At 44.2% G+C, this 142,465-nt stretch overlaps 8 protein-coding genes across 8 annotated transcripts; 3 read left to right on the top strand and 5 right to left on the bottom strand.

Annotated features, from left to right (window-relative positions):
• Positions 1 to 26,347: 26,347 nt before the first annotated feature.
• On the bottom strand, positions 26,348 to 41,361 carry LOC142579061 (uncharacterized). Its single transcript, XM_075688884.1, has 2 exons — positions 41,011 to 41,361; positions 26,348 to 30,748 (listed from the first exon to the last, which is right to left on the bottom strand). The coding sequence occupies exon 2, from the start codon at positions 30,709 to 30,711 to the stop codon at positions 26,701 to 26,703; it is 4,011 nt and encodes a 1,336-aa protein (XP_075544999.1). The 5' UTR covers positions 30,712 to 30,748; positions 41,011 to 41,361; the 3' UTR covers positions 26,348 to 26,700.
• Positions 41,362 to 41,510: 149 nt separating this feature from the next.
• Positions 41,511 to 58,185, top strand: Galk (N-acetylgalactosamine kinase). Its single transcript, XM_075688885.1, has 7 exons — positions 41,511 to 41,870; positions 42,513 to 43,025; positions 45,811 to 45,923; positions 46,022 to 46,179; positions 47,446 to 47,670; positions 49,219 to 49,460; positions 57,290 to 58,185. Exons 1-7 carry the CDS (start codon positions 41,857 to 41,859, stop codon positions 57,450 to 57,452), a joined length of 1,428 nt encoding a protein of 475 aa, XP_075545000.1. The 5' UTR covers positions 41,511 to 41,856; the 3' UTR covers positions 57,453 to 58,185.
• A 2,350-nt stretch (positions 58,186 to 60,535) lies between these two features.
• LOC142579059 (splicing factor YJU2) lies at positions 60,536 to 78,245 on the bottom strand. Its single transcript, XM_075688882.1, has 7 exons — positions 78,052 to 78,245; positions 77,840 to 77,940; positions 77,601 to 77,745; positions 76,116 to 76,250; positions 69,504 to 69,685; positions 67,282 to 67,411; positions 60,536 to 61,863 (listed from the first exon to the last, which is right to left on the bottom strand). The coding sequence occupies exons 1-7, from the start codon at positions 78,073 to 78,075 to the stop codon at positions 61,615 to 61,617; spliced, it is 966 nt and encodes a 321-aa protein (XP_075544997.1). The 5' UTR covers positions 78,076 to 78,245; the 3' UTR covers positions 60,536 to 61,614.
• A 194-nt stretch (positions 78,246 to 78,439) lies between these two features.
• Positions 78,440 to 82,567, top strand: Sumo (Small ubiquitin like modifier). Its single transcript, XM_075688883.1, has 3 exons — positions 78,440 to 78,595; positions 78,926 to 79,051; positions 81,980 to 82,567. The coding sequence occupies exons 1-3, from the start codon at positions 78,578 to 78,580 to the stop codon at positions 82,139 to 82,141; spliced, it is 306 nt and encodes a 101-aa protein (XP_075544998.1). The 5' UTR covers positions 78,440 to 78,577; the 3' UTR covers positions 82,142 to 82,567.
• Positions 82,568 to 87,625: 5,058 nt separating this feature from the next.
• LOC142579058 (WW domain-binding protein 4) lies at positions 87,626 to 98,309 on the bottom strand. The gene is made up of 8 exons (XM_075688881.1): positions 98,205 to 98,309; positions 95,311 to 95,383; positions 95,024 to 95,086; positions 94,846 to 94,917; positions 94,576 to 94,783; positions 93,992 to 94,074; positions 91,103 to 91,188; positions 87,626 to 87,920 (listed from the first exon to the last, which is right to left on the bottom strand). Coding segments are annotated over exons 1-8 (810 nt in total). The 5' UTR covers positions 98,207 to 98,309; the 3' UTR covers positions 87,626 to 87,697.
• A 2,212-nt stretch (positions 98,310 to 100,521) lies between these two features.
• wcd (U3 small nucleolar RNA-associated protein 18 homolog wicked) lies at positions 100,522 to 123,327 on the bottom strand. The gene is made up of 14 exons (XM_075688880.1): positions 123,244 to 123,327; positions 122,949 to 123,139; positions 122,612 to 122,751; positions 122,452 to 122,541; positions 120,252 to 120,313; positions 119,340 to 119,464; positions 114,966 to 115,049; positions 112,058 to 112,232; positions 107,954 to 108,054; positions 106,382 to 106,469; positions 103,045 to 103,168; positions 101,734 to 101,908; positions 101,070 to 101,206; positions 100,522 to 100,635 (listed from the first exon to the last, which is right to left on the bottom strand). The coding sequence occupies exons 2-14, from the start codon at positions 123,129 to 123,131 to the stop codon at positions 100,611 to 100,613; spliced, it is 1,509 nt and encodes a 502-aa protein (XP_075544995.1). The 5' UTR covers positions 123,132 to 123,139; positions 123,244 to 123,327; the 3' UTR covers positions 100,522 to 100,610.
• Positions 123,328 to 123,515: 188 nt separating this feature from the next.
• LOC142579056 (COMM domain-containing protein 4) lies at positions 123,516 to 124,360 on the top strand. Its single transcript, XM_075688879.1, has one exon. The coding sequence runs from the start codon at positions 123,651 to 123,653 to the stop codon at positions 124,251 to 124,253; it is 603 nt and encodes a 200-aa protein (XP_075544994.1). The 5' UTR covers positions 123,516 to 123,650; the 3' UTR covers positions 124,254 to 124,360.
• LOC142579055 (zinc finger C3HC-type protein 1-like) lies at positions 124,330 to 141,040 on the bottom strand. Its single transcript, XM_075688878.1, has 8 exons — positions 140,793 to 141,040; positions 140,050 to 140,200; positions 138,987 to 139,070; positions 138,789 to 138,916; positions 133,703 to 133,806; positions 130,446 to 130,602; positions 128,482 to 128,628; positions 124,330 to 124,526 (listed from the first exon to the last, which is right to left on the bottom strand). Exons 1-8 carry the CDS (start codon positions 140,913 to 140,915, stop codon positions 124,455 to 124,457), a joined length of 966 nt encoding a protein of 321 aa, XP_075544993.1. The 5' UTR covers positions 140,916 to 141,040; the 3' UTR covers positions 124,330 to 124,454.
• Positions 141,041 to 142,465: the final 1,425 nt, after the last annotated feature.

Genomic DNA, 142,465 nt, shown 5'->3' with positions numbered 1-142,465 from the left:
TAGCCCGCTTCGGACGGGGTCGGTTACTACTGCGCCGTCCATGTCGGAGGTCATACTCTGCCGGGCAATGCTGCCTGCTTTGAGTCGCAGACCGGCACAGAGTGGATGCGACTCTTCCACAAGTGCACAGAAATCAGGCTTCGTGTCAATTTATGACACGTCTGTTGAATGATAATGATGATAATGAATGATAATGATGAAAGTGAGCGCCGTGTGGTGTCCCCTCCGTTTCTTGGTCCTTGTTTTAAGTCGCGCTGATGCAGACATAAATGACCGATAATCTGGTCACAATGTATGGAAGTCATGTATCAAGGGCAGGTGAGTACAAATATCTAGGAGTATGGACGAAAGAGGGAAACAGGCAAACGGAAAGACATGGACGTAATCAAAGTGAAAGGCGGGAGAAACGCGGTGGGGTAATGGTTCCAGGGCTTACGTCCGCTACGTCGATGCTGTGCTTAAAATCTGAAGTACACTCTGAACTGCACACTAATGAGAAGGCCATTGGAATACCAGCGTTGGGAGCGCATGGAAGAACCACATATGAGGGAGCACAGGGAGACATGAGCTCGGCATCGTTCTAGACTTGGGAAGCAAATAGTAAAACCTTGTTCGAGAAACGACTGATGTATGCAAAGGAAAATAGGTGGACGAGTGGGTTATCTAGGCACCTGTATAGGGACTGCGTTGACTGACAATGGAGAAAACGAACCAGGGCCCGTATTCACCGATAATGCTAACGCTGCGACCATTCGTAAGACCAAATTTCGGGCAATCCTGATGCTGGACACAATATTATCGAAGGCGACAATCCAATGGCAAGTGGCACTTACGAACAAAGAGTTTCGTTAATTCGGTCGGTCGAATTCGCAATGTTTTTCGTTCCTAAGTGCAGTTTGCCAGTGGCCGCTAATAATGCTTCCAACATCGGAATTGGCTTACACTAGCGCTAACTAACACTCCTAGCGTAAGAATATTTTTGTCAGTACAAGCCTAGGAAACTAGCCAGTAACCATTACCATGGTCCTATTGGTGTCGTGGACACCGACAGAGAAAAGAGTGTTCAGTGTGAAATCACAGATGCAGAAACATCATACCGGATAAGCGCAATGGAGGTAGAGCCAGCCATAAAACTAGTACTATATCGAACAGCAAAGAATAAAATTATAAAGAAAACCCTCTGTGATAATTCAAATGACAGCACCTAACTCTTCGAAGCCACATCAGTATGTCTGAAAACGAGGAGCGTGGGCAGTATAAAGAGGATTCCTGCAAAACGTTGAGGAAATTCTACAGAAACCATTCAACGTGTTCCGATAAAAACACCACAGTATACGTGTACATCTAGCGATAGATGTGGAAGTAAGCCTTGCCGAAGGTCTTGGGTTTTAAACAAATCTGGAACGCCTCTCGTGTGTGTGTGCCTCCGTGTATGCGTGTTTTTCTTTGTTTTTTTAACGTTTTCCGCTCAGTCCTCTTTCTAACCCCTACCTTCCATCCCCAGTGGATGGAAGGTAGGGGTTATCAGTCGCCGGTAGCAAACCGGCGACTGATATCTGGTTAACCTCCCTGCCTTTCCTCTTTATCTCTCTCTCTCTCTCTCTCTCTCTCTCTCTCTCTCTCTCTCTGTGCCCTTATTCTCAAAACGCTCTTACACCAGGCGTATTCGTAAGAAAGAAAAAAGTGAGCCAATCGTCATGTCGGACATATTAGCGAAGGTGGCCGATCAATGACAAACATTACTTACGAACAGAAAACTTTGTGAATTCGGCAACTGCAGTGGACAATATAGTAAGAGAAGACTGGAAAATTTTTGTCGCAATGGAAAAGAGAACTGAACTTTCTACATTGTCTAAATCGTGTAACTTAGCATACGAGACTAAATACTTAGACACACTAAAAAATGCACCGACGTTTGCGATACCGGGCCCCTAAAGCGAAATTTGAGCGCAGCTCTATACGTGTTTTCATATCGCGATATATTGGTTGGCGCGGACAATGTGTCTCGTGCGGCACGCTGCAAATGGAACGAAGCGTGGAGCGAAGACTGCCTCGCTAATCTGGACGTCGCGAGAGCCAGCTCGTGGGTGACGCGTGAGCGCGATTCACAGCAGCCGCCGTTGACAGACCTCCAGGATGACGCGCGCTACTCCGACGCCATCTCGTAGTCATCGTCGTCGCCCTACCCTTTTCTTCTCGCCTTTTCGCCATAACCTCATCCTCCGCTTTCCTCCTCGCGTCTTTCATCCCCCGCTGTGCGCCGCGTTCACTCTTTCATCTTTCGCTGTGCTCGTTCGCTCGGTTACGCCGACGCTCGGGGCGCCTAAGAACTGCACTCTAAAATGTTAGAGAACGGGCTTGTTGGGATGTGCCGCTGCTCTGATTTGAAGCGGATGCTCATGTCATGGTCATCATCATCACAGCGCCGACCGAGCGGTGTGAAAAAAGTTGCGTAAATCCATTCTTTTGTGAGAAAATCAAATAAAATTGTCGAAAATGGGTTATCACCTCTTTTGAAATACAGCGTATGGCTGATTTTTTTTATTAGCAAAATATGCCCACAATTCACTGGTTACACCACGACACGTTACTCGTAAGCGCTGATTCTGTATATTTACAGGGGGGGGGGTGCAAATCCTACCGAAAGTTTACTTCATTTTCTTCCTAACGAAATCAAAGTTAGTGGCAAAACCGATGTTGTGAACACCTTTGGAGCATTATCTATCACTTTATTTTGCCTTCATATGTATGCACCAGGCTCAACGATTGAAGTGCGAACAGGGGAACACTGCTCGTGGCACATCGCAGTTAGTCACACATTTCCGCACCCTGGTGATTAGAATTAGTACACAGTCTTCAACTACGGCTTTACTTATTGGGGGTGTAGTTTAAGCTCGCTGTCGTAAATAGTAAAAAGAAACAAGTGCCCAACGTCTTCTGTGTCAATATCTTGGTTTTGTGAACATTTATGCTGTGTGAACTCATGTGTTGCGTGTGAGCATTTCGGTTTTGTGAGTATTTATGCTATGTGAACTCTTATGTTGCGCGAACATTTATTTACATTGCAGTACTGAGACTGTAAGAATTGGGGTCGGGCAAGAAATAGATGGTAGCTGGCCGTCGTCTAACTCATCCACGCTGAGGACGTTGTTGAAGGGAAGGATTTGTTCTCATCGAGAACGAGGAATATGGGATTTATTTACTGTATCTACATGAGAACGTTACAGTTCATCAGTCTAGCATGACTGAAAGAGAATGCACACTCAGCAGCCGCGCAACAGCTGCTTATAAAGACTATGTCCTCCCTAGATCCCTAGGTGAGGGAATACGGCCGTTCAACCTTCGACCAATTTGGAGGTCCAAAGTCATCGCCTTTGAGGGGGAGCGTTTAGACACTCACTTCCGCACAGGTTTCACTGACCACATCGAGGTGAGGAGGTTTTCGCAGACACGCCTCTTGATCCCAGAGTTGACCCCGCAGACAGTGGCCGCCGCGTCTGACCATTGACTGACGACTTCTAAGGCCCATGAGACGGCGCTGAAAAACACGTTCTTCCAGAAGTTCCCCCGCTCCAAACAAACCGTGACGGTGACGGCGAATCCACTAACAATATTTGGTCCACCGACTACGTCTAGACATCCCGGCGCCGTTCGGTTGGGGACGCGGCACATGGTCGTCTTTACAAAGCGAGTCGCCGAAGCGGGCCAGGCAGGTTTCGACGGTCGCTTCCCCGAAGACCGCCAGCCCCTGCAGGTCGAACGTAACAAGACTTAGTACGTGAATCTTTGTTCATAGGCTTATTTGTCCAGTTTGGTGATTGTTGACAACTTTCTAACGATAACTATCACGTAAGAGAAGAGGAGTAGCCGGCGCCGCACATAGGCACCACCCTCTCCTTAAATACATTTCATTAAACAAATTTTAGACCCTTCAAGGCAAGGATGTTATCTATGGGACCAAGCAGCTCTCTTAAGGGTGCAAAAATGTTTAATGTGTCTAGTGCCCACTGTGTGTTCCGCGCTATATGAAGGCGCATTTCAACTTTTCTACGAGACTTTGGTCTCAACGAGATACTTCAATTTTGCATGTTGCGCGTTGGGGAGTGTTTTCTGTTTGGGACATGCACCGTGCTTACTATTTCACTTCTCAACGTTTCCATCAGGAGTAAATTTCTAGGTGTGCCGCCCGGCAAACTTCTCAAATTTTCATTAAAGAAAATTGACTGTCTGCTAGTCGTGCAGCCTGTGCGAGTTCTCAATTCCACTGAGCGTCTCTTAAACACCGGTGCTGGTCAGTTCTTCTTTCTTTACCCTTTTTTTCCCTCTTTCCCTTCCCCCAGCGCCGAGTAGCCACCTAGAGGAACGTGCATCAGGACGACCTGTCTGTATTCGTATGATTAAACTTCCCCTTCTTCCGATCCATGTCGCCCAGGGTCCAGCAAACAGGTCCGACGTAGTAAAATGACAAATAGCCTCCAAGCTCCTTACCGAGCTAATGCTGAGCTCTTTCGGAAAGCGCCAAGTGTTGAACGCTCACAGTGGAATAAAAAAAAAACATTTCTTTCTGAGGCTGTCACGCAGTCTTCTTTCCTTTCAGGATCAGTGCATATAGGAACAAACGAATGAAGTGTTCGACACGTCCGATCTCGTCAAATAAGGGGCGTAACGTGAAAGTGCACATCACGTTTTGAACAGCCACGCCGGGCCGTACGCAGATCCGGTTCCAATATTGAGCCGGTATAGGATGTAAAGATTCATTTCGCTTGATTCTGTTTCCTTCTTATAAGGCATGGCTCACAACAGGCCGAAATTGGTCGTAACGTGGGCGGACTACCTCGCGGACCACTGACAAAGAACATAAATACCATACCGGCACAGACGATTGATGACATTTCATGTCACCGAAGCAATGTTAAGCTGGTGTCCGCAGTGGAGAAATATGAGGCGTGTTTCTAAAAAAATATGTATATTTAGTTTTAATTATGGACTTGGTTATTATTATTATTATTATTATTATTATTATTATTATTATTATTATTATTATTATTATTATTATTATTATTATTATTATTATTATTATTATTATTATTATTATTATTATTATTATTATTATCGTCAAAGTGACATATCCAGCCCACACAAGCAACATTGCTTGTCTGCGTGGCTGGGCAGTCGGTAGGTAGTACTAATACGCGTACACAACGGATTAATAAAACACAAAAGGATAAAATAAAATAATATTGAAGTCTATAAGGTAGATTAAAAAGAACGTTATTGACAACAAATATAATTTCGCAGTCAGGTTAGCAAAAATAGGTTCCGATGAGTAACAAAATGGGAAAAAGGTGTGTACTATATAGCCGTGTTCTGAAGGCGATCTGTCATTGTATATACAAGCTTACGAAATCCTGAAGGAAGCGTTTAATAAATCTAGGCATTAGATGTAACCCATGACCTTAAGAATAACCATTTCTATAAATGATCCCGTGATCTCATTGTCATTCAAATTATTAAAGTTAACCGGCACAAATAAAGCACGAGTCCTCATGCCATAGTCTGTGCACACACGTGGTACAACATATTTTGTATGTGACGTAAGCAGCGAGATTTCACGTTTTTGAAATTAGCTGAAAAAAATAATTCCTACACCTGACGTCAAACAAAACTTGTTTGTTTGTTTGTTTGATTCTTTGTTTGTTTGTTTTGCGTGAGAGATTACGTAGCTAAAGGGGGCTTAAATAGTGGAATATTTCGCAGTATTGTCTTTCTCTTGTTTTTTTTTTCTTTAAGCATTGAGTGATTGCGCTACACCCTTTGCAGGATAGCCGTCTACACATGTTGACGGGTTCCAACCACATTTCCCAACTGCTGTTATTGGCGCGGTGCGACAGCGGCGCCGGCAGCATGTTTATCACGCGTTTCCGGAGAGAGTTGATCAACTGTTTACCCGGTATGTCAGTGGTCTCACACCTTTAAAAACGCAAGTCGCGCGACTTCGTGGAGCGAAACGAGCAGCAACGTCATGGTGTGACGGTGACCGACCGCGGGTTCGATCCGGGCTGCGACGGCAGCATTTCGATGGCGGTGAAATGCAAACGGGCTTGCATACTTTGATTTAGGTGCCCGTTAGAGGACCCCGAATGGCCAAAATTAATCCCGAGTCCTTCCCCTACGGCGTGCCCGACAATCAAATCGTGGTTTTGGCACGTAAAACTCCAGAATTTAGTTGTTGTTTTACCGCGACCGCAGTTCAGTGTTCGAAATTAGGTTTGCCCCTGGTCCGTCCGTCACGTACCGTCCGTCCCCAACCATCCGTACATTATGTTGCGCTAAAAAAAAAAAAAAAAAAAAACAGGCGGTCGAAATTTCCGGAGTCCTCCACTACGGCGTGCCTCATAATCAGAAAGTGGTTTTGGCACGTAAAACCCCATAAAAAAAATTATGTTAGGCTGACGACGTCCGCTGTCGTCATCGACCACCCACAGCGATGACACTCGTCGTCGTCAGGTCACGTCGTCATCCTCCAGCTTCGCCATTGCCACAGCGTGAAGAAAAATGAAAACTTCTCCACAACCACCTCCAACCCATGCCAATGAAGCAACGTGTATTATTAAAGAGTCGGGCGCGCAAACCACTGAGATATCGCGCAACAAGAATGCTGGTCACTTAGTGCAAGGGCTTGCGCTCCACACAGACTCGGAGCGCACTGGCGTCTCTGCGTACATTTCGGTGGCCAGAACAAGAAATACTGTATTAAACGAGGAATACATTATGCGCATCGCATGGAAATTATTTTCGACGTGGTGGTTGCGCGTTCGCGCGGATTTCTTCGTTTTCATGCCCGTGAAAACAGCGTCGGCGGCACGAGAAAGGCGTAGTACATGAAAACGATGATGATGAAACTCGAACACGACACACACCCACCGATAGAGGATGCACCGAGAATAATTTGTTTGGTGGAAAACAACGTCGAAAGCACCGACAACGCTAATGCCGACAACGTCGACGTAGCGACAACGTCACGTTGTTTACATAGTAGCTCACAGAATTCACAGCTGTAAGGTGCCCTATGTAGCAGCACTGGATATGGTAAAGAGAAAATGAAATCGCTGAAATTTTGTTATTGGCCCTGGATAATTTCGCTCGTGACATCAGTTGTAGTAAATGTTCTGGCCTCAGAGTTGATTAATCCCTGTGCCGGACCTTCAAAAACGATTCATCGAGCCTGGAATCCATGAATGCTTTCAACACAGCGCCTTTCTTCTTACCTGCGTCCAAAATAATGATTTACAAAAAAAAAAGTGAAGCAAGAAAATGGTGCAAGGTGATTTCAAATTTCCAGGTCATGTCAATCGCCACGCTTCAGTCACGTTGGGCAGGTAGGTGCTTGGCCATTGTGCTACTGGACGATGGAAACAAATAAATGTAACTGTTTTACGCAAAGCAAATGAAAACAGACGTGATGCGCCAAGATTATTTGAATCAAGTATACTTAAACAGTAAAATGTTGGACAGCCTCGACCAACAACAAAAAATGAATTCTTTTAAAACAGCCTCTTTCTCCTTAGCTGCAGCCAAAATACTGATTTACAAGAGCACTGAAGTAAGAAAATGGTGCCTCTGGCCAGACAGCTTCGAATAAAAAGTGCCATAAAGCTACCCATTTTAACTAATAAATGCAGCTCACTGCGACAGTTGGAGTCTGAGACAGTTAAGTCTGTCCGCGTGCGTGGTTCAAATTCCACAACATGCATGACTGTGTCATACTAAAGGGAAGTTTCGTACACCCCAAGCAACGATATCTAAGTACTTGTTTATCTAATTCACACTATCTTTATTTACTATTAGACAATTACATTTAATTTTAATTATCAAAATAAATACCTATTCGTTTCAAATTATCCCTCTAAATTAATAAGTTTTCCATACGACCGTATTCATGCCCCCTACAAACCACCCTATAACCGCTGTTTTCTCGTCAATTTCTGCGTAATGGGTGAACCCAATTATTCGAGGAAGAAGCAGGCAACCGAAAACAAGGTGGTCGTCTTCCCTGTGGGGGAACGCTGCTGTCGCAGTGAATGAGTTCAGAACCAAAATAATCGCTGAAGTAGCTGCCACTTTTCTTTTTTTTTTTTTTGTTGACTGCTTAACGTTTCATATATATATATATATATATACTTGGAATCTCTGGGGAGTAAAGCAGCGCCTCCGAAACTTTCAGCACAAGCGTCCGTCGGCACCGCCACCTTTGCATTTCCTGTTTTGGTATCGACCATAAGCCAACTCAGGCGTGCGCAGTACACAGGTCTTGCTTAATTTCTAAACTAGATTGGTTGCAAGAGGACCCAAATAATGTGCGAGGTACAGTCTTGTCGCATTCACAGCTCGTTGGCAAGGCTTTTGGCCGTCTTATCCAGAATGCAACGCGGGCTGCTGAATGAGACGCCGGCCCACGCATGACGACACAAGTCATACGTTATCGACGAAGACGTAAAGACGTAGATCGCAAATGACACTTCGCTCGAGCGTAAAGTTATTTCTCCAGTATGGGTGTTCGTTGATTTGATTCGATAGCAGACTAAGAAGTTTAATAAGTGTCGCAGATTTCAATGTCATCACAAGGTTTACGTGCTGTCTGAATAAACCAGGGTCCTAATAACATGTCATGATGCCATCATTCTTATTGAACGAATACCTAGCGCAAATGGATGAGAACTCACATAAGTGCGAGAGAATGAGAGAATCGGACGGAAAGGACACGGAAGGACGGGAAGCGAATCTCGCTGGAGAACGAAACCTCCGCAACCTGTCAAGGCGCGCCTTGCAGGTTTCGAGAAACCCGAGGGCCTTGCCATCGTGACGTTTCGAGCACTTTCACACGACCGTGCGTACAACGATGTCATTGAGCTGGAAACCACGAGGAGAGCGTATAGCAGTACAACGGTGGCGCGTGCCGGAATAACCTGTCGGGAAGGACCGATCGGCGCCGCCGACGTTGTCCGCCGCCCTTCGTCGTCTCGTGGCGGCGACGATTAGCCGCAAGGCAATCCTCTTTGTTTCGCTGCGTTAATCAGCATTCCTCAAACAAGTGTGCCCCCTTCGCCGAGAAGAGGCAACGTTTTCTGATTGCACTTGGTGTAGGATGAGCCACCGCGCATGTTATAAACGCCTATCAGCAAGGCAAAACGGGAGAAGTCAATAACCATCCGGTCCGTGCGCACGCAATATCTCGCGTATTATCTACGTGTGTCATCGGTAATTACTCGGCCCGGCGGGAGACCTACCGGCGAATGCCCGCTAATGGTTTCGCATTCTGCGTGGGAAAGCGTTTAGGGTAAGCGCTACCAAGGTTGCGAAGAGTTTCGAGAACAGTACAACATCTTCCTTCGCACTATGAGGACGAAGATTGTTACTTTTGTCGTTATCCCTCGATATTCGTCCTTGCATGAGCGTAACACAACGTGAAAGGAAGGTTTTGCGTGCTATACAAGTTTGTGCTGACTCGATACGCCCATTAAAATAGGTATGGCAGCGAGTTACCTTTCGTTTCATTTTTTTTTCCTTCATATAAACGATCTGGGTAATTTGCGCAAGGGTTTTCAGAAATAGGTGCGCCTTTTAACGAGGAATCTCAAAATGCCCGTGCCGTATACGGAAGAGGCGTGTATGACAAGGACGAAGAAGAGATAGAGAGAAAATCATAAATTGAAGGCAGGGAGGTTAACAACCGAGGGCTGAAACCAGTTGTCTACCCTGCAGTGGGAGGGGAGGAAAAGATTAAGAGAAGGAAAGCAAGTCATCTGCACTGGAGTGATGATGCCAACCCTACGTATTTATACATATATCTATGGTTTTTGGAACGAACTTGGATATTTAGCGGCCACCATTCGAAGCGTGCGCGATCAGCGACGCGTGGGCGGAAATTTGGACAGGTTGCAGTTCGTTCGCCGCATGATTAGACGAGTATAGAGCTAGAAAGGATTAGCCCGTAACCTGTGCTTTGGAGCCGTTGTCCCCGTCGTTCACGCTAGTACCACCATTTTATGCACGACATGTTACTGCGGACTGTCGTCTCATGTAAAACTAACCACAAAAAATTCAAGGCTAGCGATTTCAGCGGCATACTATAGAGACGTTTGATAGGTCATGATAGGGCTTAATCGGCACAGGAGGTTGCAATCACTGACTGCAGTCGTTGAACGCAATTAAAATTTCAACGCGCGCTCCATGATGCGTTTCTTGCCGCCTCCGAGGTACACGTACACAAGCCACCACTTGCAGTGTGTCCATGACTAAAAAACTACTTTACTGTGCACACAACGTCGTACTCGTCCACTAGATATCGCCTGATGTGGCTTCCGAAATACATGCACTGACACCCCCTTGTGCGCACCAAGGGTTCTAGTGGGAAAAAAAACGCACAAATTATCAAGATCCGCATTTTCGCAACAGAACTATGATTAGTGCGTTCTGCTCACAAGTGCTAATTGCCTGCCGCTGGGGCATGTCGTCGTCGTCGTCGTCGTCGTCGTCGTCGTCGTCGTCGTCGTCGTCGTCGTTGTTGTTGTTGTTGTTGTTGTTGTTGTTGTTGTTGTTGTTGTTGTTGTTGTTGTTGTTGTTGTTGTTGTTGTTGTTGTTGTTGTTTAAGTGATGACACCGTGGGAAAATAGGCCACAAAAGGGCCAGTTATACAAATCATCAAAAATAAAACAAAAAGCAGGAAGAAAACAAGGCAGAAAGAAAAAATGGCGCACGAGTAGAGCACCATATAACTCGGGCATAATCTCCTATAGCATACGCATAGTCGCGGCGCGTTGTATCAGCGAAATGCGAATGTAACGCGCGTTACCAGAACAGTCTTTATCTGCACAGTCATGGTATGAAATTAAAACCCAGTAAAGAATAAAGCATATAAAATTAATGCAGGTTCACGTCAACCTACACGAAATCAGATTCTGAGTACAATTATAGTGAATCGCCTTTCGAAAAGACAGCATAAAGTTCCTATTCATAATAAAGTCACGAGGAGTTGTGACAACATGTCTTTTGTATGTCTCGGTACGACTATAGGACAAGGAATCGAGGGTATAAAATAGAATCATAGTGGCCGTAGTGGTGGGGAGCGCTTTGTTTTATTTCATCGTACGACGAGCCTCAGGACATGGCATGACACCACGATAACGATGGTGACGACGGATGGTGTCGTCGGCGTATCGGAAAGGACGGTCTCAGCAAACACAGCTTGAAGCTCTTATCCGCACGCTATCACATACAGTAAAAGGAAAAGGTGTCATTTTGTACAGCAATTGCATGATGTCTGCACATATTTCCCATTCGGGTTCCAGAGTGATACGCGCGTTTCTTATTATTGCACGCACTGCAGCCAAGCATTTCCTTTTTTTCTTAACCTTCAATTCGACGTAGAGCTGCTTCAGATCCTACAAAGGAAGGGTCCTCCCCCCGCGACCTTTCAAGTCATCGTCATCGGCCTATGTTTACGTTCACCGCGAGACGAAGGCCTCTCCCAAAGATCTCCAATTACCGCTACATCGTAATGCTCCTTGAAGGGCTGAGAGTGATCAGAAAACTTGTTCTGCGCCTGTTGATGGCCTTTTTTTCCGTGACACTGAATTAATGAACGTTTCGTAAAATACCCGTGTTAACCACGTAAGAAAGAGGTATACGGTCAGGTGCACAAAATGCCGGGCAAGCATGCCAGGCAAATCCCGCCTCTTGCAACGCCACCACTGCCATCTTAGCGCGTTCGGGCAAGCGGAGGACACCTCAACTACTCTAAGAGGAGCACTCGGCGTTTCCACGTGTTTTCCCTATCAAGCACAACGTTGATTGGCTGCTGTTATCAGACTGGGAACCTGCGTGTACAACATCCATAAGGTGATGTCCGAGCGAAAGTACGGCAGGGCTGAACCGTGAACATCAAGTCAGCGACCTGAAGGCATCGGTGTTTGGAATGTGAAACTTTGACAGTGGATGGCCCCCAGCCAGTTCCGCCCTTCCCCTATTTTGCATACGCCCGAATACACGCGGTGCGCCCGCAGAGACGTCAACTCTCAAACTCGCTCCACGTACGCTTACTTCGCTGGGTGGACAGCGTCGGAGACGCGGCTGTCACGCGATTACGGGACTGCGTCCGTCGCTTCCCAGCGCCTTTCCATCGATGATCGTCAACGCCGGGGCGGATACGCTCGGTTGATCGGACCACGCGGAATCATGCATGATTGCGCAAAGCACGCCGGACCCATACAAGATCAGCAAGGCCCCTTTGACCACGGCGAATGCAAGCGCGTAGCATTGAGGCAAGCGCAAGAGCCCCAACCATCTTATACGAGCGCGGCGGGTTCGAGAGATGAAGGGCAGTGTCGCGCGTCACCAGCAAAGAAGTCATTTATTTACCCCTGGTGCCCAAACGCCCTCTGGAAAACTAACGAATAGGGACAAAGAATAGGGATCGAGCATGATTGCAAAAATCAGACCGTAAGACTCCCACTAGCTGTAACGTATAAGGTATATATGGCACGATTTCCACTGGGGACAGTGTCCATGGTGAAATGTTTCGCGGCATAATATGTGACGCCTGAGCAGGAATCGAAATAGATATGCTTCCGACGGCCTGCCCAAAGCTAGATGTAGCACGGGTTCTGGAGATATCCTTTAAAAAGTGAGTCTTCGTATGAATGACGTGGCGGAGGTGTATCCGAAGTGTCTTCTGCGAAGATAGCACTTCCAGAGGCAGGCATCCAGCTTCTGCTACAGTTCCTGAGCGGGACTACCCCTTCGGAAGGCCAAGACATACGCGAAGGCAGTTGTTTCGTGCTGCCTCGAGTTTTATCTTGCTTGTGGGAGGCATCTTGTGCAGGATCGGGAGGTAATATCGTAGTGTTCCGTCAACGTAGGCCTTATGGAGGAGCACCACTGATCGACAGTTGCTGCCCCACTGCGATCTGGCTAAAAATCGGAAACGTGTGACGCCAAGGAAATCTTCTCACTCAGTTTTTTTCACTTGGGGCGACCATGTGAGGTTCCTATCGATCGTCACTCCAAGAAACCTTTGCGTCTTGACGTATGGAAGGGCACGACCACCCAACACTAGTGGGTATTTTTCCATACACCTCCGCGTGAAAGCCATGGCAACGCTTTTGTCGGGGGACAATTTCAGACCCCTTGGATTTAGGTAGGCCGATATATTTGCTAGCGCTCTCTGGAGACGTTGTTGGGTGGTACTGCGGGAACGCGCCGCACTCCAAATGCAGATGTCGTCCGCATACAGTGTAGTTTTGACGCCAGGGGGCAGGTTTCTTCTCAGATGGATGAGGACTAAATTAAATAATACCAGGCTTAACACAGCTCCTTGTGGCACTCACTTCTCGACGGCATAAAGCGCCGTGGGGCCATCCGGGGTACACATGAAAAGTTGGCGTCATTAAAGATAGTCTTCAATCCATGCGTAAAGCCGTCCTCCAAGACCAAGGGTTTCCAAAGCGTCAAGTATTGCTTTATGATAGACCGAATCATATGCTGCCTTAATGTCTAAAAATAATGTAGTAGGCATGTTTCCAGAGACCAATTCCTCTTCAATTGATGAGACCAAGGCAGTGACATTATCAATTGCGGACCTATTTTGCCGGAAGCCATTCATTTCCTCCGGGTAAACTTCTGCAGTTTCCAGGAACCAATTTAGTCGTTTGTAGATCATTTTTTCGAATAGCTTCCCTACGCAGCTAAGTACCTTGTGGAAATGGTTTTGAAAGTACGTGATGCGTATAATACGATTGACTGCGATGAAGATGTGATGTCAATGTTCAATGCTTTACCACATATAAAACGAGTGTTATCTGTGATCACAAACACGTGTTTAGGCTTGTAGCCAAGCTGTAAATAGAGGGGGGGGGGAGCATCTGTAGCGTAATGGTTTCAATGTCGGGCTTCTGTGCTAGAGGTCCTGTGATCGAATACTGCCGATGGACAATTCCAATAATAGGGCTCTTTACAGCGAAGCTGATTATGGCTAGGGTTCCGTGAAATTTTCATGTCTGCGAGCAAGAACTATCATCATCAGTAATGGCTCATGCCACTGCTCGCCCGCTCGTCGTCGTCGTCGTCTTCCACAGCTGCCTTGTCGGCGCCCGTCGGCGTATGCCCGCGCGAACGAGCTCGTGCCACTGCTCACGCAATCGACGTAGTCGTCTTCTTCCACACCTGGCTCTGTTGCCGCTCATCACGCCAGCGTTCCCGTACTGCTCCTCCCTCTGCGAAGGCACTGACGGCATTGGCTGGAGCACTGCCAGTCGGTGCGGTGATTTGGGTCTCAAATTTTTTGCCTCACTATATCGCGAAATGAAAATACGAATGTAGATACGAATGTGTATAGCGAATGTATAAAAACAAATGTGTGTGCGTACCTATCGTCACGATGACCACCGATCAAGACTATAAATGTGTTCGTACCTTTGTTCTAAATTCTGTCACCTCTCTGTCGTATGCTACACGGTTTCGCTGGGCATCCACCTTCAGAGAGTGGAATGACTCATGATTTTTATTGCGAAGCAATACTGCTCGCACTTTCGGCCCATCGGTGGTCGTGGCGCCTCCTTACACAGCTGCGCGTCACGTGACCGTGTGACGTCACGCCAGACCGAGAGACGGGGCCCCAGCTCGCGGCATCGATGGTGGAGGCGAAGCCTTGCGCGCCGCTGCTGCGGCGCTACCGAGAGAGGGCGCTCGCTGGTGTGACGTCACGCTAGGAGGATAAATGGGGCTACAGCTCGGCTCCTCGCAGTGGTCGGCGCACTGCCTTGCGCTATGTCGGATGATGTATAGCCATAAGTTTAACAAAGGGCAACCATGTCCACACCATCAGCCGAACCAAGGCGCAGCCAAGGGTATTACTTTCGCAATCTTCCAGGCTTAACCAAGCTAAGCCTTCAGCCAATTTTTTTTACCCATGTCACTCTCCTCGCCTTGACAATGTATCGGTCCCATTTACTGCTCGGGTTCTTCGCTTTTCATCATGTGCACTTGTGTTAAAGATTTACGGCATGTCGTGAATATTCAGTGGCATCGTTCTCAATTTCGCCACCATACCTCCTTTAACTTACGTGCACTTCTGCAACACTAACCGTTCCGAACCCCTTGTGGAGCTCATATTTGAGGTGGCGTACTTGAGGCCAGGGTCTGAGGGTTGCAGGTTCGTTTTCACTTCTGTGCCTTAATTCACAGTTTATCGGGCACCACGTAATTCTACGCTGAGTGTAGTCGTGTTAGCCGCATTTTACCTGTCAACGTGATTGCAGTCTGTGTGCTATTGTAGTTGCTTACTGGGGCGCCTCTCCGTGACCTCTGGAAAAAGCTGTTGTGCACGCGCCTGCAGAGCCCATCTCGGACACTACTGTGACACACAGTAACAAAACTCTTATATGAGCTCTGAGGGTTAGCCTGTGTACGTGTTTATTCTCTCCCTTTTTTCCTCTTTCTATTCCCCTTCCCTCCACCACCAGTGTAGGGTAGCAAACCGGGTGTTCTTCTGGTTGACCTCCCTGCCTTTCCTGTTCTTGATTTCTCTCTTCTCTCTCAATTTGTTGATTCCCGCTTGATGGCGAAAACTTTCGCTTATTTTCATATGAATCGCTGACTGCATAACGTTCTATATGAAGCCAGGAATGTGCCCAGGGAGCATTTCAATCCTAACATATTTCCGGTTTTCTGAGGACAAGCAGAGCGAGGACGAAACGTTTGGACCCCACGATTGAAAACGTCATACAATTTAGGCGACTAATTTTTTACCGACACATTTCCAAAATGCCAGCCGGGATTCACTTGCAGTCAGGAGTGCTTCTAGCGGTCACTGGCCGCCAGACGTCTTGCCGAAGGCTCTACCTCCTAAGAAACCGAGCTGCTCCCGTCTTCGCTTAGCTCGCAGCCGCGTGATCTTTTCTTTCTGCCAAGCAGGCCCTTTTCTGTTATCTGTCGTCATCGTAAGATCGATGCGAAAACCCCGCGCTTATTTCCGTCGCAATTTCCCAGTTGTGACAGGTACACGAGAAGTCCGCCCCCCTCGTTGGCTTCGCCCCGGAAGTGGTCCTCTCTGAAACGGCCTCGCAGCGCCAGAAAACGTGGCGTCCGACAGACGACCGCGTCAGACAAGCACGCGTGCTTCGCGGTGACGGCTTTTCACTCGACGCCTACTTCGCCCATCATTTCCTTCGGGCCATCCTCCGTTTTCTTTACTGCGAAGCCGCACGGTTGACGACGCGGGCCGCTGTTGTTGGGAAGAAAACGCGCGGAGCCTTTCTGAGATGCGAATTCGCCGGAGTTGTAATCGAGGTTGCACGTGACATCACTCTCGGCGACGCCTTGTCGGCATGGCCGAAAAAGGCAAATTATATAACGTGTGCAAATGAACGCAACGTGTACGAAGGCAAAGGCCACTCAGGTATACGGGCGGCTCGAGCACGACCGTGGGCTACACACTTTCTTGCTTTCATTCGAACTGGTGACGCACGAGAGGCCGTGCTTATGACGTACGCGTGACAGCAGCAGCATCGGCAACATAAAGGCAAGAATGCATCCTTCGATGTCACTTGCCTGGCGCAAGATCTGCGCTTCCTCGAAATAAAAGAAGGCAAAACGGTTAACGACGTCTTCGTCTCGCCAGGAGGCGAAGGTCTCCGGCCGTGTCGGGCCGGAACTGCAGAGTTCCATGCCTGTACGGCCTTCATTTGCCAGCGATACCTACCTACACAGGCAGGCTCCATAGTCGCACAGAGGCAGTAACGTATTGGGTTCAGCTCATGTATAGCAGGCGCTCAGGTAGCCAAATCTAAAAAAATGTGGAGAGCTTAACGCCTCAAAGCTGGTAAGGGATGCCATAACAAAGGATTCAATTAATTTTGACCAGCTATAGGATTCTTTGACGTCTACCTAAGACACGGTACACGAGCGTTTTAGCACTTCATTCGGAACGATGACGACCGTATGACGATAACGACATGACAACGCAGTGACAGCAACAGTGTCAAACTGGCGGAAAGATGACGATGACATGACAACAAAAGCGCCACAATGTCGTGAAGGCAACGAAATGAAAACGACAGCATGACAACGACGGCATGTTGTTGCTGAACCCGAGGTGTTGATCACCTGACGCCTCGGGTCACCTTAATTCGCACTATATCCGGTGTTTCTTAGCACTGTGTAGAGTATTGGCCAATCGGGTCGCCTTAACTCGCACTATATCCGGTGTTTGTTTGTCAGAGATAGGTAGTATCGGAGATACATTTATCTTAGATACAATCATAAGATACCCCTTGGATATCTAGTATGTGTATCATGATACTTTCGGAAAGAAGTGTATCAGTGCCTGTATGTTCGATAATCATATCATGAGAAGCGAAGAAACAAAGACACCAAGGAAAATATAGGGCAAATTACTTGCACTTGCTAACTGAATTAAAGAAATGATAAATTAATGGCAATGAAAGTGGAGGAAAAAGCAACTTGCCTCAAGTGGAGAACGATCCAACGTCTTCGCATTACGCGTGCGATGCTCTAACCAATTGAGCTACCGCGGCGCGGTTTCCCCATCCAGCTTCTTGGGTATTTATGTGTTAGTACTAGAACTAACCTTTGGATTGCTAGCCAGCGCCATCACTAACAAAACTTGGCGGCGGATGTGGAACATCATTTTTGCCGCAGGCGTCATGAGTACGTGATCTTTCTGGGTGAAGGCAACTGGTCAATAAACCCGCACATGCTATCTGAAGATATCAGTGGTGCCGGATTCGAGACCCATTGCCTTCACCCGGAAAGATCACGTACTTGTGACGCCTGCGGCAAAAAGGATGTTCCACATCTGCCGCCAAGGTTTGGAGTGGTGGCGCTGGCTAATAATCCCAAGGTGTTCTTTAGTAGTAACACATAAATACCCAAGAAAGTGGATGGGGAAACCGCGCCGCGCTAGCTCAATTGGTTAGAGCACCGCACGCGTAATGCGAAGACGTTGGATCGTTCCTCACCTGCGGCAAGTTGTTCTTTCATCCAATTTCATTGTCATTAATTTATCATTTCTTTAATTCAATTAGTAAGTACAAGTAATTTGCCCTATGTTTTCCTTGGTGTCTTTGTTGCTTGGCTTCTCTTGATATGATTAATAAATATCTGGCCCCTCAGTTAACTTCCTTTCTTCTCGCATTTTTGATACAACATATGACGTATTATATATCGTAATATACAAGATACACACATGGAAAAATTCACAGGCACCCAGTCACTGAGGCTAGCAACTACCAGTGGTCAAAGCTTATTCCATAAGAGATAACACATAAGGTAACAAGCTTTTCCGATAACGGAACACGATTGACAAAAGCCGATGCTGAGCGGTAATAGCAATAATAATAAACTCACTCATTAATTTATTAAATATGATTCCTAGATGGAATGCTGCAATTACAAAAGATAAGTCAAGTCGGTGCTCATAGCATGTCTTTCTTCTAAGCACCTTGTGCTTTGAACCAGTTTGAATAAATACGTTCTGAACTCGCGTCGTGAAATGCACTATATACTGTTCCACCCAACAGTTTTACATATAACATATTGCGCAGGGTGAAACATGGGATCTGGAACAGCAATAATAATAATAATAATAATAATAATAATAATAATAATAATAATAATAATAATAATAATAATAATAATAATAATAATAATAATAATAATAATAATAATAATAATAATATTTTTATTACACAAGGTTACAAATAAAGCAGCGTACATATCAGGCCTACCAAAGCCACACAGGGCTTGAGTGGCAGTGCCTGGCAGGCAGCGGAACCAAAGAGTTATTCAATTGACATACTTTTCACAAAAAAAAAAAAGAAACGGGTAGTTCCCTGATGAACTTGATGAATGACAGCATGACAACGACGGCATGTTGGTGCTGAACCCGAGACGTCAATCACCTGACGCCTCGGGTCGCCTTAATTCGCACTATATCCGATGTTTGTTAGCACTGTGTCGAGTATTGGCCCATTGATGAACTGATGAATAATACGTGTCGCTGCAGATTTTGAGTACTCTTATTGCACTTTGCGTGTGCTGTCCAAGTCATTGCTTAATACCCGCGCAGACGCTCATTAATCGAATTCGAAGCGCAAAAGCAGGCGGTAAACAAAAGAGCGATGCTTTACTGGACTTTTCTCGCAGCGGTCACCTGATCGCCGCTGTCCCACATTTGCCTTCGCGCCAGCGTTCCACTTGAAGTCACGTGATTTAAGAGACACTACTTGTCAAGTTATTTCACATAGCAGATGTACAAAATTCGGGCGGCAGCTCACCATTATATAACATGAGTTAGAACAGCATTACTAGCGTCACAGTTAGCAAGCGGTATGGGAAGGTGAACAAGGGAAATCGGAGCCTGCTTTCGCTCCATTGTTTGTGCATTAACTCTGACTCCCAGCCGTCTTTTGCCATATTTTACCACCGGGTCTATTTCTTCTCTCCTACTATCATTAAAAAATCAAGGCCTTCTACTTGGTAACGTCCTCGTTTACCTTTATTAAGATTCTTTGACATAATAAAACTTGAATAGTTTGTCTGCTAATTACAGGGGCTACAGACTAATAGTCGTCATCGACAAATTTTATCGCTTAACATTGCGTTCAGATTGCCAGATACCCTTACATTTCTTTGAATAGTATACCGTTCGCTTTGTAGTGTACTGCTCAGTGCTTTGAACCCTCATAACCTTCTATCTTTTGGTGCATTTGTTGTGTTTGTTGTGGTTTAATCCTGGGCCCCAATCCAGTGTATGCTGTTTCTCCATCTCTGACTTACGTTTAACGCGTATACTTTCATTTTCCGCTGCCCACACATCTGTGAACGTAATAGTTACTGGTTAGTTTCCTGGCAGATTTACAAATTCTTTCCGATGTTCGTCAGCCAAGACAGCGATTTGGGCAATACGGTCAAAGTTCACGACGTAAAAGCCGGCCAAAGCCCCCAAGTCTGTGGCAAGAAAAAATAACTGCGGTTATTTCCTCTAACCACACACGTATTTATTCCCATGCGTCGGTGGTTCACACTGTTTTTGCGTCATGTTAATGAGTATTATGGGTAGTTGTCGACATATCTTCATGTTTTTCTAACACCTACTCAGGAGAATGAGTTTGTTGCCGCACTGTTTGCCAGCACATTTTCAGAAAGTTTCTACCGAAGGAGTGAACGCGGCTAATGATAGCTCGCTATATTAGATATAGAACATTGTCGGCTGTTCCATGATCTGTGGGGGGATCAAGTTCTTCCCGGGTGGGAGGGGGCAAACCGCAAGCCATCTGATCTCTCTCTCTCTCTCTCTCTCTCTCTCTCTATATATATATATATATATATATATATATATATATATATATATATATATATATATATATTGCAAATTACTATTACATTAAGAGAGAAAGCCTACAAATAAATAGTTTTTTTAATTAACATACATAGGCTCCATTATCAATCACACATATAACCAAGGGGGACCGAAAAATTATTCGAATTTATTTCTTGCAGTTACATAAAAACTAAAGATGACGTAAGGACAACAGGCAATCATTGCCTTACAGAGGTCCCTGACCCCGCACAGTAGCAGCAGTGCAGCGCAAATAAAAAATGCACATTTGCTACAAACAATTTTAATAAGGAAAGAATAGAAAGAATAGTACTTCGGGTATAAGTCTACATCACAAATTTATGGCTAGTTAAAGCAATTGTATTGCCAAGGTTATGCACAACAAAGACAATCAATATAACGTACTTGCAATGTTCACAAGAACTACTGCAGATACGTGCGACCTTGCAGAATTACAACCTAATTTCCAACAAGAATGTTTCTTTCAAAATATTGCAACAATAGTTTCAGTCTTCTGATTTTTCAATGTATGCGATATTATAATATCACATACTTTATAATGTTACTCATACATTAATGCCCGGCTGCAACATTGCCCACGTGCAACGCTTTCGAGTACTTCTTGTTGGGAATTTTTGAAAATGCACTTATTCATCAACACACATGTTACTTTGATAGAACAATAACCATGGTGCCTCTCCCTCCCCCCCCCCTGCATTTTTGCTAGATTTGATCTCAGTTGCGTTCACAGTTCTCCTAAGGCGGCGGGATATATTCTGCTTTGCTCTTAAAACACGTTCGTAAAGCTCCTTGTCGCTTGCATGTAATTTACTGCAATTATCATAGTTATAGTCTTCTCTCTTTGAACTTTACCTACAAATTGCCTATAACGCAACCTTTATTTTCTCCAAATATGAACAAAGTGCGTTGTTTAGTTCACCGAAGAAATCGCAGAAAACAACTAGGAATGTCTTATGACGCGTGAAAATAAGGAAAACAAAGCGAGCGCTCAGTAATTATTTGCAACGCTTCTAACACGACAAACCGTAAAAATGTTGTCACACACTACAATTACCATGATCCCCTCTCTCTATTCCATGAAATATAAGCCTGATGTAAAGCTATGTCGGGACACTTGAATGTACAGCTGATAACGACCGTATCACATGTTCTAGCGCTTGATTAAGAAATTTCTTACAAAGGTTGTTTTTGATCAAATCACATTTGATTTCGCACGGTGATTTTCCATAGCGTTGCAGCCATTTTCGCTATATTTGGTTCTGTGGCATATGTAATACTGCCAGAGCAGTGGGCTAAATTCTGTCCCGCTCGTTAGACCCGCTCATAACGCTCTAGAGCGCTTCCATACGTTATTTGTTGCGAAAGCCCCAATTAGCCATACATCTTGAATGCTACCTACATATCAGCCATTGTCTGCTTCTTACTTTCACCAAGCATAAAGAAGCTGCCACGTTTAGTTCAATGAGGACACCATGTGAACCTAATATAACATACACGAAAAAAATTAAAACATGGACAATGATTCAATAGATATTCGTAATGCTCTAAACAAGCAAGATTGCGGCACATTTCCCTTAAAATGCCACCTATTCCTTCTACGTAGGTATAAAATTCCTGAAACGCGGAGTTTGCTTGGGACATCGGGAAACGTAGCTAATAACAGCGAACACTTGCTTGTAGGGCCCTTCACCAGGCCTGGCCATTTTTAGCGGACAGGCGCAGAGCATACAATGCGCGCTAACGATCGTGTCTGCTAAATATTACTTGGCTACGCGCCGCGGAGAGACCTGAAATTTCAAACCGAAGGCCATTTTCCCTTCTCCTCGCGGCCGCCACGCTCCAAGCCGGCCGGTGACGTACACGTGCTAGTGCGCCTACGTACACGTGTTTGCACTGTGACGTCGCTCGTGGTGACACGTGACTTCGAGAATTATTCAAGGCAGCATCTGTTCTTTGTGTATTATGTTGCTTGAATAGACGAAATAATGTTTAGACAAATAATGAAACACACCAGCTGAATGTCTGTGTGTTTTCGTTTTACTTCGAACCGCAGTAGAGAGATGCACTTTAAAAAATTTGGGGGTTTTACGTGCCAAAACCACTTTCTGATTATGAGGCACGCCATAGTGGAGGACTCCGGAAATTTCTACCACCTGGAGTTTTTTAACGTGCACCTAAATCTAAGCACACAGGTGTTTTCGCATTACGCCCCCATCGAAATGCGGCCGCCGTGGCCGGGATTCGATCCCACGACCCCTTGCTCAGCAGCCCAACACCATAGCCACTGAGCAACCACGGCGGGTATAGAGATGCACTTCCGTTTCGTTTGCTTGTTCCGACGTCGTGCAGTCGAGCCCGCAGACACCGAAACTATGTCACTTTCAATATCATGTTCCAGCGCGCGATCATGCTCTGTGATCCACTTGCGTCGGCCTCAGTATTCGTGTAGCACTGACTTACACCGTTAGTCAGGTGTCCTCGTGCACAGCGCGCAAAATTGTGCACTGCGCGAAGCAAGACAATCGCAACTGCTCGCGCGCGACGCCGTCAGCGGAAGTGCGCCGCGCCGCAAAAAAGCGAGGCGAAAAAAAAAATGAAGGCGGGGTCCGTGACGTATGTGACACGCGTCTCTCGGGCTCCGGTATGGGAGAACGCAGGAAAGGAATTTCGCTTGCGGAGGCTAGACGGGGCAAGTGGAGAGAGTGTCTCTCTTGGCAGTGGCGCTCGCCGCCTGAAGCCATGGGTTCGCGGCACTGAAATATTTCTATCTCGGGTTATTAATGAACCGATCTGAGTGAGTGAGTGAGTGAAAAACTTTATCAGCTCTAGATTCGCTGGTCTTCTGCGGTCTTCAGATGGAATCGTCCATCTTCTAGCACAACGGTCGGTTGCCCTTAGTCCAGGGCTCCGCTGGATGCTGCTGCCAGTTGTGCTCGCCGAATCAGACCTTCTTGGTCGACCTGGCGATCGCTGGAGAGCACTCCCTCCCATTGCTCCGCACTCGGGTTTGGTATAACGGGTACCACGTCTATCTTCTGGCATGCCCACGTTATGTGATACAGCGTGGGTGTTTCGTGGCACCAGGGGCATTTGTCATTGTATTGTGTGGGATAAATTTTGCTGAGTACGTTTAGGTTCGGGTACGAGCCCGTTTGTAGCTGCCTCCACGCGACAGAGTCCTCTCTGCTAAGGGAGTTGTGCGGTGGTGGATACCGCTTTCTGCAGCCCTTGTAGTAATTTAGTATCGCCGAATAGTCTTGGGGAACAGGTTCGGTCTCCTCGAGGTCGCCTATGTTGGACCGATCTGAAAAATTTTTGTGGCACAAAGCTCCCTAGAGGACACGTAACAACTTCAAGCGTATAGCCGAAATTTTCTATGTGGCCTTGTGAGGGGCCTCTTAAGCATTTTTTTTTTCTCAAGCCGTATTTGATCAACACGCATTTGACATCGCACACAAACTTGGCGTAGCGTTCCCCTTATGTTCACAAAGTTGACCTCAGTAGTAGTTGTACATATGCCACGGCAGCAGTCGAAGTTCTACACCACTCGTAAAATACCCTAATAACGGTCTGGACCATTCGCACGCGTATTCTATTGTAAAAGGCGTATTTAATTACCTCGCCCATTTGGAACGTTGCCAACACATCGCCCCTAAGTTTCTACAAACTTAAACAAGATGCTTTGTTTAGTTCAGCGAGGACACCGGAGAAACAAACTACGAACCTGGTATGACGAACGAAGATATAGAGATTTCACGAAGGCTTAGTAATCATTTGCAACACTTTCATTTACAGCAGGAACGTGAAAGTTGCGCAACGCCATTACGTTAAAAATTCAACCTATATTCAAGTAATTTAATGTTCGTACATCGTGGAGTTGTTTCAGGAGTCTGGGAAATATTTTTATTAACGGCAGTATGACACCCTAGAACGCTTCAACGAGTAGCTTTCTACAAACGCTGTAATGAACCTTCTCAGATTAAACAGTTACTATTAGATTATTATTATTATTATTATTATTATTATTATTATTATTATTATTATTATTATTATTATTATTATTATTATTATTATTATTATTATTATTATTATTATTATTATTATTATTATTATTAAACTTTCGGCACACGTTACCAAAACACCGCCCATATTTCCTCAAAATGTGAAATTTCCCTGTTCTTGCTCCTGCGAGGAAACAAGTGCAATAGCGTAATTCTTTTCTAGAAGCAGCCTAAACATGAAATGGACAACGGCAAAAGTTACACATGCAGATGGAAAAAATTCAAGTCAACGTTATATTGGTAATGTGCGTGTGTGTTCGTCTGTGGGTGGTGATAAAAGAGAGACTGCAACACTATCTAAACTATCTCTGGACAGAGATTCAATATTTCCGGTATTTGATCATCCAACGATTTCATGCCTTAAGGAAAGCAATGATTGGGTGCGGCTGGTTATACTTTATCCGGACGCTTCCCCTAACCTTTAGTTTTAAGAATAACCAGCTGATTTTGTTTCCAGATATGGTTAGGGTGGTTCTAAAAAAACTGGACATGATGCAAGCAGCGCAAACTGAAATTCGTTGTGGCGGCAACTGCACGGCGCTAGCCTTCTCCTCAATGCGATCGTCTATGGCGCATTGTGAAAAGCATTACTTACGTGGCCACTCTACTCGGAAAGAACATCCCCAGCTGTAGTTTCGTTGGATTTTCCAGCGTGCAGCCGAAAGTGCCCTCTTTAATAAGTGGGAGAAAGAGTGGGGGGTGCAAATGGCATTCATTGCCTCCCCCTTTCGACAGTGGCTGCAAAGGATACAAAACGGATGTAGCTTCCGCGAGACCACCATCAGCGCGGCATGTACTGCTCCACCGCGAACATTAACCTTTAGCCACTTAAACTTACGCGTGCATTGGTGCACAACCACTATAATGTTGTCGTGATGACAATAATAATGATGATGATCATGATGATGATGATGATGATGATGATGATGTGCGGATTTCCACCAAGACGGAGCGGAGTCACGTGTAACGAAGACGGTTCTTTGAACTTTCACGTGTTCACAGGTTTTTAGATGCACCTATGCCTATTCTTATCCCTTTCATTTCTCCCTTTCTGCCCACTTCCCTCTCCTCAAGTAGGGTAGCAACCTACTTCGGGAGAGCAAACCAGGTGCAACCTGGTTAACCTTGCTGCCTTTTTCCATCTCGGTGATAAGCATCGCCGCCTTGTACTTTGAGCATGCAAGTCTGCATACTCAACACGAAAACAACTTGAAACACGAATTCCATGTACCGAAGTCAAGTGCCCCCCATTTTTTTTTCTTTCTACGTGCGCGGTTAGGAAACATTCTTGCCTAGTATTGACGGACGGTTAATAGCCTAGCGTTCGGTATATACACTTGTTTGTTATATACGTAGGATTTTATTATATATTTAACATCGCTTTCAGTAACGTTTATTACGTTCGGTATACAAGGCGGCCTATGAAATCGAGCTGCAGGAAAGAACAATGTTTCAGTGGCTACCATCACGCATCAGTATATCAGGAAATGAGGCACCAGATACTATCGGGACTTCAGCACACAAACTGTGTTTATACTCTTGCGCGGTGCTTGCATTTTCACGCAATGAACGTACTATATTTTTGTGTTTATAACGTCTTATAGCAACACATTGGCCATGACAGACACGGTAGTGGAAAGGCTCGAGGTTAATTACGACTAGATTGTGCAGCAAATGCTCAATGCACAGCGTGTTTTTGTTTTGTTTTTCGCCGTGGCCGTGGACAGGAATCGAACGAGCGACCTCGGGCTCTGCCGCAAGGCGCCGTACGCACGCACAGAACCACCACGGCGTTCTTGAATACTTTGTATAATGTCAGTGACTGTAAAGTGCGGTGCAAGGAAAAGGAGGGTGAAAGTGCTCGTGCAACGAAGGACACTCATTAAACTGTTCATTAAATACTTTATTCGTGTCACGTTGAGTCTGCCCGTTCAGCGTTCGCATTATGTTCGACGACAAAGAGCGCGAGTTCTCCGCGCATAACACAGTAGATAAATTGCCGTGATCCATAGGGTTGCATCTGCTGCTTCTGGGCCTCGTCACATGCTTTGTTGCTCAAACCACTTCGGGCTCGCGCTATCGCGCAGACGATAACTGAATGTTATCGCAACCTACAGTAGTACACCACAAGTGAGAACATTCTTTTCCTTTGGTAAAATAAACATAAACTTGACATTTTACAGATCTCCCAAAATTCAGTCCTTATGAAACGGAGCACTTGTCCTTGCAATCCTGGCACTTGTCCTCGTGAGGGTGGTTGCCGCACGTTAACCTGCACGGGTGCTTACAGCGCAAAACGTAACCACACCGCCAGGTGCACGGAGATGCCTCGTCGCAGCAGGGCCTGACGTCAATGTGGCCGCATGAAAGTGTCCTAGAAACAATAACTCGGCACTGAGGACTAGGTTCGCTGCAAACCATGTCGAGTGTGTGGCCACAAACCAATGTTCTCTTGACGAACATTCTGCACTTCAGCGAGGAGGTTCTGTTGCAAGAGCCCTGAGCTGGATGACCACAGTCTAACACAACTTTCACTTGTACAGTGCATGGCGGAAAAACCCTGCGGTCCGCTCCGCAAGAGACGTAACAAGAGTGGCCGCAAGGACGCACGGCCGCTACCGAGACGTCGCACCGATATCCAGCTTTGTCACAACACTGGATGGTCTTTGTGTGACCGCAGGAAGAGGTCACTAGCACGGACCTTCGGCACGGAGGCAAGTTGACTTGCTGTTCCCGACGTTCAGTTGCAGATGCATTTGTGACCGCTGTGGACAGACCCTGGTTCTCAAAGCAGGTAATCTGCAACTTATGTCCGCACTCGCGGTTCACGGTAACTGGCACCATGCACTTGTAGTGGCGCAGGGATAAGTAGCTTGGATGTCCAAGTGCTGAGGCACCTGTGGCTGCCGTAGATGGATTCTCAGAGCACGGAACCTGTGCAGTGTGTCCGCATTGCAAGTTTACAGTTACTAGCGTCATACACTTGTACTGGCTCAAGGGCAAGTTTTCTAGAGGTCCAAGTGTTGAAGCACTTGTGGCTGCTGTAGACTGGTTTTCAAAGCACGCAATCTGTGTCGTGTGTCCGCACTTCAGGTTTACGGTAACTGGCACTCTGCACTTGTACTGGTGCGCACCGTGTCGGCTGGCTGTCGCGGTACCAGGCACTGGTCCATGACCCGATTCCCACTTGTAACAAGGAAGTGTAGCAGTGTGGGCACAGTAAGGCAATTTCTCAGTTACGTCGACCATGCACCGCTGAGTGCAGCGCTCGGAGCACCTGTTAAGACAGGGGTGTTTACGACTGCAAATATATTTCAAGCAGGGCTGGTCACAAACGTCGGGGTGATCTCCACTGTGGCAAATCTGTAAGCACACGTGGCTGCAGCGCCTCTTTGCACCGCATAACTGCATGCACCCCCCACTTTGCTGCATTTTTGTACCAAAATCATCTCCCGATTCAATACGGACGACGGTTCGAGGGTGGCGCACGCACGACAAAGAAAGAGCTGGACTGGCAGACCCGCTGCTCTCATGGGCCGCGTTGAAGACATTCTGGCAGCTCTCGTCAGCGCTTGCAAGCCTTCCGAAACCGTACACTGCGCAACGTGCCCTGCTCAGAGCAGCCGCAAGATCTGAGCCACGTGCGCCCGAGCCTAGAAGCAAGATCAGGATCTTGCAAAAAGTTGAGCCTAAAGTTTTGACAGACCACACTGTGTGTGCACACCCTACCTGCCGCAGCTTTTGGACCAGCGTCTGCGCAGCGGCAGCAGAAGAAGGCGATAGGGTAACAATAGCCACGTCTCTCGCATGGTAGCCGTGTGTCTGAAAATGAAGACACAACCGGGATATCATCAAGACTGCTTCTTCTTTGTCGGGAATGTCGAAAAACTGCACAGATTCTGCAACGCCCCTGACAGCCTCAACACTGCAGCCCGACTGCAGCACATTTTTTGTGAAGGGTGCTAGGAGGTTGCAGACCGGCTGCGAGAGGAAATACTGAACGCTTAGTTCGTGTAGCTCAAAGCCTTGGCGGCTGAATGCGAAAGACCAAAGTGACGAAGATGCTGTTCCCTTTGAACATATGCTGTCACCTATAAAGACGAGCTTTGAAATGCCGTTACAGAAGAGACTACCAGCAAGCAAGGATGGGATTTGATGCGCTCGGAACACAAGTAAGGCCTTAGGTTGCAGAGCATCGATGACACCGCTATGCGCGATCGTTGCAGTCACAGAGGCAACAATCACAGACGTCCCAGGAGCTGGACGCGAGACATTTTCGGATAGCATTTTATTGCAGTGGAGGTAGCAGTGCAATGCTTCACATTGGGCACCTTCAAGTTTACTGAGGATATTTCGCCTAAGGCACAGAATCCACTGCTTGTATAGCTGCCATCGGTGGCACCGCTCCAGCTGCATAATATTGGTCTGTTCCGCCTGAAATTGGTCCGCTCGAGTAGCCCTGAGAGTTTTCCAGATGTAAGCTGTTTTCACGTCGTCAGAGGCACCTTCGGCGCCTTGGGAAGTTTGCGGATTCCTTTCATAACGAAAGCCAACTGAACGATTTGAATTGGTGGAGACTCCGCTTCCTTTTAGCGCGCACTCACAGTCTTCGCGGTAAGCATCCATATCGGCTGACGACACAGCCGTCAACATCTCGTTACGACTAACTCCTTGCATCAGCCACCTTTCTACGCAGTTTCTTTCGTCATTCCTTTTAGTTGAGAACTCGCGGGTGATCCCTCGAAATTGAGACTGGTGGAGGATAGCACTTTTCAAACTGTTCAAGTCTTTCAACACCTTGCTGATTCTTATGAGGCACTCGTTCATTTTTCCTTTCGACAAGATAGCTGAGGCAGATTCTTCAATAGCACCTGCTGCTTTCTCAACTTCGACGTCCAAACAAAATAAGCCATCTGGTTCATTTCTGAACATAGGGGTTAGCCCATTACCTACGACGAGCACCGGCCCTCGCCTCTTTAAGCCATCCACAGTAAGGGTCAATAGCACAGCGGCGCTCAGCAGCTCTTTGTCGCCGGTGCCAGACGGCGCGTGAATTAGCACCCCTCGATCAGAAGCAACTGCAGCTCTTACTGCGATCGCTTGATTCTCGTCGAGAGAAAGTGTCCCTACCAGCTTGCCGTCCAATGACGAGTCAAGCACAGTTTGCATAGCAGTCTGATCGTGGGCGGCCTCATGTCCAGACTCAAGAGGCTGACAGCCCTCACCTAGAAGCATGGATTTCACTCGCTCCAAGTCGGCAAGCGATTTTGAGCGCAGCGAATTGAGATGGCTGATGAAGCAGAACGGGTCCAATTTCAGGTTTACCAGAACAAAGTCGTGACTTTCATTGTCGTCGGTGACACCCAGACCATCGTACAGCAAGGCAACTCGTCTCCCGTCGAGTTTAAAGATCTCTCCGTAGCATATGTACTGCTTTTCCGGATCGCAGAAAGCGACCGCAGTGCCACGAAGCGAGGGCAGGTCACAGTTGACGGTCGTTACGACGCGGCCTAGACCCCTGTTGGGAACAAGCCGGAAGCTGCCGAGCGTAGCCCGCATATCCGAGGACACCGCGTGCAGGTAGCAGTCGTGGATGTACAACGAGACTGAATTTTCACTTGCAGGTCCAACTTCTTCGCGCCGGCACACGATGGCGGCCGTTATATCAGCGAACGTCGGGAACGGCACCGCCTTGCTCGCCGAGGGACGATCTGCTCCAACCGGGGACATCGACCGGTCATCGAAGTCGTTCTTCGGAGAGCCATCGTCTGGACCGTTCTCGTCTTGGTGGCCACCACCTTCTGCCCTATCGCTTTCCGGTGGACACGGTTGGGAAGGAACGTCGTCGAATGTGTCATGGCCTGTACTTCGAGCGCTGCTGCACGAGGTCACATATTGTGTGGTGCGCTCTCCCCGGCGCCATCCTCGGCCAGGACCTCCTGAAGAGGAGGGTCTTGCTATTCCTAGCGTTGCACCCCTCTTGGCCCTGGTTCCGGATCTTGCGCGAATGGCTTGAGAAGACGCCGAGGCACCCCCGTCATCAGAAAATCCAGGCGGATCCAACGGCGGAGGTTCTCCGAACGCTTCACTCTCTGCAGAGTGCCGAGCAAAGCTGAAGTGCGGTACTTCTTCAGGTCTGAAGACTTGGTTCCCTCTGTGTCGACGATTCCGAGGTCCTGGGCGACCCCTGTGCTTCGAAGGTGGCCGCTCCATCGCCTTTCCGCAGGCGGGGAGACCACGGCTTGACTATCTGCACAAGGCGAAATGCAAAAAAAATGCTTTGATCTTTATATTTCGCGTCCTTAAAACACACAAGCGACTAGTGTAGTCTCAAAAAGCCACCGAACTACTTGCCGACCACGCCTAGAGTCCATAATCGATGGGCGCGGAGGCCCATTTTATAGCTCCCACGAAGTTTCTGGGGCCTACACGAAAAAAATTGCTAGCTTTCCCGTAATCGAGAGTAGATATAAGCATGACATGGCAACCGTCAAAGCAGATTGCTTGGAGATGATACTAGCCACAACATCAAAATGGATGTAGTGCATGTTCGCAACGGCACACCACACCGCACCACACAGCAACACGCCATACTGTCCACTTGTGCATATGGGTGCTGCCCAGCGAGAAGAAAACCGGCTGAAGGCGGCACGACAGGCACCGAAAGACACCACGGGGGTTATTCTGTAAGAGTCCACCTAGTGAAATGTCCATTTCAACCGCCGCTGATTGGCTGGAGCCGCTCGTCTCCTCCTCGCTCGCACAACTCCATCCAATCAGCAGTGGCCGAAACGGACAGTCCAGTAGGTGGACTAACAGAATTCCCCTCCAGGGAGACAAAGCGCACTGCCCAGCTAGAAGAAGAAAATCGCCTGAAGTAGGCACCACGCTGCATGGCGCCTCCTTCAGGCGATTGTGTTCTAGCTGGGCAGTGCGCTTTGTCTCCCTGGCGTCTTTCGCTGCCTGTCGTGCCGCCTTCAGCCGGTTTTCTTCTGTCGGGGCGACGCAAAACCAGTGCCGCGGAACTCACGGACCGCTGGCGTTCAAAACAGCACAGGCAACCCTGTCTCAGCGCCAAAAGCTTACAATGAAGTGCATGGTGCCCCGTATCTGCCTTTTGAACGTCGCTACTGGAAATGACAAAACTTCAGCGTACTAGAAGTTACAGCTTGAGTGATATTGTGAACAAACATTAGAAAGAACTCGGAAGCAATATTTCTGGTATCTTGTATGGGCAGTAAGTAGCGCATGTAATGCACCCCTGTACGAAGGGCTGGGGGCTGAGAACGCATTTCCTTAATAAGATATGACTGGTTGCACGGATTATCTCGATCGTTTTCTTCTCGCAACTTGCCCGGATGTTCTCGTTTGAATGTCTGGATAACGGACCTGGCTTTTGGCTCAAGGTCACATGAAGGTCGCCGACAACAGCAGCTAAAAGCGTTTCATGTCTAAAATTGATTCTCCTTCAAACGCTACAGCAAATGTCGTCTAGGAAGCAGTAGCGCTCTAATTGCGATCTCGACGCCGGGAAGTCTAGACGCATGCACACCGATGCACGAGTCGCTTGCGTTGTAACATTTCGCCTTTTCAAGCAAACTGCACAGCTTGCACCGATCACTGACAGTGTTTGTCTGTAACACAGAGCGGTTTTAAAGTGTAAGGCCGTTTCTGTTTCGCTGAAGTGAGACTAATATCAGTGAATATTAAAAATTGTCGGGTTTTACGTGCCAAAACCACGATCTCATTACGAGACATGCCGTTGTAAATTTGGACCATCTGGGGTTCTTTAACGTGCATCTAAATCTAGTACGCGGGTGTTTTTGCATTTCGCCCCCATCGAAATGCGGCCGCCGTGGCCGTGATTCGATCCTGCGACCTCGTGCATAGCAGCCCAACACCTTGGCCACTGATCAACCACGGCGGGTCTGTGAATATTACCTGCACATGTAAGCGAACGTACCAGTTTTAACATACGTAAGTAGATGACCTGTATTTATTCGAAATACACAGCTGCCCACCGCGACTACAAGTTCTCCGCAAGGTACGGCAGTATACATGGTTTGTGCGTCGTACCTCCTGTGTAGCTTTCTCGTTGCTTCTTGTCACGTGGTGTATACGTGTACGCGGCAGTGCTCATATAACTAATCATAGTGGAATGGTTGCGCAGAGAGGATTATGCAGACATGTACCCAGGATTTTTTTCAGGGGGGGTGGGGCAACCCAAGGTAACTTTCCTATGCAAATGAGGGGGGGGGGGAGGTTACCATTACTAGTACCAAATGTGAATAACGCCCGCCATTCACCCTAAAAACGTGTAAACCCGCAAAAGAGAAATGAAATAAGGTTTATCTCACAGGTAGTACGCCTATGAGATACACCTCTTCTTTACTTGGCAAAAAAAATTAAATTAAATTGTGGGGTTTTACGTGCCAAAACCACTTTCTGATTATGAGGCACGCCGTAGTGGAAGACTCCGGGAATTTAGACCACCTGGGGTTCTTTAACGTGCACCTAAATCTAAGTACACGGGTGTTTTCGCATTTCGCCCCCATCGAGATGCGGCTGCCGTGGCCGGGATTCGATCCCGCGACCTCGTGCTCAGCAGCCTAACACCATCTTTACTTGGCAAACAAGGAATCACATCGAATGGACTCTCGCAGGAAGAAAGCACAGGAAGAACACTGCCAAGAAGTAAAGAAACGAAAGTGCAAAATAAGGATTTCTATCATCATGATCAGCCTACTTTATGTTCACTGCAGGACGAAAGCCTCTCCTTAGTAGCATACAAATTAAAAAAAAAAAACAGCAGTTGGTAACTAAGGCACACGGACCGCGCGGGGTTGTGTTACTCCGCCAGCCAATCACAGAAGCAAACAAAATCGTCGTCATGCGGCTTTTCCAAAATGGCGCCGTACTCGATACCTCCGGAGCGTCTACTGTTCATGAAGAGTCTTCTCATCGACGGAAGCAATGAGGTGTGTCACAGACATGGACAAAGCGTATGGAGACTAAGCATTTCACTCTTCAAAAGTCTACCCGGCTTGGTTGCTTAGTGGCTATGGTGTTGGGCTGCTAAGCACGAGGTCGCGGGATCGAATCCCGGCCACAGCGTTTCGATGGGGACGAAATGCGAAAACACCCGTCTACTTAGATTTAGGTGCACGTTAAAGAACCCCAGGTGGTCCAATTTTTCCGGAGTCTCCCACTACGGCGTGCCTCATTATCAAATCGTGGTTTTGGCACATAAAACTCCACAATTAATTAAATCTTCAAATGTCTGCGGTACAGTTCGTTTCACTGCTGAGCCCTTTTACTCATGAAATTTCACTGCCAACTGAAGTGAAACTTTACAATAGTTGCAGCGAAGCAAGCATCTTACTTCACTTCAATAAAAAGTTGGGCCTTCGCCATTCCACTATAATAGGCGAGGGAAAACGTATAAAATTACGCGCTAGTAATTTTATTTTTGTGGTTAACGCCTTATTTGGGTAATAGGAAAAGTTTGTAGTGCGAATTATTTGCAGCTTCGCGGAGGAACAGTGGCTGGCGGTTATGAGAGCGCGGGTAGGGCATCACTGCAGACTAAAGTTGTAGCCGACTATAGTGGCGTTCTTTTTTTTTTTTTAATTAGCTCTGGAAGAATAATAGAGAAATATTTATTTGCCGAACTATCACAGTTATTTTGGATCCTTCGTTTACTGCTCTACCAAGAAGAGTGCCAAAACCGACTCGTATTGTTATTTGGGAAGTTGCGTAATGATGCGTGGCCGCCAGTCCCGTACAACCGCGTAGAGCGCAGGACGCTGCGGTTCTAGACGTACTGCGCCCACCGCGGAAGGTTAGAAAAATACCTACATAAGCATAGCAGAGAAGTGGCTACGTTAGGCGGCTCGAGTGATAACTGTAGAAGTGTCATTCAAAACACACAGAATTCTCCGCTTCCGGCAGCGTTTTCTCTACTTCCTTTTTAAATAAGATGTTGATCAATAAATGTTTTCGTAAACAATGGTTAAATTTGTTAATTTTTGCTTTTCCTTCCTGTTTGGCTGTTGACTTGGCCTAATTTTGCAACTCCTTGCGACTCTTGTTTCCAGTTGCCCATTTTGCAGAAAAGTGCTGTACAATTAAGGAAAAACCACACGAGTTAACGGGTGACAGATATTGTTTACGGGTTTAAGGGTTATTGCAGGGTTTCATGATGGACGCTGTTTCGCATTATTTTAATTTGCACTTTATTTAACCCATATCGCGGGTATATGGTTCCGACGATCTGCCAGCGTCGTGGCGAGCCGCCGCTCGAGGAAACAATGAACCAAAGGAAAAGTGAAACTGAACTGGCGTTTTCTCCGACTGCAACTCGTTTCTCGTGCATACAGACCAGCTGACTACGAACCGAATTCCCTTCCTGGTCCCCGGATCAGTCTAAACAAAGAAGGTTGAACTAACGAAGCAACAGCCATGCGCGTGACCGTTGAATAGACGGTGACAACTGAACGCATCTCGTTAATCGCGCGGGCACCGAATCGATGAGAAAACTGGCCTTCACACCCCAGGAGATGCTGATAAGTACCGTCATCCAAAAGGAGTGAAAAAGGGAGCAAAATGTCGACCACCGAATAGCTGTGAAGTCTCAACATTGATTCGGCGGCGCTTTAGGAATGTATTTGAGGATTGGTGCCGTACGTGCCTGTGATTATGCAATCACAAGTTTTCATAGAGGCTTCTACACAAATATTGTGCGCGAGCGCGAAAATGTTCCAACCATACTTTTATTTGTGCTCATATTTGTCTACACTTCATCGTGAATTCTTGAAGTGACAACTTTCCATGCTTATATAGTGTAGCGATTGCTGTAAGAGTGCACGTGACTTAAAAAAAAAAAAAGGTGTAAATGTTTCACAGCGCACTCGAGAGACTGGCGTTGCGAAACCTGTTAACGCTGCAAATCACACCTTTCGCATGCGTGCCCCAACGTACAATGCGCTTCGTTCGTATGGCGTACGTTAATAAATACGCAAAACACCCTCAAGGGGGGTCATGCCTATTCACAGCGTATTTTCGTCGAACAATGTTCGATCGCGCACAGTGCGCCGGAAAGCACGGTCAACAGACGATCACGGACAAGGAGCTAGCCGGCTTTAAAAAAAGTTAGGCTGTAGCAGCGAATCTGCGATATCACTCATCACGAGATTTCTTAACAAGCGAGTAGTATTTCATAGCACTTTCCCCAATATTGTTGCAATATTTATACTAGCAAGTCGGCACACATGTCGGAGGCAAAGTTTCATATCAGCTCTGTGCGCCCAGAATAAGGCCAATAAAATATTGTAATTCCATAACCAGCAAACATAGCCTCATGTCATTTATACTAAAGAAGCAAATGAACAGTAGCAAGTTGAACGAGTCGGGAGTTGCTTGCGCTGCACGCACACGCACAAAGGCAGGGAAGGGGGGATTTGAAGATTATTGCTGGGCGAAAATATAAGACCCAAAGGGTGAAAATGTTTGAGAATCTTGAGATACAATTGAATTAAACCTAGTCGGGCCTTGAAAAGCCTATATTTTAACAACACTATCACTTCCCGTTGGCGCAATTTTCTGGTTCTGCAAACACCTAGCTGCTCTCGGTAACAGCGACGTACGGTATAAGTTCTGTGGAAATCCGCAAGGTGGAGGCAGCTTCGCGCAAGGAAAAGTTTGCCGTCCACATTACCGCATACTGGTGCGCTACGTACGTGCACGCGCACTTATTCCCGTGCATTTCTTCGAAAAGCTAACTTCGTAGATGAAAAAATAAAAAAAAAACATCTTTGCTGTGATTCAGAGATGGAACCCGAGACCTCTGCCTTTCCGGGCCACTCACGTCCTATTATCTGAGCTAACAAGGAGGTTATCAAATGGCAGCGCGAGGCATCGATACCCCCGGCAATTTTCGTTGTCTGCGTGACTGTGAATTAAGGATCCTGGACTTGTGACCGGCCGATTCTTAGCATGTGTGAACAGGTTGCGTACGAACTATAGTATAACTTTAAAAGGCACTGCACGGAGTAGATATTTCAGGGAGCTCTCAAGCGCATTTTTCGCGGCGCTTTGATTACGCCGCTCCGATCGGCCCGATGAATTCCATCGGCCCCATGAAGTTAGTCATGAGGCCGAGCAAGCGAATCCACGAGTATAACTATACAGACAGCCAAGTGCGAACGTCTCTACAAGAGGACTCGTCGAAACGTTGGCTTCGTCTTCCTTTGTTCGGCCACTGTTGATCCAGTCAAGTCTACATTTAGCTGTGATCGTCTACTTACACTATACGCGATCGCGCTGTATACGCTGTGGGGTCTCAAACGTACATGCCCTTGCGACAGAGGAACGACAACACAGAAATGCAGGCAATCACAAGGGTATTTATTACGCCTTTTACACATAGGTCTAACCAGCCGAATTATTACCGATAGAACATGCCGATGGGCGTGCGACAAATCGAGGAAGTCGTACTCACCGCGACCGGATAGCGAGCGAATATGTTCGGCTCCCATGCCGGACACCAAAGCTTATAATCGTTCGCGTGTACGGTCACGCGAACGATGGCTCGTTCGAACGATCGTGTTCGTCCATTCCGGTGTCGTGCTCCTAGCCTTTCGCAGGACGGTCCCACGAGCGGCCAGCGAGCAACCGAAACGTCCGCGGAGCTGACCGACCAAATAGAAACAGGTAAACCCGCCGTTAGGTGGCGTTAGCAGCGCAACACTCCCGCCCTCTCTCGTACTAATTAATCTGCAACTGCACCGACCGCCGCCGGCGCCCAGCTACCCGGGCAAGCCGGATTACAGGAGATGCAAGAGCCATTCGGGGGAACAACGTTAACGTCAGGGGACGCTTGAGAGTCGAGCGTGCCCACAGCGACGATCGCGCTGGCTTAAAAAACCATTGTCACTAGGCACACGAACGAAATTATACCCCGATATTAAACTCGAAACAATCTACGGTCATTCGCAAAAGCCCATGAACTGCTACCGAAAATCCGAAAAGACGAACATGGCCTTCTCATAACCGGAGAGCGCTTCCGAACCATGGCAAAGCACCGCGTGTGCTGCTTCCACTTGTTTCATTCCGATAGCATTTATATGGGGACTCCACGCGGATTTTCGCCGGCAGCGTCGCCGTGATGTTCCGTTTGATGGAACATGGTCACAATGGCGCGTTTTAAAGAATGCACAGAGGACAATCGCTGAACTTCCACTGAGCTTTACTGCGGAAAGATTACCCGATCAGCAGTTGCTCCGCAGGAACATTAGAAACAACATTGCCACAGCGCACTTCATAAGCACAACAACACATCATCATGTCTCACTTCACTAGTGAATGTTCTGATCTGCGCAAGATTGAAAGCCCACTTCTAACCACGCTAAACACATTCTACGCTCTTGATATCCGCGGACTTCGAACCTTATTGTGTAAATACATCACTTCTTTTTTTCATAAATTAAGTGAAGCGGTGCTAATGAAACCTTCTTCATTTTTTTTTGCGCAAAATGCCTCAAACAGTTCCCTCTTTTCCTGCCGTGAAATTTCCGAGTGTACACGGACACCTTTTGCAATGGTCACCGCCCCCCCCCCCCCCCCAAGTGACTCCCCGCCACGAAAGCCTGTGTATATATTTATGTATATGTCTGCGATATATGTTTACATATGCCGTGTATGCAAGGTAGGTGCTTAGTGTTCAACCGCGAAATTTGCTCAAACAAAGTCTGATATACTTGACTGATTTATTTCTCTGATTTCTTTAGAAGTGCAGCGCACAAAGATCTTAAAAAATTCTTTCATAACGCATGTGATTTTATCTTAAATCTTCTCAGACTATGGCATCGCTATTTACGGGCAGCGTCGTGGCGCCTGTGCGATGACATCGCAGTCCTTGCGCAGTGTTAAAGTTTCTAAAGGTGCCAGAAATACTGGCGCACCCGCGTATGTTGCACACACGTATATGGGCGCACGCGCGTTTAGTTAGAGCGGGGAGTTCAAACGCAACGTTAAACCTTGCTATATCTCTGTCGGTGCTTATCCCTTCAGTCTGAACTGCCATTGCTTTTTTCTTTTTTTCCCCCCAATTACACGTTCAAAGCACAGCCCCTAATACGCTGGCCGCACTACATATCCTATCAGCAGCCAGGCACTGGGCAAGGCGCAAATATGGATCACATGTTTCCAGGCGTCGCCAAGTTCGGCCGTGGCCAACAAAAGGCAAAGGGGAGACATGGCAACTTTGCAGTCGGCTTCGAAGCCTGTAATCTGCCACATACAATATCTACTGATAAAACGGCACTCGAAACGGACCTTCGGCAAAGAATATGTGAAACATGTATGCGAAACAGAGTGCGCTCGCTCCGTCGGCTCAAGAGCTTCGCGTTCACTTGCGCAGAGCCATGCTCGAGATGCGATTCGCGTGCGGCAGATATTGCCGTAAGTTCACAAACACGGCGGACAATGCGCAGGTTCCGGCACGCTGCAGGCACCAGGCCGAAATAAGGCTTATCGCATATCAGTGAATGCGTCCAATTAGTATCGCGAATGTGATCTGATAAAAGCGACCCGCGAAAAATGCGAAACGGCAGCAAGTTGCACTCGCAAAGCACCGTATATATACGAGCAGGCGTGCAGAACAGCCACTCGCGCGCACCCTGTGTCATGGTGTGATTCAATTAAGTTGTCTGCAGCGTGGCCAGATTGCTACCACTTCTGCGTACTGAGGCCAAACATTGTTTTTTTTTTTATTTTCCACATCAGCAAAGTTATCCACAATAGTTTTTTTTTTTTTTTTTAAGCAGCGAAGTTGATCAATTTTATACATGTCTATACATCTAAAGGTCATTTTCAGAGTACCTAAGTTATAAGTTCGTTCAAAGCTGAGCTAAAATAAAAGTAAGGTGTACCCGACTAGCAGACCTCAAGCAGTGCGCACTGAATTCGGCATATACCGCTGTGTGGGCCGGCGGTGTGCAGAAACATTCAAATATTGTGTAAAATACCTTGACGAAATGTTTATTCTAAACATCAGACGTAGAGCTCTCGTTTTCAGCCTTTCACGATTTCAAATATTTTGTTACCTTACTCCAGTAACGCAATCCATAAATGAACAGTGATAACTTTCCGTTGCACATATAAATGTATGGGTCATACTTAGCTATGAAAGTAAGACAAATACTCAATATTTAGTTTGCGATACGCGGGCATGTTCTTACTCGCCAAATACACACCGATGACACAAAAACGTGTGAAGCTCCGGCAGTCGTCGCCTTTTACTGGTGTAAGCCTGCTCTTGAACGAAGGATCTTTCAACCAGTGCTGCTTAAGTTTCTTTTAGTTTTGCCTGTAATGCGATAATCAGAAGGCTCTTTGCAAGGTCGCCTATGTGATTCCGAGGGAACGCCCGTATTTGCAATAGTCTTTCGAGCCAGCGGCTGCAAGCACGAATAGAGCTGGCCGCACAAGGTGCTCTGGATTTCGAAACTATACGAAACAGCGGCTCCATGGATGTTTAGGCATACCGGATTTAATTGGATCTACTTCGCTACTCAAGAATAACCACTGTTGCCACTTCTGGTGGAAAATTTCCTACGATTTGGAAACATCACCTACAACCTAAACATTTCAAGATAACTATGTTAAGTCAAAAGCTCGAAACCGAAGTCAGAACTGCTGACCGCGCAGAGAGTGATTTTGTGGGTTCGAATACGAAGCCCTTTATGCTAACCCCGCTCTTCAAAGTATTTATTTTATTATAGACAAAGGCACAAAGCGGCAACGAACAATATCTTGGCAAAATCGCGTAACCTTAAAATCTAGACAAAACAAAAAAAGAAAAACGGCATCCTTATGCGACTTTGCAGAACCACAGCCCAGTTCCCTACTATGCTGCTTCCTTCGAGCAGTTACAGTATGATTTTGAGTTGCCCAGTAATTAAACTACACACCTTAATGAAAACCTTGCCCGCATATGACGTATCTCTTTATAACGCTGGTCAACAGTAGTGGCTACCCAGTTTTAACGAAGCATCAGTATGCAGCACGTTGACGTACGTCGGGATATGAAACGTCCAAGCAGAGTTAATATCTCGGACTATGAAGAAAGCAGCGCAAAAAGGTGGTGCAAAGTCCAGGAAACAAGAACAGTACAGGCGTTGTCTCCGCTTTTTGTACCACCTTTCACACTGCTTTCTTCATGGTGCAAGTGTACCAACTCGCCGAGTTGTCAATCTGAATTTGGTACCGTCCATTCGTTTAACCGCATATTTAGCAACGTGCATTTTGTGAAATGAATAAACTATATAGAGGCTAGCGGGTGTACAAAAGAAAAAGACATAGATCCGATTCATCCGAAGTCAAAAAACAACCTGAAGTTTCGAAATTGGACAAGTCGAACTAACGTCATTTTGACTAAAAGCAGCGCCTGCCAACAATACACTTGTAAATTTAACAAGCTGCACGCATGCCGAAACCACATTCAAAACTTACGGATCAAATGCTCATGATAGTCCCAGCTCGTTCCTGATGCGGGTGCTTTCCAAAGGGCACATCGGCTCTTTACGACAGGTCCCCCCGCATGGCTGATTAAGAGCTGAAACTAAAGTTCAAGCATTGCGGTGGTCTAGTCGCCGTAGTACCGGGCTGTACTGGCGTCTAGCTGAGTAGTTGGAGAGCGGATGAATTCTCACATTTACTTTTAACGAGCTCCGTTAACGACATACGTCGTATTTACAAGCTGCAAAAGCAAGTGCCTAGGCCACATAGGCAACAGAGGCAGGTAGAAACACTCCCCGCCGCCGCCTCTGCTACAAGATAAAGCGATAAAGCCTCAGTAGCTCCGTTCACGCGGTTTGTTTCGCCGTACTCATCAAATGCTAAATTTCACGCGCTAAACACAGCGCAAGCTACGGCAAGTCCACCAACCATGGTGACAAATGCCGGTGTGCCGGTTGCTACTGGTAACAACCTAAATAACGCTCCGGCATAGCTACGGCTTGGTACGAACTTGAGTGCGGTTGCATCCGGTGGCGATACTCGTTTATTATTCCCCGTGTGCTTAAAAAGAAGTGTTTTATACGTAACTGACCTTTCATAAGAGTCACACAGCCGAATGTAGCAAATGCTTAAAAACATTTCACCTGACTACCAAGTCTAGCAGATAGTTACGTTATCCGCGCGTCGCCGGAAGCAGCTGGCCTGAATACATTTCACTGAAGTGTTCAGTGACAAGGGTCGAAGTAGTCGAGGGCGGGGTGGCAACGCTTCTGTGCCTGTCAAAATACGGTGAAAGTCTAACGCGCATTCGATAGATTGGACACATATCAAAAATATATCATGGGAGAGCCGGTGTAAGTACTTTGCTGACTATTTCTGTCCAGTTCAAGGAACCGCGTTAATATACCTGCAGAAGAAACCGTAATGTTTTTCCTGTCGTACTAGCCCAGGTTTTTCTTTAAGGGATCGCCGCAAGTTCCCCCTGACGCTATCGCAAAGGCGTTGTCCGTTATATACGCTTGTATGTTATTTACCAGGAGTAGCGATGAATGCATTACGCAGAAATAACTGCCCAGCGCATTAGAAGATTTGTAAAATCATTAAAGCGCGGTGCGCTATGACCGAAGTTCCTTGAGTACACTTGTGCTTATCGTTATGTGTATCTTGCCAAAGCTGATGGGATTGCGGTTTCACTCAGACACTTTGCGATCGAGCCCTATCGCAATCGAATTTCTCAGTTGGCTTCCTAGCAACAGCTTGCGCAAGGGAGCCAATCGCCATCGCAAAATTTTATCCCGATCGGGCTCGGCTTTCAAATATACCGTGTGACATTGGTTGCTAAATGTGCTTATCCCGGGTATTCTTTATATATATATACGTATATATGATTTGCTGGCTGCGTCAGTACGACTGCAGCCAGTATGCGTAGACAGATAAGCTGTGATTCTCGCGTGAGAAAAAAAAGAATTCTGAAACCTGACACAAACCTTATGCAGGCACGCAGCCCAATGCCCGCCACGGGTGAAATTAGCTGACGTTTGTGACCAAGACTATCGTGAGCGTCTTGAGCTGATCCGCTCGAAGTACCGCGCAACATTTGGCAGTGACCCTGAGTTTTACGTCAGGGCGCCTGGACGGGTTAACCTGATTGGCGAGCACATTGACTACTGTGGATATGCTGTTCTACCAATGGCAGTCCAGCAGGACATTTTACTAGCCTGCGGACGCAACAACACGACAATGTTGCAGTTGACCAATATTGACAGCCGTTACCCAAGCTACTCAGCGCCCATGGATGGTCTAAAGATAGATGATGTTCAACCCTGCTGGCATCACTATTTTATGTCTGGAGTCAAAGGAGCTGTAGAAGACGCAGGAGCTTGTGAACTAGGTGCCCCTCTTCCTGGCTTGGACGTCATGGTTCATGGCACCGTTCCACCATCGGCGGGTTTGTCAAGCTCAAGTGCATTGGTCTGCGCTGCTGCACTTGCTACACTACAGGCAAACAAGTAAATCATCAGTGTTTATCTCATTGCTGCATTGTTGTTGCATGGAAGCAGTAAGAATGTACCTGTCATATCAATACAAAATTTTCTTTTGCATAAAGTGATCTATTATAGATACGGTTCTTCGTTTCCTGGCTTTATATATATATATATATATATATATATATATATATATATATATATATTAATTTTGGGGGTTGAAATCAAGTGTCATATATAAAGAGGAAAACTGGGGAGTAACCTGGATTTTTGTTGCCTTGGGATTCTTCTGTTAACTTTCGCAAACAATTAGCACAGGCAATGGCCTTTCTTTAGACACAAGCATTTTATTTAAACAATTGAAATCACTCACAGGAACATGTAATAGCAAAGAGCACTGCTTGCAAGTCATGTGATGGGCTTATTTATGCAAAGCTTCACTGGCAGGCATTATTAGTACTTTCTGAACAAAACACATTAACAAAAATTGTGCCTGAGCCTATTGCACACTGTATGCTGACATTAGGGAAATTAGCATTAAGGCAATGCAGCGACGCACCGCATTGCCAAATTCTTCACTTCTGTGTAGGTAACTTCACCTTATGTAGCTCAACGCTCATCGCTGGATGCATGCACTGGTCCCATTCTCTTCACTTCTTTCTCCACACTTTACTGCTTTTGATGCTATTTCAATTCTCTGCAGCTAATTTATTCAATTAACTATTGCCCACTTCCTCACTTCTTGCCTTTTGTTTTGCTTGTCTATTCGGGCACCTACCCAGTGGCACATAACCATTCTGGGGGATTGGCCAAGAATGTTCACACGTACCTATTTAGTGTCACGTGCCCAGTTACACACACTCAATGGCCCAGGTTGTCTGTTCGGGCACATACTCAGTGACTCGGGTTGTCTATTTGGGCACATACTCGGTGGAGCATACCTAGTGACCCAAATTGGCTTGAAAGAGGTTAGACACGAACATCATACCGAAAAGGGGGTGAAGTTCCCAAAGCGTGCTAATTGCATTAAAAAGAAATAGACGCCTGCTTGGCGTTTCATTGCTTGATTTGTTCTCCGCAGTTTTTTTTAACAAAGGAAAAACAAGAGAGCGAGAGAGAAAGGAGAGCGAATGATAAATGAAAGGTAGGGAGAACAACCAATAGTGCACATGGGCATGCTTTGCAAAAGGTATGATAAAATTGTAATTTCATGTCCTTGTTGATGTACATTAGCATTTGCATTTTGACCATTTTTGCATTCATCCTAGACAATTCAGGTGCGTGAACGTACCTTCGTAGGGAAAATGGCCTCTAAAGATCATAGCTATCGCTCGCAATGCAGAGCAACATTAGTGCTGCATTTGCTAGGTTTGGATAGTGAGCAGTGGTGTCCTGCCAGTAGGTAAGCATTCATTCTAGCAGATGTTCTTTAAACTCATCCTTTAGGGAATGCACTTTACTGAGAAAATGAGTTTAACCTAATTTTCGGAAAACTTATTCAGTGTGCAAAAACAACCAATTATTGGGTTTTACCCAAAAACATTAGGAGACAAGAAGAGGGCGGTGTGGATCGGAGGGCAAATGGGGACAGCCAGCGTTGAGCTGGGCAGGCCATGTAATGCGTAGGGTACATAACCAGTAGTCCATTAGAGTTACAAGATGGGTGCCAAGGGAAGGGAAGTGCAGTCGAGGACAGCAGAAAACGAGATGGGGTGATGAAATTCGGAAATTTTCAGGCACAAGTTGGAATCAGCTAGCACAAGACAGAGGTAATTGGAGATCGTATGGAGACACCTTCATCCTGCAGTGGACATAAAAAAATAGGATGATGATGATGAACCAAAAACGAAGGACCCTAACTATCGATAAGCATGCCTAGTGTACTGTGATTTTGTACATAAGTTGCAATACATTGTTGAAACTTTGATCTGAAGTAGGCATTATATGATATTATGCTTGAAATTTAATGACAAAATTGAACATAATAATGGTTGCTAACTTCCTCCTCACAACATGAAGTTAGCAACTGTAAGTAATGAGTAAGAGCAGACGCAAATAATTCGACCAGTTTAGGTCATGATAGGTCTAAGTTGAGCGAGACAAAGTCAACTTCCAATATGCGCTGAATGGATAGAGCTTGAAAATTGGTGGTGATGATTAGCTCCTGCGATACCGACTTCGAGCTCTATCTAATCAGTGCAAGCTGAAATGGACAGTCCACTTAGCACGCACTTGCAGAATACCTTCCTGGAGAATAAGAAATGATCTTGCCAGTTGTATGAGTACTTCCAAGCTTGCAATATGTCTGAAAAAGAAAGTATGGCATTTGCTTGTTCGTCATAGCTATGAAGCCAAAACTTGGAAACAAATGACAGAGCTTGAAAGGAAACGGGTTAGCACAACAAGCAATGTAATGGAAGATGGAAAGTACAATGTTAAGAGAGAAATATAGGAGGATGAATTATAGGGTAAATGCGACAATATTGTAGCCAAAAATTACTCAGGAAAGGACTTGAGCTGGAAGCCCCATACATAAAATAGATTGCCAGTACGATGGGCTTGACAAAGTTGGCACCATAAATAGTCGGGTAAAGTGGTGAGATGAGAAAATCTGCAGACACAAGGTGGGTGTAGTTGGTACACGAGACCAAGGTAGATGAGAGATCGAGCTACATGTGCAGTGAAGCAGGCAGGTGATGTAATTGTGATGCATTAAACTTCGTCACTTCTGTGATTTTCACTTGATAATCTGTCTTTGACGTACCCCAGCTTCCTCAAACTGATTCAACGATGTGATAATAAAATTCAGGGCTGTTGCTGTACCAAAGATGAAGCTGGCATCATTGTGTGCTGCATCTGAAAGGTACATTGGCACCCAGGGAGGAGGAATGGACCAGGCCATTGCATTCCTTGCTGAACCAGGTCAGTTTCCTAAAGTGCAGCTAAATCCTCCACTGACACTGCTCAGTATGAGGCTGTAAATGATCCCTGTAACACTTTTTTGCTCCTCTCTCTCCCAGGAACTGCCAAGCTCATTGAGTTTAACCCGCTGAGAACCACAAGCATAACTCTACCCGAGGGAGCAACATTTGTAGTTGCTAACAGCCTTGTGGAAATGAACAAAGCGGCAACGTCGGATTTCAACATCCGTGTTGTGGAATGCCTCATCGCTGCACAGGTTTTGTACTGCCATTCTTGTGACTAAAGTAGGACTGTGCACATTATCTGGATTTATCTGATACAGTGTACATTCCTCTCAGTGTGCAAGTTCAGTGAAATGATAAGCTGAATCCTATTTTAGGCGTACCTGTTTATTAAGATTAACCCACTGAGAGCTGAAAAAAATAAAACAAACAAAGAAGTGTTAATAAAAATGCACATACGTTATTGTGTGCACCATGCAGTAATTTAAGTATCTTTAAATCTTTCTGCCGTTAACATGAAATAAATCTGGTTTTAAAGGAATCATATTTGACTTGGAGCACAAAAAACACAAGGACATAAGAAAGGAAACCAGACATGACATGCGGTACTTCTAACAGTAGCGCTCGTCTTGTCTGGTCTTCCTTTCTTGTGTCCTTGTGTTTGTTGTGCTCAAAGTTAAATATGAATTCTTACAAACTTGCCTATATTTCAGTTCTTGTAGGCTTTAAAAAGGAGGCTTGCAAAGAACAAAAAATTCTGAAGCATGTTGTAGAACAAATGAAGCACACTTCGTCACGAAAAATATGTTGTACTGGTTCCCTGTTACTGCACATGCAAAAGTAGTGTAACTTAATGCTTTTATGCATGGAAGTGCTTTTCAGCTTTATAATTTTCTTGCGTGGTATTGTCTTAAACAACCGTTGTTTCAATGAAAATTTAGTGTACACATTAGCAGCAAATATGGCATATCAGTTCTGCAGAAGCCAATGGTGAAGTACATGAAAAGAAAAAATTGTCATCCACCTGTATTGTAGCACGAAGCTACAAAGGAAAACTATACAGGTTGCTTCAGAAAGAAAGCCTCGCAGTTAAAAAAAAATTTTTTTTCAACTGCGAGGTTTTTTTTTTGAGAAACCCGTATAAGCTTCCTTTGTATCTTCGTGCTACAATTCAATGTGGATGTCAATTTTTCCCTTTCATTAGCACCAAATTCCATTGGTTAACCACGAGCAACTCTTTTCCGCTCTACTGGTCAGAATGCATGCCTGTCTGATCGACAAAGTTCAGTATCTGATGTTTTGCCAGTACATTAGGCAAAGAATAGAACAGTAAAATGCCGGATGTTGCATCAGCCATACAAGCACGGCTTCTCTCCAGTGGTGCAAGAACGCCACTTCAGATTTAGCAGCAGGACTCATTGCAAATCGTGTCATGCCTCTACATGCTTTTATAAATCGTCCTAGCAAATTCATGATCCCATGTTGACTTATGTTTATTTTCTTGCTTTTATTGTGTTCAGGTGATTGCTAAAGCTCGGGGTCTAGAGCTGAGGAAGCAACTCAAGCTCGGAGAACTCCAGTCGCTGTTACAGGTTCCCTTGCACGAAATGGGGACCTTGGCCAAGAACATTTTGCATCCAGCCATCTACACAAGGGATGAACTTTGTACACTCTTTGGCATGGATGACGCTCAGTTTGAGAAGTGCTTCCTTGGAAAGAACACAAAGCACCTGCAAGAGTTTAAGGCAAGCACATTTAATTCTTTATTTTTCTTCCAGACGCAGCCACAGAACGCCGATGCACCGAGTAGCTTGATGGCTGCCCCCAAAATATGATGGCAGCATGCAGTTGGCGAAACAAAAGTAGGGCGATACACAGTAAAGACGTTTCAGAGGTCACTTGATGTTTCTGGCCCCGCAGGAATGAGCAACCTTTATGCCTGACAAGCATTTACAGCTGAATGTTACAGGTTCTATGCCAATATGCGACATGACAACACAATACATTAACGTATAAAACAAAGGCCAATAATCAGGAAAGGTAGGAAAATTGTATTTCTACAGCTGCACAAAACGAGAAGAAAAGTGAGAATATAAAAATTAAATAAGATGCAATCTTTCAACAAATTTATCCATTTTTAAAAAGTAAGCCAACTAAATTCTCTCCATGTGTTTGAGGGTGATTGCTTGAAGGTTGCTGATAAGTTAACTGAAGATATTGTTTGAACTTTCATGCTAATTCCTATTTATAAAACATGTACTACCTCCTTGAAAGGTAGGGAAAACGGAGGGAAGACATGAGATAGAAATGCAAGACAATGAGTAAAACGAGAACAAGGTGAACACCTTTTTCTCGTTTTACTCGTCTCTTTGAAAGGTGCCTCAGCAAACTGGAACACCAAAACATTTCATTTTATTCCAAAGCGACAATGAAAGTTCATGCGTTTACTCTACCATTCTTGTATTCTTGAAGAACAGCAAAAGACTCGAAAGTTGTGGACAATGGCGCAAGAAAAAATTTTCTCTGCTGAAGTTGGATCTCCATACTCGTAAGGTTGTGTGACATGTGGGGCAATAAAAAATTTGACACGAGCATTGGTGATAGCACTGGGGTGTGATGAGGAAGAAGGTCATTCAGGGTAGGAACACACCAAAGCTCTTGCTTTTTTGACACAGCTTTATCACAATAAAATTAACTTATGGACTCGGATAATTCTCTTCTGCAGAGGAACTTCTAATGGGTGTCTAGCAAACCACGCTTCCCAAGTTCCTAAGTTGGTATTCTATAACAACAGAGTTGAAGTGTAAAAGGAAGACAGAGGCAACCAGGACAGGCACATGCACTTAACCGTATCTGTCCTGGTGATCCTTGTCTCCCTTCTGCATTTCAATTCATCTTAAGTTTCCCAAGTCCCCCTTTCTAGCTGTTCAAGTTTCCAAAACTGATGAAGTGGTGAAATCTAAGAGGCAATGTTTGTTAGGTTGTGATAACACGAAATTTCCAAATTAAAGTATTTTTTTCAGCTGCTTTCATGCATTATTTGCTATAGCAAAGCCACAAGATTTAATAAACTTCAATTCCTATTCAATTTTCTTAAATTAAGCAAGTTCAAAAAGCATAAACAACACACTGGGCCAACCAGAAATGTGTCATTTGGGCCAACCACAACTTCAAATAGTTCAAGTTTGAGTTGCGAGTCTGCTGTACCTCTTTGCACTGTTGCTATGTTGGCCTTGTGTATTGATATCCTGACTGAAAAAACCAAATGCGCGATGATTTTTGCATTTCTGCAGCTGTACCAGCGAGCTGTTCATGTGTACGAAGAAGCAAGCCGAGTATGGCAGTTCAAGGATGTATGCGAAGGGAGTCATCAGCCCTTGTCACAGTCAGAGCAGCTCTTCAAGCTCGGACAACTGATGAATGATAGTCACACAAGCTGCCGCGATCTCTATGAATGCAGCCACCCGGACCTTGACCTTCTGGTAGAAATTTCGCTACAGGCAGGCGCACTGGGCTCCCGGCTCACTGGCGCAGGGTATGCATGTTTCTTGCTACATCTTTTACAGCATTTAATGCTATGTTGGCACCCAGCATCGCTCAAGTACACAAGTGTACAACCCTTCCTATCTTACCATACACTGGCATATACACTCGCCCGAAAAAGCAGATTAAGAAAAGAAAAAAAAAAGAAATCCTCTATTTCCGCGCACTTATTCGGGCTCGGCAGCAGGCTTGAAGAAATAGTGAATGCGCCGTTGCATGCTGTTCCGTTTACGCGCAATCAGATAAGCCTGAACCTCGGAGAGGGTCATACGGTCACTATAGGCGGCTGAAAGCACAGTCACTGCTTGTACGCGCTCGGCATGCGACAGCAGCGTAGCACATGGTGCGTCATCCTCCGACTTGGAGTCGTTGTCCGGCGATGCAGCAGAAACCTGACGAATGATCTCGCCGTCGTCGAGTTCTGCGCACGTCAGTACAGCAGTGTCAGCACCTGTGAAACTGTCAAATGACACAGTGTCCGAGATCGCAATGCAACCACTGCGCAGGTCTCGGCAGAACATTTTCGGCGTCAGTACGGAGCACATCGGAAGACGACAAATCCTAGGCCTCCCGGCACCCGCCTGCCGGCATTCACTTGACCCTATTCACTTAACCCACTGGCCCGGCACTGCAATTACTACGTAACTATTTGAAAGATAGAGAATACACTGTATCAATCTCCAGCACTTACTCGCACCATAAAACAACTAACATTGGTGTACCACAAGGATCTATATTAGGGTCTCTCTTGTTTTTAATATACATTAATGACCTCCCAAAGTACCTAAAGTCCTCTGACTGTATCCTTTACGCTGACGACACTACCATCTTCTCCTCAGACAAAAAGCTCGATTCATTGATGTGTAAGCTTAATCACGACGCGGCAAATATTGTAACCTGGTGCCAACTAAACAGACTACACATTAATACTGCCAAATCTAACTTCGTCATCTTCTCACCTAAACAAAAACATATCTCAGTTTATCCATCGCTAACCTTTGCTTCCGGTGTACTTTATCCTACTGATAGTGCACTGTTTCTTGGCGTCATATTAGATAAACACCTAAAATTTGACGAGCATGTTTTATCCTTAACAAAGAAGGCAGCATATAGAATTAGAATATTAATTAAAGTTCGCAATTTCTTTAATATGAAGACACTCATCTCCCTCTACTACGCTTTTATTCACACGCATATTAATTATTGGATATTATCATGGGGAAACACGTATCCCACACATTTATCTCCACTACAGCATACCCAAAATCAAGTAATTCGCATCATTACACGTAGCAGCTACACATCGGAAGCATCTCCATTGCTCAGATCTAACAGCATTTTATCGTTACAGAAACTAAATACTCACTTGGAATACTTGTTTATAAATCTGTTAACGAAAAGCTCCCGTTCCCCATAATTACTACCAGCCAGTATCCATATTCCACGTCTACCCGTTTCGCTTCTACCAAGAGCTATTTACTACCAAAACCTAGAACTAATTATGGTAAATTTACTACTAATTTTTCAGCCACACTACTTTCGAACTCATTACCATGTCATATTAAGATATTCTCTCATTTTTACACATTCAAATCAAACCCGTAAATTTTTGCACTCAATATAACGATTTGATCGTTATCATTATAGTAATAAGTGGTTTGTGTTGTTCAATGTTTTACAGAGTAAGCTAGTGACTAACTTAATATGATGTCTTTTGTGTTTGCATATAGCTGCTTTGTATTTATATATCCTACTCATTTGTAATGGGAGGTCCCCTGTACAGTCTGTTGACTATGGGACCTCCCTCTGTATGTATGTATAATCCCCATTTGTAACCTGATTATTATGGAAATAAATAAATTCCCCAGCGCAGTCTGCGCGAGCACTGTCGGTGCCATTAGACACTTGATGCAATGTTTCCGTATGCCGCGCTGGATCACCGCAACCTTGACTCAGCACACAAAGCAAACACCACCACGCCGTCACCAGTCACACAAACAAAAAACGTGGCCCACTCGCAGCGTCTTGCACGAAGAAACAAATCAGTTGCTGGATTGTCTTGACATGGCTTACTAAGCTGAGACCGGAACTGCTGTGGCCAGTCTATCGAACCAGGCAGAAAGGATGATGATGAGCGTGGATTTGCAGTAGCACCACTTCGTGGGTCAGCAAGGAGGCACCGTTCAAAGCAAAAATGGCATTCAGCAAGTCGAACCATGTACCGGTCAAAGTCGATGCATGGTGCTCTCGATCGAGTTGGCTCAAGGAGTGTCCGAAAAATCGGATTAGAGGTTGCAAGGTGTCCGAACTTTCGGAAAATGTTATACATTATGGTGTATGGGGAGGATGGCGGTGCCACGAAGCAGACCAAATAATCAAGCATGTCCGAATTTTTGGAGTCCGAAGAATCAGTCGGCGACTGTATGAGGATGTAGCTCTTGTCTTTTCTGATGCGGTCCTTTTGGCCAGTCATGTCTAGCAGCTGGCCTGCGAGTTCGTTGAAACTTTCCACGTTCGAAGGAAAGGGGATAATTGCATCAGTTAAGTGACCATCACTCTTGCTGACAAAGGAATTTGAACATTTTGGCACAACATGCAGGTTACCAAATAGTCTAAGCTCTATGATTTGCTGTTGCAATCTTGGTTCCTTCTTGCTTTCAATTTCTTCTATGTATTTGTGTATACCAGCGCATCTCCTGTATCTTCTTGCCTCCATATTAGCATGTGTAATGCTGTCATGCCCCTCCTACAGCTAGCAACAAATATTGGCTCACTTGATGTAGCTGTTCATCACTCCATCACTCGCTGGCTGTTCACACCGGCAATTGACAGAGATCACGTGACTGATCACGACTGGTGACCAAGGTATGACAACTCATGGCAACCAATATTCACGCTGGCTAGCATGACTTGCCAGTCACCACACTAAAATATCTCGCTATTGGTGCCATTCATGTCTGCTCACACCGCCATCATCAAATAAAATAAGCGACGCCGTATACAGATGTCCTGCTCTTGCACTGCTGGTTGGTTCAGCAGCTTTGCGACCACAGTCATGTGACTGAAAAATTGAGCAGAGAGTGACTTACCCAAAACAGTTACTTTTCAACCAAAGTGACCATTTGCAACCGGTTGCTATGCAACCAACTTGTTTGCACAACCTATGCAAGTTGCCAATGTGAACAAATCCTAACGGTGCTTTTCAGCAGCTAGAAGCACTTTCTGCCCACCACAATGGCTATGGCATTTCACTGCTGGGCACAGAGTTGCAATTTTGACTGCCTACTTTGGTGGCCACATTTCGAAGGGGATGACTTGCAAAAACACTTGTGTATACTTCAATTAGGTGCACATTAAAAAACCCCATGTGGTTGAAATGAATCTGGAGGCCTCCACCACAGCACCTCTCAAAACCTGTGTATTGATTTGTAACATTCAACTGCGTATTTTCCTTTAGAAACACTTTCTGCTAAAGTACTACAGTCGAATGCCTTCATAACGCACTACTTGGCACCTCCAAAATCATTCAGTATACAGGTCACTTTGCTTTAAAGGATGCACACCACATCGCTCGCAATAGAACCAGGACACAGTTATTCTTTCCTTATACAGGCTGTTTCATTGTGGAAATGCTAGACTGTATTAAATTATTGCTAGCATTATAACCATAAGCGCTACTGTAAATGCCTTCAAAGTCAACAATAATACATTGAGACAACCAACACCCTGAATGTTCATCTAAGTGGCTGAACAGATTCGCTCTGAGCTGCTTGAAAAGTGCTCTTGTGAGTGCTCTTGCAAGTGCTCATGCTAGTTGCGGTTGTACCAGCAGAGGTAGCACTAGTCCCTGTAAGCTATAGTGCCAAGAAACAACTTATGTACACAGTGTTGGATAGGCTGAACAATTGTCTGCTATCAGTACGCAATGTTCTGAGCCAGTGCTCCCAGAGGTACTCAGCGCATAAGGTCCCTGCCTTTCTATACATCCTTTCTCTCCTGTAAGATGTTACATTGTCACGAAAGCATTCTGTGGAGTGCTCCAACTTGTACACTATAAAGCAATGTAAAGTTAATGTTCATTATTCCATTGTAAGAAAAATGTGAAAAAAGAAATTATGCAGATCCCACGCACTGTGGGAATCGATGCAAGTGAAGCTTTCCATGCTGGATGCTTTGATTGACGATAATTAGCAGTGATGTTGACGGCTAAAGCTTAATCTCTTCACCGTTTTGGCTATCACGAGAGTGGTGAGTTGACAAACGTTACCTTGGGTGCACCACTGCTGTTTGTCTTCGTAGTACACAGAACACAGAGAGGTGTTTGTTTGCTTGAGGCGTTGTTGTGCGCCATATAACCTCCAAGAGGGTTGAGCATTGTCATTGCCTCACATGGCCTATCGCATTGTAGCAGAAGTATTGAACTTGATTAGATTATGGGACTGTACATGCGAAAACCACACTCTGATTATGAGGCAAGCCATGGTGGCGGACTCCGGATTAATTTTGACACCGTGATGTTCTTTAATGTGTCTCAAAATCTAAGTGCAAGTGCATTTTCTATTTCACTCCCGTCTACATGCGGCTGCTGTGATTGGATCAAATCCATGACCTCTAGCAATGCCATAGCCGCAAAGCTATGCGGTGGGCGCAGAAGTGTTGATTTGATGGTCGACCGCTTTTGTAGTGTCTCCTGAACCCTGCAGTGCACTTTAATTAATGCGGCTCTGCTTCTGCATGCCCTGCATAATTTGTCCACTTGACATGTTTGCATGGTGTTTATTTTTCAGAAATAGCAGCAACATACTGTACCGTAACTTGAACTTAAGCTTATCCTGTTTCCCTGCAACCGCTGTTATACGTCACCTCCCCTCCTCTTATATGGGAACTGCCTCTTCTCCTCCCTCTCCTTCTTCTCCTCTCTACAGTTCTACCTGCATCCCCTGTGTCCTTGCACGTTGGTAGAAAGTGAAACGCTGCAGTTTCTGCGAAGCTTTTGAGGGGAGTCACGGATAATTACAGCTGTCAAGTGGCTAATGTGGTGATGGCCAGGGAGCTCCAGAGGGCATTGTGCACAGTCGACGCAGTGGGGTGAAAACGAGTTTTGTCGCCTTTGGCCTCTTACTTGCACCTGTCATCTATATACACGCTCTGAACCACCCCCGACGCGGTGTGCACGACAGCAGCAGCAGCAGCAGTGGGAAAGTCGAAGGAAGAGTCAAAGAAAGCTTCGCTTTAAAAACTTTGTTGTTGTTGTGGCCTTGTTGATGTAGTACATTGCAAGGTTTTACTATTTGGGCTGTAAAATTAATGAAGTAAAACCAGAGCTAAAAAATAAGGCTCGAAAGTATCAAAACAGGTATGCTTGCTTTTTAGGGCAAAGCTTTCTTTGCCTCTTCCTTCGACTTTTCCGCTGCTGCTGCTGTATCTGTCTTGCACGCTGCATTGGGGGTGGTTCGGAGCATGTATGTACATCAGAGCAGCATGGCAGAAAGGAAAGGTGACGCGAGAAGCTCGTTTAGACCTTTCCATCGATGGTTGTTACAGTGCCCTCTGGAGTTCCCTGGGCATCGCCACAATAGCCTTTAAATGGCTGTAATTATCCATGACCCCCTGCAAAAGCATTGAAGAAACTTCAGTGCTTTCCTTTGTACTAACTTGCAACAGTCCTGTGTGGAGGTAGATATAATGGTAGAGAGGAAGGGAGAGGAGTCAGAGAATGGGTAGAACCAACACAGTCATGAAACGAGTGAATAACAAACAGCCCATGCCACTCATCGCTTGCAGCTCGCATAAATGGGGGATGGTGGGAGAGGAAAAGGTGATATAAGAAGGAAAGAAAATGCTACTACTACACACTACAGTGGTTGTGGACAAACTGGACAAATTGAAGTTCAAGGTGCGTTATGGTATGTGTCCGCTATTTCTGAAAAATATACAATGTGCAAAAAATGTCAAGTGCACACATGGTCCAGGACGTGCAGATGCAAAGCTGCATTAAAGTACCGTAACATCTATGCGACACTATGGAAGTGGCCGCACGTCAATTCAACACTTTTGAGCGCGCCACGGTAGCTCTGCGGCTGTTGCATTGCTTGAGGTTTCGGTTCGATCATGACTGCGGCAGGTGCATTTCAACGCAGCAGAAATATAAAAACGCTTGTGTAATTAGATTTAGGTGCAACTTAACATACTCTAGGGGGTCAAAATTACAGTAAAACCTTGTTAATTCAACCCTTGTTAATTCAGAAAATCGGATCATTTGGACTCATCCTCTGGTCCCGGCAGGCGTATGCATTATTTAATGCACTGAAACTCTTGTTAATTTGAGCAACTAGCATTAGCGCATTAGCGTCCACCAAAGCAAAGTGGCGGAGTTTTCATCCCATAGTTATCAGTGGAAATCGTACGTAAATGACAGCAACGCCAGAACACGTTGTGCCTATTTGTGCCTTTAGAGTGTTTCTTCTTGCGTTTACTGCCGCACTTAGCAACGCATTGACTGCGTGCCTTCACGACTGCGTTGTTGCCATACATGATCGCATCAATAGCGGCCGCAGTTTCGTTCGTGGCAGTTGCAGCAAACAGTAGTTTCGCTTTGACTCGGTGCGCACGTCGGCCACATGCCTTTAACATTGCATAGTTGCCATCCATGATCACTTCGATAGCAGCTGCGGTTTCGTTCACAACAGTTGCAGCAGACAGTAGTTTCATTTTTAACCAGTGAGAAGCTGTCGAGGATGAAGAGCACTGCCTACATTGCGATGGGCGGCGGCCTGGCGACACTAGCGAAAAAATAATCGGGATGTACGCGCGGTAGTGAAAAGCATCTCAGATAAAGACGTGCGGTGCAGCCGCACTGTGAAGGAAGTTGCGAGGCCTTTGCTGCTGCGAGCGCTAATCAGACACGAGATGAGAATAGCAGCTCCCACACTGCTTTTGTGCAAAATAAACAGGATTTGCAGATTCATTCAGTAAATAAAAGCGTGTTGACATAGTATGCATTTGCTTATTGTTTTCTTGATACGCTCGATAATTCGACATTCGGTTAATCTGGACACTTTCTTCGGCCCCGTGAAATCCAAATTAACGAGGTTTTACTGTAATCCGGGGTGTGCCACTACGGCGTGCTTCAAAATCAGCTTGTGGTTTTGGCCACATACAGCCCAATAATTCAAGTAAAGTTTAACACTTCCGTGACGATGCAATGTGCCATGTGAGGCAATCACAACGCTAACCTTCTCGGAGGTTATGAACAAGCAGCAGTGGTGCACACAAGGTAACATTTAACATCAGCTCACCACTTTCGTATTCGCTGTCAAAACACTGCTAATTATTGTCAATCAAAGCAAACTGCACAGAAAGCGTCGCTTACATCAATTCCCACAGTGTGTGGGATCCACACATTTTTTTTTTTGCTTTTATATATGTTTATTTTTTATTTTTTTTTTAGACGTAGAAGCATGGGAAGGTAAGCTACATCAGAGCCAGCTATCCCAACATGCTCGATTGTTTAACAAAAATCATTCCTGGACAGAAAGCTGGAAATATTGGTACCACAGCTTAGCCAAAACAAAGGAAGTGATAGGAAAATACGTCTTCACGTCGTGTTTCAATCACACACTGTTCACATTTACTCCTGTAATCATACTCTTTCATAGCTTTAGTCCATATTAAAATATTAGTTGTATTCTGTTCAAACTTGCTTCTCTGTTCCTGTTTGACAGATGGTCAGATTCTTTGGAAGGCCAAGTTCTTTGGCAGATTCAGTATATGCTTCACGACTTCATTTTCGAGTTTCTCATCTCTCATTCTCTGTTGTAGGTGGGGAGGCTGTAGCATTTCCCTGGTGCCTACGGACAAGCTGGAGGCCTTCTTGAAGGAAGTTGGCACCAAGTTTTACGGGAAGTTCGGTGACAGCGTGGCAAAAGATACAGCCATGTTCGTCACCAAGCCTGGCAGCGGTGCTGCCATTTTTGTACCCTAGTCACACATGCCGTAATACCAAAGGTTGTGAACACGTCTGTGCTGAATACTCTGGCAAATCGACAGCTTGATTTTCTGGCTCAAGGGAAAGACTTCTCCCCAGTCAGAAAATTCGTCTAAAGGTTGCAGAACCAGCAAAAGAAAAAGCCAAAATGAATAAACACCTGCCATTTTCCTTTCCCACCGTAATACAGTGGCTCATGAAGACAGAAAAATGGTGATGCTCTTCCAAACCTACACAAGTCATATTCATACTTTTATTCTAGCCTGCAAGCTCTGTTGCATGGCAATGTTATTGTTTTTTCTTACTACTTTCGTTGTGGCAAATAAACAAGATGCTAGTCTGATGCACTTCCATTCCATTTACCCACAGTTCAGTCAAGAAAATTGCCAATTTTTACAAGTATACATACATGTACCAAGGTTTTTAAGCTGCACATTGTGTGCTTTGCAAGAGTTATGGAGCAAAAAGCATAGAATGACAGAAAGCTGAGCTAGTTGGTAAGGACTCATAATGCAAAAAAGGGTAAGGTGTGCAGACATGAACACATGAGAAGTGGACAACACAAACGCCATTGTACACTTCTCTTGTGTCCGTGTTTGCACGTCTTACCCTTTTTTGCATTATGAGCAAGAGCAACTGCACTGCAGGCAGTATTTGTGTAACGCATTCCGAAGCACAACTTTGTTATCAGCACCAAACTTTTTCTACCAATAAAGCTGATTGTATTTCACGTGTGCCAACAGTGTGATCAATCTACAATGTAGAACATCGATGGAAACCACCTTATTATTTTATCCCAAGATGATGGTTGGTAATCTATAAATGTGAACAGTGATAGAAACCACCTTGTTATTTTATGCCGAGATGACAGTTGGTAATGAACGGTGCAAGTCCATTAGTCATCCTTAATGAGTCAAACTTTCGCTGCTGTAGGGCAGCTAAAATACCAGAATGCTGAAAAAAAAAAGTATACGAAAATTATTCAGATAAACCACAAGTTAGACTTCTCTCCCATGGCATGGACATTCCAGACATTTGCGTCTGGAAGTGCAATAGACTCCCTTGAGGCAGCAATATGGGAAGTGACCCAATAAGCCGACTCCTAGGAAATTCATCTTGACTGTCTGAGCTGCTTCATACGCGCCTGTGTACATCACACAAGCACGCTTGTTAATGTTGCTAATGTTTAACTCTTTTCTGACCCGCCATGGTTGCTTAGTGGCTATGGTGTTGGGCTGCTAAGCACGAGGTCGCGGGATCGAATCCCGGCCACGGCGATCGCATTTCGGTGGGGGCAAAATGCAAAAACACCCGTGTACTTAGACTTAGGTGCACGTTAAAGAACCCCAGGTGGTCCAAATTTCCGGAGTCCCCCACTACGGCGTGCCTCATAATCAGATTGTGGTTTTGGCATGTAAAACCCAATAATTAAATTAACTCTTTTCAGAAGCATGGCATCCCGACTGTTAACCATCTTCAACATCATCGTTTGCATTCTGAGGAAAATGACACGTGCACTGCATCAGCGCTGTTGAAATCCAGATTCCTGTTTGTCATGGCTCACGAGCAGGTCATGCGCCATTTCCCACTTGTGTGTCATGCTCCTTTGAATCTTGCTCAACGTTTTGAGATGACACCTAGACACATCCAATCAGAAACAACTAGCTTTCCTCTCCATTGATTTATAGCGAAGATAGCGCTTCCACATTCATACCTGCCAACCTATGATCGTTAACATCCCTATAAAGCCCATCCTTACCACAACAGAAGGCTATGGGGTGGGGAGGGGAGGAAATAGCACGCATCTTTTGCACTTTACCCGCAGAACGCACCTTTTCTGGGATACATACACAAATTTATTAATGATGATTTACCCTTAGAAAACATCGCACAAGCAACAGCAAACATTGAAAAGCACAATATGTCAGGCAACACACTATTTTTTGGTCATAGTGACTTTTCCAGTGCTCTTGCAGTTGCCAATTTCGCCTGCGTCAGAAACTTGTCTGAATGAATTTGCTCCAAGCAGGTACATCTCTTGTGTCCTATCGCAAACAAGACTCAAGGGTATGGTCAAAGACTGAGCAGTGAAATAATTTTGCAAACACAGGCAAGCTTTTGTGAAAATTGACCGAACATTTGTAAGATCTTATAAAAATCCTGAATTCGTAAACACTACAACAAATTCAAGTTGGCAGGACAGCCCTGCACAGCTGCACTGGGGAATGACCACCACAACCCACATTCCAGTGAATGTGTTAAAACAAGTCGCAGTTCATCGAATCAACTTTGCAATTACATACCTTCCAGCTGATAAAGGATTTTTGTAACATTTACAAATTTGGACTTGTTCTATATTATGAATGTTGGGTAACGTTTTACAAAAGATAAGTTTCATTTGCAAGAAAGTATTGAAGATGTTGAAAGATGGAGCGACACAACATTGCTAAATAATGCACAAAAGAAAGGAAATTGTGATAGTACTTGCACCACACTCTTGTGGCAGCACAATATGCCATATACAAGAAGGGGACTTTCTTCAAGCAAGTTTATTCTATATTTAGCTCCTAAAGCAGGCGAGCAGCGACACCAATGTCACAGAAAAAATCGCCCTGATATAAAACATCTGTAGCTTATGAGTCTCTGCAGTTTCAAGTTTGCTGCTAAATGTACATAATTGTTCATAACGGGGCACATGTATTCGTGTGCATTCAGGGCAAAGTTCCAAAAAATGCATGCTATTCTCCTCCAACCCCCCTGCCTAGCCGTGTCTGTAGCATTGTCACAAATCTTCAAGATTGCATGTATTTCAAAAACTTTAACTGAAGTTGGCATTAAAATTGTGGCATTTCCAAGTCTTATACCTAATTAAAATAGAGATCTCAAGACAGGTGTAACAACATGTGACTGAAAAGCTGCAAAGACAAAAGTAAGTCATTGTTACGACCCACGATGACTAGAAACGTCTGTGTAGTGGTCACCTAACTTGTGTGGCATCATTGGGCAGCAGTTTGAACAAAGTATGTGACATATCGAAAACCAGTAAGGGAAACAGTAAAGAACAAAATGGACGCAAGTAATGTAGTTATGCAGTCTTTTATATTATAATAACAGTATATACATGTCATTACATAGTCAAGTCATGGGGACACTTGGAAACAACTGACCAGCCTGTGTTATTAAAGCAGTACCAAATCTGAAAACACACAGGGTTGCAAAATGGCAAGATGGGATGTAAAATGAAATGAAGCAGATGGAAAGATGCAGGACAGAACAGCTGCCTTCTTAGTGCCTATAGTTTTTTTTTTTCTTTTCTGCACAATGATACACACCTCATGCTGCTCTCAAGCCAGAAAACAGCGGTGACCACTTTTGTGCAACCTAAGTATGTACAGTAGGTTTTCAATCTCTGCATGGTTTTTGGCCTTAGCTACACTTTTTTCTTTTTTATGACAGTTTCTCTTGTGTCTGCCTCCGAGACAAATGAATCTGCGAGGCCCTTATACCATCATGTAGAGAGAGGTGATTGTAATAGCAAGCTCTGCAATAATTTTACCAGTTATCATCAAGACAGACGACAACTATGCTTACACTGAGGACCATAATTCCTTTCCTCACTTTTACTTTCGCCTGTTTCTTTTTATTCATTTTTTTTACAATTTCATGTTCCTTACACATTTATTGTTTTTGTTTGCTTCTAGCCATTATGATGTGTATGAGGTATGAAAACGTAATCACACTTAGATATTTACACTAAGAACTGCAGGCAGCCCATGGGAAGGATCATCACAGCACCACTTTAACAGACCTCTCCTCTGTCAAGAAGCTATGAGTGCTTATCTTATGAGACTAAGGTAGCTGATTATTGCATCATCTGTACAGCTACATACTATTACTACATCCTTCCAAAGGATGCTTAGCAATTCACAAAAGTAAAATCAGCTCCCTATCACTTCAAGTTTTACCCAGCACAACATTCTGTGTCATTTAAGAATAACCAGAGTAAAATATCGTATTGGGACAAGCTGCAGACATCTTAACTCAGTAGCATGTCGGTGACAGTTCAAAACAAGCATATAAAAGCATTGAAAAAAATCTGTGCACTGATGGGACACTGGGCATTGAAAACATGTGGTGCAAGCACAGCTATGCGCTGCAATCAGTCTGAGCTGCTCTCGTCGCTTGCCGAGTACGTGCCCAACAGGCTCAGTCCCGTTGAAGAAGATGGCCCTGACTGTGCCATGTTTGAAGAACTAGGGGCTTGCTGTGTCGTCCCACTGCCTGCTGAAGCACCTGATCCTTTTGGTCGCACTAAACCGGCAAGTGCCGCCTTTAAACAGCTGGCCTTCCCAGACAAACCAGGTGCTGCCAACTGGCTTGCTGTTTTCGCCGGCTGCGGGGTGTAGTTCTGAAACAAGAGCAACAGCTTTCTTTTCACATGAGTGATGCTACACCTGTTTCCACTGTACACATCCAGGCATCAGAACACATGCTATTACAGCAAAGCTGTTAGTGCAACTAAAAATGCTCAAGAACATTATACGCCTGTTGTAACAGTTTTCTGAAAAGAAAGAGAAACTAGATCACTCACGAAGTTTATGTTGGAAATACTGGAGGCAATATGCAGGCAAATTTTGAAGTTTTGAATGAAGTGTGTTGTACAAGTGTTGCAACATTTAGCTTGCTGCCCTGGCATGCATGCAAATGTCACAGATTAAACTTAGCAAAAGTGGAGGGACCACTCAAGCACATCTGTATGCGAAGTCAAATGCATGTAGATCAAATACAGTCTTTGTAAAAGATTCTCTTAAAATGTGCTCAAAAGTGTTATAGTATGCAGGCAAGGTTTCATCAAATGGGCAAGTCATATGTGGGCAGCATTTTAAGGTATGTATCTGGTTTATTTCAGGCAACTGAAAGTCTTAAAGGGAGCCCTGAAACACTTTCTAACTAACCATAAAATGGCCTCACTAGTATATTGCATCCCTTCACGAATCTCCTATTGCAATTCTTTTTTTTTTTTCTTTCAAATCCTCAATTATAAACGGAGTTAGACGAAGTTATTGCATCAATGAGCAGCTTTCTCCCTCCTTTCACCTGCACCAGTGCATTCGAAGTTACACAAGGAAGGCAAAGCCCCGCCACCGAAAAGTTGAGTCTCTCAGTGGTGAGAGCGCTCGTCACACCACCCTATGGCCGCCACAGTGGTCTATGCTATGCAGTACGCTGCTGCTATCTCAGAGGCCACATGCACCAGATGCAGGAAGACGCAACTGTAGTGCGTAGACTGGCAGTGTGAAGATGAAATAATTTTTCTTTCTTTTTGGGATTGTAGACATAATATATAGAGTAGAACCTCGTCTATACGTTTGGGGAAAAAAAAACACCAGAAAAAACATACAATCCAAAGTAACTAAAAAATTTTGACAGACTCAACTGTTGTTGATAACCACGTAATGTGAAGCCTCGCATGGATCGTTACAACGCAAAATGCGTTTTGTTGTTCTCTTATTACGTGGTCTTCTAAGAGGGCAACGGGAAACCGAAATGAAATTGAACCAGTGGGCAATGCCAGATATGCCGCCCGATATGCCACCAAAGCGAAGTGTGATGCCCACATCGCGCCGCCTGCAGCAGGGAGCAGCGGTGCACTTGGATTATGGCCTACTAAGAGTGTGCAGTAAGCTACCAATGACACCACGCACCACGCGCTGTAAAACGGATAGGTGAAGATGCTTATCGCAATAGGTTTTACGACGATAGCTGTGAATGCGGCTTGCGAAGACCCGGGCAGAGATTTGCTGGTACCGGATTAAGAAACTGTGCGTGCTGGCATTTTCACATTAAAAGGGCGGCTATATACTGTTCTCGATGGTGCGCGCCTTGTGCCTTTTCTTACTCACATGGTATCTAGCAGCCGGAAAACGTATACAGTAAAACCTCGTTAAACTGTACCCGCTTAAACAGCAGTTTTGTTTTAAATGTAGTAAAGGTAAATCCCCGACTCAGTGGCCATTGAGCACGATGCATTTTGTATCCACATAAATCATACCAGCTTATTGCGCACGTATCGGTTGACACGTAGTGCTTACACTTTTTGTCGCGAAATCACAGCGGTATGGTGGCCCGGCAGAACAATGAGCCTCAGAGATCGGAACGGCCTCCAAGCGCAAGCACAGAGGGTGCTTGGAAAGGTGATGCCACATCAACATTAGCATCATTTCGGCATCATGCCAGAGTCAGAGCGGTGTGGCCCGTGTTGCGGTGTCGTGCAAGTTACGAAAAAAACCCGGTGCTCAGAATAGAAGACAAATTGGAGATCGTTCGTGCTGCCGAACGTGGCATGACGAAGTCGGTGCTGGCACACGAGAGGGATCTACCATTGAGCACAGTGTGTGGCTTTTGGAATGCGAAAGAGAAGTTGGTCGGCAATGCTGCTGCAACTGTGAAAATACGTCGGCTATGAGGTTCGACTTTTCAAGGTTCGACTTTTTGCCATCATTGCCTCTGTTATTACTGAAGTGTCGCCTAATGACAGTGATGAGGACGACACGGAGAGCAACAGCACGAGCAATTCAGGCCCGACAGTGGCAGATGCTGCGTGTTACATCAGCCTCGGGTGCGTGTTTGCCAAGAAGAGGGGGCTGGCAGAAAAGCTGGCTCACATCTTGAGCAAGTTTGAGGCCACCATCGTCGCTGCTAGCTCGCCACGGCATCCAACAAAAATAACATGCTTTTGTCATGCGAAGTGAATAAATACTGCATGTTTTCTGCCCTTTCATCGTACTCTCTCATAGTTCCGTTTTTGACAGGTAAGTGGCCGATATCACACTATCTCGGTTAAGCAGTACTACAGTTTATTTAGTATGTACATTTTCTAAGCACCGGCCAACTACGGTTTAACGAGGTTTCACTGTACGATCACAGTCTGCAGCAGGAAACAGCGGAGCATCTTGGTTATCACCTATTAAATGCGTGCGCTACGCTTCCGACAGTACCATGCGCTGCAAAACAGATAGGCAAAGATCTTTATCGCAATAGTATTGGCAGTGATAGCTGTGAATGCCACATGCGACGACCCCATAGAAGATTTTCTGGTACCAAAATGAGACACTGAGTGCGCGCCAGCGTTATCACGTGAGACAGGCAGGCAAGTATTGTGGTGAAGCTGCTGTGGTAGGCAGCCATATACTGTTCTCGACCGCGCGCATGCCTCACATATTTTTTTGTTTACATGGGATCAAGCGGCCGGAAAACGTATCGTACGATCGCAGTTTGGAGATGTATTGAATGTTGGTGGCGAAAAAACATGTTTTCAGGGAGCATATGAACCAATAAAAAGGGAGCGCAACTCTATTGCGTCATTTTTTGCGTTCTCGATTGCAAACGTTGGCTCCGGGAAAACACACATAATAGGAGTGTATCAACAAGGTTCTACTGTATTTTTCATTTATTTAACTCCAAATTAGCAATTTTAGTATACTACAGTAAGTCATCGTTAATTAGAATTTCACAGGACCAAAGAAATAAAACAACTGAATTAACCGAATTAATTATTGAGGGTATCATGAAAACAATAAAAATATGCTTACTACATCAAGAGGCTTTTTATTTATTGAATGAATCAGGAAATCCTCCTTTTATTTTGCACAAAAGCAGTGCAGAAACTGTAATTCTCATCATCTTACGACTGGTCAGTGCTCTCAGTGGCAAAGGCCCCGTGTGAGAGAGAGCCAAAACTTTAATGTCCACTGGTGTGGGCTGCAAGCCAGGGCCAGGCATTGGTGGTGCCACAGGATGTGGTGGTGGTGGTTAAGGCATGGGTGGGGTGGGGGGTAGAGCTGGCGATCGGCCTTATAGGCCTGCGTCAGTTCGCTGAAACTATGCATGCGCTCTCTTGAGTCGTCCTGGTCCAATTCCGCCACCGCCCAGTTTATTAGTCCTCGGGCATGGGCATTGGCGGCCTTGTTACCAGCGTTTCTCGAGTGTGCAATGCACCCATATCAGCTCCAACTAGCGGGGTAGTTCTGCAGATAGGGACTGTAAAATGGAATAGGCAGTACTTCCTTCGCATAGTGCCTGCGATGCGAGTCTTCATCTGAGACACGCTTTTCACTACTGCGCGCACATCCCAATTATTTTTTCACCAGTGAACTCGTCGTCAATAGATTGTCCGTCCATCACGATGTAGCCAGTGTTTTTCATCCTCAACAGTTTTGCACCAAGTCAAAACAAGACTACTGTTTGCCACAACCAGTGCGGATGAAACCACAGTATCTATCAACGCGATCATGGACAGCGACATTGCGGTTCTTAAGGCATGCGGCAATGCACGCACCGAGTCAAAATGAAACTGCTGCTTGCTGCAACAACAACTGTGGACAAAAGTGTGGTCACTATCGACGCAAACATGGATAGCAACTATGCAGTATAGAAGGCTGACATGCGCGTCGAGTCAAAACAAAACTACTGTTTGCTGCAACCGCTGTGAACGAAACTATGGCGGCTATCGACCCGATTGTGGACGGTGACTATGCAGTTATGAAGGCACGTGGCCAACACGGTGTCATGCACGGCAGTAAGCACAAGAACAAAGGCTTTAAACAGGCACAATTAGGCATGAAGCAGTCCGGCATTGCTGTCATTCACGTACAATTTCTGCTGATAACTATGGCGATAAGGACTCCGCTGCTTCATTCAGTTGGACGCTAAAGCCAGTTTTGCTCTTTTGCATCGCACATTTGCAGCACTCTGCACTCGCCGAGCTCTGAGAGTTGTCTGAACCAATGTGTAGCCTGATACAATGTCCAAAGTAACGACAGTTTGGTTGGTTTAAATAATGCATAAGCCTGCCGGGACCAGAGGGTGAGTCTGAATTATCCAACCTTCCAAATTAATGAAGGTCAAATTAATGAGGTTTTACAGTAATGAGAATGTTCTTACAATCACAAAAGCAACCAAGAGCTGTTGGTGGGTCGAACTGCTTGTGATGATGCTGCATGACAACAGTGCAGAGGCAAGCAAGCGATTTTTCACCATTTTTGGCACGACATTGTAAGTCCCCTACTGCATGCAGTGCAATATTTGGCTCACATGCTCACAGGAGCCTCTTTACAAATCAACAATGTTTTCTTACTATGTTCAAAAAATGTTTCAGGACCCCTTTAATGCCACTGCTCAAGACAAACAGCTTTGCTGGAAATTGGGTTGTGATTCTGCAAGGTCGTACAAATCCGACGTCTTTTAAACTGATAGCTTTTCTTAGCTTGTTCCTCAGTTTCACGCCGTGACCCCGTCTGCAGCAAGAGGTGAGTGAGACTTGCCAGAGGGTGCATGTGACGTTGTGTGCAGTGTCACCGATGACCGAGGAGTGTTCGGTGACGTGACACAAAGCTCCGTTCCCTGGAACACTACCAAATGGTGTTGGCCTCCATGCAACAGGAGCGGCAAAACCCACTGGTTGCTGCCGTCACTAGAGTATGCACGCATAATGTGGAGGGTGTGTGTTTGGCTCCCATTGGCAGCAAGTTGTCTTTTCATTCACTTTCATTTCCCTTTGCATTATTATTTCTACACTCCAATCAAAACCAACAAATATCTTTCCCTATGTCTTCTTCATTTGGCTGCTGTGGTTCACAACAGTTTTGGTGGAGGTTTCAAATAAGCTGAAGGCACATCGAGTCATGTCAATCAAGTGGGAATGCAGCAATTGGCTACTTAAAATTCTAACAGTTGATAATAACGTTGCTGCATAATTCCAGATGTGCCATGTGTCTTAGCCAACATGGACATTATGGCTTCCACTTTCCCAGCATTAACAGCTTACCTCGGCTAGGATATCTGTAGGCTTCTCATACGCTGTTTTTGGCTTCTTCGGCACTTCTTCCCCACTGTCTTCATCACTGTCTTCAATAATTCTTTTCACTGTGGCACCTTCATTTTTTCCAAATACAGATCTGAAAAACAAAAACAAAAAAGCTTTAATATGTGGTTACCAAAGGAACAGCATACAGCCCAGCAGCTTCCTATCTTCTATGTTTTTTTTTTTTTTTTGCAGCCTCATTTATGTGTTTTAGCCAAAGTCATGTTATCTAAATACAGCAAAACCTCGCTAATATGTTGGCGGGGATCGTGGATCAGGTAAGCACTGAACAATATGCTAAATAACTGACAATGGCAGATGAGCGGCTATAGAGTCACTGGCCAAAAAAAAAAAAGCTTATTCATTCTCACTCACACACACGCGCAGACAAGTTTATTTGCGAGCAGGCAGCAAAAGAGCTGGGATTCTGACATGCTGCCGTGGCAGCCTTGCAGTGACAATGGCATCCTGAAACTCAGCAGGGGTGCAAGTCAGTTCTTCCATCAGGCCCCACTTCTCTGCGAACACCCTCATGATGGCCAATGGCCAATGTACTAGCAACGTCAAATATGGAAGGGCACTATACGTGGAAGCGCTAGAAGCTAGGGGAGCAGGAAACACGTCATCACTACTATGTTTTGACGACGCTATCAGTGGCGACTGCAGTTCAGGAAACGTCTGTGCACTGCAATTTTGCTATCTATGGCCTGCGCGCACAACACTTTGCCGCTTCCACGCTCGTACAGGCCGAAAAAGGAAGTAAACACAACACACTAACCATTTAACATACGTTAAGTGACTACACCTTAAGTGGTCAGACAATGCAATAGATTGAATGCCGATAGGACGGGGGATTCATGACAACTATATTTAAACCAGAATTACTTATTAAGCGAGTATGTATTAATGAGGTTTTACTGTACTACAGCTTATACACAAAGCTATTGGAAGCACTTCGTACACTAAAGAGGCATCAGTTTCATTAGTTGCATCATTTTACAAAAGCAAAGTCCAGTTTTTCATGCAAAGTATTCTTTACCACGTACCCGACACTTTGCAATTGATAGGCCCCTGGCCTTGTATAGGGCCTCTTCAATAAGAAACAATGGCATGTTCGAATGTGGATTTTGAACCAAGGTCCACCTGCATAGCAGCCCAATGCTCTATGCAATAGACAAACAAAGCACAACCGAGCAACACCGTCGTGCCACTGCAACTACACCCATGTGTTTCAATGTTTGGATTATCTCTCAAAGTACAACTGTGTCATCAACCAAGATTACGCTATACTGGGGGCTCATTAAAGCTCAGCAAGTTCCATTTTTCAGAACAAGTTTCGAGAGAAGCCCTCAAGTTACATATCAGTCTTTAACATTTTTTAGGATGGCAAGTCAGCAGAACAAGAACTCTTGTCACGAGGTGTACCTAGTTGCTCCTACTCAAGCAAATTACAGTTTAACCTCGTTATAACAAGTGCTCATGTAATAAATTATCAGATGTAACAAAGTAAATCTGAAATTTGGTTGGCCATACAACACTTGAATTAGTATTCTGCTGCTATGACAAAACCAAAAATGCAAAATCTAAGACAATTTTGGGTTACACCAAAACAAATATTTGTACTTCAAAGCTCAAAATAAATACTAGTCTGGTTGCAAAAATATGAAATAATAAGTAACCAACTTGAAACTGCACACACTTGAAGCATATGTGCGTTTTGGGACAACGACTTGGGTGACCCACAGTCAGCAAGCCGATGTGCTGATCCCAGAAGCTCATACCAATCGCATGGTTGCATATTAACGGTGTTGCAAACCTCATTTGTAAATTAGCGTTTTTCATTTGCCACATACCAGCACTTCAAGCTGTATTGGTCATCAAAATCAATGAGGCACGCTAGGCTGGCCTGCCGGAGGCATCACGCTTACGTTTGCTTCGCACAGACACGGCCTTGAATTCTTTTTTGGAAATATCAGCATGTACGTTTGTGACGAATATAGGGTATAACAAAGGTTTTTTTCACGTCAGATTCAACTGCATTATAACGAGGGTAAACTGTCCAGGTATATCTATATTTTTTTAATCCACTCCTGCAAAGATCTCCAATGTGAGCTTCTGTAAACTCCTGCATTGAGGTCTCCAGCACAACGCAGCGACAGAAACATCAATACGTAAAATTGGCTTACGCAATAAACTTCTCATCCTCTTCCTCTTGTTTCTTGAGCATAACTTCCCTTTCAGCAGCATAGCGTCCCAGCATGTCGTCAAAATTTACATTGGCCTGCCGCTTATTCAGATCCTTCAGGTCTTCAAGGGCCTCGATCAGGTCCATCTCTTGCTTGGAGGCCTTGGTCCGCTTCTCCAATAGCTGCAAACATGACGGGCTGTTAGCAACTGCATGAGTTCAGATTAGTAACACTAACATTGCAGGCACAGACTGCCGCCACCATCAGTTCTACCAATCGTCTTGTTTCTATGCATAAAACTGATCAATTCAAGGGGCAGAGCGCTTCACCAGAACCCAGGAAAAATTTTGGTTCCACGCTACCATTTGTAAGCAGCTGTCTAGGAAGTGTTCTGGCATAAAAATTTCTAAAAAAGTGCTTTGGTAGAAGCCGAGATAGAAATAAAGAAATGTCTTAAAGCAGTGGTGTGAAGAAGCAAGCTACCCTTGTCCCGGAAAGACTATCTTCACTTGCCCTGACTAGTGCCCAGAAGCAATATTCCTGTCATGACTTCTGCAATGTCGGAGCCGAGGGCCCAGCTCCTTACTTGTCACAAACCCTGCCTCCCATGACACCTGCCTCCCTTCTTTTCTTGATAGGCGGCCCATATTCAGGGCAGTCTGGCACACTCTACATCTCACATTAATGTCCTTGTTGTTGCCACTGTTGATAGCTATGTGTACACTGCAGGCGGCATGTGTGAGACGTGGAAGCACCATTCCATATGACATCTTGTTGCACGTTGTTAGAGTGGCTCCTTGAAGAACACACAGGCTTGTGTTTGAATTTCCAGCTGCTGTTGTGGCATGCATTAGCTTAAGCCACGAAATTTACATGCTGCTTTCGTCAGTTTGTAGTACCCAAAACTGATGAGGGGCTTTTTGCGTCCCAAATCAAAGCAGGGGGGCTATGAAGGCGCATACACACTAGCAGTAAGATGCGCGCAGCGCATCGTCGCTGGCAAAACACAGCTGCAGCAGAGCGGTCACGCCAACTGGCGGTGAGCCCCTGTGGTAGTCAGATGACAACATGACCATCTCACCTCCTCGATTTCACTCTATATATAAGTATGAGGTGTTTTATGCTTTTTCCCTCATCTACTGACAGATCGGCACTCTGTTTACGTTCTTTGTCTTTCATTCTTAACGCGAGTTATGAGTTATGTCGTTGCCAATGATCTTAATCATGCTGGTGTGCTCCCTTCTGTTGCAGCATCGCCACGTTTAAAACACAAGGAGAATGAGGTACTGGGTGTCGCCTGCACATCCTTGTCTTCAGGGTCTGTCTTGTAGTACAGAATCAGATATGGTGCACTGTCTCTAAAAGTGCCTCGGTTTAGACTCATCATTGTCAAAAACAATCGCGAACCATGACAAACAAAACAAGCACGAACGATATCAAACCAAGCAAACCAAAACAAGTGTGAGCAAGAGCTGATGCAAGCAGACAACAGTACAAAACGAACAGCCCTGCTGATACCATATACGAGCACGAATCAAGCGGTTGGGCGGCTCCACATGAAACCAGTTTCAATCGTGCACATCACTGAAGGAGCCACTTTCATTGGTCTCCGGTGTTCGCTGCTCGCTAGCCGCTGCAGAAAGCAACAAAATATCGGTCCAGCACTGATCCCACCCATGACACGAAAAAAGCTGCCACAAGGCAGCTTTTGCGGCACGCATTCTTCCACTAGTGTTTATGCACCTTAAGAGGCACCATAGTAGAAGGCTACTAATTTTGATCACCTGCCATTCTTTATTGTGTAGCCAAAGCACAGTACATCAGCATACCACCGTCATTAAAGCACAGCCGCTGTGGCTAGGAACTGATAAACATGTCCATTTGCTAGACAATGGTGCCTGTTATGTCTCAACACCACAAAGGCGTTAATTGGACCTTCAAGGGGAGTACGGTAGCGCGATTAAAAGACGGGACAAAAGATGACACAGAGACACACACAGCGCTGTGTATGTCCCTATGTGTCTTCTTTTGTCCTGTTTTTTAATCGCGCTACCGTACTCCCCTTGAAGATGCATCACCAACAAGCCCACACTGCAACCCTCGTTAAAGGGAAGCTGAAAGCTTTTCCAGAAAAAATGAGTGAAGAGCAATACGTTGTGCTTTTTAACCCTCGGAATTCGAATATCGCATCGAAATTGAGCGAAAGAAAGCGCAAACATATTTTGTTTTGACGAAAAGTGCAGCAGCAGACATGCCCAGCTCGCGCGCCTCGTTTCCGCCTGTGATTGGTCGGGCGCCTCATGACGTCAACAATGGTGTTCGTCCGGACCGACTGCTGCCGCTACACACGAAGCACGGTGCAAAGTAGTTTGGCGGTGTTTTGCTGAGACGGTCATGGAAAATTTCGAGAGCTTGACTTTCTCTGAGGAGTTCGGTGTTAAGTCCAAACTACACGAGAGCGATTTTTCGCGCGACGGTGACGGGCGACGGCTTCCAGCGACAAAACAGGCCGTCACTTGAACAAATCGCTCGGTGTTGTCGCTCGATCGCTCGTTTCTAGAAATCTAGAACTCGCCGCCCGTCGCCCTGAAGTGCTATGAGCGACTAGCCAATCGTTCGAAGCCGGAACTGGATGTACATAACTCAGATACTACTGTCTGTCACACGGAACGAGCAAACTATTGAATTTTACACGTGCATGCAAGAATAAGAACCTAGTGCAAGACCTTCAGAAATATTTTATGCTCCCTTTTCGGTAAAATACATCAACTTAAATTGATAAAGCATGCATCACGCTAGTTTCGGCGCACATATTGCTGCCCTCATACCGGGAAGTCGTCGCTCAAAGCCGTCGCTCGGGTGGAGTTCGGCTTGCAGGCGACGAGTGAACGCGACAGCCATGGCCTCGCTTGTCGCGCTGTCGCGTGCAAGATCACTTGTAAGGGGTTTATACTTTACTCCCTACACATACGAGCTGACTGCGAAGAGCCAACCTCTCCAAGAAGCAAAAAATGCTGGTGCAAGCACTGCTTTCCACACGAATGAAGGCGAAATGTTAGTATCTCCTTGTGCTGGAAATGATCTTTGGCGAGTATGTTTTTTGCTAAGCTGCATTCAGCGTTCCAGTGAGTACGTTTCCGGGCAAACAACTGTAGTGTTATGTTCCTGCATGCCTCCTCGTAGAACGTAAGCTGTGATGCGATTTTTGGCATTTGTGCGCCCTAAATTTGTGCCCTAAAGCTGTCGGCAATCTACACAGACGGTTTAAACACGGGAAAAGTTTACCGCCTGTTGTAGGACGTGTAGTATAGAACCTACATCAGCGTGCCATCCGCGCGCTACTCGTAACCGGCGAATTCCGTCGACTACGTGAGATGCTCGGTTTCTCTATGTGTGCGAGAGAAGGGGGAGCGCAGCGTCCTGGCGTGAGCAGGCTTTCCAACACATGCAAACTTTTCGCTTGCACTGCGTTATGGTAGCTGCATGCAGGCTGTTTCACAACACACGTGCGAATAAAAAATTCGCAGCGCTTGGCGATTAAACCTGCGTCAAGGATGGGAGATAAACACGCACCTTCCGTTCAGCGTGCTAACACAAAGGAGAACCCAAAGCACGCATTATTGATAAACTCCGGTAGTAATCGTCATGGAAGTGGTTAGAGCACAACACTGTTGTTCTTGAGAGCTTGACAGCAGCTTCCCACTTAGCTGAAAGCTTCTTGTCTTGCAGGAACTGATAGAACATCGGAACATCGTCGCGGCCGCTGGCGTTCGTGCAAGCGTAGGCTGCACAGAACGCCGGCATGATCGGCCTACAAGTTCAAGTGATGCTGCGCATGCCGACTTCCACTCCTATATACACACAAACAAAGGAATGTAGGGTCAAGCGAAGCAAATTAGGACGGCGCGCACGCAGAAATAAGCCCGGTCAGGCACGGTCGCGGAGACTGCGAAGGAATGGAACACCAGTGATGACATCACTACGCCGCGGTTTCCGCTCTCCGCTCGCATCGTCAGCGTCAGCAGCGGCGCGCGGTGCTCGACGGGGGGCGGAGCTACAGTGCAATTTTAACCGACGATTGCGTCGCTACTAAGTGAAAAATCCCCCCCCAAATTTTACCTGCATGGTTTATAAGGTTCCCGCATCCGTATATGAGCGTCTTATTGAATTCGACAGACTCATTAGCTTCCCTTTAATTGGACGATTGGCACGTGTCAAAACCACCACCCCTTCTATCCAGACATTAATGCAGCATGGTCACCGACCATTGAAGGGTCCTACAACGGGCACTCACCCCACCATTACCTGGAAACCTGAGCAAAGGATGAAAAAGGAGGGAACCATGACAATGAATCAAGAGGTGTAGTTAATTAGACATTTAACACAAGTCAAATGACCACACATCCATTAGTGCCTATCCAGAGGTCAATGCTGCATGGACAACAACTCTTGACGGGTCCCACAAAAGGCCCTCATCCCGCCCTTTACTTGTCATCCTGAGCGAAGAATGAAAAGGAGGTGAATAATGATGATGATTTGCGAGTCACAGTTAGTTGGACGTTTAACACAAGTCAAATCACCACCCATCCCTCAGCACTTATTCAGACGTCAACGTAGCGTGGACACCGACTGTTGCAGGGTTCCCCGAAAGGCCCTCACCCCGCCCTTTACCTGACAGCCTGAGCGAAGAAAAGAAAGGGGGACAAGGATGACGAACAGGGTGTCGCCGGTTGCTTTCTTGCCACAGATTCCAAACCAGTCTCTTCGGATGCAGAGTTACTGCGGATTATTGCGAGCATGGGCGTGGTATTGCAACGCCCATGCTCATAATATTAGGGTTATTTGCTACTGGACAGTCTTCAGAATGACGATATTAAAGGGACACTAAAGGTTAATATTAAGTCAACGTGGACTGTTTAAATACTATGCCAGAAACCTCGAAACGCTTGTTTCATGTGAAGAAGAAACTTACTTTAAGAGAAAATGCATTCTGAAGCTTCCGCGTACCTCTAGCGCAGTTCAAATCACCCACCCTCTGATCGAGGAGTGGTGATGTCATGGTCTCATAGTGACGTTGTGACATCGGTGAGTAAAACGGCGCCCGCAGATAGCGCTACAGCTTTTCTGCGCAAAACGCAAATGCGCAGCCAGAAACAGAGCCAAGACAGAGCCGACAGCAGCATGAAAGCGGAACTATGGTGGCTAGCGGAAGGGAAAGCGCGCGACGATAAGCTGGTTCTTTATTTTATGATGCCAACTTTGACGCTCGTTGCAATGGTCCACCCTGACAACGACACATTGGCTCGCGATGCTGGGCTCGACTTTAACGATTTAAGCACTGATGAACGTGACCTGCTGCAACGAGGGCTCACGCTGCCGGCGTCGTTGCATACTACTACGACGGCAACTTATGTCATGGCTGTACATATTCGCACATTTGTAGCTTTTCCTTCGTGAAAACCAAATGCCGCACTCACCGCCCTGTCTTCGACCTGCAGTTGTTCTTGCGCTTCGGAGAATGCAGGCAAGACCAACAGAAAAGCGCTAAGGGAAAGCATTGCTTTGAAAGGCACTCCACACAACTTCAGTAAGTTGGTGTTGAACTCGTAATCTTTTGAACGAAAGTGCAGCGAGCACACTATGCGATTTTTCGGCTCTTTGCCAACACTCTGTGGCAGAGGTACGGCACTTAACCACTTCGATCGTAGAGGTTCACTCGTTGGCACACAGTGATAAGTAATGTTGGATTCGCCGCTGCAACTGCCCTTGGCCAAGTTCTGTGGACCGTTCGCGCATCCCATGACATCACATGGACGTGGCATTCTTGCAGCTTGTTCCAAATGCACGTTTTGCGAGCCAGCAGAACCAGCGCAGCATGACGCGATAACAAAACAACTTAAACTCCAAAGCACGCGTAGTGCAGAGTCGAGCGAAAACGAAACCTTACCCATACCACTGAAGGGCAACATCAAAATGTTATTTTTTCTTAGACTGGAACAGAACTAGACAAGTAGCATTTTCATCCATGTTATAAACTAATGACTTGATTTTTTTAATATGAGTAGTTGAGTACTAGTGACATAAATTATGATGAGTGCCTTCGTCATTGGGCTAGTACCGGAATGTCGCTGGGGGGGTCTCAAATCACGTCATGCATTTACCTCAATTTCTCGGTTACTAAAGCTTTGTTCGCAATTATATTGACACCTTAGATGTTCTACAGCATTGCTTTATCACTTTAACTTGACTTCATAGTAACCTTTAGTGCCCCTTTAAAGGTGGAGACTTTTCGAGAGTGGACACAGAGGGTTCTGATGTGAACTGAGAAGTTTAACTTGCTCCTGCATGGAGTGGACTTCCATACTGGAGTCATGTAACTTTGTTCGTACAAGGTGCACTTCAAAACTTTTGCCTGGAAACAAGTAATCACATTGTTATTGTATTGTGTATTATACATTACTTTATTATTCCAGACATATTCCACACCTTTCTTAGCTGTCAAGTGAACAATCAATACTGCAGCCCTGGGTGTGCAACAGGCCGGTTCTGCACTTCTAGAACTAACCCACATAATACCGCACAGAAGTAGAATAGAACATGAAGACAACATACCTTCATAGGGTTATTCTTTTCCTCTTCTTCCTCCTCTCTGGCTTCACGCTCGGCCGCCTCTTCAGCCAGCTTAAGAGCTTGGAAGTTCCTGCTGGCGCCATGCTCCACGATGTAGTCAGAATTAGCTGGATCAGTCTAGCAAAATAAGAAATACAGAAGGCTTATCTCGCATACGCTAGATTGATGAAAGCATGATGAAAATATAATAATAAAGGTAACCATGAAACAACTGCAACTTAAAACCGCGTGGCACATTTCTGAAAGTGAACCGCACATTTCAGTTGAAACAAAATTTTCATGCTGAACTGTTAGACTCTGCCTTATTCAGAAAAACGGAAGGTAATTGCTTATGAACCTTGAGTCCACCAAACCAGTGGAAGCTGCACCAGAACTGGGCATCCTGATTTATAAGAATAATTAAAGATGGCTTTTAAATGAAGCATTCATCATAAGCAATTTTTAAGACTCAATACATGGCATGTGCTGGCCACATCGGTCGAGAAAACACTGCAAGTACTAGCTGTACAAGGTAAAAAGAAGCATTAGCTTCTTGCACACATTGCAGCGCTTGCATGCATGCATGAGATTAAATATGCATTTCTTAAATATTAAATTCTGCAGCTTTACGTGCCAAAACCACAATCCAATTATGAGGCACTCTGTAGTGGGGGTCTAACATGCACCCAATGCATGGTACACAGGCGTTTCTGGATTTCGCCCCCATCTAATTGCGGCCGCAGCATATTGCGAATTGCTATGTGTGCAAATAATTGCAGCAAAGTAAAAAAAATATATATGGAGTTTTAGTACCAAAATTGCAATCATTTAAGAGGCACACCCATAGTGGTGGGGGGGGGGGCTCCGGATTAATTCTGACCACCTAGGCTTCTTTCACGTGCACTTGGAAAATCTAAGCACATAGGCAGTTTTGCAGTTCACTACCATCCATACCAATTTTCAAATCAAATGAAATCTTTTCTTAACATCACCAGGGTGCTTGTGGGCGTAGACAAACAGCCTTTATACAGACTTGATTAGGGGCCAACGCCGCCAAAGACTTGCAGCAATGCCTCTTGTAACTGCTTCTGTAATATGCTGCAACCTACAGTTGGAATGTCACCTTTTTATTCTGGTGTAGGTGGAAGTTTTCCATTATTTAAAATAATCTGTGGCGTGTGATTTTGCTACAGGCACTTACAGCCTAGACCACTCGAATGTTGTCTGTAACAATTTTTGCAAAATTTATTTGTCACATCAACATCTGCTTAAAGGGCTACAACGTAGCGATGATAAATCAGCTTGGAGTAGTACATTAATCTTTCAAACGTACATTTGCATGTGCTCGGCAGAAAAGATAGATTTAGCAGAAAATAGAAAAACGAGCAAACTTTCCCTTTTTCCGAATTTCGCGCCAATACTAGGGAACAACTGATTATTGATTGAAAAATTAAGCTTAGGAGCATAACTGTACGAATGGCAACATACCTTGAACGTAATTTCAGCAAGGCAGCGAGGACACTTGATATAGAAACGAAATACTTTGATGCCAAGGTAATCTTCGTTCTGTACAGTTTCTTTCCGTGCATTGAACTTTTTACCCTTGTAGATATATTCGCCGCATGTCTTGCACCTGAAAAACTCAAAATATTTTCGGTAAAACAGTTGTTTCCGTCAATCCACGCGTAGCTTCAACACCAGTCAGAACTCTGCCGCTTCAACGTTACCTCATATTGCAAGGAGCCATGAGACGAACTGTGTACTGTCTCTCCTTAGGAAGCCGAAGCCTTGGTATCTTCAACGGATCGAAGTCCGGAGGGTAGTATTTCTAATATGGAAGGGGGAGAGTGCATAACATATTTGTAGTAATGTGCGTAAACACGTTGTTTACAAGTACAAGTAAGGCAAGGTAGATCGAACACGACAGGCGATTACTTACGTTGAGGACTTTTCTCTCAGACATTGTCGCTCCTTTTACTTAACGGGGTAAGAATAATTACTGAATAATAAAATACAGCGACAAAGATAACGACCAAGGCACACTTTAGCACTGGTAAACTTCAGCACATACAGAATCCAACGTTTCGCTGCCATGCATAGCGCAGACAGCAGACACGGCCGACACTGTCGAGGATACAATCACCGAAAGTTTCGCACCCTCAAGCCGTATTGATTCCACTGTCAGTTTCTTCCTAACTAAAAAACCATAAATTTAGCAAGCCTTTGTCTTTATAACAATTGTGAAAATGTCATTGCGCAGCGTTTGAAACGAAACACAAGTGGTTGCCCTTTTTTGGTTTTGAATTTTTTCGTCGCTGAAAGTTTTTTGTCAATCAGCCACCCTGAGCTTGCTTCATTTTGCCGCTTGCTTTACTACTCCGGCCCCGCTGTTGCCGCTGCTCCGGCTTTCTTGTCACCGAAGGCCAGTCAGACGCATATTAGCGTAACTTACAGTTTATCTAGAAATGTCGGACGACAAGAAGGTACGTATTATAGCTTTTACATGGCTTTTGGTGTAGTAGCACTTTACAAGCGAGTCGAAGAAAGGTATTACTGCGTGCAGTTAATGTTGCGGCAACAGTGTTTGAATTAGGCTTAGAGTGAAATTCGCCGTGTTGATGCAATCGGAAGCCCGTGGCTCTTTTCACAGCGCTATTCGCCAACGTTTTATTGTGTTGGTGGCTGTTGAGCGGCTTGTATAGTTTCCGATATTCGGCTTTGAGTAAGTTCTGCGTAACATGGTGTACGAGCTTAGCAACTTGCATCTAATCGTTTCGCGCTTGATTCCTTTTTCTTCTCCCTCCGACGTTTAGGATGTGAAACCGGACAATGAACACATCAACCTGAAGGTTGTCGGTCAAGATGGAAGCGTTGTGCACTTCAAAATCAAGAAGCACACGCCACTGCGAAAGCTCATGACGACGTACTGCGATCGTGCGGTAAGCTAACACGTTTTTTTCCTACAACAGCGAGGACGTGTGCGGCGGGTCCTGCGCGCCGGAGTTCTTTTGGTGCTTTGAATCCTGTCCTTCATATCTTCTAAGAACTCAGGCGCCAGATGAATACATTAGCCCTTATTGCACTGCCTATGCGGTCCATGGCAAGCGCTCGAGCAGGATGTATGTGTGTGAGAATCAAAATTGTTTTGCCGGTTAACCCCTTGCACGTAGTCGCTTGCACGTAGTCGGCGGAGATCTGAAATACGCGGTTTTGCGCGAACGTTTTCGGTATGCTGCAGTGATAACGAACCTTCTCTGTTGGTTCACTTCGCGTTCCTTTTTTGTGACGTTTTTAGTCTGTAGAGCAATGCGACTAGCTTCATTGTCATCACGCTGCACGTTATAAGGGTTTTATCTTTAACGCATACGTCGTCGGAAATGATCGCGACATAGATGTGCTACTTTTTCATGTTTGTCACAATGCGTTAAGTATGACTAGGTTAGGACCCTTATCACTTGTGCTGCTGCTACGTTTATTATCGTCATGCGTGCAAGTACCGACATCTTGCGATGTCTTTTGGGTTACCTCCGATACTCGTATCACACGTGCACTCTCGATTGTCGTTGCGGCTGTCGTCGTTGAACTTGCCGAGGCCTATTGTGCGGAATAGTAGTCGTAGTAGGCAAGTTTAAATAAATTGTTTGAGTTGCTAATAGCGTAAGTAGCCAGCTAGCTTCACGAGACATCACAACAGATTCAACTGCACTAGCTAGCTTTCACCGGTCCGTTCGCCAAATTTTCGTGCAACTCGGCTGCCCGGGGAATAGTTCAACCGTACACATGACCACCTAGCTGCCAAACGCCTATTCACCATTTTTTACGCCCAGAGGTCAGGCAGCTGACTTTCCCATAAAGCAGTGGTGCAGAACAGGGTCCCTTGAATGCGAATCAGTCACGCAAAGCTTGATGGGCGTTGCCATGTTCCCGACTAGTGTGGCAGAAGCCTGATAATGTCCACTGGTTGCACTGAAGTAAACTGCAGGAAAATATATATATTGAAGCCATCAGGATAGCTTCCCTGCTTTATGGAAACTCCTTGCCATGGCAGCATAAAACAATTTCGAAACACAACTTAAGTCCAACATGGCACCTTCTAAAGTGTAGTCCCAGACTCTTGTTCCAATTCAGAAGAGATGTTTTCACCAGCACCTTTCAGGCACAGTTTAAAAGACGAGTACACTGGTGGCAGGTACAAGTAGTTACAATGTATGTCTGCCTTCTAGACACAGCCAGTGTTGCACAAAGGTCAATTCCTCCACTATGGCAGCTATGAAAAAAAATGCTGCGATGGAGGGAGTCTGTCACAGATGTTTCGCCGGGGTGCGTAAGAAAGCAAGACATATTTTTATTTAGTTAGGCAACACTGTTGCCTTCCTATCAACTTTCTCAATGAGATGGACTTGGTTGAAATAGAATTGTTGTCAGGCGCCAATTATTTCTGTCCAATGTACATTTAGCTTGACCACATTCCTTGCATGTTCAGAATCATCAAAAGTGTACAGCTGCAGAAGAAATTGAGAATTTGCTGTTTTTCAATAAGCTTTCTCAAGCCCACAAAAGGTAGACACCATGCAAGAACTACCTACAGTAACGTCAGATATTAAGAACATCAGTAACATACTTCTGAAGCCCCTGTCAAGCCACTTGAAAAATTTGCTTCATGTAAAACTGAAAAACAAAAGTAAACCAGCTTCATGACACACCAGGAGCAATAGCCCAGCTGTCTACCTTCCAACTCGTTTTATTGCTACAATTCAGAGGTATTATTCAAACATTTAGCATAGGTCCAATAAGAAATGCTTCAATTTGTATGCGACACCTTTTAAGTGTTGTTAATTTTTTTTCAGTGCTTTTCCTTCGATGCCTTGTCCTGACGTGCACATAGTGCCTGAAGGGGTTAAGGCAGCAGTTCCTGGTTGGGTAGAGCCATTTGCAGAGCAGTCACATCTATAATTATACAAATGGTCCATTACCATTGAGCATTCAGGTGTGATGTGTATAATTTGTTTTAATTTGCTGAAACCCTGAAATTTGCTGGGCTTATTGTCTATTGTTGTTGGCTTCTAGTAATTCCATATCTAGTAGCAGCATGAAGCCCTGGGTGAGTCCTTGGTTTCAGTTGGAGCTTTACGAGGCGCAGTTCCTTCTGCTTCTGATATGCAGGGAATTGTTAAGTAGGTTAAACACATACCAACAACATGCTTAGTTACTGTGGTTGTCATAATCCTAATCTGTAGGTATGGCCTCACACCTTAACACTGTGCTTATATGCACCGATAAATTCATTAGAATGAACTTTTGAGGCACTGCAAAGTGATGAAAAGCAGTTAGCCTGTGGACTGTCTGTGGGGCTGGCATTTGTGAGAAATAACTTGAGAATGATGAAAGATGAACAAATGTAACAGGCTTAGTGTTCATATAAAGAATAGCAGCAACAATGAATTAGTTTGCTTAAGCTGTGATGAGCAGTAGTGCATAGATACTCCAGATGCATAGAACGTGTGGATGGCTGTCAAATATACCATTGGGGAAAAAAACATACCAGACGGAATGTATGTTGAGGCCACTGAGAGGTAGTTATGAGGTAAGGTTGGAGATTGGCACGGGACAGTAGTAACAGAACATTGAGGTGTGCTTTTGTGCTGTAGTTCTCGTGTGCTTTTTATACAAGTGATTTTGACAATGACGAGGTGTAGGGTTGAGGAGGCAAGGGGCTTCGTGCTTTCAAGCTGCGCAATAAATCTTTGTCAAATGAGAAACGAGCAAGTCGAGAACACTATTTTGCCTACCTTGCAACAAGTTTTGGTTGTCTGTAATTATGCCCTTTGCTGATGAATCTCTTTTCGGTACTGTGGCACTATTTACAGGGCCTGAGCATCCAGAATGTCAGGTTCCGGTTCGACGGCCAGCCGATCAATGAGACGGACACACCAGCGGGCCTCGACATGGAGGATGATGACACCATCGATGTGTTCCAGCAGCAGACGGGTGGCCACCGCAGCACCACACAAAGAGGGCATGCACTGTGACAGTTGCCAGCTTGAGCGACTGTGTTGGGCGGGCGAAATGCGGCGCCCCATTGACAGATTTTTTTGTACATATTGATCGAGTAAACACACGAGTTACAAAACAAAGCAGAAACGAAACTAAAGCACTTCATGCAGCCTGTCTCTAGAACTTACTGAGAAGGCTGACATAGGTCTTATTTTTATCCTCTTTATGTACAGTGTTGCCAGTTCGTCAACCCCCTTTTTTGTGCGTGTCATCATTTCTGTTTCCTCTTCAGTATGCCCTGCCTGCTCGTTCCCCACCACATCTTTGCTGCCTGCCTGTTTTCTCTTCAAATGCCTCCTGAAGACAAATTCTCTCACTCGTCTCTGCATTGTTTTACAGTAAACACGTAAACTTTTCATTGTGCTTGCGTCCGTGTCATCAATAAAAGTGTTCTCGGCATACTGGAACGTGTCTTAAGTGGTACGTGCTTGCATCAGTCTTGATTGGGAAAATGTGAATGGAGCCAAAGTGAAACACTTCCATGTGTTTATAGGCATGCTAACTCCTGTCAGACAGACATGTTAGTTTGAATGCATTTCCCTCCACTGAGCACCATTTTGGAGACTTCTTGCTGAGAAAATAAAAGTGTGCAATTGAGTCCACTTGCAATGATCACAATCACACAGGAGGATGTGTTTGTTATAGCCAAGCATTCATAAAAGTGGACAAGCAAGAATAAGCCATTGCAAAAACATTTATTTTCCAATGTGATTGGTAAGCTTCTTGAATGCAGACAGTAATCTCTGCTTCCAGACTGCTCAAAGCAGAAAAGCACTCGTCGCTGAGAGCTGTGCTGCAGAAGAGCTGTTTGAGCAACTCGACTGGGGTTGACGCACTTTACAGGTGGTGGTATCAGTTCTGCAATCTGCTCACTTCATCCAATTCATTGCTGACAAAGCATTGCACATCGTGAACAATGCCCTCATGTGCATGACTTTGAGACTGCTTTGTTTACATAACCTGAGTTGCAACCGACATCGGCAACACTAGACTGCGTTTCACCAAATGTGCTGCTATGAACCTGCAGGCAAGTCAACATTCCTTCCGAGCTACAGAGTTAGACTTGCATGTCCCCAAAAAATCCAGGCTTGCGGAAACAATTTTTGATGCAATGTGCGGCAATATCTGTCCAAGCCGCCTTTATCATTTCCACAGCTGTACTATTGCGTTTGCTCTAAAAAAGTTCATAGCCACAAGTTTGTTTTGAGACGTGCTGCCCTAGACCACTTCAAGATTGTGACCGTGTGGCTATCTTCGCTCGTAATAACAGCATTTGTTGAGTGGGCTCAACCGTTTTTGAATTTTTGGCAATGACAATTAGGTGCCACAACAGGCACGTGAAATAATTTTGTATTTGGAAATAATCATTTATGTTGCCATTATGAAAAATTCATCTTAAATGGCTTGAGCAGCAACACCATCACTAACATGGGCAAAACATGACAGCCGTGGCTGCTGAAATGAAATTTCATTTCAGGATTTCGTGAGAACCACCAGTACAAAGTTGTTTCAAACATATAACAAGGCACTATTTACCAAACTGTTGGGACACTTGCAGTAAGAATCGATTGAAAAAATTGCAGTTATTGAAAGTGCAAATACACATGAGTAATATAAAAATTTAAGATCCCCATGAAACAAGCACGTAAATGCAAGAATTTGAAGAATGCAACGCTTTTTGGCAAGCTTAAGCTGGTTGTTCTACAAGAAAACTAAAGAATTGGAGAAAACGGAAAGTGCTTGAAACAACAAAAGTCCGACAGCAGTCGCATGTTGGGCATTAAAACTTTTTTTTTTTTCAGTGTAGCCTTTGTAGTGTTCAACGGCTTTCTGTGCTGTGGTGGGAATATGGAAAGGAGGGTGAGGGAAGAGGCATGGCAAGAAGGTAGTGATGTGCCAGTTGGTTGGTGCAAGCAATGCTGTCGGGTAGCGGAATAGAGATTGACCAGACACACTGGTGTTGGCCCCGCTGTCACTGCTGAGTAGCCGCGAATGCCATAGAGGAAGGTAAAAGACAAACTTGCTTCTGTAAGCCAACCTCCCTTGACAGTGCCCCTTATTTGTAATCCATCTACACATTAACTTGGGAAATACCTAGGCCCTCCATGGTTGCTGGAGCTTTCAAGGTTGGTAGCACTTACAGACGCTCTTGTTATGATTGGCTCTCGTCCCCTGCTCTCCACATTGCCTTTCCACACACCTGTGTACTCGGTGGTTACAAATTGCCACATGCATAGTAAGGACCCGTTTCCCAACTAGCCTTTCCTTCACACTTTTTATGACTAAACAAAAACTGTCATGCAAGATGCTCCCTCCTAGATTTTTATTTCCTCCATGGCTAAAGCTTGGCTTACACTGACTCCTACTGTGCATGGGATCTGCATACTTGTTCAAGTGCAGCTGAAGTAATACTTGTGCGAAATGATGGTTTTTTTTTTCTTTTTTTTCCCCCTCGCAATTGCTGTTGTGGAAGCTGTGCATTCTGAGAGAGTGGAGTGAAAAGAGTTTGCCAAGCACACCTGCTTTCCAGTGCACTCTGAAATGTGTGACAGCATCCAAATTACACTTAATTTGCCTCTTCAACAGGTTCATTAGTTTGCTGTTAACCGCATTACAAAAGTTATCACCTTGTGCGCAGTTACATGAGATTCCATCCACATAACATTCCATTCAGGCACACACATCTTGTTGGCCTTGACTGCACACGAGCATGCAAGTGTGAAACAAATGCAGGAGGAGAGCAATGGAGATGAGCCGTCGCACCGATTTCTTGCCTTTCCTTGAAGTGCCGTGCACTTCGCATATGTTGTTGAGCAACACAACTGGTATCTTCTCTGCTTGTCGGCAGCTTAACATAGCAAGGAAGTAACCTGCATTGTGATGCAGAACGTCGCATCAGCAAAATGTTACTGAGCATGCAGTGTTCCTCACTAATAGTACGAACTGCTTGGCAGTTATACTCCGTCCTATAGATGGCTTTCACTGATGTCGTTCTAGCCGCTATGTTGGAGAACCAGCACAATGAGAAGGCTGCATCTGTTGAAGTGTCGTGTGGTGGTTCTGCCATGGTTCCAGCGCAAATGCCAGTAGCCTTCCGATTGCGTTTCTATGACATTAAAGCACTTTACCATGGCAATGAATGTGACACGCTGATGTCATCCTAGCCGCCATGTTGGGGGACCAGCATGTTGAAAAGCTATGTCCATGATGTTGCATGCAAGTTATCTCTATAACTTTGGCATTTTACACTGTCTGCTGTTAAAAGTGTACCAAGACAGAAACTTGTATTCTGCTTTTTCTTGGTAGCTGCGGACTTCATAATTACGGTATGAAGCCTCAATTACTGGTGAGTGCCACAAATAATTAGAGCACCTTTTATGCAACCCGTTCAAAGTGCACGCGAAGTACCAAGTGCATGCTCCTCATGGAACCTTAATGAATTTAACCAGATAAAAACACCAGAATCTGTTCAAAACTGTGCTACTGGTTTATCCCCTCTGATTGCTCGCACAATAGCAGCATCACAGAACTTAAGTCCCGTATTATTATTCCCAGCCTTGTACTTTATTGCAAAGTCGCTCGGTGAATCTCATCGCCATTCTAGCCGACTCAACCACGATTAGGCCTTATACCCGCCCCAAAGCCTGGACCACAGCTCACTTCTTTTTTCGTTCGTACCTCGAAGAACTGGAATGGTCTTCCTGTCAAAGCCGTGCACCACTCCAAAAAGGCATGGTACATTTTCTCCGTTAAACTGTTGCCCACCCATCACGTAAAACCCGTAAGCATGGGCCTTTCAGGTATTGGGTAATAAAAAAAAATAAAAAGGTACAGCACATCATTGAATGTGAAAACTGCAAATATTCATGTCAATGAAACTGGAAGCCAGCAGTCTCATGGTAACAGAAAGAACTCGAGAGTGTGCCATTCAGCCCCATGCAACAGTTAAAGGCCATACAATGACCATGTCACTGAGAGCTGCCAAATTGACCCTTTCAGTTGTTCACTTTTATTGTAAATGCAGGGGCACGTGCTGTCTTGTCCCGTCAAGTGATGAACGAAGTCTGCTTTCGGCAGCACGTTACCACCGCATCAGGTTTCGGTTAGACAAACAGTTGTTCCCTTTTTCACATCCAAATTTTCTGTTCACTTGGCACACATTTTGCATGTGCCGTGATTAACTTGTAAGGAAGCACGGCTACAGGCTCTCGGGTGCACATGTAACATTCGGTGACATCCCACTATGGGCATCACTGGTTGGTGGTTATTGTTTGTAAATGCATCTACAGAGAATTGTTGCAGGCAATACAGCGGTAAACAAACATTTATTAATGAACATTGGTAGAGCTGGCAGAGAAACTTCAAGCTTTATAGTGGTCGTCATGTGATCATCCGCAGACTTCAAATATCTCTGAAAACTGCCACACCAGCTAAAGATTGCACAATTCTTGCAGGCTCTTGGGTGCTCACTCTTATCAAGTGATGTTACTTTTATTGTATGCTAAGGAAAAGTTTACACAGATTTGTTGAAGTTATTGTCCCTGCAGTAAAAAAGGGTTGGCCATGTATAAAACAGATTTCTGCAGACGATGCCAAAGCAACACTTCTACGAGCACTTAAATACAAACACTGCATTTCCTGAGATACTTGAGAGCTGTGTTATAAGAAATATAACCTGCTCATAATCCAGTTGTATATGTTGTTGTTGCTATAGCAATTACATGGACACTCTACGCAAATTTCTGCCATTTCCATGAGGTTCTGTGAAAAGTCCAAGTGCAATGATATTGCAGCCACACACCGTACGCTGTAGGTGTAAGGATGAGCCGAGAACAATGGTGGACTGATGTATGGCATCTTCTTGCATGCACAAAGGACTGAAGCAGGAAAATTTCTTTCGGGAGTTCTTTCCCAGATAAGTGCTGTGAAATCCACTAGTACTCCAGCCAATTTTGTCATATAGTGCATGAGAGTGTCCTTTGGGAAACTATTAACTGGAATGCCACTGTATTTCAAACCAGACTTCTTCTTTTTTTTTCGACAGACATTTTGGACTAAATGGACACGGCCTCACTACTGACCTTTTTCAGTTCTGCACTTGCAACATGCATCTAAAATAGAATTAATCAAAAAGTTAACTGGTGACACTTTATACACGAGATAATTGAGCATTGTGATTTGATGTTCAAGTAATGTTTCATTTTCAAGCAATCTATGTGGAGATATGAAATTGTGCTGACACAGGCAAAATTTTCTTAGAATATGTTGCACGTAGAAACATAATTTACACAACTTATACGGTGTGCAAAGCTGAAAAAAGAAAAGTTTGTGCATTGGAGTACAAAGTCGCAACGTAAGACCTTTTTGGTTATGACGGGTTTTCTCAGCAGAACACGATCACTTTGCAATCTTACAGAAATGCTGCATATTCTCTTTATAAAGGAAATGTGAAAAATGAATGCAGTATAAGATGCATAATGTATTTACATTTATTTACATACAAGGCACTGCATCGGCACACGCAGCCTGGTCTAGTCGTCATCAGTTCGTTGCCTAACATTCCTTTTGCCTTGACAGCCAAGCTTCCGCTTTTTGAATACAGAACTTGTGTCTTCACCTTCCCCGGATTCAAGGCTACCCACAGTCTTTTCCACAAACTTCATCTTTGTGGGGACGTCCTTTGGAACACTAATGACAACTTCTTCAACACCTTCTGGCTTTTGGGGAAGCTGCAAATCTATCTTCGGTGCTTCCCTGGAAGTTACAAGTATAATGTTGTCAGCAAGCATACACTAAAGAAAAAGGCACTTGGACATTTTAAAGGGACAGTAAAGCAAATAATAAGTTGATGTGGACTGTCTAAATACCATTCCAGAAACCTTGCAACGCTTGTTTCTTGCCAAGGAAGGACTTAGTTTACAAGAAAATTGCGTCTGAATGGTCCGAATACCTTTTTCGATATTCAGATCTCCTGCCACCCAACCGGGGAAGTGGTGACGTTGCATACGCCATCACCGCCCTTTGCTGCTGTCGATGAGTACAACGGCGCCCGACAGACGGCGGCGCCGAGCCAAGATAGGGCGGTGGATTCGCCACTGCAGCTGCTTTAGTTTAGCGAGCCAGCAAAACCAGCGCGGCACTATGCGATAACGAAACTGCTGAAACGCGAAAGTGTGGGCGGGAGCGAAAACAAAACCTTTCGACCACCCGCGTCGTTGTGAGGGGCAATTTCAATCAGTTCTTCTTTTCTTTTTTCTAAATATGAATTCGAACTGCATAAGTAGCATTTTATTTCATCTTCTAACACAATACAATGATGTTTTTTGCAAAGAGCGGTTGCGTACTAGTGACAGAATTTAACTGAGGAGTGCTTTCGTCATCGAGCAAGTGCTTGAATGTCCCGGAGGAGCCTCTAAACATGTCCTGCATTTACCCCAGTTTCTCGATTAATGAGGCACTGTTCACGATAATATTGTCACCTTAGAGAGTCTCAAGCACTAATCTATCACTTTAGCTTTACTTAATATTTGCCTTTAGTGTCCCTTTAAATGTAGAATTTCTGGGCAACATGAAAGTTCACGTAAAGCTGTAGCCCTTGCGAGACTTCCAAAACAAGTTCTGCATGCTGTGAATAACACAATTCATTAGGTACAGAACACCATTTCAATTTTTCAGCAATAAGAGCAGCCAATGCTTAGGAAGCTTTTTAAAAAGGCATCAAACACAGAAGGGCACCCACTCCTTTCCATGCAAGTGTTAATTGTCATTCAACAGTGGTAAAAATGAAACCTAAATGTTGTGCCTCTACGTCACAGACATTAAGTGTACATACATTGAGCATCAGTGGACCAAAGTTCTGCCCTGCCCCATACGCAGTTGTTGGGAAAGGACTAACATTGAATATGCAACATGGAAATGCACCATCTTGAGGAGCAATGACTAAAGGGAAGGGGACAAGCACAAAAAAAAAAAAAAAAAGATTAGAACGCAGATGTTGCAGCAAGCTGACTTGGTAACTGACGGTCTGGTCAGTGTACAGGGTCGTCCATTCTTAAGGTGAACATGGCTCAGTGTGGCATCGCTCCGCGGAGCGCCAGCGCGCCTGGCGAGGCCGCGCATTGAAGCGAAGCAGCGCAGGCGCATAGGGACCTAAGGGAGGTGCTTCATGTCGTCTGCTACAGCGCTGGAGCGAGCCGAGACACTTAACCAAACGCAGGCAACCTAGGTGGCTTCACGGGAAAGCGTGCTTCACTCAGTATAGCATTTTCTGGCTGATTTTGCCTACAGCTTGCGAACAGCCGGCTTAGGCAATATGCATGAACAGAAACAAGCTTCTTAGCACATAAATGACTTCCCATTTTTTTTTCTTCTAAGTGATGAATGTAAAAGAACATTTATTTTTTGCACTCTCTTTATTAGGCTGGGGCCATCTTATTGTACTGCCACAGCTGTTGGTGCAGTGCATCCGGAGAAACCCACCAGGCACGCTTTTCATGATTGGGACCATGACATGATGAGCCTATGCACCGTTTCGCACAGCTCTTGATGCTACTATGAAATTGGTTAAATAACTTAAGGAAATGGCCGATGTTCGGCATAAATTTCACAGCAGGTGCAGTCACCAATTCGGTGATTTCACATAAAATATGACAAAAACAATGAGCTGCATCTTTTTATTGGATCTTGAAAGAAGAAAATGGCACGTAAAATTACTGCCAAATCAGTTGCTGTGCCAAATAGAGCAGTTTCGAACATCACTTAAAGCGATCCACAGAGCAGCGGATGTCACTTTTTAGTTACTGTCAAAGTGCTTTTTTCCCTTCCTTAACGGTAAAATCGATGACAAACATGATCAAGTATATATGCACGATAGAACAATCCCTCTCTAATTTTCTGTGAAATTTATGACGGGCGTCAGCCATTTTTTTAATTCAATTAACCAAATTTTGTTATAGCATCAAGAGATGCACGAAACGGCCTGCTAGGCTCATTACATCATGACCCCAATCATGAGCCTTATGGGTTTCTCTGGATGCACTGCACCAACAGCCGTGACAGTAAAATAAAATGGCCCTAGCTTATTAAAGAGAGTGCAAAAAATAACTTTGTTCTTTTACCCTCATCACTTAGCAGAAAAAAAATGCGGTCGTTAATGTGCCGAGAAGCTTGTTTCTGTTCATGCGTATTGCCTAAGCAGGCAGTGAAGCGCGCTTTCCAGCTAAGCCACCTCTGTCGCCTGCATTTGGTGAAGTGTACTTGCAGCAAAGCTGGGGTGGCTCACTCCAGCGCTGTAGCAGATGACACGAAGCACTTCCTCTAGGTCCGTGTGCACTTGTGCCGCTTTGATGCGCGGCCACGCCGGACGCACTGGCGCTCCGCGGAGCGATGCCATGCTGAGCCGTGTTCACCCTAAGAGTGGATGACCCTATACTTCAATATAGTTGTAACTGAAGGTTCATGAAAAGCGTGCTGCTGAAAATGTTCACATCCCATACAAGCAGGAAACTTCGCAAAACGTTCTGCGCAGGAGTAAAAGGTGATAAATGTGTCAGTACGCTATCGGTAACACTTTCTGTGACACATTAAGTAAAACTGCATTAGCAAAGCGATGACACTTGTAAGGAGCAGAAAGTGGGGGAGTATTTATGGAAAATAATGCAAGTTATCACGTGTCTTTATCACAAGTGCTCCGTCTTGCACAGCAGCCACAAGGTTGTACTTTTTTCCTTTAAGTACAGCATCCCTTGAAGTAGGTCCCTCTCTCTAAATATCTCTTCCTTCTTGTCCTAGCTGTGTCTTTCTGACACTGCTCTGAATTATGCATATTGTAAATGACTACGTGGCCTGCCTACCCAGTCAACTTCAACCATTCTGGTTACTGAGATCAGTACGGAAGACCTACAGCGAGTCCGTGGTTATACCATGATGTAACTTACATAGATTTGACCACTTGCCACTCTCCATACGGACTTTTCTTGGGCGCTGGTCCTATACTTGAGTCGGGTTCCTGCGACGAATCGTCCTGCAAATAAAGGGAGTAGATTTGGCAACACTCGCACTTCTAGCAACCAATGATAATTTGTCAATGCTTGAGCTCTAAGTGAAATGCGTGAAAGAGAACATTCCATCATTGGTGTTCAAACACGCATTAGTGCAAAGAATTGGGACTGGCTGAAAGCGAGATGTTTGTGCTTCGCCTATTCAGTTCCGTTTCTTTGCATTCATGGCCATGACCTGCTGTCATACATTAGCAGGACAGCGAGAGAATAACTATGATGAATGTAGTAAATTACAACTATGAAAGATGCAAACAGAAAAACTGTCTTTATCCTAGTCTTCCAGCATGATGCATCAGTCATAATAATGAACTGTTACCAACAGTGCCCAGCTTTCAGTCCTACTACACAAGTGGGAACCTGCAAGGAAACCAGGCCGCATGATAACTGCTGGCAGTAGCCATAAATGGTGGTAAGAATCCCTGGAAATAAGTCACCTATGCTGTAATCCTTGAATTTTTTACTACAACTTTCCTCAGGCTGCGCAGAGAGGTGTGGCCTGTGCTACAAGAATCTGTGGCGTGTGTGCTTTGACTCAAGGATAACTAGACTGGTATAATATATAGCAATTCCTTTTGTAAGCTATTCCAGAGCGATAGCATGCACACCCCTCCAACCTCCTAGCAAATGGGGAAGTAGCAGTTAAAAGCATCCCACCCATCTGGTCACCACTCTCTTGTTGTTTCCTAGCACCTTTGTCAGATGCCAACCTTGAAGGACTACCGGTATGAAAACTGGCCAACCTCCCTGTATTTCCGTCTATTTCTCCTCCTGAAGGAATGCCATAAGTGCACCACAGAAAGAAGAAAAAGAATGGAGCAATAGGCAGGGAACTGCTATGGGTGCCGCCATAGTTGATGGAAACATGTTCAGAAAGAAAGTGAAACAAACTTTGTGCTTTTTATATCTCCATTATTAGTAGGTCCTTCTCAAAATTTTCTGCAATAATATGTTCATTGGAAGGCATTGCCATTACTCCGATGCATTCACAGTTGTGAAAAAAATTTGGAGGACGCTTAAGCTTCGCCTTTAAGAATGGAACACGATAGCATTCAAAGACCCCTGACTGCTTTTCATGCTTCCTGGCAACTGCAGCTTATGTAACCGTAATGTTTACCGGGAAACGCTGGCAGCAAACGCTATGCATGAAGGCAAGCTTGCTGGTAGAAACACGGCCTCTTGCGTGGGTCGATCTCCTGTTATTGTTTCGCACTTTTAATATTTCACTCTGAGAAGAGATAACATAAAATATATGCACTGTTGGTGTTTTTTTCCCCTTTACATATGTTTGTGGGCTGCTGTTCTCAAAATTCCGAGGAATAACTTTGTAAAAAATAAGAAACACGGTATGAGCAACTTTGGTGGTAGAACAGTGGTTGGGTATGCGTGGTTCGGAATTTTGTTCGAAATTCCTTTTGCTGAAGCGATGCCAACGCTGGACGTCAGGCGCTGACGCCGGATTTTCTGCAACAATGGGCCCTTATTAACACTGTTGGGTTTAAAGCCATTGCAGTGTCAAGGGCCATGGAACAGGCCTCACCTCAAATTTTATTCATACGATGGAACTTGTAAAGTGCTGTCTAGGGAGCATTTTACCGCAATAATTTTTCAAAATGGTTCATTATTGGAGAAGGTGGGATAAATTGAAATGCCGAATTCCCATGCTGCCAGGAGGCGAGCTTCACTGCAACGTAGACACACTCTGGCTTTGCCTTAACCAGCGCCCGCAAGCAACGTTCCTCTCCTCCCTTATCCCATACTGGAGCTGAGGGACCATGTCACAATAACGTCACAAGCCCCATCATGGTTAAGGACAGAACGAAAAGCTAATGCCCTACGTACATAAAATTTTTTTTTAATCAAGGTTATTTCTATATCTTCCTAGTTTTTTTTTTTTTTTTTTTTGTCGCTTCAGTTTGCACAGCACTGTGCATGTCCATGGGCAGTTTTGCATGTTTTCCATTGGATGATTTCCCGAAGTCATGTGCCATAATCAGTGACTCTGCAGGCAATGCATCTTACATAGAGGTTTATGCATGTGACCATGACCCCCCAGCAAGAGCTAGAGATCACTCAAGAGGGAGGATGCATGGGCTTTTAAAATTTCAGCTGTTTTTGTGAGATGGAGCGGCTCACTATTTTGCAAACATGATCATCAACACCTGATCTATGCATCATGCTTCTCTGTTTGAAGTGCCTAAACTTAGAACACGGGGAAGGCGGGAGATGAAAATTCAAGACGATGAGCAAAACGAGAACTAGGTGAAAGCAGGAGCTGACGTTTCGACAAGTGGACTTGTCTTCCTCAAGGTGACATATGCTTTCCTCGCCACTGTATATATAGGTGGGGTTCTTCTAAAGGGGAGAGGGCATAAGGCGGGTGGATGCGGCAATGAGTGAAGTTGTGTCAGCATGTAGAATTGAGAATTCTCAATTCGACAATTCGACCTGCTGACACACCTTTGCTCAATGCCGCACCCACCCACTTTACACCCTCTCCCCTTTAGAAGAACCCCACCTATATATACAGTGGCGAGGAAAGCATATGTCACCTTGAGGAAGACAAGTCCACTAGTCGAAACGTCGGCTCCTGCTTTCACCTAGTTCTCGTTCTGCTCATAAACTTAGTGAGGAGTCCTATGACCACTGTATTGCATTCTCAACCAATACACTAACTTTCTTGCTTGTTTCTGCTAGCATATATTTAAGCAAACATAGTTTAGAGAACAGTGCTAGATGATAGGCAAATAAGATATCAAGTACTCCAACCTCTGGCGGTGCACTCTCGTTGCATGACCCTTGTTGGTCAGAAAGTGACACATAATCCGAATCTGGCTTCTCCCACGAAGATTCTGAAAAAAAGCAATAGGTCTATTCAGAAGCTACTTTCCCTAAAACAATAAATACATTTAACACAATCCACGTTTTGCATGAGCTCAGCTCAGCTTGTTCTGCATGATTTTACAGGTAAATGTATAAGATGAATACGACTCAATTATGATGATTACGCCTGCTTCTTGGTGTCAAAGGCAACTGTCCATTCAAATATCACAATTTGTTTTTTCTTCGATGCCTACATGGAAAAATGACCAAGTTTGATTTTTTACCTAATGTATGTAAATTTACAAATCTGATAAATTGATTAAATAATTGATTAAAAGGTTTTGATGAACCAAGCTTGATGTCTGGCCTAAGTAACTACAATCCCTTTCCATCAAGTTTAGTAAAATAGAGCTTTAAAATAAATCTAAACTGATTTAGTGTTGCTCTTTTAGTGTATTTTTAAAACTTTTAAACCATTTATGTTCTGCGCATCTGTTCAAAAAGGAAAACAAAGAGAGAGAGACACAAACCTCCGGTCTCCATGTTCCAGTAGTAAGTCTCTCCTCCCTCAGTGACACCTTCAAACCACGGCACTATTGGCGCTGCTGGAGCAAGTAAATTTGCTTGCTCTTTTTCCGCAGCCTTCTCCTTGAGCTTGGCTTCCTCAGCAGCATACCGAAGCGCGTCAATGTTCGAGCCTCCAGTCTTGACGTCTTTTTGAAATGCCTGCAATGCAGCCTGCAACACGCATCAACAGGATCACTGACCTGCAGCTTCAATGTGTATCACTCTGTGCTTACCTGGTTAATTCCATCCATAATGTTTTCGTAATTCTGCTGAGCTTTCTGCATCTTCTTTCCTTTCTTCATGATCTGTAACCACCCAAGAAGTTTTTAAAAAGCAAAAATCAACAAATAAATGAAACTTTTCTTAGTAGACTGATTTAACTGTTGTGGCACGAAAAACCCTGCTTCTTACCTCTGTGATCCGTTTCTGCACATTGGCCTGATGATTTTTGCCCCTCTCGTGAAAATCTATGCTCTGAAAAAGGCACACAAGGATGAGTAATCATTGCTGGCATTTTTTTCTTCTACCCGAAAAATATCCTGGGTCCGTACCTGCACACAAGACTTATTACTATTAATTAATTACTAATTATTAAAAAAGCCAAAAATCCATCATATCTACAGGAGACAGCCAAAATGACAACACTGCAAATCACAGCCAATAGACAAGGCTCACATGCCAAATCTTGCAGTACTCACCGCTTTATTGTCTGCAAACCAGCACTTGCAGGCATCACAAAACTTTTTCGGCTGTGACTTCCAGTAGTCAGCCCTGAAATTATACAGAAAAAGTAAACGACCTCCTCACCACACGATTTTGCAACAGGACACATATGCACACTCAATCCCCTGACATGACATGCATTAATTATCAGTGTGCTTGAGGAGAAAGATGATGTGCAATAATGATGTCTCAAGTAACTGACATTCTGTTTGCCTGAGACTCTAACTTCACATTCTTTGGTTGGCAAGGGGCTACTGGCATGTAACGGTGATGGTAGTATATAAAATTCCAAGCTAGTAAAAAGGAAACTGATCGACATACCTAGTGCTACTAGACAGTAGCAGCACAATAAAAGAAGTTCCAAAACTTTGAACCTACCAGATATTTCATTATGACATCTTTTTTTTTTTTTTTTGAGCACACAACTTAAGAAGATGCATTCACCTAACAAAGATTTTTTTTAAGATTGCTTTTATACTTCTGATTGTATATCACTTAGGAGGCACATGCACTGAGGTGCCCTTCACACATAGCACACAATAACAAGAGCAAAATTAATTGAATTCTGGCATTTTATACAGCAAAACTGCAATATGATTGTTAGGCGCACCGTAGTGGATGACTGTGGTATAATTTTGACCACCTCGATTTCTTTGACATGCACCCAATGCTTGGTACGCGGGCTTTTTAAATTTTGCCCCCATAGAAATGTGGCCGCCGTGGCTGGGATTTCATCCCATGACCTCACGCTTAACAGTGCAACGCAAAAGCCACAATGCCACTACGGTGGGTCCATAGCAAGGGCACTCATGGTCACTATTCTCCCGAACATGTTTTGTTTCTTGTGAAAAATAAACTAGCTTCCAAATGTTTCACCAAACAAGCAAAAGTAATCGCTAAAGGTAAACTTGGGGCAGGAAAGAAAACACTATTAAAAGAAATGGATGCTTACTACATTATCTAGGGTAGACTAAGTTGGTTAGAGCAAGTCCAGTGAAATGGGAATATTCTAAAATGTGCAAAGGAGGCATATGAACACAGAAGTTTTCCTCACAGCTGATACTTAGTAGTGATTCAAAAACAAAGCATTTTTCAATAACAAAACACGTGGCAATTACACGACTTGTATTAAAAAAAGATTATGCCTAAATTGTATTTCAATACTGACAGCCTAGAGAGTCTATGGGTGTTCTTACTATATGTGTATAATATTCTTCAAAAAAATCCAGTGAACTTCTGGCCTCACACTCTTTGTGGACTAATGTCTACAGACTTTCTGCAAATGACCAACATGTAAGTCTACAGATCATAACTAGACCAAGCAGCTGAACATGTTACAACCTCAGTGTATAGATATTATTCGACTTTATGTACTTAAAAGAACAAGTCTAAAATAAGGCAAACCACGCTATATGAAGTCTACATACAATCTATAGGGTGTATAAATTCATTTTTATATAGACAGTGACAAAGCAGCATGGTATCATTATAAATTTTACCTGTTAGCAGCTAGCAGTACAGTTGCTTGTGGAGCAAATTGGTTCAATAAACAAGGGCAAGAAACTGCACCATGACAGATGCAGAGAAAGGGACAGGACAAATGTTTGTGACCTGCCCACTTCACTGCTTCTCATGTTGCGCAGTTTGTTCAAAAATGTGATTTAATGCATTTTTAATGCTAGTGGGAACTTTACCCACCTTGTGTTATGTCTGTTTGCATCTAACCTATTTCACCCAGTGACCGAAGTTGTCTACTAGCTTGGGCCACTAGGCTGGCTGCCGTCTTTTTCAGCAGAAAACATGGCCACTGGGTGTGTGGCCGAATAGACAAATCACTGCTGTCTGGCCTTGCAGACAGCCTGGGTAACTGGATTAATTATGTGCCACTGGGTAGGTAGACAACTTCAACACTACGTATGTAATATTGGTACGTGCTCATTCTTGTCCAATCCCCCAGAATGGATGTGCCAAGATGACACGGCATGTAGCCTTGGCACATCCATATTAAAGCGATAGCGCCTCGTCTGAAACACACCACTCCGCGTCGAGCGCAGGGGTTTGACGGAGAGTGATTGCAACGAAGTTTCAGCCAAGATGCTAGGGATACTATAAAGTTTCAATTGGGATGCAGGGATTACAAGACATACAGTACATATAGTGTCGCGGCATCATTTGAGATCGCCACTTCGTCTGCAGAGGTAATACGGTGTTTCACTACACTGTTTTAATGCTAATGGCATTATCGTCAACATTAATTGTGAAATGGCTTGAGCCTTTTATATATATATATATATATATATATATATATATATATATATATATATATATATATATATATATATATATATATATTATTTCTTCATTACTCTAGTAGCTAGTGTTAGTGTGTGTACTTGTCGATTAATAATGTTATATGAGCGCTGGTGTAGGCTCTATAAGCGCTGCTGCTGACGGCAAAGGAAGGGTCCGACACCGACAGAACGGCAGTTAGTAGGCACTTTGAAGCCAAACTGCTTTTTAGCGTTTCAACGACACAGCATCACGGAGATGTGTGGGTAAGTTCGATTCAGAAGTGCCAGAGAACTCAGTTTAACAAGGATCAACAATGACAATCAATACGATACCGATTAACCCAAGGGCAATTATATTTTATATGCGTGACTTCTGTATCAGAGGACTAATCCACTTTGTAAATGATTTGCGTGTACACAGCCACTACCCGAAAACAGTCTGACGGCGTCAAATCCGAGCACTCTACGAGTACGCCCGGTTTGTCTGTGGCACTAATCAGCACTGTTGATGTCCTGATCGTGTGCCAAGCAACGTTGCCATATGAAAACGTAACGCTAAAAATAATGCAGAAACTTACATTGTGGTACGAGAGGTTTAGATTACAGAAACGACAATCGCAGACGATGCTCAAACGCAGATCCCCAATGGAAACAGTGGATTGCTTTGGATCAACTTGGCTTGCGTTAACATTTATGATGGCTTTGGGCAGTTTGCGCCTGGGCGTTGGCCTGGGTAATACAGTTTCGTTTTTGACCAAGCCGCTTGCTGTTACTAGAATCATAAATGAGCAACCGGAACCTTCCCTGGAGTTCGCGGGATGAGCGACCTCACAGATCTCACAGAATGGAAAATAACGCAGATTTGTTCTTAGGCACACGCAACAATTTTTGCACTATATACTGTCACAAACAGATGAACGAGTTCCAAATCCCCATTGGGCAGTCCAAGTATTTGCAGGAGTCGGTTAAAACATGCAAGATACGTTAGAACATGCAGGCATCATAGTAAGAAGGCAAGATCTCAGCCCCCACACAAGTATGAATTACTGCACATGAATGAGCTAGCTTTCACGTGCCTTAAAAAAATTCGTTCTTGGGCAAGCAAGGAGATACCTAAGGTTTTTAATGCAAGTTGCCTAAGCGTCCATGCGTATGGTAAATGGGCGCAAAAATGACACGTGCAAGAAAGACTACACACACAAGCACTTGTCAATAGTCAACGGTTGCCAGATGGTGAAATAAAAAAAATATACCTCTTCTAAAAAATAAGAGTGCTCATCACATCGTCACCATTCTTGTGCTTGTGTTTGTCCTCGGTTCTCATACCTAATGAACTCTTTACCAGAAGTCCGAGAAATAGCTCTTGCAAAAATACATGCAAAACATGACAGATTTGTTAAGTCATGCATGTGCCATGATAGGAGCAAAAGTGCCTAGATACATGCGAGGAATTATATCCTCCGTACGACCCCTTTCACACTATAACGCAGACTGCATTCAATCCTCTTCAAAATTAACTTGCAAGCAACTTGCAAGTCAGGTGCATGCAGCAGTGTATGGAAGTAATTTAAGCATATTCTTGCCATCAGCTTTTGTCAAAATTGACACCAATTTGATCTATGCCATCTTATCGTCACAGATGATAAAAAGCACCCCTGAAGTGCGTTTCGAATACCGCGAGTTGACATAAAAATCTAGGATGAAACATCGTGCCAACTTACATACCATACACAATGTCATACCATTTCCATGTTTAGGACAAGAAAATAACTTTTTATAACAAGGTTCAAGTATCAAGAGACGATTACGTTCTCCACATACAGTATAATGGAGATGCTACCTTCACCACCTAACCGAGGTAATTAAAAAAAATTGATTTTTCATGTTGCTGACATACCAACCAATACGAACCAACCTCTAAAGCAATTACATCTCTGAGCTGTCTATGGATCCGAGGGGAATATATTTGTCGAGTGCAGGAAAAGTATTGGCAAGCCAGATACTGCATACCATTGCCTGGTCATATCTGTGCTATGTACCACTTACACTTAAGGGTCACACTCGCGTAGGAGCTGCACCTTCAACTTTGCAGCACAAAATTGGAAAAAGAAAAAGATGACATTGCGCATGGCATGCAGTGTCTTCGGAGGTTGTTTTGAAAAGCTGCAGACTCACAGGCGTAGCTCACGCTAGCACTAAGCCATAGATAGCTTAGAAGACGACTGTATCCACGAGTGCGCAGCTGAACCAAGCCTTAGCAACGGTGACGGCAACAGTGGCGAGGACTAGATGAGCACCAGGTTACACGAGATGCATGTGAACGAATAAATGCATTAAAAAAAGAAGTGTTTACTCTCACTATAAACGGATCACAGAAATCGGGCATGGCTAGAAAAACAGGATGGAAATGACCTGCCCCCGTGTAAAGGCTGCACCTCAACGAGATCACAAAAGAAAAGATCAAAAAGAAAACTTTTCGGAACTAATACGCATAAACGGAAACTGACAAGTACACTGGAAAATTCCCAATGCCAAGTTTGGACTGCAGTCTTTAATTTCAAGTTGCATTCACAGACAGAGGAGAAAATTAGTTTTATCGTGCAGTCCCTTGTCCGCATACTTTTGCTCACGGGTGTACATATGGGTCGCATCGTATGTCAGGGAACAGAAAGCTGACACTCATACACCCCAGACCATTAAATTTCCCATATTGCTCATTGAGGCTTTTTTGTTTTCACCTCTATTGTGAATGACGTGCCATGCAGTAGGCAAAAAGTAAATGTACGCCAAAATTTTGTGGCAGGTGCAGCCAGGTAACTTGCACCTTAACAAAACGATTGTGTACATGAATTTCACAAGTAGTATGTATACCTGCCTTCACCAGCAATACAACAATGGGGACACAATGGCGAGATTTATTACAGAGTATTTTACAGAGCCATTCTTCTCCAATTGTGACTTGTGAAAGCATGTCTTGACATGGATCAAAAATTTGAATAGTGCTTGAGCCTGAAAGTTTAAAAAAAAAACACACACACATGAATAAAAGTTATATACTTTTAAACATAGTACTTCTAAAATGAGTAAATCCATTTATGAAAATTACATAGAGGGCTGGATTCTGTAATGATTATTTTTCCGGTTCGTTCTTTTTGCCATTCGTCATTGGCTTTTGCATGTCACTGTGTGCCATTTTCATCAAGATCAACTGCACGGAATGATCATCATTGTCATAGGCATGCCGCCACATGCTACTTAGCACAATGAAAGAAAAGATGAATAGAATAATAATAATAAAAAAAGAATCCTAGCAAAATACTGCTGATACCCTCATTAGCAAACTTCAAAAGTTCCTACAACCTCACTTTCAACTTTCCTTAGTGAATTCAACCATAACTCTCAGTAGCTTTCTAAATGTGCAAAGAGGAAAGCACAGTCTTTACCTGAACAGATGTGCAGTTCCCAAATTGTTCCCACAGAGAAAGTATCCACTGTTGGGCGATATGTCGATACAGTTTGAATATCTGAAGTCGTGCTTTCCTGGGAAGTTGGAGAAGGCAGTCAGACTGGGAAAGTGGACCTGTAAGTACAAGTCAAAGTACTGTTGGTCAAGATATTAACAGTGAACAACCTAGTAGCAGTACAGTCGAGTCGACTCAACTTGTTTTCCACTTGTAAAGCTTGCTTTCCCACACGAGTATGCAAAGTTAATAGTGATACAGTGTGTGCTTTTATTTGACGAGTTATGTGCACAGTTTGTGCATTTTATGAGATGCAAGACATAAGCATGGCCTTCATGACGAAACCATTTGCAACTCAAGGACTTGAGCTTGTGATGAAGGAAAAGGGCTTTTAATAGGTTATTGAATAGCTCAAAAATCACAATGCATTTGAAATATGAAAAGAAAGCACAAAAAACTAAACAAATATGGGGGCTTCTTCCATCAAAAAAATAAAGAAACAGAGCGAGAGACATATTAGCTAAAATAGACTGAATATGTGACACCGGCCGCACATACTACATATTGTTCAACTGCATATGCAAACAAAAATAGAAGTACTAAAACTAAGAAAGAAAACATAACAGCAAGTGTACCGTGTACTTACCATCTTGACAGCATTAGGTTTGAAAGATGAGCTCATGGCTAGCAGTTCCGACGTGCAATTGAACTTCAACTGTGTCACCTCTGTCGTAAGGTTCATAATTTCTTTTAGAGGAGCAGGATACCTTGTTTCAAACAGCTTAGATGTCTCGTAGACATTCACCACACCTGAATCGGACCTAAGGGACAAAAAGAAAGGAAACAGAAACAGCACATAAAGCATAGCTCATTATTATGCAGCCTGCACAGATCAGCACATATGTTACGGTGGTTGAAGCTTATGACAATGTTTACCAAAGAACAAAAAGTTGATTTGTTGAAGAAGTTTCTCAAGTGCAAGAGCTCTGCAAGATTTCAGAGCATGGCAGCACAGTTACTTGCCATCCTCCAACTGCATTCCCTTTCTATTACTATTATTATTATTACATGTCTTATTACTATGATCTCTTTCTTGTTTTTTCACCAGCATGCCACCATGTAGAGCCTTGATCACAGATCAAATGCAAGATTTCAATTCTCTGAACTATCTCATGCTCTGTAATAAGTGAAAACACAGTGCTCAGACTAGTTATTCATGCAAGTGCTCAGCTGTTTGCAAGTAGCATGCTGTCCTGATCAGCTTGGCGAGAGTTGCTATTGATATATGTATGTACTTTTTCATGCAATGGTCCAAGGCACAGAGCAAACCTTCGTGATGTCCTGTAGCAATAAAGATAAGTATGATGATATTGCGTATAAAAGAAAATAAACAAACAAAAGTACTGTGGGCATTTCTACTGGTTGTGCTTGTGTGTGGCAGCCACAGCAATGGCAGGGACAGAACTAACTAGCATATCTTGACAGTTGTGATGATCTTGTTCACTCACATGATTTTCTAAATGTTGTTTAAGATGCCTTCTAAATAACTATTTGCCACATACCAATTGTACGCAATTTATCGTCTGTACTAGTACCCAAGGCTGCATGCAGGTAATGTATTTTCTTTTGTGAGTGCTTCTGTTTGTAGTAATTAATGACTGCTGAATGCTTATTTGATGTTTATTCCTGTTGTTTGCTTAACTAGTACTTGATCTTAACTAGTAATAGTATCTTGAGCATTGAAACCAAACCGGTTCAGAGAAACAAGTATTGTGCTAGCAAATTTATGGTGCTATGATACTTATCAGTGTTTTTTTGCTATGGTTAAGAGGCCTTTGACTGTCATTTAACACAAAGAAATGACAAGCCAAGAATGTCGTGCCAGTACTCCTTTAAAACATAATGAAACAAAAATTAAGTAAGTAATAAAAAAAAAAGTTCATTACGAGACGCATACCCTGAAGCAAGAAACTGTCCATTTGGCGAAGCAGCCAGAGAGAGCCCATCTAGGCATCCATGATCCGTGAAACGATGCCGGCAGCGACGACTCTTCATGTCCCAAATGCAGACATCACTGCCACCTGTGCCAGGAAAACAGGAAGTGCCAGACAGAGTTTGCAGCTACAAATATAACACACGCTATTACAGTGAGCAAGACAAATCAGGGGAACTAAGAGGCGACATTTATTTTTACAGCCTACAGGCACTGAAGACAAAGAATGAACGGGGGAAATTGACAAGTGTATTGTAATTGAAATGTAGAAATGACAGTAAAAAAAAGAAAATGATAGTGAACGATAAGACAACTCGCTACAAGGTTGGTGCCAAGCTCACAATCTTCGCATTATGTTTGAAATGCTGCACCAACTGAGCTACAGCAGCATCTGTCCTCCCTGTCCGTTTTCTTCAGTGTTTTTATGTGTGTGTGTAGTAAATTTAGCCCTGTGAGCGCAGCTGCACTGAGACTCGCTGCCATGGCAGTGGATGATATGTATGTACAGTATTTTTCGTTGGAGAGCCCTAATGAGTGGCTGCCCACCAATGCATTCGAATGGAGGCAACTTTTCAAAGGGGGAGGGGGCTATAGAATTTATAATGTGGGGTTTCACGTGCCAAAACCACAATATCTCTTTTAGATGTCGATTCTGTTGATTGAAAACTTACTTTCACCGCATTTGTTACTTCTTCAGAATCATAAAAAGCATAAAGCTGCAGAAAAGATTTAAAATTTTGAATTTTTAGTGAATATTGTGCAAGTTTGAATAGCAAGCACAGAACAACATGAGTTAGAAACACTCACTCATGTTCACACATGGGTCCACATTCTGTCGACCCATGCGAAAACTCATTACAGAAGCATCAAATATGAAAACATCAACTATTTCCTGTCTAGCAGGCTTGAAAGGTGCCTATTTAGACACTTGAAAATAATGCATGGTGCAAAACATAGTGAAAAACAATGAAAGAAGTGAACCTGCTACATGCAACAACACACTGATGCCAAGAAAGAACACCCAACCACCTACATTCTCACTCGTGTTTCTCACTCATGTTATTCTGTGCTTGCTATTCAAACTTGCAGCACTATTCCAATCAGCAGTGTTTCAAGATGTATGCAACGCAATTTAAATATTCTAACTTTCATCAATGCTTTTGCTGTTGATGCAATACCATATTTACTCGCATAATGGACGCACTTTCTTTCTTGAAAAATATGCGTGAAGTTGGGGGGTGCGTTTATTAGGCGAGGTAAAATTTTGGGTGATTTTTTTTCCCCGCGGTCACCTCTAAAAAAGTCAGTTTCGCCCGAAATGCGAACAATTGATTGCAATAGCAAACGTGTAGACAGCTACACGAAGTCAGGGTAGTAGTTTTATCGGCCATATAAACTTTCAAACAATCTCTTCAACGCAAACTGAGCGGCGAGAATGCAGCACGCACAAAGGTATGAGCTGCCATCAATTCAGCGCAGACACAGATCGCCTTGAAGATAGGGCTAGGGCACGCTGCAGCCACACAATGCGCAGTTGCTGCCAGAGTAACCCCCCCAGGGCACCAAGTGCACGAAAGAAGACGGCGTGTTTCCTTGCCAATTTACTCCATTGTACGCGGGAGATTGAGCCGCGATCGTCGGCGCCCTCGATCGCCGGTGTGCATTACGCAGTTGCCAGAGAACAACGCCGCTGCCCCTCCACCCCGGGGCCTTTTGGGCGACAAAAGATGGAGTGCGAGATTTGTCGGCTTCCCTCGGATGCTTTCACTCACACCTACACCATGCGGCACGCAGCGACGACGGCAGCAAAAATGCGCCTGGAATGTCCATATATTTGCTGGCACAATGGAAATATGAGACACGGCACTATTCGGCGTCTGACACAACGTCGGACACAATTGCACCCACCGGATGCCATATCAGATGTCGAATCGTACCGTATGTTTCCTACTTCACGGCAGCAAGTTCAGCGTGCGATCATTATGCGAGAAAAAAAAAAAAGCACCCTCTTTTGATTGGAAAAGTGGCGGCTACGTTCATTACGCAAGTGCATTCGTTATGCGAGTAAATACGGTACGTTGGAGCACACAATTATGTACACAACGCCTGAAAGAGATATGATTAGGGGCAGGCCGTAGTGGGAACTACGGATTAATTCGAACCACCTGGAGTTTTTTTAACGGGCACTCAATGCATGGTACACAGGCGATTTTGTATTTTCTACCCATCGAAATGTGGTTTATTTTGGATGAACAGGAAAGTACTGCACCCGAATGTGGTACTGAACAAAATATGCAGAGAAATTCTGTCTCTAGCAAAATTAGTGTGAACAATTCAGCTCAGCAGTTTAGTTGGTTTCTTTCATAGTGCATTTTCTTTCATTCCACGTCTGCTATACTCCCTTGTCGAGATCATCCTTCGCAAAAAAAAAAAAAAAAAAAACGTGTCATATCCCACACATCTCGATACGTTCAGTCCTCCAGCCAAATGGAATAACCTGCCTTATCACATTGCAGCCAAGCACACCACTAATAAATTTCTAAAACTTGTTCGCACATATCTCATGTCCCGACTGCTATTGGTTTGAGTGCAATGTTTCGTTCAGTTATTTTTACCACATGTCCTCTGTTCACATTTCATTAAGAAGTATATCCTGCTTTTGCAGGGTATAAGTGCAGAGTTCTTTTTATTTTATTTCTAGCATGCCGTCTGCTTGCATGTGTTTTAGCAGCGAATAATTACAACATTATTTAAAACAATTTTTGTACCTTGCATGCTTTGCATCTTGCACGAAGAGGGCCTTTAAGGTATATTGACCTAAATAATAAAAAAAATTACATTTACAGCTGGCCTTTTATGCTACATTTGATATACAATATTGCAATCCCAGCTATTATTATTGTGTATTATCCCACCTATACCTGGATATGCTGCTCTTCCTAAAATACGTTCTCCTCTTTCTGTATGTTTTATTCATAATTTTTTTTCTGCTTATTAAAACAAAAGGCCCTTGTGTGTCCCCTGTCTCAGTTCTTTTTGTTATATCATCAGTTTGCACAACGAAGTTTGTTCCCTGCCTCCAATTTCCACAGAAAACTTTGAAGTTTGTATTTCACAGAACAACATATCCGCTCCCATCATACAATTTCATCAAATACAATAGATCTTACTTAAGCTCAGAAACAGTAGGCAATATGTAACTTACTCAAGAATTAGGTTAAAACAACAATACTTAATGACCATAGCACAAGCTAAAACCAAGTCAAATAAAAATTCCCTGGAATAGTCAAAAGCCGCTTACCAATAGTGTACATCAAAGAGCCATCAGGTGAAAATGCAACGCACTTCACCTGCTTATTCATCTTTAGTGTGTCCAAACACTCCTTTGACTGGAAAAAAAAGATTCTCCTTTGAGTGAATAAGTATGTGGAACAATATCATCAAAGAAAACATGCAAACATCACCTCCACTTACAGAGAATAGCCCTAATAACAAGTCTATCAATTCTCACAGAGATCACATAATTTTACAATATTACCAGAACTTGTTTGGCAAAACTATAATGATTCTCTCTAGGTGAATTTTCTTTAATGCAGGAAGTTCAACAGGGGGCCTGTCAAGACTAATCTAAAAGCAACTTTATTATATTATATATAGGCCTTTTATTGTTATTGGGCACAGTTGTTTCAGACTCTTAAGCACCGCTCGCAGAGGACCAATGTGCATGCTCCTTTCAGCTTACTTCTAGCAGCACCTGCGTGCGACATTCCTGTCTCAATCTGAAAGTGGCCATCGAGATTTCTTTCTTCCTCTTTTGAAAAGCCCTAGAGCTTACAGCTAGCTTACAGGTAATTGAAGTCACAAGTTGCATGAAACATAACAAGCACTATTCCACAGGTGCGCATAATAATAATACTCTCGACATGGAGTAAAAGAGTCCTTCGGCAAAAATTTTTCCCACGCGGCTAAAAGACGCAAATCATCTCATCAAGTTGCTCCAAAGCAAGGACACTTGAAAATGCACACGTCCACTTAGCTACAGGTGCAAAATAAAATGAGGGTGCAGTAATGTGAGCCAAGTGGCCTCTTCCTTATTGCTGCCCTATCGAGGCAACCGTAATATGGCCAACTACACTGAATGTATTATGTCTGAGGCCTTTTCAAAGCAGCGTTTCATGGCATTCTTATTCACTATTTCATCAGTGCATACATAATGCGGTAGAGAAAATACAATCTCTCAATCTCAGCTGCACTGTTTCCGATGTGGCACTGCAACGGCTTTGGACATAAGTAAATTTGTGCAGCTGGTAAACTATATCGTTGTGAACAACTGAGACAAATATTGTTTCCGTAGGTGCAACTGGGAGTCTACACATTATCTAAACAGAATCCTGCTTTTTCTTTACACTACTGTAAAACTCCTGCTACTTTTCTTCCTTATACTTATACAATGGTTACTTGACAGAGTTCTTTAAACGTCAAGACAAAGCAATGGCTCCAGCAAAAGTCGAGCCGCACTGATGGTGTGGTTCCGCAAGCTGCACAGTATTGTCTTTAGTAAACTTATTAGGCGCCTCGGTGCTCGTACTGTGACCAGAGATGGTGCATGTGTAAATCAAGGAATACATGGCACCTTCCCCCTTGGTATGCTTCATGGCATAATACAGATGTATTGTGGCGAAGCTAACTTTAAAATCAATACTGTTTAGTGAATAAACGATGTGTTTTGGCATTTGTTTAATTTGACTCACTGCATAATTCGAATTAATGGAAGTCGTCTGTACATAGCGAAATATATTAATCTTTGTTTTTTTTTTTTGGATCCTAAAGAAAACTGATGATAGTGATATTGCACTCGCAAAACACCACTTACTTTTGCAGAGACAATGTATATTTCACCGAAGCGTCCAGTCAGCACGAAGTACAGTCCATCAGGTGACACATAAAACTGCTTCGTGTTTGTGATGTTGAGACCTAAACAAAGATTGAAAGAGAGAGAATTACACATGTGCTTTCTTTACACATTCTTCAATCATTTTAATATTACAGTTTCATGCAAGAAAGCTTCACATTTGCCATAAGGTGCAAACTATAATTCACATCAGTAAGATGACACTGTACTGTAAACTCCATTCTAAAAGAGAACACCAGATTAGCTTTCAGCCTTTGATTGCAGCCAAGATGTGAAGTGAAGGCCTGTAGAATATGTCTGTGCGATGCTTCATGTCGGAACCTTTTTTCTGATGAAGCTGAATTGTTTCTGTTATGTCTGCCTTGTTATTATTTATGCCTCGTTATCTATTGTTACGCATTGCATATACTTATGTAACCACTACTTTGTGTTTTTGTTACTGTGACCCCCTTTTTTTCTTCATTCAATATAGGGACTTGTGCTAATTGCATATTTGCCTATTTGTAGCACTTTCCTATATTTCTGTATTGACTTCTTTTATTGCCCTCTTTCTATGCTCTTGCTTATGAACAGCAGTACTGAAAATAAATAAATAAATAAATTTAGTCATTCCCTTTAAGGATAGACTATATTGCACATATTTGTTAACCTTAGTGAGCTTCATAAAGCAGAAAATTGAACAAAAGTTTCATTCACAGTAAAAATGGACTGTACAATGCCTTCCTTCATAAAAACATAAGGCTCAGAGAACAGCTGATAAATTATTATTATTATTAAGTGTGCAGAACAACAAACACAAGTAAATAAACTGGTGAGGAAACAGAACAGGCTGATAGCGGTACCTGAGACGGGTGCAATGCCTGCGGTATTTATGTGTAGTACTATATAATCAGTGCTCAGTGTATAGACCGAACAGCTTAAAATGAAATAATTTCTTAGGTAGGAGGACAAATGGCGGATTCCATAGCAAATGGCACAAGAACAGTTCACGAGCATTTGCAGAGTGCCATAACAGCACTTACTTGTCACTCACAGACTACTACAAGGTGCCGCTCACATTTCACGTTCCCAGAAAATACTAAAAATTGTGTCAATTTTGCATCTTCAAGAGCGCGTCTGCCAAAGATGTGAGATATGTGCGGCCAGCATTGATATTGCGCTGTTTGAGTGCGCCATGTATGTGAATTCCAGCCGCTTCAATAGCCCACAAGGGTGCAGCTATATGGTGCTTGTACCACAACGAACTTGCCACCATCCTAAACAGCGAGAAGAGGCGCTATGGAAGCACCCTACATAATAACGCCTTGGCCTCCTCACCCGACCATCCCATTGATGCCCTACTTCCATCCATTCAACTCCGAACAAACGATGGTGGCTACACAGGTAAGGTGGCTAGCACAGGCATAAATAAATGTGTGGCCATTAGACGCGTAAACATCCTGAGAGCGAAAATAGTAAATTAGCTTATTTTTTACACTATAGCACATTTTATTAGCTTATAACATTTTCAATCCTGAAAAAGGTGGTTTAATGTTACTACCGATTCTACTTTCAGTATTAGACTATTTAAATTTTAAGCCTTGCTACCAAGACTAAAAACTTCAATGCAGCAGAGCGAGTTTGCCGAACACACTGCTGACGAGTGCATTCTGCAGTGAGTGTCACTAAACGTTTCCATATGACAGCCTGCAAATGACACTAGCAGCAAAGTGCACTCGCTCAAAATGACACTAAATTTGCCCATGTGAAAGGCGTATTAATTTCAGTGTGTGATTTTTATTCTTATGGTGAGCGACAGCATAACCAAGCGAATGCGGAGCACAGTGGGGGATGAAAAACAGAAGGAGGAAAGCGGAGGAGCAGGGTATAGCAAAAGCATGAGAAGTAGTGCAGTGATGATGGCTATGATATGACACCAGAGTAGCACGCGTCGGCTGGGAGGTCTGTCTGCAGCGGCTGCTGTCAATCGCGTCCACGTGTCACCTACCTGCCTCTCGTGATCTCCAGATTAGCAAGGCAGTCGCGTCACACTTCGCTCCATTTTGCAATGTGCCGCACAAGAGAGATTGTCGGCACCAGCCAATATATCACGAAATGAAAACATGTATACAGCTGCGGTCAAATTTTGCATTAGGGAGTATTGTGACCGTCAGTGAACATTTTAAAAATGTACAGTAAAATCTTGCTGGCACCATCGGACCGTTTTCTTTTCTTTTCTTTTTTTTTTTTCTAATTTCAAAGTATCATACCTGCCAGCCTGGCGAGATAAAAAATCACGAGACTTTTGATTCAGGCCAGGGGAGGGGGGGGGGGTCGTTCAAACTTTCAGGCAGTGTTAGATGAGTTCTTTTGCAGGACTTTGCTCCCTTAAAAAAATTGTCGGAATAGCTTTGCTCAAAACATGGTCCAGACTGACGGCCCTTCACTAGCAGCAGGTGTCGCACATTGATGAGCGGGACTCCGTCCTAGTTTTTCATGCCGTGCTAAAAATCCTCTCACACTCTGCGTTGCTATGCGATATCACGAGTAAATCCAGCATCACCTTAGCAACTCGGTGAAACGTTTTCCATCAGTGTTTTTCATTTTTCCAACCACAGACCACTGCACGTCCCACCTTTCTTCATTCAGAATGTCCTCTGGAAGACTGTGCGCCTGTAGTGTGGCAAACTCAGCTTCGAGAGCATCTAAAGCGTCTTCAGCAGATTCAGTGGAATCTCGAGGCAGCAGCTGAGAAAAACCCTGAATAAGGAAATGAAGACTTGAGAGCGATGCTTGCGAAATAAATTTCAGGTTGGCCACCTCCGCATTCTTCAGAGTCGCATTTCATCAGAGTGGCGTTTCAGAGTGGCGTCCACATCCATAGTGCTTCACCTCATCGCATTTCGGAAATATCTTCCATAGAAGCGGCCCAACGTAGTCGCTGACATGAAAGGGTATAACTGCGAGTCGGCCTAGTTGGAACATATTCATATTTATACTTTTTGTGCGCAAACAAACAGGGACGAAGAATAGGGGCAACACAAGGACGAAGCGCTCGTCCTTGTGTTGCCCCTATTCTTCGTCCCTGTTTGTTTGCGCACAAAAAGTATAAATATGAATGAAAGGGTAGGTTGCGTTTGACGAGGAATCCCGTAAACAGGCACTCCACATGTATGACACTGTCGTCGCACTTGTTCCGGAGAAAGTTCACCATGTTGTCTTGCTACTCAGCGGTGCGAACATAGCTTTGATGCTTCAAGTCACCTTTGACACCACGAGACACACTTACGTCGCATCCACATGCTGTACAAAATGCAAAATGTTCTCCTTTTTTTTATGTCAAGAAGCACGGAAATTCAGAAGTATAAGATTGCAAAAACTTCTGCAAATACCTTTTCTTGGGCTTTGATAGTGCCATGGCATCAAGCACACGAGGATTCTAACTTTACACAGTGCACTGCACACAGACGGCATATCCAACACTAATCATACACTCAAGCAGCAGCAATAAGATGCACCATGGAGGAAGGCATGCATGAAATGCAAGAGCTACATTGGCTCTGGCTTTGGTCCGCTTACTAGGCACCGTAGTCACTTAGTCAATGATACCGATGGTGCTAGTGCAGTCGTTGCTGGTGATGCTGACAATTACATAGTTGCTGTAGATTCTGCGGCGCCGGTTTCGCAAAAACCATTATTGCGCGAACGGAGACCACTTTTCAGGAGATATAAGACAGTGATCTTGCAATCGGAAAGTTCAGTAAAAAATCAGGAGTCTCCCGGGCGAATCAGGAGGGTTGGCAGGTATGAAGTATGCCTACAATTTCAAAAACTTTCATCATGCATAGTCGACACACATGAGTTTCCAGCTTTCAAACAAATATAGCTTGTGGAATACAGTCCAGAAAATGCAGTACTTGCTCAATAAGAGCAGAGTACAGAAAGGATGCAAGGCGTAGGAAGAAAAAAGAAAAAAAAATGCAAAGATAAATGCTGTATCACAGATAAAAGTCGCAAAAGCATAAAACTTCTGGGCAAAAATTAATGCATGAGGGGTGGGGAGGCTACCTCAGCCAGAGTTAGTACCTTTAGGAAAACGGATCTCTGTCGTTTTGCCGGCCATCATGTCATAGCAGAACATGTGGTCCTTCTGCGAAGAGCCGGCCCATATTTCGTGGCCATCCAGAGAAAAGTGAGCACAATATATGGGAAAGCGGTCAAAGTGAACAGCCTGAATCTTGGCATTGGTCTTTCCATCAACCTAAAGAAAAAGAATGCACATCAATAAGGGTCGCTAGGAAAGGCCTTTAAACAAGTTCATAAGTTTTTTGAACATGCACACTGCTGAAAGCACCTTCATCAAAACATTATTGTTCAATGTAAAATTAACAGTTCAAAACTGCCTACGAAGGAAAAAGGCAGTGATAAGATAAAAATTTCAAAAGGTGACTCGAATTTCCTGCCATATGAATCAGTCCGTGAACACAGATGCTGTGATTTGAAACGTAGGTCATTCTCCCCTTAGTATCGTACTTACATAAATCTAACCCATCGTTTTCACAAAAATAGGTCCAAAAGTTGCTAGCACACAATTGGATAAGAAACCAAACCGCATTCGTGGTGTTGGCAACAATCTACCGTAAGAGCCGTCAGATGCAGCGCGATGGCCATCATGAGACGGCTGCAGAGCACATATACTAGAAGGTTGCTGCAGGTCCATTTTGTGCTAGACTACGATCACTTTACGAGATAATATGACTTTCGCAAGATTTTGTGTGACTAGGCACCGGATGCATCAGCCCATACAGCTACCAGCATTTTCGGGGTTGTCCCAAGCCTGCTATATGCGCAGAGCACCAGGAACGCTCTCAGCTGCATGTTTCGACAAGAGTGATGCAGGGTCACGTAAAATCTTGTGGAAATGATTGCTTGAAAATGTAGTGTTGTGTGCTTGGTATCTGTGCCCAATCAAGCACAAGCGGCAACACCGAAGCCATTTTTATTATGAAAGCTCACTTAAAAAAAGTTTCCTTAACTCTTCATTTATTTTTCTGATCACAAACGTGGGGACCTTATATATTTTTCTTTTCCTAAATCGGGTGCATAATTGCATTCAGGTAAACTTTTCTTTCCTTACTTTAAGCCAAGGAAAATAAGTTGCATGTTAGATTTGGGTGTGTGTTAGAATCGTGCAAATACAGTAGTTTCCGAAACGATCAGAACTCAAACGGAAACTGTCAACAAGCAAATTTGAAACAAACAGTTCTCATTTTTGTACGTCATTGAAATTTGCATGGTTTCAAAGATATAGAAACAGCCAGTGTAATGATCAAGCTAGACAGAATGTGTGCACTTATAAAGGAAATTAAAAGAAAACATTATTCGTGAACCATGATTTGTATTATGCGATCATAAGCAAATTTCTTAATGAGTGGCCCCACGGATCTGTCCAGCACATTGCCATGAAGGCACACTGCTCAACAGATAGCCGCAGAGGCAAAATAACTACCATTCAGTGTTTTCAGTTTCTATTCCGAAATTTGCCGTGCCTTTTTCAGTTTTTATTTCCACACGAAGGAAATGTGCGTGTGTGTACATGTGCCCATGCTAACTAGAGATCCTGTTCTCCAACACTGTAGTAGCTCCGATACAGAATAATATTTTAAAGGTCTAGCAAGGGCATGATGTCCTACGTTATTCAGGAAATTAATGACTGGTTTGAGTGAGTGCTACGAGATTGGACCCCAAATAGAATAAGAGTTTATTTGTAACATTATGCAGCTACTGAGCCCCAACGAATACCTAAAGCATAAAAAATAACTAAATAGATAACACTAGGTCTTACAGGCCATTGTGAAGAAAAAATCTTTGAACATTAAAGGAGTAATGATAGCCGAACCTCGATGTTTGTTTTACCTTATGCCATTTGTGCCTCGTTGCTTGGGTGGCACGCTGACACGATATTTAGCTTGCAGCCGAATGGTAGTCACCATCTTGGCTTACTGGTAAAATTACTTTTACTGTCACTTTTTGGTTAAAGGGACACTAAAGTGAAAAATGATTTCTTCTGCATCAGTAAATTACCGTTCTACAACACCAAAGACACCACTCTTACAATGATAAAACGACGTTTGGTAGGCCAGAAAAAGCGCAAGAACGAAATACGGGTGGCGACGCTTAGTACTTGATTTTCCGCACCTGGGGTCTGTGACATCTTGGATTTTGATGGCAGCTTCTAGGGCCCACTAATTATATATAGCGGTACAGATCAACTACATTGTGTTCTAAAGGAACCAAATATTACACATGGCAAGTTTTGGGAACCTTTATTCAGCCAACGCGGCCCAAATGCGAAAACATACTTTGGAATCCTTGACGTCACGCTGACGTACCAGCGCAGGAGTTTCGGCGCGAAATTTAAATACTGATACTTGGACCTTCATTTTCTTATCTAATAACCAAACTATATTTTTGAATTTACTGCCTGGGGGGTTCTCAAACAATGCTTCATTAGTCTGAACTGATTTATTGTTTCGCTTTAGTGTCCCTTTAAAATCGAATTACAGAAAAAAAAATTGGTGTAAATTTTTGGTTTAAACTAAAAAGGCAGAACCTTGGATATGAGTGTAACTGATAAAACAGCATTTTTTCTGGACCTTTGTTTTCTGCTGACGATTCTTGTAGGATGCTTCTATGAAGATAGTCACATTTACGTGGTTACTATGCAGGCTATGCACGAGCTTTTTTTTTTCTTTTCCTCTTTCTTCAATGGCCACAACTGGGAATGCACATTACATGCAAAGTGAGGTTATACAGATAAAAATATGATACATCAATCTTACGGCATCTGCCATTTTTAACAAGCTGTTCCATTATGTTCTGAACAAGTAAGCTAACTAGAGAAATAGATTGGTATTTCAATCCTTTGCAGCTGGGTGGGGATGCTGTGGCAAAAAAAATAAATAAAATAAAAATAAAAGCATGCAAAATTCACCTGGCATATAGTTGCTGTGCCCGAAAGAGCTGCTACAAGAGCCACTTGAGAGTTTGGATGAAACTCGACACTCTTCAGCACGCTCTGAAAGACAAAACAAGACAGAGTGACACAAGAGCTGTTGAATGGATGAGACGCAGAACGCCATAAAATCCTGATCAAGGACCCTCCCACTCAGATAATGCTAGCGCCCTTTTTCCTTTTCACAAGCAGTGGCCACTCCCTTTACAAGTTTTTTGCTACCAATTTCACATGCTATGTCACACTTGTGGCTGAGAGGATGTTCTGCATCTGCCACCATGATTGCAAGTAGCATTGGCTGACACTCCCAGGGCCAGAATTATTAATAAGTACACGTACACAAACACCCAAGAAAGTGGACGAGCTGCCACTTTAGTTCAGTTGGCAGAGCATCGCACCAGTGATGCAGAAGTTGTGGCTCTGGCTCCCACTGGTGGCAAGTTGTATTTTTTTCTTCCATTTTCGTTATTTTTTGCATTTAAATTAAGGTCAAGGAAAGCTCTATGCTTTCCATGGCTTCATTTGTTAGCTACAGAAACTATATTGAGCACCTTGGTTCCCTTGAGTCTTCTCACTCACTTCTCACTCAAAGCATGTTCAGATTTCAGAGAGCCAATGAGCAAGTGTCGTGGCAGGCTTATCGTTGCAGTACTATTTTACCCTTGTTCGGTTCTTTTGACAAAGCATGACAAATGCAGGACCTGTCGACTGCGTCTCTCAGTTAATTATGGCTTAGTCCACTATGTGCGAGGTTGCGCTTTACTGCTTTGCAAGCCTTTCGGTTTTCAGCAGTAATCCAGACGGCACAAACAAGCGAAACAAAACTGCGAATGCAACTGGCCACTGGGGGGTAGCACTGCTGTATACGGCAAAGTTCGAAACTTCCATCTCTGGTTTTGTATGTATGGCCCCTTTTAGGTATGGCATGTTCAATTGTACATGCCAAGATGATGTCTCAATGTCAGAGGCCACCTCATGAAAATATTGTTTGAGATTCTTTGCATATACGTATACCATATTTGCATGATTCTACTGTGCCACCGATTATAACATGCAGTTATATATTAATACACAAATATGAAAAAAAAAAAAAACTTGGTGCTGATTCCACCGCACACATAAAGTAGCAACACCTGGGTCGATGCATAGCACGTACAAACAATTTTATAGAACATACAAAGGCACACAGACATGCACACAGCTTAATCTTAACGGCTAGTCGCTATCGCAGTCCAACGACACCTCCTTTTTGCTGTCTACTGGCCACAGAAAGTAATCTTCAGTTCCATTTAATGCATTAGGAATGCCACACTTCTTGAAGGCTCGCGCAACCACTGTCTGCGGGACCTTGCAATGTCTCCGAGTGTCGCTTTCTTTAGACAACATGTTTGACGACAGTGTGGCTAGCTACCTTACATAAAGCTTTTTCTGGTAAGAAACGGTTTCAGTTTTGATCTTGATAGAATTAGTTACGATTGCAATGCGCATGCAAATATGAACGCACCTTTTACTAAAAAAAATTGCGCCTTAGAATCATGCAAATATGGTACTTACGATAGGACATCAGACCCAAAATATTTCAGTACTTGCCAAATATGTTATGAAAAACAATTGCAAGATGTACATGTCCACATGTATAGCTACAACACCACTGTGTCATCACGTGGTAGTTTATTTTAATTTTATCCCTTTGAGGGACAATGCCATAAATGTACGGCCCCGTGAACAAGTCCCAAATGGTAGATGCCATGTATTTATGGCATCATCTGTATGTTTGAGAAGCACGGGAATTTTTCAACTCTTTGTTGCCCAGCCAGTGCTGCCATCCTGCGTGGATGCAAGAATATGTTTTCCTTTTTTTTTTTGCTTTGCTCTGTAGTCCCTTGGCTTTCATTCAACGACATTTTTATGCTGCCATTTCAGCGACCACTCATGCATCAGTGCATGGGAGGGCACAAAGCGGTTAGTTCTGGTTTCATCTTACATCTGTTCACAGGCGGGCGTAGGTATATACAGCCAATGCCGCTTTATATGAATGATGCTGCTAGGCCTATGTTTTCTTTTCTCGAGACTCAGCTCGCGAAAACTTGATTGTTCCTTGTTTGGGATGGAATGAAGGATTACAGCAAATTTCTAACTCGTTTAGTTCTTCTGACGAGCGCACAACCATAGAGTTTTCTGGCATGCGCTCACATACACGGTTTGATTATGCTATGGGCGTGCACAATGGTTGTTATGTTTGTAAGTGAGTCGAGCGGCGATTCCTCCAATGCGGACCACTACCCAAGTGCCAAATCTGAATAGTATATCTATTTCAGTGCATCTACTTTTCATATTCTTATTATAAGTGTTTATGGAAGCCCATCTGTATCCATGAATAATGAATGCATGTTTATCTATAGAAAATATTTTTTGTTGCTTTATGGTAGGAGGAGGAGGAGGAATAAACTTTATTAGTTGAAATGAGCTGACGGTAAAATCGTCCGAGGTGGGCGGCGTCCCTAGTCCAGGATGCCGTGGGCTTGAGCTGATAGCTTGGCCCTGCTCACCAGGCGATGCTGGTCTTCAGGGCTCGAGCTTATCAGTTGGGCCTCCCACTGCTCGACGGTTGGTCTGGTGATGGGCGGTGTCGATGGATTTTGTTGACATTCCCATACCATGTGGTAGAGGGTATTAAGCGTAGAGCAGAAGGCGCATTTGTGAGTATAGGTCGTAGGGTACATTGCGTGTAGCAGGGTGCCGTGCGGGAATGTGCCGGTCTGTAGTTTTCGGAAGATCACCGCCTCTTCTCTTGTCAGCTGGGGATGCGGGGGTGGATAGATCCTTCTACCCAGTCTGTAGTGGCTCAGGATATCGGCGTATCTTTTCGGGACGCTATCTTGTTGGTCTACCGGTGCTCGTGAACCTGGTGGGATAGCCCGGAGAATGTGATCTCGGGCAGCGGCATTAGCCGCTACATTACCCGCCAGGGACTCGTGTCCCGGGGCCCAGACAATGTACACCTCTGGAAAATTGTCTCGCTTTTCGAGGATGCTCAGGGCTTGTTTGGAAATGCAGCCCTTTTGGTAATTTCTACATGCTGTTTGTGAGGCGGTGATGATCGTGATTAGATCTTCCTCTCGCTGGCCCGTAGTGGCCGCCAGGGCTATCGCCGTTTCTTCCGCGCAGTCGATGTCTGGAGTGCTTACCGAGGCCGCTGCTACCTCTTGTCCTTGGCCGTTGATCACGCTGATAGCGTGGGCCGCTCTGTTCTTGTACTTCGCCGCGTCGGTGTATCGGACTTCTCCTTGTTTTGGTCCTTCGTAGGCCTTACGCAGAGCTTTCACTCTCGCGCGCCTCCTTTCTCTGTGGTATTCAGGGTGCATGTTTCTCGGGATGCTGGCCACCGTGATCTTCTCCCTCAGGGGTAGAGGAACCCGCTGTTTTCTGGACTCATATTCGACTGGGTAGCCCAGTCTTATTAGCGTGTCCCTACCCGTGCTGGTGAGCTTGAGTCGCTCTATCTGGCTCGTCTTGTGGGCCTCTACTAGTTCCTCCCAAGTGTTGTGGATGCCCAGGCTGAGTAGCTTCTCCGTCGACGTCGTCGGTGGAAGCCCCAGTGCCAGCTTGTAGGTCTTTCGTATTAGGGTGTTCAATTTGTCTCTCTCGCTGTTCTTGAGACCCAGGTACGGGGTGCCGTAAGTGACTCTGCTGATTACCAGGGCTTGTATTAATCTGATTGTGTCCAGCTCTTTCAGGCCGTGCTTTTTGTTTGTCACTCTTCGCACCAAGTGCGCGACTTGGGTAACTGTCGCTTGCAGTTTTTTAATGGCGGCGAGACCGGCACCGTCCTTCTGGAGAGTGAGGCCCAGAATACAGAGTGTGTCCACCTTGGGTATGTTGACTCCATTTAGTGTCAACGTTGGGTCAGGTGTCTCCTGCGGAGGCCGCCCTCTTGTCCTCTTTTTGAGGATCAGGAGCTCCGACTTTTCCGGCGCGCATGAAAGACCGCAGGGTGAACAGCAATAAATTCTAATATGCAAATTTCTGAAGCAGTTTGCCGTCTTCCAAGTAGAATTGTATGTGAAACAGTCAACTCCGTTCCCACACCTCAATTATACAGTAAGAGTTCAGGCATGATAAGGACATGTGGGTACAACGAAATTCACTGGAAAATTCAACATTCTTCATTTGTGTTTCTGCTGTATACTTTCAATGATACTGGGTATGCAAGAAATAAGATTAAGATCAATTCTTAACAGGCAGTATCAACTGAGGCTTCTTCAAGGAAATATAGGAGTAGAAGCAGCAAGGGGGATTTCCTTGACGTATTAAAGTAAACATCAAACGAGAGGTTGCTGAAAGTCTTCTTACATTTTCCCTGGACTCAAAGGCCAGTGGTGTACACTTGTGAATTTGCAACGTGCTTGTTGGCAGGTGCTTAGAGTCTCCAACAAATCTAGTTGCTTTTCGCAATATTTCATCATCTTCCTCGTCATCTGCTGGTGCAAAAAGCAAAAAAAGCAACAAAATAATGATTGCATTACTAAAGCTCATGTATGTATAAGTATGTAGCATGAATTACACCAAGTAAGTAAAACAAGTTTTGTGAATATCTATATAGAGACTACCCATGTATCACCCATGTATATTGGCATCACCGCCAATTACAGCCTCCCCAAATATAAATAAAATGAAATGAAATTATGGCGATTAACAACCCAGAAAACAGATGAACAATGAGAGATGCTGGATTAATTTAGAACATCTGGAGCCCTTTAATGCACATTTAAACAGAAGTACACAAGCGCCTCTACATTCCACACCCATGAAAATATGGCTGCCGCAGCCATAATCGAACCCATGACTTCATGCTCAGCAGCACTACAGCACAGCAAATGAGCCACGGCGAGCCCTGGAAATAAAAAGAAATAACCTGCGAGGAGTATAGCCTGTGCAAATAACTGCATACTAGATTGTCAAAATCTTTACCAAAGTAACATGGCACAATGCAATGTTCGAGAAACAATTAGTTATATCATTAGTGCTGCTCTGTAATTAAGTGCAGCACAGTGCTAAGGCAGCTCAAGATTGATCTTTATTTGCAATTTATGAGATGCATCACACATTGCTATGATGCCAGCATTCAAAGAAAAAAGGTTTGTGTATAACCTCTGCCAATGATTTGTAGCTAAACTTCAAGTATGTTAAATGGTGGTTATATGCTTAAAAATCCAGTATGTGTTTAGCGCTCGGAATACTAAGGAGACCAAAAACGTGGCGAACCTGATGGTTTGTCGGCGTCACTTTGCTCTGCCCACCTTGGTACGCCCATAATTTTTGTGTACCTGAAAAGAAAAACAAATTTCAAGCAAGCTACTTGTGAAGACAGGCACCTGCACTCAAGTGCTATTAATTCAAACTTGCTGGGAGCAGCCAATTTGGTCTGAAGTACCCAAAAGTGCTTCAAATCCCATGGCTCTCAAGTCCCACTCATGGCTCTAAAGCCAGTGAAGAGAGAGGCAAACTCTCGCCTTCATCCTCCAGAGACTCTTATACTATGTATCGCCAACTCTATGCATAGCATTGAAAGCTATGGATCATAGCAGCCAATGAGAAAGACAGTACACACAAAAAAAAACACCCTTTGCAGATGTATGGCAATCTGAACAACTCATACATCAAGGAGAGCAAAGCTGTATGAGGGAGTTTTGCCCTTCAAATGTAAAACAGTGCTCTTTTGGGCGTGTTGGAGCAGAGGTCGCTCCGCTATTCTCGCAGGTCCCCTCGGAGGCCCAATGATGATGGGATAAGGCCCCAAGATCAGCAGTGGGCGAGATCCTCAGCATGTCCGTGGATGCCAAAGCCAACGCCAATGAGATGCCGATAGGATGCTGGTCGTGTGGGAATAAAAACACAGAGGTGCTTGGTTTGCCACCCCAACTAACATTTATTTTAGCCAAAAGGCCTAGGCACAATACACGAAGAATGTTTGTAGACTTTGGGTGCCTCCTAGCTGAACTCCAAAGTGGAGTCAGTTAAACGAGGCGTGAGAAATAAAAATTACTAAATACTGGCTAAGATAAAAAGAAACTGTTATCTATTTAAGTGAGGTATACGCAAGGTAACTTTTATACTACAACTCTTGATAATTATGCTTCAAAGCAAATTTAAGACTCTGGTGCAGGCTGCATTGCTATCTCTTCGTTGATCGACATCTGATACCGAGCATGCTGCCGCAAGCCACCAACCTCTAACACTGTCACATGAAAACAGTTGTGAAAGTTCCCTTCACAGCTTCGCTGTAAAGAGGCTTTCTTATTACTGCCACTAATCCACCTCCAGGTGACACCAGCTATTTGTAAGGATGACAGAAGTATCAGCAGCACACGATAGACAAGTCCTTATTGCTTCTGTAAAATGTGCAGCTGCTTCTCTGGTCAGATGACGACACCCGCAGCTTTCACTGCACTGAACAGAATTGATGTTATGAAGTGTAGGGCTAGGAGTTCCCACAGGTGCAGAATGATGCGGCCAGGGCTTGAGAACACTCATGCTCTTAGTGAATTTTTTCACTTCTACAGAGGCTGTACATAATTGTTGTGCTTGACACCTAGAACATAGTGGCCCGCACAAACAGGAGGCTCACGAAGCACTGCTGGCACTTCACATACTTTAATCAAAGACAAAATGCTGACTGAAAATTTAGCATACACCATATGCTCAAACACTACCTGCGGCAATTTATCTTGCTTCTATTGACATCTGATACCCCAAAGTCACATCAACAAGCTTTTTTATGGATCTATAAGCTTTTACTTTACATAGATGTATTCTTAATTGCGCCTTCAAAACTAAGGGGGCTGCAGCATTTAGGGAGAGAAATGAAAAAAAGGCAGAGACATTGGCTTGACGACCAGTGCCTGGCCTGCTAGTCAGCCTAAAGGAAATGGGAATGAGGAAAAAAGAAGTCAAGCAAAGTGGTGAAAACAGTAAGCAAATGAATAATTTTCTTAGCACAGTGACGTGCAGGTCAACCACGAGCAATGCAGCACATAATGTATTTTTCTCTCATAATCCTTTGTTACTCATACATCATTAAACTTTACAAAATACATCTATCTGTGACACAGGAACTGCAACCAGGTGGAACAAGAATTCTTCAGCTGCAATAATTTTTTGCCGCTGATAACTTCCGCACAGAAGGTATATACTGGATGCACACGAGACAAATCATTTATGGCAGATCATTAAGCTATGACACTATTAACATGTTAAACACTACTCAAGTGCTAAGTGAAATTAACAGATGTCAAGTGTAATCGGTTCAATAAGGAGGCTATGTCAAAAATTTGTCGACACCAGTTGACAGTGTTCTTTGTGATAACTCTGTGGCAAAAGCTTACTGGGCCTTCAAGAAAAAAATGAATGACAAGTGATGTCGACAAGTGTATAGAAGTGTATAGATGCTTTACGTTGCACTTACTTTTTTCTCAAGTGATCAGAATACTCGTCCGTCTTTCTAGCCATCTTGTGAAGTGGCCGCCCGTCAGTGTGCTCCTCTTTGTCTTCCCCTCTGCAAAGGCAAGACGTAGTATAAAATATTCGACATTGGCCACTGACGACTCGTAAGGGGAAGTGCTCACTGGATGTCATTGTCGTCTTCGTCCTGCCAAGCAGGCTTCTTCACGGCATGTTGCGGCAGTAATTCAATGCTCTCTGCATCACTTTCATCCTCACACTCAGACGTTTTTCGCTTAGATGTCTTCTTCCTCTGTCTTCTAACCTGCGAAATAGCGCCACACAGTATTTGTATATGTACGCATTGATAGGTCGGTGGACGCTCGCTTCGGTGAACATCTGCATGGAACACGGCGGTAAATGAAGGATGCTTTACATTAGATTAGGGAATTCGTAGCCTTGATGGTGCGACAAATGCGATGTTACAAAACAAGAAACAAATGAGCAGTAGAAACGACTCACGTGGGACGACTCGACCGGATCGCGACATGACCCAAACACTAGCTTCTCTAAGCTCTCTTCTTCGGAGTCCTTTTCGGCTTCGTCACTGCTTCCTTCATCTTCTATTATATCAACAGACTTGGTAATGGGTACGCCGTCTTGTCTGGCCGGCAGTAGCTTCGTCTCGACAGCTGTACGCAGCATAGTGTCACCTGGAAACAGAGCATGCTCTATGTATTTCACAGTTCGCTTTACGCCGGGGGATGAAGCTAAAGTGTGTAAAGAAAGCTTGGGCAGCCAGAATTCAGTAAGTTACCTTGAAAAGTTGAAAAACACGGAAAACAGCGTGGTTACGATGGCAGCCGACGGCTGATGTGGTAGCGATGGCGATTGTTCTATTGGTTCTATTCATAGAGTTTCTCTATGGTTCTATTATTGAAGCTTAAAACAAAATAACGTATACCATGCCTCAATTTTAAAGTGTTTATTATAACTAGAGTATAAAACATAAAAAGTATGCTCAGCGAAGCTTCGCCACATATTTAAGGTGTGAAGTCAACTCAAGTAGAGTTTTAGTCAACTTTATCCACTGCGCAAACCAAACCGACACAAGTGGGAGGAACGCAAGTGTAGTCGAAGTGTCGCGTGCTGTATGTGTGTACTGCCGATTACACCAGGAAAACAAGAGGTCCACAACGTTGACCAGGCCGTTACCGTGACGCTATGTTGTTCAAGTTTTGCGGTGACCGGGATTGCCCCGATTGGCTTCTTGCCGAAATTGGCTCTCTCTCGAAGATCAGCTCCGTGAAAGTGAAGTTGCTTTGCGCCCAAGTAGTTAACGGCCTCCTGCATTCACAGATAGACTTCGACAAGGTGGCTAAACTGACGGCAGACTCCAAGTTCACGGAGGACGATGTCAAAGGCGTGCTCATGGCTTTGGAATTTATACTGAAGAACTCCACAAAGTTTTCTGTCGACGAGGAGACGCTTGTCAACGAACTCACGCAGCTAGGTCTCCCTAGGGAGCACGCGGTCTCATTGAGCAAGGTCTACGCCGATCGCTGTACCGAGATACTAGCCGTGCTGAAAGAGCAAAGTCTAAGGCTGTCGTCGCTCGAAGGAACACCTCAGTGGCGCCTGGACTACGTGCTCGAGTCGAGCGTTGCGGGCGAAGTGTGCCAACCGTCGGTTCAGATGAAGCTCGCCGTAAGGCAAGGCGACGAAGTCAAGCCTGTGCATTTCACTATGTCTGCGGAGAAGTGTGGTGTGCTGCTGCACGAACTAAAGCAAGCTTACAAAGTGATGAAAAGCCTTGAGGACGCTTAATCTTTGCGATGTCTTGGAGAAAAGGAATTAACAGGAGGTCTGCATTGGGGATAGGGAGGGAGTGATAACTCGGGAAGTAAATAAATAACGTTTATTGAGGGAACGAGCGGCGTGTCGCTTGTGCCTTTTGACAGTCTTTCATAAATTTGAACACAATGCGAAATATGAGGCTCTGGTTTCGAAATCGGGCGTAGCAGAAGTTCAAGTAGGAGGCACCTTAATTTTCTTCCATGAGTTGAGGATCCGTTCTACCTTCTCTTGGAATGCAGCAACCTGTGAAAGAAAGAAAAACAAAAAATTCAATGCAATAAGATATTGAGGCTTCAAGAGAGTAGTACAGCAGCACTTCAGCCCTTATTGTTTACATTGACGTTTGAGCTTTTTACTGCTTTATAAACGTTTACTTCGCACATCTATATTCTTAGTTGCATCTTCAAAACAGAGAGCAGCAGCATTTAGAGAAGGATGAAAACGCTATTAACTACCAAGCCTGAGCTGCATTTGTGCTACTCATTCCTACCAGGGTGGCAAACCGGAAAAGAAATGCTGGTCCAATTCATGTTCAACATGCTCCAATTTCGTTCCAGTTTGCAGAATTTATAACAGTTCGCAACACTGAATCGGTTCAACACAGTATACATTATCCTGCCTCATAGCAACATGCTGCATTTTGCTACTGGCTTGTCCAAATGCACAAGTTTCATCAAGAGAGGGCAGAAATTTACAAATAAGACAAAGGCAGGGGAATTATGTTTGGTGTGCGTAACCCTTGCGTAGAGCGCACGATTGGCGGCCACTGGGGCACTCTGGAGCCAGCCAGCAACGTCTGATGGTATAGGCTGAGCCCGAGATTAGGTGCATCGGCCGTGCGTGCCCAGACACTTCTTATTTCGAGCCCAACAGCTAGTGTTAGACATCACTGTCTCTGGAGCACCCCAACGGCTGTCATTCTCATGCTCTACACAAAGGTGACGCGCACTGTACATACTTAAGACAGAGTTAATGAGCGAGAATCTCTGTGTTGGCATAAAGTCTCCATAGCTTCCACACTCTTAGTTTGACAGCAGCAGAGTCGGTTAATTTTTGTTTTGCTTCATGCTTGTTTAAAGAACTACAAGACTGGTGGCGAGTGAACTATGGCATGTGATCTATGGTGTTGAAGACGGTACGAATTCACACTGAATTATACAAATTACAACATTTAGTCTGTAGCAACAAAAAGAAGCCAGCATTTGACATTTCACTCGGTTTCCTGCTTTTTTGGAAGCGGGTGAGGACGCTGAACAAAGAACAAGCACGGTCTGTGCTGACCCATACATCAGTCTTTCTTGCACATCTCCATGTGGCGTGTAGTCTTGTGCTGGCTAAGGGTGGACAAAAAAGTCAAGAGCACACATAGTGTGCCCATGACTAATTTCTAAAACTCAAAAGAGCATTGTATTCTGCTTGGCTAAGGACCAGAAAGGATTTATTTGAAAGAAGGCAGAGAGCTTGGCCTGAGCTATCGCACCCTAGCCTATTCCTCTGCACAAGTGGGAGAGGGAATGGGTACATAAAGGTGTGGAGAGGGATCATGATGACATAAAAAGAGGGATGCATAATGGCAAAGGGAAGCTAAACATTCTGCCGATAAGCATTCAGAAATGTCATCCATGACGCCACCAACGGGTTCCAGATCTTGGCTGCAGTTACTAGTTCAAATGAACTTTCAGGTAAAGGCCCGAAGACGAAGCTGGTGTGCGGGCTTCTCCTGTGTAAGGAGCACAGGTGCCAAGAAAAGGCTTTCCAAAATGTAAAGAGAACCGATAAGTATGGCGAGCACCTGAAGGGCACTTTTAGCGACCAGATTCGGAGACTGCAGAGAACTGAGCATACTGGCTCTAGCAGATGCTTCAGCATTTTCTGAATGCTTTCGTTCTCACTATATCTATCTCCTGGCTTGGCTTTTGCGGCTTAATTATTTAGCCCCAAAGACAACTACAGCATTGTGTCATGGTTGTGGTTCAAGAGAGCAGCAAAGGCCATTCTGCATCTGTATCAGCCAGTGGGGAAGAATATTTGCTATGTGCTCTCACCGACCTTGAATTCACTGTAGGTACCACTAATGTTGATGCAGACACAGGCAGAGGTGGTTGCGGCACCTGTGCCCCACTATGCAGTTCTTCTGAAGTGGCGAGTGTTGTTTACTTTGGCTCTAAACGTGTGTTGAACCTTGCCATGTAACGAAAGCAGATTTTGCATGCTGTTTACAGCCACGCTTACTGCTCAATGTGAAGGTGGCAGCATTCGTCAACAAACGCTGTGCTATGGAGATTACAATAAGTCATGCTGTTGAAGTTCTTGATATTTCTCCAAGATGACATCCGTCTTTTATGCTCTCCACGTTTATTCAGTTTTAGTAACAAGTTGATTTAATGACCAAATGGGGAGCATCACCAGAAATGTGGCTTTAGTGGAGCCCCTGAAACAACTTTTCCGCCACGGAACGCAACTGGCATGGCCGACTTCAGAAGTGCAAGGATCTCTGCTGAGGTGGCTGTAGTTACCAACACGTACCCTTAATTTACCTCCATTCTTACACACAACGAAACTTGGGAGTCTTAACAATCTGCTGGCAGAGTGCACCAATTGCAGAAGTGTTATTAAAAGAATTACGCAAACTACTGAGCATCCACTGTCACCTTACATGCTTGAACCGTTTCATGCCGCACCTGTAACCGTTATTTCTTTGTGTTCAGGTTCGGTTAGCGTTCAGCCACGTTCTAAAGATATCAGTAGGTCTCCGGGTTCAGTTCCACCCAAAATTGCAGTTTGGGTGCTGTTTTTGTTTAGCCACTCTGGTTCGTACCAATAGCACAAGCAATAGCAATATCGCCAGAGACCAGCTGTACTCATCCAGGTCACAGCTACTTCTGCTTTGATTGCCGCACTTCGCAAGCCGCACTTGTAGAGTCAGTTTGTGTCATGCATTTGAGCTTTGGTACTTGAACATGTTTCAATGCTTTCGATTACTTTCATTATCATGCACTCAGATAAATACACTCGAACCTTACACATGTACTGGGCAAATGTCTCATTTTAATAGCAGAAGTCTAATACTTCGGGTGAATATAGAAGATAATCTGCACTAGTAATTTATTTACTGAACCTGGATATATTGCTTAACAATTTGCTGGAATAAATAAAGAAGAGTCAGTTTTGCACACTTTTTTACAAAAGAACTTGGGTGTTAAAGGATTAGACTGCAAAGCCTGCATTTCTATAGCTTTAGTATTGGTCGTGTATTACACGCTTGGATCTGTACTGAGTAAAAAGTCTGGTTGCTGAAAAAGGGTTTTAAATGTTCCAAATAGAAGCTGTATAAACATAATAAGCAGCTTTCACACTTGAACTTATGAAGAGCTTGCATTCTTCCTGTGAGTTCTGTCCTCCAAGGAACGATCTGGACCTCTGAATTCTTTTTTCTTTCGTTCTTTTTCTATCGCTATAAAGATACAGCCAAAGAACACATGGCAACTACCAACAGCAGCAAGAGGTCAAACCAAAGCTGCACCCTTTTGCATCCTTGTATATACAAAATACAAATATGCTCACATAGCATTCACTTCAGACTTTAGAATGTAGGAAACTCTTTGCAACTTTCATTCTAATTGTGTTTTGTTCCATCGGTTTATATACACATATGCATAAAGGCCAACAGAATTTTGCATTGCATAAAAGCCTAGCTTCATACAGTCCAGATATAGAGAAGCCTCCATGCAAACATTTACAACTGAAATACAAGTGCATGCATCATCAAAATTAAGAAATTATCATTGTTTTTGAAATGACTTTAAAAAATTACCACCGGTACTGCTAGCCATAAATGATGCAGAATGTCGAGGGCCAGTGTGGCTCCTTGGCATTACCTATAAGATTTGTCAGCACCCACAGCACATTCGAATTCTCGGAGGTCGTGGTTTAGAATTTGCATAATATCTGTTAATCATGTGCATATGCCAACTGATTTGGCTACTGAAAGGTCAGTAACAAAGAAATTGGACAATTACCAGCCCTACAGCTTTGCTGAGATTGCTTCAAAAGTGTATGCTACTCATACGTAACCAATTTAGACAAAGTGAAATTTCAATGCAGTTGGCCAAGCAAGATGCAGCCACATTGAAACAGTGCCTGAAGTACATCATGGTAAAACAAAAGGTGAGGTCAATCTGTTGCTAATAAGGCTTACTGAAGGAGGAGTGCCAGTTTGATCGTTGCTTGATTCGAGATTCCTTAGGACGCACTCGCTGTAAACAACCCAGCCTTTCTTTCCCGATGTTCCAGTCACTACCCATATGCACCAGGGACGATGCTCCTTCACTGGGTCCATCTGTTCCTGAAGACACCAGAGAAATAGCAGATGAATTTCACCAGGAGAACACAACTCTTCGGATGGCAAGAACACCACGGTGAGAACCGGAGCCTCGAAGCTAGCACAGCACATGTAACAAAAAGTCTACGTAACAAAACTTATCTTCTGCACAAGCTGTTTGGTATAGCTACTACAGCTCTTTATTACAACCATGTACACAAACTTTTGGTGAGAGTTTTGTTACATAACTGTAATACGAACTGTTCATTCACCTACTCTTGCTATAATGGAAACTCAGTAAAAACTTGCAAGTGCCTCTAGAGTGAACCAGTAACGTGCAATAGACACAAACCATGGACCAAAACTCTGGCATCAACCAGATGAAGCTAAGGAAAGCACAGAAGAAATCTAGTGGTACTTAAGTGAAATGTAGAAATGACAATGAAAAGGGAAATCATAGAGTAAGGAAAGGTAACTTGCTGCTAATAGCATTACCACCTTCGCCAAAAAAAATCCAGCTCCAAGAAAAGGGTAGTGGGCTGGTTTTTATGAAGAGGATTGTAGACAAAAATAAAACAAAGTAAAGTGGTGATACAACAAGTACAAACTTTGCATAATTGAAATTTATTGGAAGCCTTTGTATAAAATTAAAAAAAAAAAATTATGGAGTTATATGTGCCAAAACCACGACCTGATTATGAGGCGTGCCATAGTGGGAGGCTCCGGAAATTTGGACCACCTGGGGTTCCTTAACATGCTCCTAAATTTGAGTACACAGGTGTATTTGCATTTCGTCTGCATTGAAATGTGGCCACCGTGGCTGGAATTCAATCCTGCGACCTCGTGTTTAGCAGCCCAACACCACAGCCTCTAAGCAACCATAAAGGGTGTATCAAATTTGATACACCTGTTGATCACATAGTCCAGGATTGTGTGGGGATAGAATAAAGAGTGTGCATCTGTTTTGCTCATGTGGCCCAAACTGGTCATGGCAGCTGATGCGACAAGCGCCAAAGGCGGGCAATTGCCAAGAAGACATACTTTCAGAAAGAAGCAGAGGATGTGCTTAGACTTTTAGGAGAAAGCTCATAAAAAAAGGAAGCACAAGGATGGATGGATCAGTCTTGCAACATAATGGTCAAAAGTTTAAGGAATTACGAATGAATGTGGTCACTACAATCCAGTTGTCTGGTATGTACGAATGCCCAAGAGATTGTTTGCGATGCAGCTTACAATGTGCCAATTCAAAAAGAAGCGGAAAACCGGCAAACGACACGCTGGTCCGGTGGATGAACCAGAAGCCAACACCTCACAGCACAACAATGAGTGCTGCAACATAACAAAATGGAATGGGTGGATGGATAGGGCAAGCCCTGTTTCGAGCTCTTAACAGCTTTCTCAGTAAAAAAAAAAGTTAATTTGTTAGTTAAATTCAGTGGGTTTTACATGCCAAAACCACGATCTGATTATTATGCATGCTGTAGTGGAGAAATTTGGATTAATTTTGACCACCTGTGGCTATATGATGTGCACCTCAATCCAAGACACAAGAATGTTTGCATTCCACCCCCATCAAAATGCAGCCACTGCAGCTGAGAATTGAATCCCCGACTTCGTGCTTAGCAATGCAACGCCATAGCCACTAAGCCACCACAGCAGAAAGGCAAAATAAACACCGGAGCATGCAACAAATTTACTTGTAGACTTTCGTTCGTTGGTCTTATTTTGTGTGCTTGTGTGTGTGAAACGTAAAGCGGGACATGGCAGAGCATGGTATTAAGTGAGAATAGGGGCAGAGGAGCAGGTAGGGAGCCAATAAATCCACATTCACAGATAAATACCTCCTCGTGCTTCCTCTTGACACCATGCCCTTCGCCGTTTTCATTCTTGCAACTAGTGTCTTGTGAGATTAGCTCTTCGGAAGATGCATAAAGCCAGGTTCCAACCTTCCTACAGCAAAATTCGCAACTTAGTTGCTTCAGTTTTCCAGTTGGATTGCTGAAGCCAAAAGAAAAGAGATGGATGCACACGTGTCATTATAAAGCTTTGAAACACACACAAAGCACCGACACACAAAATGAATTCAAAGCATGAAGCCTGCAGAGGTGTTTACATGGCAGATATGGCAAGCCTTCATTGAAGGGACACAAAGGGCAAATATTTTTTTTTTATTCCATGTACTACCAAACTATATATACGTCTAAATTCCATACTCGTCTATTTCCTGTTAAGCAGGAGGCTCCTGCATGGGTGTGATTGTTAAACAGCTGTTTCTGACTTATTTTTGGTGCTTTATTGGTAACTTATTTTTGGCGATTTATTGCGATAGCAATTATATAGAGACTCCACGCGCATCGCCATGATGTTTCGTATAAAGTCTAAGTGCAATAACATCACAGCCACACACCATACGTTGTGGGTGCAAGAAAGCCTGCGAAGGTGACCCGAGAAGGATGGTGTCTTGATCATGCACGTGCAAGGGAGGAAGTGCGGCGTCTTCTATTGCCGTCTTCAAAATTCAAGTGTATTCAAGGGTATCAAAGTGTACAAACTCTGTGTATTTAAGTCATTATATTATATGTATAGGTCACTATGTGAAAGGCACGTTTCACAGTGTAGCAGCACTTAGGTTTTTGAGTCGAGGGCCTTTGAAACTTCCAAACTTTGTTGAACACGAAAGAGTTGTGTTGCTGCTATACAGCAGTTTTTAATGGCCACTGAGAGTTTCAGTTGTTTTACATTACAAACGAGTGGTGCAATGGCCGCCATACCAACGTCGCACAAAAAGTAAGAAAGAAAAAAGGGATAACTTGTAGTCGCTATTAGCGCATATATTATTTTCAACTCAATGCTGATAATTTTTGTTGATAGTGTTTAGAGGATGTTTTGGTAGCAGGCATTTCTTTTTTGTGTTGGTATTAAAACACTACTACGAGAAGGTATGCAACCACCACTAGAAGGCCTTCAAGGAAGTTCCATGAAACTCTGTCGACTCGACTGAATGTTGCCCGATGGCCATCAAAGTGGCCCGCATAGCAGCGCTCAATTCGCCGTTGAGTCAAAAGTCTATCAGTTAGAAGGCCTTTGAAATGCCTGTGTGACACTGGTTTACACTCCTATATGTCAACAATGTGGTTGATTCCCATGTGAAAATAAGTGAGCATAAATCTTTCAATATGGCTGCCGCCGTCCCTGCAAAACCTCCCCTAAAAATCATTCCTGGGTACAGCCCTGTGTTCACCATTTGATCAGGATGTGCAACAAGTCATTCAATTTTACGTCCCTATAGCAGCCGATGCACACACGAGCCGTGTCATTTGTTTTGCGTACCTCCAGCATGGAATAGAGCTTCATGATCAACATCACAAGGAACCTGAGGAACCGGACTTGTAAAGGCCAAGTTAATCTGCAGTAAACCCTTTTCATAATTCACCCAAGTGCACTTCTCTACATTACATGCCCAACTAATGGCAGCACTGGTCATCGTTGAGTACTAGCAGCACATGCTGTGGCTTGTTTCGTGCGCATGGTTCCCTCATGAGAGCCATGTTTACATTTTCCAAGTTGTAATACAAGAAAACTGTGCTGGTACACACTGTTTAAAGAGAAGACTAGGCTGCCATAAGTTGGGCAAACTGCTTCACAGGAAAGCTAGCTTTACAATAATGAAAGGGGTCTATAATCAAGGTCCAAAGACTCTTGCAGCAAGCACACAGAGGTTTCATTACTATACATGGCCTCATTGCTCTTAGAATGACAGAAAGCTGAGCTAGTTGGTAAGGATTCACTATGCAAAAAGGTAAGGCATGCAGACAGGACACACTGCTCTTACCTATGACAGGAATATTGTCGAAACTCAATCAATAATACATGTGAACCTTGTGCCATTTCTCAAATGTAACATTGTACCGGAAATTATTGTTGCACACTTGCAAACAATAGGTCGCCAAATGACTGTTGCTCAATCTAGTCTCCTACACCAGCGGGGCTGGTGGTGCCTACCAACTTGAGCTGCTGGGTATACTTTTGCGTTGCTGGCGTGGTAACGGCATCATTGTCATTTGAGCTTCGTCATCCGACTCTCGCCTCTGATTCTCACACACTACGTGCGCCAAGCAAGATGGCATGAATATGAAAATCATCCAGGTATTTTTGCAGTGGAACACCAGATGAGAGTTGCCTCTGCACAAACAGCACTTCAAAAGAAAATATCCCACCTCGAGCATGGCAAGTGGCCGCTGACACTCACAAAGAAGCTCTTGGAAGAAATCAGCTTCGTTGAGTTACTAGGACATTGCGTTCCTATGCCGCCCTTGAGCAGCTCAAGGACGGCTTACTAATGGGGTACTACTCGGCGCAGAGGAAGGTGAACGTGTTTGAAATGATCAAACAGCTAGGCAAGCCCTTGTGCTTTGTAACCCTCAGCATTTCTGAACTCAACAATGAGTGCCTGCTCAAAGTCATCAAGAGAGTGAAAGAGCCAGTTGAGACACGCTGCCGCAGGGTCGATGTCATAGCCAGCTACCTGCAATACACTTTCTAAAGCAGTGTATCACAGCATTCATCCTAAAAAAAATGGTAGGGGATGCCATTGGAGAGCGACACTTTCAAAGTATTACTTAAAATGTGCAATGAATTACACTCTCACTTTAGTTAACGTTCTCAAAAGCCTCCCTCTAGCAGTTCGAGACAACATTAATGAAGATGCCAATACATCTTTGGATAGATGTCAGGGACGGATATCTCGAAAGTGGTGCAAGTCTTGGGGTTTCTGATAAGCAGACATACATTTCAATCTGCTTAGCTTCAATTTTGTACTTTCAGCATGTGTTCGGAAGTGAATCATTAAAAAGACCATTAGTTGAACTATTCAATTAGCCATCTAAACATTGCCGTTTCTCATGCAGAAATTTCTGTCTTCTTCCAGAAATTCACCTATCCAGGTGGAACAGTGCTATCTGTCACAGGTGATATTTTAAATGTCTGTTTGGCCTTAAAAGAAAACACTCGGTAAATATAAGTGAGCATCTTGTCACAAAAGCTTGCCATTAGCCTCAGCCAGCTGCAAATCACCCCAGTATCATAAACTGTTTCTTACGCAGTCTTCCAGCCAGTCAGTGCAAGCAAGACGGCCCGTTCGCTCTCCTTGGTTTGTTCCTCACCAGCCAACTTGCATATCTTGGCTATTGCTTCACTACCAAGCTGAAAGTGAACAGACAGACAATAAGCACATTAGGCCCTTCATTTCCCATTGCAAAACATATCAGCCTCCTTTCTTTTCAGTGTCTGGAGACACAGGGCAGTCTGCCTAGTAAAATAGTAAAATAGACAGTGTTGAATGTAATAATAGGCAGCTATCATGCATAGCACATACATTTTTTCATTGACAATGATGCATTGATTAACATTACAGTTTACAGTTTATTTATTTTATTTATTCAATACTGCAAACCTTGTACAGGTCCGAGTAGGGTAGGTAAAAAGAGAAAGCAAATATAAACAAAGTTATGTTTTAAAGTATCGAAGTCTTGTTTCAGCATCGCTGCACTTTTGTTTGATATATCACTGTATCATAGCTGTATTACATGTTGTAGTCAGCTATATTAAGTGTATGCCTCATTATCTCCTTCCAGCAAGAACCTGGAGAAGGCAGACAGTACTGCTAAATACATAAAAGAAGGTGGAGCAAGTACACAAGAAAGCATGCAAAAGCCTACCATGCTTCTCTGCACTGTTTGGAGCACTTTCATTCAACTAAGCTTGTCAGTGTACTGCTTACTGCATTGGAAAATACGGCATTCTGCACAAAAATATAGCCAGTTGCGATCACTGTGCTGGTACAAATGACCCCTCCAGCAACAAAGTTAGCACTGACACATGTTCACAGTGTCACAGCATGAAAGAGACACGTGGAACAAAGCTTGAATAGTAAAGCGACGGTTTTCAGCAGCAGCTCTTGCAGTGTGCAAGCTGCATGAGTGGTATTAAAAGGACACTAAAGAGAAATATTAAGCCAATGTGGACTGTTGAAATACCATTCCGCAGAACTCGCGGCGCCTGTTTCGTGTGAAGAAAAGACTTAGTTAAAGAGAAAATCATGTCTGAAAGGTTCGTGTACCTTTGGTGCAATTCCAATCACCCGCGTATGAGTGGGGAGTTGCGACGCTCCATACGTCATCACTACCCTTTACTGTCTTCGAAGAGTAAAACGGTGCCCGGCAGATGGAGCTATGTTTCTTTGCGCAAAACGAAAATATGCAGCCATGGATAAACCGAGCCAAGACAGAGCGTTTGTCTCATCCCTGCAGCTGCTATTGGTCAAGTAGCTTGGCCCGCTTAAGCATACTGCGACATCGCATAGATGTGGCATTCTGACCTACTTGATCTTTGTGTGAGTTTCGCGAGCCAGCAAAACCAGCGCAGCACTACGCGATAATGAAATTAATGAAATGCGAAAGCATTGGCAGTGCAAATGCGAGTTAAAACAAAACCTTTCGACCACCTGCATCTACATATAGGGTAATGTCAAAAGTGCAGGAAGATTATTTTTAGTGTTCAGTAGGTTCTCACAGATTTGAAATTCAGAGAAAATAAAAGGCAATTAAACGCCAGAGTTACTGGATACCTCAAAAAAGAAGAGGAAAGAAAAAGTTAAAGGGGAATAGCAGGTGGCACATTACTGTCCCTAATTCCTTAAGTTTTCCAGAGTCGATAGGTTAACCAAAAAAAGGCACAGGTGTGCATAGATGCACCCATAGTGGATGCCTACATGCATGCCCCTTCTAACCCTGCTTCACATTTCAGCCCCCTTCACCAGCTCATGTTAGCTCTATACTAGCTAGCTGCAAAGTTGCCATGCACCTCAAATAACATCACTTATGCATATTATGCAATACAAAGGGATAAGAAACTTGTGCTCATTATTCGTTATTAATATTGTTAATTCACACGACAATGTTCCTAATTACCTGTCTTTAATAGTAACTTGTAAGCTTTAAAGGAGGTCATGTGCTAATGGGCACCACCTTGTAGCAGTCTTGGTAAGAGCCACTGCTCCCTTTGCCCTCATAATTGCATGGCTATACTGGAAAGATGGAACCCTATATATAAACTGCTGAAAACAAGGTTTGTTTGTGATCTCAACCTTCCAACATTTTTTATTCAGAGTATTCTTTGGCTCATCCTCCACACCTTGCAATATGTAGGTTTCTGTCTTGCCTTTTCAGTTTGGGCCTTCTCAATAAAATGAAAATTCAAATGCCCCCCGATGGTGGTACCAAACCTCTAATTCCCAGTACAGCAGCCCAATGCTCTAACCATTAAGCCATGATTGCATGCATGTTTCTGTCATGCCCAAGCCAACTAGCTCTTTATATTTTACTAAAGCTTTTGACACTGTCAATCATACCATTTTATTTACCAAACTGGAATCCTTAGGTATAACAGGTCCAGCTTTAACTTTTCTAAAACATTACTTGCATGACCGTGAGCAAACAGACTGTGTAAGGTGTGCTTATTCCGAGTCGAAAGTTATTAATCAAGGGGTACCACAGGGCTCAATACTGGGACCCCTATTGTTTTGCATTGACATTAACAACTTACCTGATGTTCTTAATCTTTCTAATGCTATTCTATACGCTGATGATACTACTATCTCTATGTCAGATAAGTCTTTATCAACCTTACTCTTTAAACTGAACAATTAACTAGCAAAAGTTGTAGAATGGTGTCATTTAAATCATTTAATTTTAAACCCTCTCAAAACTCAGTTTATGATATTTAAAACAAAGTAGAGGATGGTGCCGTGTATCCCCCTAGTAACCCTCGACAGTCACCTTATTTTGGCATAAAATTAGGTCTTAACTTGAACTTTACTAATCATATTACGTTTGTTAAACAAGCGTGAGTGAGTGAGTAAAGACTTTATTTGAAAACAAGGTATTGACGGATGACCTTGTTGTTAGGCAGCCACGAGCCCCTGGGCCCGGGCGGCTTCCTCAGCTCTCTCGATGACCTTGGCCTGCAGGTCAGGGTCGGAGCTGAGCAACACGGCCTCCCACTGCTCAGTACTACTTATTTCGTGATTTGTGTGATTTTCGGCTGGGCACGACCACATAATATGGAATAGATCCGCTTTTTGCTTACAATGCTTACATGTATTAGGGTATTGGTCCGGGTAGTAGTAGTGATAGGCTACGGGGTTGCGGTAGGTGTTCGTCTGAAGTCGTCTCCAAGCTACTTCTTGTCGCCTGTTAAGCGCTTTGTGTGCTGGCGGGTACTCTGCCCTGGCAACCTGTAGTGCTGAGTTATTTCCTGGTAACTGACCATGCGATCCCTCCCTGACCCTAGCGTGAGCCGTCCGGGTGCTCGGTTGGCGAGTCCTCGAGCGGCGGTGTGGGCGGCATCGTTGCCGGGTAGGGAAGAGTGTGCTGGTGCCCAAATGATCTGGATTGGTCGTCGGTGTTGGTTTGTGTCGATTATGTGTTTTACGGGAGCCGAGACCCGACCTTTCGCAAAATTGCGTACTGCTGCTCTGGAATCGCTAATAATGTAATGACAATGTGTGGAGGCTATTGCCAGAGCGATAGCCGCCTCTTCCGCTGTTTCGGAGCTTCTGGTGCGAATTGAACCACCAGCGCGTATTTGACCTGAGGAGTCCACCACTGCAAGGGACATACAGTTGCGTTCTATGTATTCTGCTGCGTCGACATAGACTACGTCTTTGAAGGAGTGGAATTTCTGATGTAGGGCTTTGGACCGCTCGGCCCTCCTTTCCTTGTGGAATTCGGGGTGCATGTTTTTAGGGAGTGGATTAAACAAGAAACAGCTTTCGGCATAAGAGCACTCATTAAATCACATGCATTATTTTCAGAACACGCATTATTATCTTTACTCTTTGCGTTCATTCACAGTCATATCACCTATGGTATTGATTCCTGGAGAAACACATATAACTGCCACCTCTTGTCTACTTAACACATACAGAACCAGGTTATTCGCATAATCAACAACAGTTCCTTTTACTTAAATGCTCTTCCACTACTCCAGGCTAACTTTATACTACCTGTATCCGGTTTGTTTCAGTATCATTTCAGTACTCTTTTTTTTTTAAATTAGTTAACAAACAGCTTGCTTACTAAATTGTGGACTACAGATTACTCACTAATGCCAACAACACTAGGTTTGCACATAATTTAAACTTTTTACTACCTAAATGTAGCATCAACTATGAAAAAATGACGCCGTTTTCAACATTAAAAATATGGAATGACCTACCACATTCACTTAGACTAATGTAATCTTTGAATGTATTCAAACATGAATTAAAATGCTTAATTTTTTGTAAATAGTATCATGCCCTATAACATGTTCTGTATAATTATGTTTTTCGATATGTGTACTTTTTTGTTTGTTTTCTTTTACCAATGTATTGCATTACGCGCATTCATTTGTTTTCCATGTACTTTTTAAGTTTGCTGCTTTAACCCACATTTCGTATACATCTTTTTTTTTTTCTTTTTGGAACTGAGGGTCCCGTTGCAGTCACTGACTTTGCGACCCTCATCTGCATACTATCTGTTACTTATTCATTGTTACTGAATGGAGAATAAAGTGAATAAACTAAACTGAAACTGAGACAACTGGTACATGTGTGTGCGCCGTCGCCACAAGAGAAAGTGCCCGCGCATTAGCTTCTATTCCGCCACAGACCTACAAGTGTCCTTCCAGTACGTCACAAGTGGGAGCATGCCAGTTCGTCCCATTCTGGCATAGTGGCAGCTGACAATTTGAGACACTGTGTTAGACGAGACTGCCTTCAGAATTGGCACACATGCCATAGTCCTTTCCTCTTGGCAGATAATGCTATTAAATGCTGTGCAACATTGTACTATCTTTGGAATCGTCTCAGGTCGTTTTGGAACCGGTTATAACATTTCTTAGCCAGAATAAAAGGCTCTCTTCACACATGTATTGCTTGCCTTACACAAACACAGTGGTCCGTCTAGTAACTCTTAGAAAAAACATAAATGATGCTGGTTAGCCAGCTACCTGCCAAATGCTTCCCATAACATTAATTCCCACAGTGTGTGGTATCTGCATTAATTTTTCCTAGAAAGCATGATAGGTAATGGGCTGTTTCTCAGCTGCAGACTGCACCCACAAGCATATACTAGTACACATACCTGCTTTTCGATCTGTTCAGAGCTCAGCAAAGGGAGAGACGAGAGGATGGGGACAAGTGTTCCGAGCCTCTCGCGCAACTGGTCAAGTGCTTCAAGACGCATCACTGGCTCCATGACAGCATAGGACTCTGCAACAGACATTAGTGCATTTGTGAGAATCATGGTGGAACAAACAGGAGATTAAAACTTGGTGCTCACCTGGGCAAGGTGCAGTCTTCCAAGGGCAGCAGCTCTTATGGGCATCTTTCAGGGATGAAACCAGCTTCTCTGTACATTGTTTATCTGAAATACAAAGCTCAATTATTACATGGATGCCACAAGGGTCCTGTCAGGCATAATCTGGGGAAGTTGGCAATGGCACAGATAACAAGAAGAAGAATGGCTTAACACAATGTCGATTATCATACCAGGAAGGCACGAAATGGCAAAAAGGATCCCTGGAACACCTCCGTTCAACTTTAATGAACTAACAGTAGTTTGCAATCCTTTCTCATCTGACCAATGTCAGTATACATGCAAGTGCGTTACTGAACAGCAAAATCGTCATTGGCGGGTGTGCTCTAACAAGACAGAAGAGCATGTTCCCAGTAGGATTGGTAAAAAGGTGACTCATCTTACACTCTCTACAATAGCACAAAATTATACTGAATAAAGAATGACAAGGAAGCAGGCTGGACAAGCATTTGTCTGGTATGTTCCCTTGATCCTGTTTACTCTCAGGCTGATTTGACATTATTATGGACATATACCAACTTGCCCAACCACTCATTTCACTTTAGGACAATGTACAGTTGCAGATGAGTGGCCGATCGTTAATGCTGTACAGGCTTTGTCAAAAGAAATGAAGCCACTAAGAACATGAGTGTTGCTAAGTCATGGATCTGTACACTTGAGCAATCATTTCTGGAAATATATTTTTCTCTTGTATTATGTGACATCCACTGTGGCATCATACTGTGGTGACAAGCATTATTTAAACCTGCGCAATAACCACGCAGCATAAAAATAATCCTAACAATTTCACCAAATTCACTTCTGGCTATCTTGATCAAGCAACATGCATGAATATCACATCCCCAAAAGTGGCTGATGGAGAATACAGCCCCTGTACTGTGAGAGAATGAAGGCAGCTCTGCTACGCTTATCTAAACAATGTTCTGGTACATGCAAGACATTTTTGCAATTCAAGGCAGCGGGGAGAGTCCATGTGCCCCCTAGAGGAAATCCAAAGCACCACAAAAATAAACTATGAAGTCCTTACACAGCTTGTGGCCCAAACTGTTACTAAGTTGACAATCGAGATGGGATTTGCACAAGATGCAACAAAGCATGTCCTCTCCGACGCACTTCCAACCAAACCGAGCACAGACCGATGGTGAAAGTTCTGGCGGCTTGCAGGACCATTGGGATTGCTAAGTTCAGTCAAGGTAAAAAGGTAAGCAGCAGTATTAGAGAACCTTACATTCTCGATCTTATTAACTTTTCTTTTTCCGAGTGGGCGGCATAGAAAGGGCACACACAGGCATTCTTTTATTGAACGCTTTTCAAATGTTTCAAGACTGGTTAGAGCTGTTATACACCTGTCTAACGGAGTACGCTTTGTTTCACAGAGAAAGAGAAACGCTCCTAAACTAACCTGCAAGTGTAACAAGGAACAAAAGTAGCTCATGGAGTTTTAGAAACAGGGGACCCAATGCTGGAGGAAGCTATCGGCCAGGCATGCGAAATAACGCAAAAGCACGTTCAAAGGAGCTTGGCTTTTTGAGTATGCAAGGCCGCTTGGAGACACTATTTCCGAAACTCCGTCACGAAACCCAGCAGACAAGTCACCTATTTTTCATAGAAACACAAGCCGTAATTTGGGTAATCTTATATTCCTCTCTAGACGTTGCTCTCAGGACACTTTTCGTCTCTTTCATGACCCTCACGCAAGGTAAAAAAGAAAGGATAGAACTCTAATTGAACATGTTATCACGTTCTTGTTCCTACGCACGTAAAGGATACAGATCCGTACTCGTCAATGAAACTTCGGATGCGTGTCTTGTAGTCTTCGTGTTCCTTTGTGCAAAGCGGCAGTTCGAACCCCAATGACTCTATGCCGGCTGAAGGTTTTGCTGTAGACAACATGATCAACAGCCACTGCCGTAACTGGCAAGTTACAAACACACAAAAGAGCGTCGCAGCATACCGCTGTAATACCGCTTTCGGTTCAAAACACCGGCATGTTTGTTTGCCACGAGCCCAGTGAGCCGCTCAAGCCTCACCATTGCATTTCTTTTATTCGACTTTATGCGGCGCCACTATCTGGTCTAAATTTTAATTTTTAATCCTAGATTTTTTATAAGTTATTTTTATTCAAGTGATAAACTAAGGTCAAGGACGCGACTATTAGGATATAATATAACGATGTCATGTGACATCAGCTTTTCCAGTTTTCATTCTGTAGTTTCTGCAGGAACGCTGCACTGTCCAAAGCGAGTCGGAAACAGGTAGACCATTCGGTAAATAGTTTCTTTCCCTTGTCCCCTCTGTCTCTTTCTTTTTGTTCGTTGAGTCACTCCAGGGCCCTTGTCATACTGATAATTCATGATGTTTGGTAAACCATTCTGCCCAGCTTGCTCTTCGGCATTGTGGGAGGTTGCTATGAGTACCTTCACCATAAGCACACATTGAACGTTTCCACAAAGAATTGCTCTGGCAAGGAAATACGCCAATGCAACTAAGCTGCTAATGAAATTGGGCGTGTTTGTTAGGAATACAAAATAGAATGAGTCGCAAAGCAAATACTGCGAACGTCGTAACGACGTGTTCCGCGATATATCGATAGCGCATATGAGACAGAGTTAGGGTTAGAAAAGGGAACTTGAACTACGGCTTGCATAATGCTGACAGTGATACCGACAACACTGTGCTACGCGTTTTCGGCCGCCATTCATTCCTGCATATCGGTCGTCATTGTGTCTCTACAATTATTCTTCCCTGACAGTCCCAGACTGCCCGAGGCGGCGCTTTCAGCCAGTGAGCGTTGCATGTGCATTGTCGCGAACAGCCCGGTACTGTCAGGCACGAATAATCGAATAGGTCGATTGTGTGGAATACACTTCACAACCTCGGCCAGACGGAGCTACTGCGCCTCTTGAGAGCGCCCCCAATGGTAAATAGTTCCTTTTTGCGGTCGCGTCACCCATAGACCTAATTCGCGACTCCAAGTAAATGCTCGCTACCTAGCGGCCAGACCGAGAAACAGCCGATCCAGGTTCAGGATTGAAGCGAAAGAGGGTGTCCGATCACTGCATGCGCTGAATGCCACTGAAAGGCCCACTGTAAGGAAATTTTCAACCACGTATAAAGCCTAGTTTCAGGTAATTCATTCAGACATGCAGTAGCCTCTGTGCCATAGGCGTCGACTATGGGGGGGGGGGGGTGAGGGCTCCGGGGCCCGAGCCCTCTCTGGAGTTTTCCGGGGGAGGGGGGGCTGAGCCCCTCCCCCGGTGATGCCGAAGCCTACGCCCCCCCTCACACACACACACCTTAAGTGTCATTACTAGAGCTTTTTCGCTCGCATCATTTGAGGTTTCGTTTGACTTTCCTCGACCTCTTCACTTAAAATTTTATTGTGGCTAGTTGCTTACTGCATTATTGTTGGCGCAGACGTGCATGACTTTTAATTTACACTT

This window comes from Dermacentor variabilis, chromosome 4, assembly GCF_050947875.1.
Source record: "Dermacentor variabilis isolate Ectoservices chromosome 4, ASM5094787v1, whole genome shotgun sequence".
Taxonomy (NCBI): Eukaryota; Metazoa; Arthropoda; class Arachnida; order Ixodida; family Ixodidae; genus Dermacentor; species Dermacentor variabilis.
This window is presented reverse-complemented; position numbering and strand designations above follow the sequence as displayed.

Bases quoted from the DNA above. Each gene is read 5' to 3' on its own strand.
- Sumo (XM_075688883.1), top strand. The intron at 79,052-81,979 runs GTAAGCTAACAC...CACTATTTACAG, and splicing joins CGACGTACTGCGATCGTGCG to GGCCTGAGCATCCAGAATGT.
- LOC142579061 (XM_075688884.1), bottom strand. From the start codon at position 30,711: ATGGAGCGGCCACCTTCGAAGCACAGGGGTCGCCCAGGACCTCGGAAT.
- LOC142579055 (XM_075688878.1), bottom strand. From the start codon at position 140,915: ATGTTGTCTACAGCAAAACCTTCAGCCGGCATAGAGTCATTGGGGTTC. The intron at 133,807-138,788 runs GTATGTGTACTA...GTTCACTTTCAG, and splicing joins CTGAACAGATCGAAAAGCAG to CTTGGTAGTGAAGCAATAGC. The intron at 128,629-130,445 runs GTATTTATCTGT...TGGTGTCTTCAG, and splicing joins TCAAGAGGAAGCACGAGGAG to GAACAGATGGACCCAGTGAA.
- LOC142579059 (XM_075688882.1), bottom strand. From the start codon at position 78,075: ATGTCTGAGAGAAAAGTCCTCAAC. The intron at 77,941-78,051 runs GTAAGTAATCGC...CTTCCATATTAG, and splicing joins CTGAGAGAAAAGTCCTCAAC to AAATACTACCCTCCGGACTT. The intron at 77,746-77,839 runs GTAACGTTGAAG...TGAGTTTTTCAG, and splicing joins ATGGCTCCTTGCAATATGAG to GTGCAAGACATGCGGCGAAT.
- Galk (XM_075688885.1), top strand. The intron at 46,180-47,445 runs GTTTTGTACTGC...TATTGTGTTCAG, and splicing joins AATGCCTCATCGCTGCACAG to GTGATTGCTAAAGCTCGGGG. The intron at 49,461-57,289 runs GTATGCATGTTT...TCTCTGTTGTAG, and splicing joins TCCCGGCTCACTGGCGCAGG to GTGGGGAGGCTGTAGCATTT.
- LOC142579058 (XM_075688881.1), bottom strand. The intron at 94,918-95,023 runs GTAAGAAGCAGG...GGGTGGTTACAG, and splicing joins TGCAGAAACGGATCACAGAG to ATCATGAAGAAAGGAAAGAA. The intron at 94,784-94,845 runs GTAAGCACAGAG...TGCGTGTTGCAG, and splicing joins TTATGGATGGAATTAACCAG to GCTGCATTGCAGGCATTTCA.
- LOC142579056 (XM_075688879.1), top strand. From the start codon at position 123,651: ATGTTGTTCAAGTTTTGCGGTGACCGGGATTGCCCCGATTGGCTTCTT.
- wcd (XM_075688880.1), bottom strand. From the start codon at position 123,131: ATGCTGCGTACAGCTGTCGAGACGAAGCTACTGCCGGCCAGACAAGAC. The intron at 119,465-120,251 runs GTTCGCCACGTT...TTGCACCAGCAG, and splicing joins TGACGCCGACAAACCATCAG to ATGACGAGGAAGATGATGAA. The intron at 101,207-101,733 runs GTAAGTACACGG...TTGTACTTACAG, and splicing joins AACCTAATGCTGTCAAGATG to GTCCACTTTCCCAGTCTGAC.